The sequence below is a fragment of the Marmota flaviventris genome, chromosome 3, assembly GCF_047511675.1.
Source record: "Marmota flaviventris isolate mMarFla1 chromosome 3, mMarFla1.hap1, whole genome shotgun sequence".
NCBI classification, from domain to species: domain Eukaryota; kingdom Metazoa; phylum Chordata; class Mammalia; order Rodentia; family Sciuridae; genus Marmota; species Marmota flaviventris.
Genome location: NC_092500.1, coordinates 165,388,135 through 165,532,313, shown reverse-complemented (window position 1 = coordinate 165,532,313; position 144,179 = coordinate 165,388,135). Strand labels below are relative to the sequence as shown.

General features: G+C 43.2%; 3 protein-coding genes and 2 pseudogenes across 5 annotated transcripts in view; 2 read left to right on the top strand and 3 right to left on the bottom strand.

The window, feature by feature from the left end:
* Window positions 1–43,255, bottom strand: part of Slc39a14 (solute carrier family 39 member 14) — a 46,966-nt gene extending 3,711 nt beyond the window's left edge. Inside the window, exons 1-8 of one of the 2 annotated variants that reach the window (XM_027927230.2) lie at window positions 43,132–43,255; window positions 11,163–11,441; window positions 9,272–9,458; window positions 6,512–6,681; window positions 3,674–3,796; window positions 2,851–3,039; window positions 2,523–2,730; window positions 1,490–1,674 (exon numbers count right to left, since the gene is read on the bottom strand). In XM_027927230.2, coding sequence (XP_027783031.2) covers window positions 1,490–1,674; window positions 2,523–2,730; window positions 2,851–3,039; window positions 3,674–3,796; window positions 6,512–6,681; window positions 9,272–9,458; window positions 11,163–11,426 — 1,326 coding nt within the window. In that variant the 5' untranslated portion in view covers window positions 11,427–11,441; window positions 43,132–43,255. Of the gene's footprint in view, window positions 1–1,489; window positions 1,675–2,522; window positions 2,731–2,850; window positions 3,040–3,673; window positions 3,797–6,511; window positions 6,682–8,445; window positions 8,616–9,271; window positions 9,459–11,162; window positions 11,442–43,131 lie in introns of those variants that run through there. The other variant, XM_071610566.1, reaches the window with a different exon arrangement.
* Window positions 43,256–44,247: 992 nt separating this feature from the next.
* Window positions 44,248–44,392, top strand: LOC114085927 (small nucleolar RNA SNORA51; annotated as a pseudogene).
* An 8,629-nt stretch (window positions 44,393–53,021) lies between these two features.
* On the bottom strand, window positions 53,022–103,658 carry Piwil2 (piwi like RNA-mediated gene silencing 2). The gene is made up of 22 exons (XM_027927110.2): window positions 103,494–103,658; window positions 101,335–101,422; window positions 101,052–101,190; window positions 100,412–100,618; window positions 99,410–99,520; window positions 95,726–95,843; window positions 95,201–95,325; window positions 94,219–94,299; window positions 93,792–93,905; window positions 81,845–82,033; window positions 80,858–80,942; window positions 80,123–80,212; window positions 78,393–78,533; window positions 77,205–77,318; window positions 75,847–76,035; window positions 73,438–73,539; window positions 71,924–72,040; window positions 71,343–71,431; window positions 70,185–70,290; window positions 55,111–55,364; window positions 54,141–54,248; window positions 53,022–53,395 (listed from the first exon to the last, which is right to left on the bottom strand). The coding sequence occupies exons 1-22, from the start codon at window positions 103,656–103,658 to the stop codon at window positions 53,239–53,241; spliced, it is 2,889 nt and encodes a 962-aa protein (XP_027782911.2). The 3' UTR covers window positions 53,022–53,238.
* Window positions 103,659–107,439: 3,781 nt separating this feature from the next.
* On the top strand, window positions 107,440–109,856 carry LOC114085858 (cyclic AMP-dependent transcription factor ATF-4-like; annotated as a pseudogene).
* Window positions 109,857–124,453: 14,597 nt separating this feature from the next.
* Polr3d (RNA polymerase III subunit D) lies at window positions 124,454–130,119 on the bottom strand. Of its 2 annotated transcripts, none has more exons than XM_027927210.2 (9): window positions 130,004–130,119; window positions 129,618–129,787; window positions 128,724–128,767; window positions 127,201–127,352; window positions 126,976–127,100; window positions 126,642–126,810; window positions 126,004–126,269; window positions 125,392–125,544; window positions 124,454–125,242 (listed from the first exon to the last, which is right to left on the bottom strand). In XM_027927210.2, the coding sequence occupies exons 2-9, from the start codon at window positions 129,780–129,782 to the stop codon at window positions 125,120–125,122; spliced, it is 1,197 nt and encodes a 398-aa protein (XP_027783011.1). In that variant the 5' UTR covers window positions 129,783–129,787; window positions 130,004–130,119; the 3' UTR covers window positions 124,454–125,119. The 2 variants fall into 2 exon arrangements, with proteins under 2 accessions (XP_027783011.1, XP_027783012.1); XM_027927211.2 differs by having other exon boundaries at window positions 125,437–125,544.
* Between the last annotated feature and the right edge of the window lie 14,060 nt (window positions 130,120–144,179).

Here is a 144,179-nt window from a genome sequence, read left to right as displayed (position 1 = left end):
ATGCCAAAGCATCCTACCCACGGCGCAGGCTCCCCACAAGAGAGACTGTCTACAGTGTTTCCCTGGGGTGAGTTTGGATGGTAACCGCCACTGTTCTCACCACCTCGCCAAAAACATTATTCTCAAAGAATATGTAAAATAAAACAGTATAAAAAGTAAAGCATCTCCTTTACATATGCTGATATGTAAGGGGTATGTAAAGAAAAGTAATTCAGGCAAACAGGCCAAAGAGCACCTCAGGCCAACAGACCAGGGAGGGAGCTCAGGCTCCAAGGCCGTGCACAAGGTGCAGCAGAGCAGGCGGGGACTGACACCTACTGTGTCCTGCTAACGTGGGACACAGGGCAGTGTACTTCTGGACACCACCGATAATGGAAGAAAGCTAATAAAAGCCTAAAAGCAGGGGTCAGCCAGGGTGGCTCACACACAGCCGTAATCCCAGCCACTCGGGAGGCTGAGGCAAGAGCATGGCAAGTTCAAAGCCACCCTCAGCAACTTAGCAAGACTCTGTCTCAAACAAACAAACAAACAGGCTGGGAATGTAGCTCAGGGGTAAAGCACCCCTGGGTTCAATCCCCAGTTCCCAAAAAAGAAAAAATAAAACCTAAAACCATGCATCCATTTTTTTAAAGGCTAGTTATTATTATTATTGTTTTTAATTGTTCATAGACCTTTACTTTTTATGTATTTATATGTGGTGCTGAAGATCGAACCCAGTATCTCACACTTGCTAGGCATATGCTCTATGACTGAGCCACAACCCAACCCATGTATCCGTTTTAAGCCAATAATTCTAATTCTGAAACTAAAGTATATACTCTCATTGAGCAATACCATCACTGAAAAGAATATTTACAAAGAGCATGCAACATGTAAAAACATCCATGATGTGTTATGTAAAAGAAATCAGGACACAAGATTATGAATTCAATATAAATACAGTCACTTATAGACATACACAATACATTGAGATAAAAAAGAAACAGTGTTAATTATAATTATGAGGTAGAGAGATTATGAGTAATTCTTCTTTCTTCTTTTTATTTATCTATATATACCTATTCTATAATACTTAACTAAGGACCCTAGATTGAGCACATTTTCTTTAATGACATCCTAACAGAAACATTAAGTTTTCTGGCCTTAAAATCTCTTGTCATGTTATAAGTTGGTGTGATTGTACACACCCAGAGTCCTATAGTCCCAGCTACTCAAGAGGCTGAGGCAGGAGGATTGCTTGAGTCATTGAGTTTAGGAACAGCCTGGGCAACACAGTGAGACCCTACTGGGGGTGGGAGGGTGGTAGATCTAATACTTCCTTAAAACCCACTAATCGTATATCTTAAGTAAGTGAATTGTGTGGTTATGTGAAGACACCTCAATAAAGCCATTATTAAAAACTAACTTATGTCCCCCTAGCTGTTCTCTATTCACAATTTTGATAATCTGGCCCATTTTGCCTCTAAGGTATAAACTACGGCAGACTTACCATGTCAGCCAGAGCAATATATAAGAACATTCCTCCAGCCAGGGCAAAAATCCAGTTGGCCGAGAAGTGGCTGCCGGCCAGGATGCCAAAGGCCAGACCCACGTAGCAGCAGCAGGCAGAAAGGAAGTTGAAGAACAGAGCCTGCTGGATACTCATCCCAGCATTGAGCAGGATGACAAAGTCTCCTACGGAGGGGAGAACAGGAAGGGGAAGGAAGTTGAGTTGGGAGACAGAGAACATGGGCGAGTCAGAAGGCTCAGCTATGGATGAAATCTGGGTAAAACTCAAGACAGCCTCAGAATCGAGACTGACCATCGACGTTCTGTTCAGGAGCTGCCCCATCTGCCAAACTGGCCATGCACACCAGCCAAGACACTGGAAACCACATGCAGGATTTTGAAAGTAGATGACCAGCTAGTGATGGCTCCATTTCTTTTGATTGAAGGTGAAATACAAAGAACTTCCTTCCTTACAACTATAGTGAATTGTCTTTTTCGGAAACGAAATTGTGAGGAAGAAAAGTCGCAAGCCAATGGCAAAGCCAAAATTGGACCATTTGAGCCTCCAGAATCCTGGCTTTCTACACTCTCCCTTGATAAAACCAAGCACCTCCCAAGCTCGGCCTCGTCCACAGATCCACCTGTCAAACTTCTAACACACTCCTCTGCCTTTGGAAGAGTCCAGGGTGTAAGAGATCACCCTCGCTGAGCACTGGGAACAGTGAGCAGCACATGGTAAGCCCTTTCTGCGTCTTGCCTACCTCACGGTGACTCTCTAAGGTAGCTGCTATACCAACCTCTGTACAGATGAGAACACTGAGCCTCAATGAGCTACAGGGAGACAAATTTCCCTGTGAAAAACTTCATCGTTCTAAGCTGCTGTTGGCTTATTGTTAGGATGCCGTGGTTAGAGTCCACACAGCTTGTGGGTGTTAACAGATTACAGAGCGCACCGAGTGGCACTGGGGAGCTATGAAGTGGGGCTGCACCAGTAACCAAGGTCGCCACCCAGGCTCCAGGGGATGTGTGCTCACCCAGCTCGTGTGGGAACTCCTCACAGAGGATGGCCACAGACGTGCTGATGCCTTGGAAAGCAGACACAGTGAAGGAGGCACCTATGGCCAGGCCGTCGATGAAGTTGTGGAGGCCGTCACTCAGGGTGATCATCCAGGCCAGGGTGCCGATGTCAGAGTAGCGGACACCCTTCAGCCAGTAACAGGCACTTTGGGAAGCTTGGAGGTCCTATGAGAAAGCACAGCCCACGACCCGTGGGTCACGGGGAAGACCACACGCTTTCAGCACACGCCTGACTCGTCAAGGCCTCTGCCTCTGAAGGCTCCCCAGCAGCTGGTGGCCACAGACCTGCACGGAGAGCGAGCCCACGATGACCTTCCCGTCCACGTCCGGGGCCTTGCCATCGGGATCGCTGTTACAGTGCTGAGGAATCATGTGGTCCAGATCCCCATTCTGCAGCTTCTCTGTCACACCCTCCTCCTGGTCCTTCTTGGAAGGAAGTGTCTCCGAGGCAAAATGGTTATGTCCGTGATGATGCTGGTGGGGTGACAGGGGAGGGGTGAGTGTGACCCTCACCAAACCCCCTGAACACCTACTCCAAGTGAGTGCTCCAAGCTCTGCAAAGACCTCATTACGGTCATCCAAGGAAACCAGGGCAGGCCACGCACAGAAGTGTGGAAACTCTCACCTGTGGCAGCACCACGTGTGAGGCTAAGGCCTGTCCCTGGGGTGCCCTCCTTGCACTGAGGGGCCGCTGCTCAAGGCACTCAGAGCCCCTCCTCTGCCACGAGCATTTCTGCTGACTCTGCCACCGTGAGGGAACAACCACATGCCGGATGTGGAAGGTCATCTTTCTGGATCTGTGCTACGCTAGTCAGTCCTATTCTTTACAGTCAGACATCAGATGTTTAGGAAATAATCCAGAACAAAGCAAAAGGGATAAACTGCTGCTGTAGTAAAGGGCTCACTGGCCAGGCCCAGTTTCCAGTAGGGCTGCCACCGTGGCTAATGTCCTCATGAGGTGAGCCGGGCTGATCTCCTGAGGGCACCTGTGGCTTCAGACAGGTCACATCACTGCACTGGTGGAGCCACACCTGCACCAACAGCCTCAGCTCTCTGAGGTGGGTGCGTTCCCTCGGACATTTTTTTTTAAACTGATGATTGGCCTTACCTCATTTTTCGGCTTAAGAAGCATCTTTAAGATCTTCTCTGTGAAAAAGAAAAGGTAGAAGCCCCCAAATACCATGGCAGACTTGGGGACATAATAATCTTCCAGAGGATTGAAGCCAAAAGCCTGTGGACCCAGGAAAATAAAATGAGTTTAAGAAAATAGATATCTCCACTGGTTCCCTCTCATCTCTTAACTACTTCCCTGACTCTAGGAAAGAGACATCCGGGAATACCTCTGCTGTCTGCCCTTCTCTTGCCATCAACTAATCTTGATGTTCCCCTGATGTGACATCACCAGCTCTGCCAGGTTCTTTCTTGCTCATCTTCCCAAAAGACAATCTTTAGGATTTTAATCTTAGGAAGAGTAGTCCTGGATATGGTTTTCTACTTTTTTTTTTTTTTTAAGACTAGGTTTTGCCCAGGCTGGCCTTGAACTTGGGATTCTTCCTGCTTCAGTTTCCCAAGTAGCTGGGACAATAGGCATGTACCACATGGTTTTCTACTCTTAGTTAGGTATGCCTTAATTTCTCTTAGCACTTAGTTATAAGAGCATCCTGTCAGCGCATTCCATATTTAAGAAGAAGACGCCTGTGTTTATTTTCATCTTATTTAATGTCCCCAGCTGATCTATCTGCAAACAGAACGGGAAGTGGTGGAATTATGCTTTCTAAAAGGGAAATCCATTCCCCAGTTGAGCAGCAAGAATTGCAGCATCTTCTTAACCACAAACCTCATGGGGACCACAAAGCCAAAAAAGCCGTCAACACCCTGTAGGTGTTAATCTTGGGAGCTTTTGAAGCTTGGCTCTGTGGCACACACCTTGATCCCAGCTACTTGGGAGGCTGAGGCAGAAGGATCTCTTGAGACCAAGAATTTAAGACCAGCCTGGGCAATATAGTGAGATCCCTACCAGTTTAGAGATAAGTAAATAAATATTTTAAAAAACAACAACAAAATGGTGCTGGGAGGGTTTTTGAGACAAGGTCTTGCTTTGCTCCCCAGTTGGTCTTGAGAGCACGTGCTCCAGTGACCTTCCCGCCTGGGCCTCCAAAGTAGCCTGGAGTACAGGTGTGCACCTCCGCGCCCAGCTGGGGAAGGGGAATTGTTCTGGGTTCTTTCTGAAAAACCTCACTTATTAAGGAGAGGGAGAAAGAATCCATTGGAAAGAAGACAGGAGCAGAAACCAGGAGAATTCTCTTTCAAGTTCAGTTCTTGGTTTATGGTGTCAAAGTGTTCAATGACTTGCTCCTCAGTCTCCTAACTAGAAGCAAGCCTTGAATAAACTCCAGTCCCCCTCAGGTTCAGGTTGCATATAGGAGCTAACCTAGCGAAGGGGAACCCTGGCTACTTAAAAGGTGCTTTTCCTTTAGGTTTTAAAGGCACCATACTCAATCATAAGCCTCTAGTGTTGTTTTCTTTCTTTGGTAGGGGTATCAGGGATTGAACTAAGGGGCACTTGGCCACTGAGCCATATCCCCAGCCCTATTTTGTATTTTGTTTAGAGACAGGGTCTCACTGAGTTGCTTAGTGCTTTGCTTTTGCTGAGGCTGGCTTTGAACTCACGATCCTCCTGCCTCAGCCTCTTGAGCCACTGAGGTTACAGGCATGTGCTCACCACACCCGGCTCTATGTCGTTTTCTAAGAGACATACGTTCTGTAGTAGAAGTAGCACATCTGGTCAGCTCTCTGGGAGAGGCGAATCACTGAGGGAAAAGTGAAGGGAAAAGAAGCAACTACCACCTCTCCACACTGAGCCAGGGAGGACGGCAGTATTCAAAAGCCTGACTTCGAGGGTCAGCAAACCTGGCACAAATAGGCTCAGGGTAGGTGCTCTCGTGCAGGGTCAGATTCCATGGGTTAAACAATACTAGCTCTGGAGCTGGGGCTTGGGCTCAGTGGTAGAGTGCTCGCCTAGGACACATGAGGCACTGGGTTCAAACCTCAGCACCACTTAAAAATGAAATGAAGATATTATGTCCACCTACGACTAAAAAGTAAATATTAAAAAAAAAACAATACTAGCTCTATAGATCTCAGATTTGCTCCACTAGGAACATAAAACAGCATTTTAGAAAACAAAGTACTACAAGAAGCATGTGGAGTCACCCTTTTGTTCTGTGGGCCTGCCAGACCACCTACGTGAGATGTCTTGTGCTTATTGTAATTAATGGGTCTATTGAAGAGATTGCACCCAGGCAGATGAGGCATCTGCGAGAGGGCTACCAAACCTTACAAGTACTAAGCGCCCTTCTCTAACGTGGAGGATTTTCCTCATTTACCTAGATAAGGGACAAAGCTGCTGTCAGTGATGGAAACTCGACTGTTCTGTTTAGATTGTCTCTGTCCCCAATCTCCCTTCTGAGAACTGATGTTTTTACTAAGACCCATGGATTCTGTCGACGTGTTTATACCACTCTGCACCGAAAATACCAAATGGAGAGCCATAACGTGACGCAGCTAAACTACATCTTTTCACTTAACAGTTGGAGCACTTTTCCTGGCACCAGGCACTTTACAAACATTATCTCATGTGACCCTTCCATTCTCTTGAGGTCAATCTTTCCTATTTTACATGAGGAAACAGGAGCAGAGAGGTAAGCGGCTTGCCCCAGGTTGTAGAACCTGGAGACGGTGCAGCAGGGTTTGAACCTGGCTCTTAACCCTACACTGCGCAGCCTCTCCTACCTCTTACCTAAGTCCTGGCTTGACTTTCCCAAAGGAAAGGCCCCTGAGAGCCCCTCCCTGCACCTTCCATGTAATCGGAGGTCTCCCACTGTGCCCACTGTCCCCCCCGAGGAGACAGGCGCACTCCAGGTACAGGGGCTCTGGCTCGCCATACCTCAGGGATGAGCTGGAAGAGGGCGTTGGAGTAGAGGGTTCCAATCGCCAGAGCTATGAAGTAGAGCAGCAGCCGCTTGTAAAAGGTCTTCTTCATGAAGGGCACCACGCTGGCCCCCATGAGGGAGCAGAGGGAGATAACGGTGACACAGAGGAGACCGTATCCCCACACTGCCAGCCCACCCGGGACAGGGAGCAGGGCAGCCACCATTTAGGGGAGGAGGTGATAGGGAAAGTTGTGGATATTAACAAAGGAAACAAAAAAAGAAAAATCAGAGAGACAAGTAGGGGGGGAGAGAGAAATAGAAAATTTGTTAGTGATTCGAGTCTTTGATGAAAATCTCTTTCAATCAGTGCAGAGAAATGAGAAGGAGCTTGAAGTGGCCTTGGAACCCTGTGACTCCAGCCCCTGCTGTCTTTGGTGGCCTGAGTCATACCTGTCAGCTGGTATGTCTGGCAGGAAGTGCAGGGTGCTACTTTGTCACATGTCCAACGTATGCTCAGGTCCATCAGACTTTGGACTTGAGGACTGACTTTCTTTAACAGGACATACAGACAAGTGGAGGGACCTGCACATTATGCTGAGTGTTTGCCTCTGCATATCCAATCTGTGTCACAGAGGGACACGCAGCACAACTTGGAGGTGATGCAGTCTGTGCAAAATACACAAAGTCATGTATATGTGCAGGGCAGGAGGGATGAAGAACAAGACCCGATGCCTATAATATTCTGTCTCTGCACTTCAGCAGTTTTTAATTATTTCCATTTGCTTGAAAAGGGACCTGGACGTAGAGAACAGAGTTCCAGAGTCACCCCGTCACAAAAAATACTTCCTCTTACATTTCTCAGTCAGACACACTCCGAGCTGAGTCCAGCCCCAGGAGAGGGCAGGGCAGAACTGTGCCACGATGACACTCCCTGTGAGCCAGGGGCGGAGCATGTTCAGTGACAGCAGTTTCATTCAAACAGACAATGAGGCATTTGATTTCAAATCTTTAAAAATTAATAAGTTCCACTTCTAGAGCTGAAAAAATAGCCCAAGATGAGGCCTCCCCTGAAGTGCTTGCTAAATCCATGTGAAATTCTGAGAGGGCATCAAGGTGGTCTCAGAATCATGGATGAGGATAAGGTGACACACGTACAACATCCCATCTGGCATCCGCTCCGGATCGGATCCGTCTTTCAGTTGGACGGGCGGGGAAGCTGCTGACAGGGACTCTGTGTGAAAGGCAGCTTCTGCCACTCCAAGGGGGGTCAGGTACACACCAGAGTCCCTGACTGAGTCGAAAAGGCGGGAAGACTGTCAACTTGGGCTTATTTTTATAGCTCCTCAGGGATGACAATTAAGAAACAAAATTACCAAACATTTCAAAACAGTCAAGTAAGGGTACCAGGAAGTCCGTCCCAATCAGGAAAAGGTCAAGATGCAAGGTACAAAAGGATGCGGTGCCCTTCTGTTTATTTTATATTTTTAATTGTATTTGTTCTTCTCAAATAGTCTTTGTTCTACCTTTGGCTCTGTACAGCACAAAAGATGGCCTGAGGACAAACAAGGATGGCCAACACAGCACATCAACCACGTTAGTGACCTTTCCCCACCTCAGTGCTGTGGATAACTGGTGCCACACCCAAGTGCCCCCAGGGTTCCCTCAGAGGAGGCAAGGTAGGCAGCACCAAGAATAGGGACCAGCCACCAGCCACAGATCCCCGACAGGGCGGCAGACATGAAGAGCCTTGCATCTGACGTCACCTGAAGAGGCCAGAGGCAAACCTGAGTGCCCGGAGGAGAGAAGAAGGCCCTTGAGATCTAGAGTGAGGAGTCATTGGTGGCCCTTGGTAAGAGGAGGCAGTGCTGGGAGCCTTGAGCATGGTGGGGTATGGACATCAGCCAGGAGGGCCTGGCCTTGGGGAGGACGCGCGCCTGTTCTACTGCACCTCTGGAATGAGCTGGAAGAGCGCGTTAGAGAGCAGCGTTCCAATGGACAGGGCGATGAAGTAAGTGAGCACACGGCTGAAAAACGCTTTCTCCGTGCACGGCAGGACGAGGACTCCCAGGAGAGAGGCCAGGTTAATCAGTGAGACACTGAGGAAACCAAAGCCCCACACTGCGGAGGAACAAGAACAGACGAGGGCCTCCATTACTGAGGGCCGGCACGCCAGCGGCCGCCTGGGCCTGTTCCCACTCGGGGGTAACCTGGGCAGACAGAGCAGCTGCTGAAGAGTCCGCCGCTGGCTAGGTGCTGTGAAGAAGCCTTAGGAAAAAAGTCAAGGTTGCTACCCAAAAGGAGCTTACCGACTAGAGGGAGAGCCTGAAGAAACAACATGGGAGACTAAACAGGAGTCAGCCATGACAGCAGGGAGCAGGGAGGGACAGCAAATGGCACGGGCCAGGTCGGGTGCCACAGGCTGGCGCGATGGGACTTCAGGACAGTCAGGGGCCCACGGCTGTGTGGCCCTCAGTCTGCGGCCAGCCTGCTGTGGCTGAAGCAGAGGCACTGGGTTGGGGGTGGAGGGTGGAAAGATGAAGTGAGCCAAGCAGGTCTTAAAGGCTGGCCCTCCAAAGGTCAAAAAGGAAGACACCCACAGGCCCCGAAGCCCCGCACTCTGCGTGTTGGCCAGCACCTGCTCAGCACCTGGCAAGGTGCCAGACCAGCCTGTGAACCCAGGGACTCTCAGCACATCATCACTGTCCTGGGCCCCGGAGCAGGTCACACTGCATGCCACACTCCAGTCTCGGCCTCCCTCACCTCGCCTTGCTCACCTTCGATGGCACTCGGCTTCCCCTCCTCTGTCTGCTCGTTCTCTTCATTCTCTTGGTTCTCAGAGGTACAGGCCCCAGAGTCCAGCTGCTGGAGAATGGTGGGGCAGAACGCCTGGAGCTCACTCCTCCCAATCCGAGACTCCTCGCTGAAATTGTGAGCAGCAAAGAGGTCTCCAGAACTAAAGCACTGAAACAAGAAGAAGGGTCAGAGAGCCTCTTAGAATCCAAATCCCACGCCCTGCCTGCCAAGCAGCCTTCTCCACAGCCTGCCCAGAGATAAGACACACCAGGAAAACTGCAGACATATCTCTAGGGATGGAGCAAGAAGTCTCTAAACTTGAAAATCTGATCAGTTATCTTAGAGACTGGCCACCAGGAAAGTCACAGGTGCTAAGCCTACCTAACTACAAATGGGGTTGGGGAGATATTTTAGGAAACAAGATTCTAATCGCTGTGACCAGGGAGTGATTCTCGTGATTCTATTTGCATAACTGAAGATACCAACTATCTGTATCACAACAGCCCAGAGAGCTATCAAGATCAAGATTCCAGAGTACTGGTATGTGTAGGGGTGGGCTCCTTTGAAACTGTGGTGCTACCTGGGAAGACAAATGCCTGGGGAACTTTAGTCTCCTTAACCCCAGAGGCTTGTCCTCAGCCTGAAGGAGGTGCTGAGGAAGTCAGGCAAGGAAAACCTAAGTTTTCAAAGCCGGCTGCAGAGCAAGCATGGGCTGGTCAGCAGACACGAGCACAAGCCACCTGCAGGAGGACTGCAAGTGATTCTCACGTACTGTTCCTGGGAAGCGCTGCTGTTTACTTCTAATTATACTTTATACATGTAGGCGTCAGTCCTTTTCCGAGTTTGATTTTACTCAGGTCTATTTCTGAGATTTGGCCCTCTGGGTGTGCTGACAACACCCAGTTCTGGGCCTGTAATGCTGAGGGATAGACTCTGGTGACCCCAGGACACTGCTGCTGCCTGGCAGGCCCTGAGACCCACGTGGCAGGCCTTCAGGCTCAGGCTGTCCCACAGCACATTCAGCCTCCTCAGTGACTCAGACATCGACCACACTCTGAACCCAGGTCACATGGTCCTCTTCGTCCCCTCTCACTCCACACCTCAGGCCTGAACCCGCCTTTGCTATTCCAGCACACTCATCACCCCATCTCCTTTTTGAACCCCACGATTACTCTCCTGCCCACAGAATATGATGTCACTCTCATCCAGCTCCCTGTGTCGGCAGCACACTCCTTAAATGTGACTCCTGCTCTCTTTCCCACAGGACTCAGCACAGGGAACAGAACAGATATATATAAAGACCCTGCTGGCTTAGATTCGGCTGCCACAAATAGCCTCAGACTCTGATTAGCCAAGCTGATAGGAAGAAAGGACGCAGAACCAAGAGCCCAAAGACCTCGCTTCTCCAAGTTCCAGTCCAGGTCCCTCCAGGAACTCATGTGGGACCAGAATTCTCTCCTTTAAAATAAGATAATTCCCCCTGCCCCTAAAGGACTGAGAAACTCACCTGGTAGAGTGTACATAGGCTTTGGAAACTGTGAACTCTAATGGAAATGCTGTCCTGGGAGCCTCGGCTTATCAGCAGTGCCAGACCATCCAAGTGCAGTTCCAAAGAACAGTCTGGGGGTGCTGAGAACCCTACATCCTGGCTGTCCTGTGTAAGGGCTTCAAAGCACCCTATATCGGGGAAGCCCTGCTGGGGATGCAGGCTGTGCTGATCCACACAGCCGGTGAAGAGAACTGGCCTGCCTGCTCGGTCACCAAGACCTACCTGAACCCGTCTTAATCAGGCTGCTCAGCCACCCTACACTTAACCAGACAGAGCCCCAGAGGCCACAGATGGTAGTGGCCCAGAGGGGCGGGGAGCCTCACCGTGGAGAGGTTCCTGTGTCCCTGGCCAGGCTGTGTGGCGTTATTCCGGTCTACTCCCACATTCAGGTGGATGAGCAGCTTCTTCAGCTGCTGCAGGGTGAGGCTGCCACCCTCACCGTAGCGATGCATGAGGTTCTCCAGGAAAGAGGTGGCGCTGACGGCCTGCATGTCCATGGAGGAGGCGTGGGCCTCGGGAGCAGCTCTCCATATGTGCAGCAGGGTCAGTAGGAAGCAGCTGGGGAGGGCTGGGCTCGGCAGCTTCATGGTGACCAGGCACACCTACCAGAGCACAGAGCCAGGTGAAGGCCAGACCTCCCCACTCCCTCCCTCCCAGCAGCCCCGCACCCACCAACCCCACACCAAGCACGAAGGGTCTGGTCTCTCCCCCAGCCCCTGCATCCGGATCAACATCACAGTCGGACTTCAGCCCTTTTCCACTCCCTTTGTCCAACATTTGAGAGACGCTGCTTTTAAAAGAAATACATGAAAATTAAGAAAAAGGACAAATTCAACAGGGTTGGCTAAATTAAATTTAAAAATTAAAAACAGGGCATAGGGCTGTAGCTCAGTGGTAGAGTAAGTGCTATAGCATGTATGGAGCCTGGGCTCCACCCAGCACAAAAATAAAAATTAAGTAATTAATTAAAATAAATTGTGGCTATGATTTTAAAAGACCTTATCTTTTAGAGATACTAAAATAATCATTGATTAAATGACTTCTCGCCTGGAATCTGCTTCAAAATAATAAAGTAGGTGAGTGTGGGGTGGTGGCAGAGCATGAATGAGACAGACTGGAACATCGTAGGAGCTCATTAGGATCTTCTATCTGCTTTTGTGTTATGATTTGGTTTGTTTTTGTGTTTGTGGTGCTGGGAATTTGAACCCAGGAATGCTCTACCAGAGTTATACCCCTAACCCTTTTTATTTTGAGACCGGTGAGGCTGGCCTTGAATTTGCAATCCTCCTGCCTCAGCCCCCAGAGTCACTGGGATTACAGGCATGAGCCACTGCACCAAGATTGTTAAATTTAAAATCCTCCAAAACAAAATTCTTTAAATATAAATATTATACCTAAAAGGGAAAAAACACAAGACTAGCAAAAATATACACCATCAAGGATGAAAAAAAAAAAAATTAAAAGCCCAGTTTCTCCAGGACATTGAGAATACAAATTAAGAACTTGACTGGTGCTATCTTCCTACTTATTAAAATGGCAAAATAGACTTTTAACACAGAACACTTTAGGGCGGAGGATACAGTACAGTGGTAGAGAACTTAGATAGCTGCGCTTGAACTACAGGGCCACAAATAAATAAAACTGAAGTGAAAAGAAATAATTTAACAGTAGCATAAAAATTTTAAAAAATCACACAATAAAAACAACCGTATGTTCATGAAGCTGAATAGCAGCAGAAATAAGATGGGACTCTTAAAAAAGTTATGACAGGGCTGGGGTTGTAGCTCAGTGGTAGAGTACTTGCCTAGCATGTGTGAAGCACTGGGTTTGATTCTCAGCACCACATAAAAATAAATAAAATAAATGTCTATCAACAACTTAAAAATATATTTTTAAAAAATTTATGAAAATAAAAAATATTTAAGCCCTTCAAATGAATCATTCTACTTCTAGAATTTACCTGAATCAAGATAATTAAAAAATAAACCAGGCACAGTGGTACATGCCTGTAATCCTAGTGATTCGGGAGGCTGAGGCAGGAAGATCACAAGATCAAGTCCAACCTTAGAACCTTAGTGAGACCCCCCTAAGCAACTCAGTGAGATCCTATCTCAAAATAAAAGGGGCTGGGGATGTAACTCAGAGGTAGAGCACTTCTGGGTTCAAGCCCTGGCACCAAAATAAATAAATAAATTAATTAAAAGGTCATACACAAGAAGATGTATTGTAATCAAATAAATTATATCAATTTCATGGAATATTATGCAGATATAAAAAAAATCATATCCATTTGAAATGGATATAACATTAGGTAAATAAAGAATTACGTAGCAAAGTTAGGAACTGAAAAGAACACAGAAAAACAACAGCTTAAGGTATCAGTGCTAACTGTAATCTTTCTTTTGTTAATCATTTTCCTTAGTAGGGTTGTAATTTAATTAGTGACATAAGCAAATATCCGGAGTGGGAAATGAGCCTCCTTGCTCCAGACCAGGAAGAGTTCAACCACTACAGTGGTTTCCTCCTCAGGATCCCAGGGCTCCAGCACCAAATGCCTCCCAGTGTGCTGCTGCTCCACCTCTGGGTCTTAGCTTACGACAGAGGAACAGGATCTGAGTGGCTCAGAACAGGTTGCCTGAACCCCGGCCAGAGAGCAATGTGACTTTGGGTAAGTTATTTAACCCAGAATGTTATTTAACACAGAATGACCCAGGGTAGCAGTGCAGTTCACAAGGGCCCTAGTGCCACATAAACATGGCTTGAATTGATTCATAATGATGCTTAAAAAAGAAGCTGCCTTGGGCAAGTTACTCAATCTCCTCATATCTCACCTTTCTCATCTGTAAAATTGGTACCCACCTAATTGGATTATTGTGAAGACTGAATGCCCAAGCTCTGGCAAGGCCCTTGCCAAGTGCTTGAACTAAAGCACTCAAAATCTGGCTTTAATGATTTTTTAAAAAATATTTATCTTTTCGGGGCTGGGGCTGGGGCTCAGCAGTAGTGCACTTGCCTGGCATGAGTGAGGCACTGGGTTCAAGTCTCAGCACCACATATAAATACATATATAAAATAAAGGTCTATCAATAATGAAAAAATAAAATAAATTATCTTTTAGTTTTAAGTGGACACAATATCTTTATTTTTGTGTGCTGCTGAGGACTGAACCCAGTGTCTCATGCATGTTAGGCGAGCACTCTACCACTGTGCCACAACCCCAGCCCCTGGCTATAATTATTCTAAGACATAATTAGCAGGTTTCTTCCAACTTTGACTCAGCCTGAACATGAAGCCACTAACATAACTGTGAGGAATACCTGGTGGCTAACTTTACTTTCAATGGCAACGATCACAACTCCAGGCCTGTAGCACACACATTACATAAGTCTTACAATGCAAGGGTACCCAGGTTCATTCAGGCTTTGGGTTCTACACACAGGATACACACAGAACCTAGACACGTGAAGTGCTACTCTTAGGTAGAATATACAGAAATGGATGGATCAGCAAAAATGATGGTTTCTGAAAGTGTTACTCTGAGACTCACAACTTGAATCTCCACCCAGAACCAAAAGTTAAATTATGTGAGCAGGGTAATGGGAGGGGAGTGGGTCTTAGGTCAAAATGACTGAAACTCATTGTTCAAAGAAAGCAGTCATTCAGCCAAGCAGCTGTGAACCATCCTGGGCACGTGTTCTGCTATTAACACAGAGAGTGGAGGTGTGCATGGATTTAGGAAAAGAGGTGGAGAGATGATGCCCAGCATCTGGCATGGACCAAGGGCAGACCTTGCTAAGTACCTGACATTCATTGATTCCTTTAAAAGAAGCTGGGAAACTTATCCACTTAATAGATAAGGAAACTGGAATCCAGAGACTAGGAAGTGTGATCCATAGCCAGCAAAGCCAGACGTTGACTTTCTCATGAATCAAAGCCAGGTCTGAAAGACACTTAACCAGTGTGCTCTCAGCATGAAGACAAAATGCAGGACCTGGAGAGCCACAAAATCCTGCACAACTCACATCTTTGCCAATTTCCTCCTCCCTTCCTTTCATCATCCTTCTCTCTTCCTACCCTGTCCTGGGGACTGAACCCAGAGGTACCACCACTGAGCCACACCCCCAAGCACTTTTTACTTTTTATTTTGAGACAGGGTCTTACTAAGTTGCTTAGGACCTTGCTAAGTTGCAGAGGCTGATCTTGAACTTGTGATCCTCCTGCCTCAGCCTTCCAAGTCTCTGGGATTACAGGTGTGTTCCACTGTGCACAGCAGATCTTAATCAATTTCCATCAGCTCCAGTAAGCATTCTAGATCCTGGCTTAGGATGCCCTGAAGAGCTAGGAGGGGGATACCCAGGGATGCCTTAGAAGCCAGACTGAATTACTGGGTTCCTGCTGTGGAATCACAGAACACAACAACAAAAATGATTGTTTCCACTTCAAATATATTTCCCAAATTCATCTGCAACATGTAGTTGCAGATAAACACTCTGAAGAAACAAAAACATTTCAAGGGAGAACAAGGGACAATTTTAGAATCTTCACCTGGATGGGCATTCCCTAGAGGTATGCTTACAAAGCATTTGCTCTCTACTGGCCCAGGAGCCCCTTATGTGGCTACTAGACAGAAAGCCTGGAGGGTAGGCAAGAGGCAGCTTCTGGCTGTGCAATCAGATAAGTGATGGCGCCACCTGTGCGTCTCCCAGGTGACCTATTCTCTCCTGGCCAGAAAACCTGTTCTTGCCTCTGGTAACTGAGCTTCAGGCTTCTGTGATGGCCATGAGACCAACTGGGCTCTGTAGTCTAGGCCAGTCCCTAAAGGTGGGCAGATCCAGTAAACTCAGCCCTGCTGCCCAGCCCAGCACTTGAGAGCTGAAGTCACCCCCTTGAAGAATCAGTGGAGAGTCACTAGGGGCAGAAAGGAATCCTGTTCCAGAGATCCCCGAGCTGCTGAAGACACTCCAAATTCAAGTGACCTTGTTCTTTTGGCAGTCATGAAAGGGGAGCTTTCTGCATCGGCGGAGATTCCCCGCCTTTCAACTACATGTTATTCTTAGCAGTAGCAACAACCAAAGTTTATAAAAGATTCTTTGAAGGAAAGAAAAAAGAGGGGAAGAAGATACACAGTTCTTACTGAACCTGGGAGAGTGAGAGCAAGGCTAGGCAGGGGTTTTGGCCTGAGGGGAGCCACTCCAGGCCCCCAGGGACCTGAGCTAATATGCCCTCAAGAAAGAAAGCCAGCCAAGAGTGCTAGGAAGAGCTGCAAAGAGGGGAAAGACACAAAAGCTGGAGTGCAGGCTGGCTCCGACCCCCAGGCCTTCCTACTCAAGAGAAGCCAGCTCAGCTCAGGGTCAGAGAAGTTAACTGTTCTAGTGCCTCAAGGCCTGTCTCCAAGGTGCGGGCAAAGGAGAAAGTGGGGAAGACTATTGTTCTGGAACCCTCTAAGGAGCACAAGTTTCTTTATCATCCCAGAGGCTCCTAAATTGGAATCCTGCCTATTCCCACCCTTTCACTGGGCCCAGAAGCATCTAGCCCTCAAGGGGCAGTTCTGCTCACAGACACCATTTATTGCTAAATTTCCTATTCATTTTGTCCAGGCCCACCTCCCCACTAGAGGGGGGCCAACTTTGACTTCTCCTTGAGACAACAAAGTAGTGACTTACCATGTTGCTGAGTTGAGAAGCTGAGCACCGAGAGGTAAGTAGAATAGGCCATGGAAACTTGAAGGGCCTGAGTAGCCAGAAGGCACTCAATTCCACCCTGATTCCTCTGAGTACAGACCCCAAACAGGAAAAAGACAAAGCGCTCCAGAGCTAAATTTGGTGAAGGCAAGACTGTTTCTGAGGCCAAGATGTATGCTAGTAATGATTCCCCATAATGCCCAGCGTGTGCTCCTTAAAGGCTCGGCATGTGGGAGCACAGTCCCCTGCCAGGGGACAGCTCTGAAGTTGGGGTCTCAGTCAGCCGCGGGCTCAGATCAGTTTGAGGGCAGTGTGAAGTGGGGTTTTACAAAACACCTTACTTAAAACTAAGAAAAGGTTGAAAGTCCAAATCAAGGAAAGCGCACAGCGGTGGAGGTGGGTGAGGAGGTGGGTGAGGAGGTAGGGATGTGGGCAGAAGAAGCCATATTGCTAGGAATCCCATTCCCCTAAGCCCCTGGTCCCACTACTGACTGGCCTCGGCAAACCATCTTAAGCTTTCCCCTCGACAGTCTTCTAGTCATCTGAACTTCAGAGGGCGTAAAAGGAAACTTCTGTTCTCATATGTACAAGGAAAGAGAGGAGGTGACTCTGAGGTTCCTGTGGACTCAGCACAGCCACCAGGGTTAGGGGCATCAAGGACGCAGCCAGCAATGACAGAGTAGTTCCCACCACCTCTTGGGGTTCTCTCCCAGGCAACAGCTCATTTCCTGCAAGAGTCTTAAAGTAGACTGGGCTTTCTCCAGTACCCCCTTCCTAGTCTGTCACCTACTAGTCAAAAGGTTAACCATTAGTAGGCAATACAAAAAGCAAATGGCTCTGGGTGAGTCAGGGGACATTTCTGAGCCCCCGAGAAGTGCAGAAAAAAACCCGAGAAACTTGTAGATAAAAAAGACAAACCAGGCCTGGGGTAGACAGTGGAGGCTCAAGGAATCATAAAACCCAGTTCGAGCTGAGTGTCCCTAATAAAAAAATAAAAAATCTGAAACGATGAGTGAATGACATGATACCACAAGGGGAAAATTTCACACCTGCCTTCACGTGATGGGTCATAATCAAAACACAGGCTTGTGTGGACTTGAGTGTTCAAGTCTGGTCCACTGAACTTGTGTTCCAGCAAGTCATCAACCCTATTAATCCTATTTATCCTGTATCCTTAGTTTTTTTTTTTTTTTTTAATTTTTTTTAGTTGTTCTGATGTACACAATACTTTTGTTTTCTTTTTATTCTTATGTGGTGCTGAGGATCAAACCCAGTGCCTCACACATGCCAGGCAAGTGCTCTACCAATGAGCCCCAGCCCCAGCCCCAGCCCCAGCCCCAGCCCCAGCCCGTTTCCTTAGTTTTGAAAGAGGGAAATGGCTATGGTTTGGATGTTCTGTGCATGTCCTCCAGAGAGTCAAGCGTGGCTCCCAATGTGGCAATATGAAGAGGGGTGGGGACCTTTAAGAGCTGGGCCCAATGAGAGGTCCTCACTCTGGCTTCCCATCTCACCGTGTGACCTCTGTCACATGCTCGAGTTCCCACCATGATGCTTTCCATCATGAGATCCTCAGCAGAGCTAAGCTCACTGGCAACATACCCTTAAACCCTCAGAACTGTGAGCTAAATAAGTCTCTTTTTGCTGGGCATGGTGGTGACTACCTATAATCCCAGAGACCTGAAAGGCTGGGGCAGGAGGATCACCAAGTTTGAGGCTAGCCTCAGCAACTTAGGGAGATCCTGTCTCAAAATAAAAAAGGTCTGGAGATGTGACTCAGGTTTAGGTGTCCCAGGGTTCAATCCCTAGTAACAAATTTTTTTTTTTAAATTATAAATAAAAGAGAAAGTATGTGGAAGCACTGCATAGATTTAGATGGGAAATTGAAACGGCTGCACAATCTCCTTCTCCTGATAATAATCAATCAATCAATATATATATATATATATATATATATATATATATATATATATATATATTTAAATAGTAAAAAGCAAGCAAAAAGAATTAATAGTATCCAAAAATAAGGAAATAGGCCTAATCAGACATATTAACTCCAAAGCCATGGGCAGCCAGGTGTGGTGGTGCATGCCTATAACCCCAGTGGCTCAGGAGGCTGAGGTAGGATCATGAGTTCAAAGCCAGCCTCAGAAAGTTAGTGAGGCCCTAAGCAAGTTAATGAGAACCTGTCTCAAAATAAAATATAAAAAAGGGCTTGGGATGTGGCTCAGTAAAGCACCCCTGGGTTCAATCCCTAGTACCAAAAAGAAAAAGAAAAAAAAAAAAAAATCAAAGCCACGGGTAGAAGAAGGAATGAAATTGGCACTGTGCACTGTTCCTCTCCTACCTCTGGCCCAGATCACAAGAGAACTATGAAAATCCTCACCAAGGTCCCCAAATCTGGCAAGAGGCCAACCATCACCCATTCTTTGTCACCTTCAATTGAGGAGTGGTGGGAAGAGCTACTGGGGCAGCAGGGAGGTGAAGCTGACCTCTGGCTGGCTCTCCTGAGGGCTCCATGGAGAGACTGCACTGGGGAAAGTGGCCAATTCCAGGGAATATTCCTCGCTCCCCTTCCAATGGAAAGGGAGTACACCTTCCAATCTAGTGGGCTGAACCACACTCCAGAGACCACTCCTGAAATCCTAAAGCGGAGGACAGCTCCATGCCCGCCTCCTCTTCCTGCTCCCTGCCTCAGTCCACAGGGGCACATCTCACCCACCCAGCCTGGCAGCCTGGGCAACCTGGTGGGAGGAAAGTCACTTTCTTATTTTAGGGCTGAGAGAACATCTGAGCAGAACAGCAGCCGCCATGACAGGATGGAAGAAAAAGTAAGGGCAGGCCAACAGGCACAATGCCGGGGACAGTGACAAGTGGCCCCAGGGAAAGCAGCCGCCCAGCTAGACTAACTGCTGGAACAGCGATCCCACCAGGCAAGGCCACAAAGAGACCACAGGAGACCCAAGGAGGTGTGGGTTCACTACCAAGAGGAACAAAGATCACTGAAAAACTAATACACCATCATGGATAGGCAACCAAATTCTGCCAGTAATATAAACAGAAATATGACAAAGGAAAGTTTGAGATAACCCATGAGCACAGCTGACCTAAGAATAGAATGTCCAAAGATAAATACCACGAGGAAAAAGAAAAACCGAATCTGAGGACTGAAATAATGCACCTGTACTTCTCAGATGTTCAAGCTGAGGCATGCGCAAGAAATTCTTTATTTTGGAAGGTGGGGTGTTTACTGGGGATCAAACACAAGACCTGGAGCATGGTAAGCAAGCACTGCAGCTACATCATCAGCCAGATTCTTTTTTGCCCAAATAATTCATTGTAAAAATTACGAGATGCTAAAGCTTCTTCTATATGTAGAAGAAAATTAATACTATCCTCATCCTCCCATAACAACATTTGGCATCAGAAAAGAATGCAAAAGTGTCCACACAATTCTGAGACAAAGAAAACATAAATCAAGAAGATTAGCCCTGGCCAAGATCTCACATGAATTTGGTGAAGAAAACAGGCAGAAATTCTCAAGGATGAAAGATATCAGAGAATACAGTCCCCTTCCAGGGAGGAAAATGATCTAACAATGAAATGCAACTAAGTAATACAGAAATAATAAAGCACTCAGGAATGCAAAAACCCTAGCAAGAGGATGACTGAGAGTCAGCACTGAGCCCCCTCTGCACAAAAAATAATAAAAAGTCATTATAGGCACAATAGTTACAGAACACAGTCTACATGTTTAAAAAAATGAAAAACTTAATAATACAATTAACACAATCAAGACATGGAAAAAAGGAGATGAGAACAAATGTGAGGATTCCAATGTTCTCATTTTTCATAGCAGAGTCAACAGGTACTGTCTAAAATGAAAACAAGTAATTATGCACGACTCAAACTATTTACTTCTCTGGGGAGGAAATGATCTCTTCTTTAAGGCTTAATAATTCCTTTGGTTTTATTGCAGTTTCTTTTTCTTCAGTTGCTTTCAGAGAAATTTTACAACTTTTTCAGATAAGTACTTATTTCTATTTTTCTATGTCTATTTGTCTGTGGTTATGCCTGCAAAAATACCTGGGATAACATTCACTAATATTGATGACGACTATTTCTGAGTGGCAAGTCTGAGAGGTTTTTTTTTTTTTTACACTTCAACCTATTGATGTGCTCCAATTGGCAGTGAGCATGGCCATAATCAAGGAGTTGGGAAGAACTTTCTAAGTATAATACAAAATCTAGAACCCATAGAAGCCGTCACTAATACGTCTGACTACAAAAACTGCCCAGTAAGTGCCCTGTAAATCCTTAATTGGAATATTCTCGATATTCACGGTCATGGTTAAACTACACTGATACAGTCATCTAAGTCCCTGTATTTGCAATTAGAAAACCAGCAGTCTAGAAGGTTGGTATTCAAGTAAATACCAACCTAGAGACCCCTATGGGGTTCAAAGAGCTTTGAGAAAAAAATATACGTCCCATGCCCCCCTCCACTACCCAGTGAACACTGGAGAAAAAGCCACTCCCTCTTGGACCAGCACTCTAGGCTGAAAGTGTGGACAGCAAATATTGCAGCCTGAAAACCAAGCCTTGCCCGAGTGGCCAAGGCCTTCAATAGGTCTATTCTTTTGCTTTCTTCTGCCCTCCCACCTAATCGTTCTCCTACATACCCCTAAAAGGATGTTCTTGTCTTCCAGAACCTTAGCCTCCAGCTTTGGCATAGCCAAAGGCCACCCAGGGTGGGAGATTTCCACAGATGATGCAGGAGGGGGCGGGGGGCACCGAGAGGCAGTGGCCCATTTAGTCTCCCCATGAAACCTCAAACTGCTGGGAGGGGCAAGATGGGAAAACTTTAAATAAAAACAGTGGTGACCCAGAAGCAGGGAACAAAATTAGAACCAGCAGGCTGCTGCTCATCATCAACCAATATTTACTGAGCTCCCTTGTGTGTGTGTGAAAGCGCCTGAGGGAGGAGGTTATGAGGCCAGAGACTGGTGGTCAGCGCCCAGGGCAGCCAGCACAGACAGGAGACAAACCAGGGAAGGCTTATTTAGCCCCACGCTGAGCTCTGAGTGAGTTTAATGACAGGCAGGCCCAGAGGCCAGAGCCAGGAAGACTAGGAAGAAGTACATTCCCAGCTCCAGCCCTGCTGCTGGGCTGGGCCTGACAGAGCAAAGAGGACTTCCAGAACTAACTGAGTCAGGAAGCAATGGGCAGGGAGGGCCCCGGGAGCCTGACAGCACTCCCCACCCAAGGCCAGGGCCAGAGTCACCTCCAATCCCACCATCACCCATAAACATTTCCCAGACAAGTGTCTGGGATTGCCAAAGTCTGATCTGCTGTCCCTCTCAGTTCACTCCCATGTGTCAGACCCCAGGATCCAGCAGGTGGATTAGCAAACGTGGTGCTCATGTCCACCAATTACGTCACCAACTTGAAGCAAAATTCCCCAGCTTTTGTCAATCAGGGTCAAATAAATAAAAAGCATGATCTAGAGGCCAAGTCACACAGTATGAGGTCAGACAGACCTGGCATCAAATGTGGGACCTGACACTAACCCCATGTGTCTCCACCACAGAGAAACTGCAGTGATCAAGCTCACAGGACACATAGCACAACACTTCAGGCCCCCATCCTCTGGGGCAATGCCCTCACCTAGTCCCGAATGCTTTTTCTCAGAGGTCATCTCAATTCCCTCCTCTTCCAGGAAGCTCTTTTGGACTACTCTTTCAGCACTTTTCTCCAGCTACTCTGATTGCCTAATTACCTTGTTTTCCAGGAAACCTTCCTAATTAGATTTTTGCTTCTTAAAGGCAAAGTGTTCTTGCCTACTACTCCTATCCTCACCTCATCCCCACCCGCCACCCACCGCCCCGGCAAGTACAGGCCTGGTACAGTGCTGGGCACACAAGGGGCTGGAAGCAGTATTTCTGCTGGAAGTTGAAAAGTTCAACCTCCCTTCTGACTTTGACTTCCACATCGCCCCTGATCAACAGGCAGCTCAACACCTCCTTCTGAACCCAAGCCTTTGTCCCAGTAATATGGCTCCCTGGACCCCGAGCTGCAGTCAAGCCCACTAATTCTCACCTAGAAGCCAGCAGAAGGCCCAGGAAGCCTGGATCGCTGGCAGTGAGCACGGGCTGCAGCCTCACAGGGCCCACCGTGCTGGCATGGGCCTGAGGCAGGGCGAGACAGGACCTGTTGCCCTGCAGGACTGGCCCAGTCCACTGAGGGTGAGAAAATGGAAGAGGGGCCGATAAATGGAGATTGCAGGCTTGGTACCTTTCCAAAACCCGATTAGCATAAATTTGGACCAACAGTATTGGCCCCAGAGCTACATAAATGCCTAGACTAGCACATTCAAGAGGCAACCCTACAAGTCCCCCTCTTTCCTTCCCGTTTGAATAAATACTACTCTTTTACCTCACTCTTTCTCATCTATGGATTTCATTCTTTAAATTCACAAGACAACAATCCAGAAAGAAGAAATAGGCAGTGAGCTCCTGGGGTCTGCTGCAACCCTGGAGGGCAGAGCCCACCATTAAGAGCTGCAACACACCACTCTCCAGCTTTACCTCGTAGCACCAGCAGGAACCCTTGTTGTGATTAGCTGCAAACACTAAAACAGGCCTTCTGGGCTGCAGAGGCTTGCAACTTATGCAGACCTCACCCATGAGCAGAAGTAAAGAATCTAGTTTCTTCTCAAAATCCCATTTTAGTTCCACAGACAGTCCATCCAGGATGCCCACAGGCCAAGGCTGCCCCAGATCACCTGAGGTCAAAGCCCCCACCATCTCTTGCCTCTTCATCTCTAAACAAGCCCACTGCCCTGAAGTTCATGTATATTAGCTGAACTCACACCCACCAGACTTAAAACTCAGTCCAAGAGTTCATTCATTCAACAAAAATTCACTGCCTGCTGGTTTCTAACAGTAATTACCAGGAATTACGTAGACACCGGGATGCAAAGGATACATACAACAGCTACCTGCCCTCACGCAGTAGGGAGAGCAAACCTTTGGCCAGTATTTTGCCAGTATGATGATGACAAGGGCAATGTGTAATTCTGTTCAGCTGGGCAATATAATCAGAAAGGGATTCTGTACAGGATATTAAACAGTAGGCTGAAGAAAAACTTTAGGCTGAGCTCCCAGGGGCTATTCCCAAGATCATGCTACAGAACTAAGCTGCCAGGAAGCCACTGCCTCTGCCATGCCACGGTCAAGTGGCCACAGCATAAGGAAGCTGCCTGCTCCAGAATTATGCTGCTCCTGCCAGGATCCACACCAGCAAAACAAAGGCCCAGGGCCCATCCCGAGGTAGAAGAGACCCTGCCTCTTCTCACAGGACTGTACACACGTAAGCCTGGACCAAGCACATCTAACTGGCAGAAGTGAATCACACTGGGGATTTTAGTACAAGGATATGTGGAATACACAGGGGTTTTGTTTGTTTGTCTCCTTGTATTAGCAGTACTGAGGCTGTTACCCGGGCTCTTGTGCATGGTAAGCAAGCGCTCTACCACTGAACTATGCTTCCGTGCTAGAACACGGGGTTTTTGATGCTTTACCTTTAGTATGCTGGACTGTAATTATCCGTAGGAGGTGTTATTAATGAACAGGCCTGGACACCGAGAGTAAACCACCATTACTTAGTGTGGTGCCTGGGGAAGAAGCTGAGGAGCACCATAGGCAGTGCCAGGCTGAGCACAGGAAGCATTGGAGAACACAGCAGGGCAATCGATCTGGTGTTGGAGGTCAGGGATGTTCCCCCAAAGAAACACTACTTTAGCTGAGACCAGCAGGACATGTTAAAGTCAGCGCAGTGAAGGGATGGGGTGGAATATTCCAGCAGGGTGTTGCTACATTTGGAGACTCAGTAAAGATGGCACATCTAAGGACTTAAGAATCCACAGTGGGGGGCTGGGGATGTGGCTCAAGTGGTAACGTGCTCTCCTGGCATGCGCGGGGTGCTGGGTTCGATCCTCAGCATGACATAAAAATAAAATAAAGATGTTGTGTCCACTGAAAACTGAAAAATAAATATTAAAAATTTCTCTCTCTCTGAAAAAAAAAAAAAAAAAAGGATCCACAGTGGCCAGGGAGGACACAGAGGATGTGCATAGGAGAGAAAAATGGGCTGCAAACTTCATTTAGAAGGGGAGGGTGCATTTTAATCAGAGTTATGGTCTGATATGTTCTCCCACCTTCCTCTCTCAGTGCTGGGGATCCAACTCAGGGCCTCATGCATACTAGGCAAGTACTCTACTACTGAACCACACCTCCAGCCCCTGGCATTTTAAAAAATCCGATTGGCTGCGTGTGAACAGACAGGAAAAGAGCAGAAGCAGAGGCCAGTTTGGCCTAAAGAGCAGCAAAGCTTAGCCAGGCATGGTGGTGTGTGATTGTAACCCCAGCTATCTGGGAGACTGAGGCAGGAGGATCCCCAGTTTGAGGGCAACTTGGGCAACTTAGCAAGTTGAGGAAAAAAGAAAGAAAGAAAAGAAAAGAAATGGAGGTGTCGCGTAGAAGTAGAATACCCCTGGGTTCAATCCCCAGTACTGCAACAAAGGAACAAAAGCAAAGCTTCTTATAACTTTATAAGTGACCTGCCTAACAGCAGGTCACCTATATAACATGAGAGCTACATAAATTCCTATTTGTATCCTAGAGGAGCTTGTTCCCTTCTCTAATGGAAAACTCAGACACAATTTATCTAGGGCATACAAGCAGAGTTAGAAAAGATGACCCCCCACCCCGGGGCTGTGACAGGTTGGCTGAATTCTCCTGATGTATCCAGGGACTCCTGCAATCTGGCCATAACACCATGGGCAAAAATGCAACCCAGGGGCCTCTGGTTCCGCTGTTCCACCTGCAACCAAGACTCTGCCTCAGGCTTGCCCCGCACTGCCCCACTTCAGATCCTCCTGATCCAAGGTCTCCCATAGGCCTCCTTATGCACACTAAAGCCTGACCCTCCCCCAGCACACAGCCTCCCGCATAGCTACTGCGCCCCAGCACATGACCAGGTCCTAGCAGAAAGGCAGGAGTGGATTTCTCCATGGCCCTGAGTCTTACCAACACATTGACAAATGAGCCCTCATCTCATGAGAAAGAGGGTTATTGCAATAAGACCCTATTTCCAAATTGGGTAAGAGAGGTGGCAGCAGGGGGAGACTGAGTAATCATATTTATGAATCATAATTCCTCCAGTTTCCCTCCCACTGTCCCAACCTCCCACACAGCACATTCTCTGGCCAAGGTCACAGGCAGCCATCATCTGATGACAGATGTGAAAGGCCTTCCCACATCCTCTGCTTCCTCACTGTGGGCTCTCCACGCACCAGAGCACCTGCGTCCTAAGACTCCACGCTTCAGAAGAAAAATCCCTGGATCCACTGCCAGGCGCCGCTGGCCCCCCTCCCACCCCCTACCGTCTCCCCCAGCAACACACCTGAGCTCCTCTGCCCAGGCTCCTGCCCACCTTCCCCCTCATCTGCCTTCACTCTCTTGCCTGGGCTCAGCTCCATCTCTCTGCTTCCTCCCGTGCCTTCCTATCCCCACACCTCCCCCAGGACTAGAAAGTCTGACAATGAACTGTGTCAGAAAGCTGCAGGGGCTCTCCACTGGGTGTGAAGGGCCAGGAGACCCTCAGGAAGTCCTGTGTGTTTATCTCTAGTCTACCCCAATCCTACCCTCTAGTACCAGCCCCGAGCCGGCCCCTGCGTCTAGTTTCAAGGTTAGGCTGACATAGACTGACAGGCTTAGATTTTGAGTTAACTATTTTGGTTGGTTCCAGGGACTCCTGCAGTCTGGCCATAACATCAGGGGCAAAAATGCAATCCAGGGGCCTCTGGTTCCACCGCTCCACCTGCAACCAAATTCAGTGAGGCTGGCAGGACCTTCATAAGTACTTGCTGCCTGTGTAAGTGCAAATGCGTATGTCCATAGGCATGACCTCACCAGAGTGCACAGTGGAGGCCACAGGGTCAAGGGCAGGAGGACAGGAATGTCTTCTCAAAGCCTCTGTCAAAGGTGCAAAGGAGAGAATGAAGACCCTGGCCATCGGGCCTCTTGATCTGCCCATCTCTGCCTGGCCCAGAGCTCTGCAGAGACACTGTCAAGGGCACACACAGATGAATTCCAGAGCAAGGCAACCAGGTGTCTGGCTCATATCACACTAAGTGCCAGATCAGGGTCACATGGGCAAAGATTAAAACACAACAAAAAAACAACAAAAACCTCTCAAGGTATGGGCACGGCGGCTAACTCTAAGCAAAGAAGTGTCTTGCCTAACAGCATACTACTGAAGCGTGCATTTCCCCTTCTCCCCTCCTCTACCTCCTACAAACTGCTGCTTGCCTATTAAAAAGGGATCAACATTCTAACTGGACTTAAAGGCTTACTCTTTCCAGGCAACACTCACCCCAAAGGGCAATCAGATTGCCACATAGCAAGGGCTCCTGATTCCGGCCTACAATAGAGACATGCTCCAGTTCAGGTGGCTTTCAATCCCACTTGTATGCAACAAGTGAACAGTCTAAATTTTAATAACAGTTGCCTCTTTCCTAGAGACTTCCTCAAAGATTTGGAAGTACCAGCTGAATCTGAAGACTCCATGCTGTAAACTCTGCGAGAACAAGAGCATACCCAAATTTGCCTAGTGAAGCCCAGGGAGCATGAGGAATGAGTGGAAGAAGTGTTGGAATGTTAGTTAAGACAAAAGCTCTTGCTGGCCTTCCAGCTTGCACTCAGCATCAACCCCTCTTCTGTCACTCCTCTAAGAACAACGTATACACAAAATGCCCAAATCTAAAGCCTACAGCTTAATGAAACTCATTCTCCTAAAGTAAAAATCTGATGACAGCATTTTCTTTGCTTTAATCCCTCCACTGGCTTCCCAGTTAAAAAGGAATAAACAACCTGGCCTGTAAGTTACTGCCCTGTGTGGCCACCCCACTGGCTTTACGATGGACCTCTCTCACTTACCAGGTTCCAGATATTCAGGCCTTCTGTCCCTGACACGTCAAGGTCATTCTGACCCAAAGCCTTTGCACTTGCTGTTCCCTCTGCCTAGAAGGCTCTTTCCCACAACTTTACAACAGCTCAGATGTAACCTCGTCAATGTGGAAGGCCACTCCCACAAAGAGACTTCTCCCAGTCATTCAGACCCGCATCTTCCTCTTAGCAGGTCATTTTGCAAAATAGTCTTTTTTCCTCTTTATATATCTCTCTCCTCCTATTACACTGCAAACTCCAAGAGGACCAAGCCTGGGGGACCTATTTGATTCTCAGAGCCTGGAGGAGTGCCTGGCACCTTTTTGGTCCCCAAAGAACATGTTACATTCCCACTACCCATTTATAGGTGCCACACACTTTAGAATTTCACTGTTCTCTGGTGAACTTTGAGTAGCACTGGGGGTTAGGAGCCCCTTCTGCAGGGTCACTCAATAGAGCTGAAGACCCCAACAGCCATAGATGTTGGTCTGGACTTGGAATACAAAACATAAGGTGGAAAAAATTTTTTAAAAACATTAGATGGGGGGCAGGTGGCAGGTACAGGCCTGCAGCCTCCCTTCCCCCATCCCTGAGTACAAAGGTGCCCAGAATAGCAAACAACCATCGATAATCCCACCAAAAATAACATTTGCACTTTTCCCTGTGTCAGGGAAAGAGAAAGGGACGCTCATGAGTACAGGCTGTTTCTAGAATTTCTCAGCTACTCATGGAAACTCTGAGTTTTGCTCCCATTACACACACAACCCCTCTCAGCGTGCCAACTGCAGAGATGCTGGGGGAGGGGGCTCCTGAGTGGCTGCCAAGAAGTGGAGTGGTGTGAGACTAACCAAGGTCACAGCCACAGGATAGCCAGGAGAGCTGCACACATGGCAGTTCACCTGCGGTCAAGGTCTCTCTGCCTCAGCCATGGGAGGCACCTACGTGTGGCATCTGGGGGATGTCAGAGGGGGCACTGAGGGAAGAGGAGCGGGAACAGGGACGTGGGATTTCTCTACCGAGAGCTGGACAGGCTGCCCCATGGGTGCTTGTGTCAGCTCCCCGCGTCCGGGGGAGAGGGTGACTTTGTACTTTTTGCATCTTTCTGGGAAAAGAGATAGGAATACCCATGGCTTGTTGCCCTGGAAACTACCCAGGGACTCAGGATCCTAAGGATTGGCCCAGCCTGTCAGATGGAAATAATCCAACGTGGGCAGTGATCAGCATGGAAACACGGACAGGCCGGAAGATGTCTCCTGGGCCTGGTAGGCAGGGCACAGGCTGCCTGGCAGAAAGCAGGGCCAGCCTCCAAGCAGGCCTGCAAACTGCAGCTGGCCCCAAGCCTCTGTACTCTGTGCTCTATGAAAACAAGAGTCCCTGAGGGCTGGCCCGAGAGTCCTCTGGCTTCCAGGAAAGGACAGCGTGAGTGCCCGGTAGTACAGAGCTCTCTTTTGACTGGCAGAACCTTTCAGTCTTCCGGTAAAAGTAAAAGAACCACAGCCGGTCAGGTCTACCATCTTTCCAGGCAGGTCCCTTCGGGTCCCTTGGAGGGCAGCCCAGCAACCCCAGCACTTCTGCCTCCTCTCCCCGTCCCCACCCCAGCAAGGGACGGGGAAGCCCTGGGGATGAAGAAGAGCTTCCCAGAATGGAAAGAATGGTGGGTGAGATCCAGCAACAAATGGCAGGGGCTAGTCGACAAATATTTATTAAAACTTAACATACGTTGAGTGTTCCTTGTCCAAAACGCTTGGTATCAGAAGAGCTCCGGATTTTAATTTTTTTAACCCAGATTTTGGGATATTTGTACATACATGAGATATCTGAACATAAGATTCATGTATGTTTCACACATACCTAATACACACTGGGGAGGGCTGATAGCAGGTACTGACCAAAGTGCCCTGTGGTGGCCCGTCCAGCCCTCAGAACAAGACCCCATGCCTCTGCTCCTGCTTGTTGTCCCTTCTTTGCAGCTCCTTGAACACCCAGCAGATTTTTTTTCATACTTTACTAGTGACCTACAGCCCCAGTCCTTTTTAAAATTTTATTTTGACACAGGATCCCTCTAAGTTGCTGAGGCTGTTCTCAACCTTGTGATTCCCCTGCCTCAGCCTCCTGAGTTGCTGGGATTATAGATGTGCACCACAGCCTAATCGTATTTCTAATGATTTATTCATGAAACAAAGTTTCATAGTGTAGAATTTTCCACTTATACTGTCACACTGGCACTGCAAAAGTTTCTGATTTTAGAGCATTTCCAATGCCAGATTTTCAGAACAGGAATGTCCAACCTGTACACAACAGGCTTAATAACCCTCCTCAACACTGCACTAATTTCATACTGTTACCTGTGTTTGAGTGAGTGTAGCACAAGATTCTCCCCAACATTTTGTATTAAAATATCATTCCAAGCTAGGCCTGATGGCACACATCTATAATCCTACCGGTTTAGGAGGCTGAGGCAGGAGGATGATGAGTTCAAAGTCAGTCTCAGCAATTTAGCAAGGCCCCAAGCAACTGAGTGAGACCCTGTCTCCAAATACAAAAAAAAAAAAAAAGCTAGTTGGGGATGTGGCTCAGTGGTGGAATGCCCCTGGATTCAATCCCCAGCACCTAAGTAAATAAATAAATAGAAATAAATGACATTCCATCTCTGCTAATGTGTTCTTACAGCTCTTTTCCTCTGCATTCTTTGATTACTAGTTAGCTAAACCCATTTTTAGATTCACAAACCCTTATATTTCTGCTTTACAAACTGCTTATTACTTTCCTTTGTCCACTTTTCCTGAGCTGCCTTCATTTTTTTTAATAGGTTTATTTAAGATTTTACTGTATGGTGGAAATATTAACCTTGTCACAAGTTCAAATATTCTTCTCAATTAATTATTTGTCTTTGAATTTTAGTACCTGGTATTAGTGAGACAATTTTTAAATGGAGGGAAAGTCAAACATATCACACTTTTCCTCTAAGATTTTTATTTCAGTTATAAAATTTTGGGGGATAAAACTCAAGGCCTCATGAACTTACTAGGTAGGTAAGTACTCTACCATGAGCTACACCCCCAAGGTTTCTCCCTTTGTATGTAGCATGTTAGAAAATGCCTTCCCACCCTTAATTTATAAACATATACACCTGTATTTTCTTATATTTTAAAATTTAAATCTCTAACCCATCTAGAACTTAGTTTGTCATAATTTAAGAAAAGACCCTAACTTTATTTTTTCTAAATAGTCAGTTAGCCCATTCAATATGGTTTAGTGCATGATCTATCTTCTTTGCAAACCTGGGTTGTGGAATTCATGAACACTAAGAGAGGTAAATATGTCCTTGACACTGGGAGAGGCCAATGGCTGCTGCAGCTCATGTGGATGCCACCTCTTTCCCCTCCTCCTTCTTGTCCAAGGAAAGTGATAAGCACAAGGACAAGGCCCTATATGTGAAGAAAGGCACAGCGGATAGAGTGGGAAGGGTCTGGGTTTCCATTGGCATCACTGAGCAGGAACACTGGCCCCAGACTCAGAACCTCTAGATGCTTCAACCATCTACCCAAACCAGCACTGGCTGTACTGCCATTCACTTCTCAACTTCTACGCCGTCCTTTCCTCCTTAATTTCATAATAATCGTAGTAACAATTTCTGGGACTGATTGTTGTCTGCCGGGCACTGTGCTAAGCATTATTTTGTTTGCATTATTTCATTTGATCTTCCCGACCACATCACTAAGAGAGATCCTATAGTCCTTCCCTAATTAGAAGAGGTATTGAGGACAGTTTTTCAGATTAGATTAAAAAAAAAAAACCACAAAACAAAAAACACTGCATTACATGTACCCATCAATGAGACGCCTCCCTATTTCAGAAACATTAAAGCAATATCAGTTTAGCTGGGGGGGGGGGGTGCACACCTGTAACCCAGCTCCTTAGGAGGCTGTGCCAGGAAGATCACGGTTCAAGGCTGGCCTGGGCAACTTAGCAAGACCTTGTCTCAAAGTACAATTTTAAGAGAAGGACTGAAGAGGCATGTTAGTGAGAAAGTGTCCCTGGGTTCAAGTAATCAGTATTAAAAAGAAAAATATTTTTAAGCTTGAAAAAATAAAAATTCTGTTAGGTAACTTTTTAAAATAATTTTAAAAAATTTTATTGTAGTTGTAGATGAACAGGATGCCTTTATTTTATTTGTTTCTCTTTATGTGGTACTAAGGATCGAACCCAGTGCCTCACACATGCTAAGCAAGCACTCTGCCACTGAGCAACAGCCCCAGCCCAATAATAAATAATTTTAAAACAATAACTAAAAGCATCTTATTATTGAGGATATGTGGTATCATCCCCATAGTACAGATGAAGATACTGAGACCAAGGATAGAACAACTTGCTCAAAGACATACTACAAAGCTGGGCACAGTGGCACATGCCTATAACCCAGCTACTTGGGAGGCTGAGGCAGGAGGATTACTAATTTGAGGTCAGCTTAGCGTTGCCTAGTAGGTGCAAGGCCTCAGGTTCAATCCCCAGAATTACACACACACAAAGTTAACTTTCAACAAGGTAAAGATTTACTGATAACTAGTAGGGAGACTTTTTCTCCCCTTGTTTGAAGATCTTCACTTGGAGGTAGATGCCAGTCCTCAGCTGCAGTTAGGACCTGTACATGGTTCCCTAACCTGGCCACAGGTAGAGGGAGTGTCTCACCTCAGTTCTTCTGATCACAGGTGCCTAGGTGAGACCCACCATGTTTATACTCCTACTTCCATATACCAGCCTTGAACTGGCTGGAGCACTAGGCTGACATTTCAGAACTGCTGGATTTACAGCCTGAAGTCCCCTCTAGCAACAGCATTCTGTGACTCACCTGGACACTGTGGACTCAGTTTTCCCTCCCTGCAGAAGGGACCCACAACTTCAGCCCTGTCCATTCTGCAGGGACATTGTCACACTCAACAGCCTTTTCTACAGGTGTTGGTACTGTAAAACACCTGGATCCAGAACATCAGGCCTCTCCATGGGGTTTTCAGAGCCGAGCCAACAAGAAGACGTAGGGGTTGTGTGTGAAGCTGGACCCTGACCCCCACGGTGACCAGGTCCACTTTCAGTCTGGAAGAAATCTCCCTTCTCTTCAGTAGCTCCATGGACCAGGGTTTACAAAGGCCATTCTCTCACATCCCAAGTGCAGTATTTGGATAGTATTCCCCCCAAATTCATGTCCTGACAGAGAACATAACCTGACTGAGCTGCAGGGGCTTTGCTGAGGAAATCAGACAAGGATCTCAAGATGAAGTCAACCTGGTGTTCAGAGACACACATGTGAAGACGGAGGCAGGAACTGCACTGGCATAGCACCGGGTCAAGGAATGCCAAGAGCTACCAGCAGCTGGAAAAGGCACAGGAGGATTTCTCCCAGAGGTTCTGCTGGAAGGACCTGCCCACACCTTGATTTCAGACTTCTGGCTTCTAGAACTGCCAGAGAGTACATCCCTGTTGTTTTAAGCCACCGAGTCTGTGGTTACTGGTTAAGGCAGCCCTCGGAAACTAATATACTAAGTAAACATTCTGATGCTCGAATTAAGGCTAGATCACTTTAGCTATGGTTCACAGGATTCAAGATGACCCCAGTGACCCTTGCCTTTGTGTATGGGCAGGACCTGTAAACACAAGACTGATTATACTGCATTATCTGCCAAAGGGATTTTGCAGTTCTTAGTTGACATTAAGATAGGGAAGGAAGCTGGGAAGAGTGGTGCATATCTGTAATCCCAGCGGCTTGAGAGGCTGGGGCAGGAAGATCATGAGTTCAAAGCCAGCCTCAGCAACTTAGTAAGACCTTAAGCAACTCTAAATAAAATATAAAAAGGGATGGGGATGTGGCTTAGTGGCTAGGCGGTTTAATTCCCAGTACCAAAAAAAAGAAGATAGAGAAGTAAAAGTGAGGGTGTTCTAGGAACCGAAAGTGGTTCCTGTCAGGCCACCGACAAGAAAGTGGGGATCAGTCCTGTAGCCACAAGGAGTCACGTGAACTTGGCAGAGCCCCACACACCCATTCCAGAGGACAATAAAACCCCAGTGACCCTTGTTTTTGTGTACCTTATAGTTTTGTGGAACCCTCAGCAAAGAAGCCAGTCACACAGTGCCCAGATTTTTTTTTTTTTTTTTTTTTTTGGTACTGGGGACTGAACCCAGTCCATTTTACTTATTTTGAGAGACAGTCTTGCTAAGTTGCTAAGGCTGGCCTCAAACTTATAATTCTCCTGCCTCAGTCTCCCGAGTCACTAAGATTATAAGGTGTGCACCACTATGCCCAGCCAATGCCCAGAATAGAACTGTGAAATGATAAATGGGTGTAGATTTAAACCACTAAGTGTGCTGTACTAATAAGCTTGCCTGTTCTGACAGACAGACCTTCACTCTCCAGAGTAGAAAATGACAAGATCTGGTCACAGGCAGAGCACTGGACCTCTGTACTTCTTCCTGGTCAAGTTAACATCCAATTAACCCAACCCACTATCAATTTCAAATACATGCCCACTAAGAACAGTAATCGTGGAAATGAGTGGTAATTGCTTCTGACCTTGCACCAGACAGCCCTTTTGGCTTCTAACATCAAGGTACAGTGAGTTCTATGTGTTAAGTGAATTCTGAAGCTAGGAACCAGACAGGAGTGTTGCTTAGGAGAGCAGCAAGAGATGGAGAAGGAGTAAAGTCGTGTGAGTGCAGATCTGAGAGGGCATTCAGCAGGGAGACATTGAGGGGCTGCGGTTGTGGCTCAATGGCAGAGCACTTGCTTAGCATGTGTGAGGCACTGGGTTCAACCCTTAGCACCACATAAAAAGGAAACAAAATATAAGGCATGCTTTCCACCTACAACTACAAAAAAAAAAAAAAGAAGGGAGACATTGACAGAACATTCAGTGTATCCCAGGACAGCTCTAGATGCAGAACCCCATGTTAATCAGGGGTGCTCACCTCTGTCTCCGCATTCTGTCATATAAAAGGTGAGTGGATTAGGCTGGGGTTGGGGCTCAGTGGTACAGCACTCACCTAGCATGTGCGAAGCCCTAGGCTGGATCCTCAGCACCACATAAAAATAAATAAAGGTATTGTGTCCAACTACAACTAAAAAATAAATATTAAAAAAGAAAAAAAGGTGAACAGAGTCAAGTAAATTAGATCAGCATCCTAATGACTGAAGCAAAACGATCAGAAAAAACCTACCACCCAACATTACAAAAATGATTAGGAGGGTTTTTCACTGTTTTTAGAGAAAGAAGTTATACAGAACAAAAGGGGAAAGACTAAAATAAAACTAAAGATTGTAATAAATACCAGTATAAACCTGTTTATGTGTGTGTGTGTTTTAGTTGTAACTGACACAATACCTTTTTTTAATTTATTTATATGTGGTGCTGAGGATCGAACCCAGGGCCTCGTACGTGCTAGGCGAGCACTCTATCGCTGAGCCACAACCCCAGCCCAAAACCTGTGTATTCAGATACAGAAATTGGTGTGCACAGGTTGCTGTACATCTGCTTCCCAGCTTTCTCTGCCAAGAGGCCTAGAAACAAAAGTAATCCCAGTAGCAATAAGCACAGTAAGCAAACACATCTTAGTTTCTAAACACCATTCTTTAATAATAAGCTCCTTGGAGAAGTGGAAGACGCTAGGGCTGGGGCAAGGAAGTGACAGGATAAGCAAGGAATACCTTATAGCACAACAAAATAAATAAAAAATAAAATGATATAAATAGAAGCCATTGTGGTGGCACACACCTGTAATCCCAGTGACTCAGATGGTCAAGGTAGGAGGATCATAAATTTGAGGACAGCCTCAGTCACTTAGGGAGATCCTGTCTCAAAAAAAAAAAAAAAAGGACTGGGACTAAGGGTATAGCTCACTCGGTGGTATAGTGCCCTGAATTCAATCCCCAGCACCCCCGGCCCACAGAAAAAATCAGGGGCTTACCAAAAAAAAAAAAAAAAAAAAAAAAAACCCACAGGAGACAAAAAAAAGGAGCTCTTAAGATGGCCAAAGCTGAAACAATCTGAGCCACAAATAATGATCATACAAGATTTTAAGTTATATAATAAAATCTGATATAAATGGGGTAGATTCCCAATTGATAAATATGGAAGGAAAATAGAAAATCGTTAGGCAAATACCACAGTAATCATTGTTGCAAGAGATGCACAGATGGGTGCTAAAATTAGAGGATGAAAGCACAAGAAGAAAGAGAATTGCAGTGACTCAAAGCACTGCCTGAAAGTGCAAAGCAAGAGCAAGACAGTAACTTTTCCAGTGTGGAAAAAAAAGGTGATCAGGTAAACAGCACCAGTAAGAAGACCCACTGAGCAGGCAGGGGCTGAGCATGGGAAAGGACTCAGGTGCAACCCCCAGCACTCCCCCCTGCAAAAAAAAAAAAAGACACCACCAATGATGAATGCCTCGTTACCATGCTCTGGAAAAGATGCAAGATCATTCTTGTGGCGGGGTTGCTCAAAATGTATGGAATTCTAACAAGGAAAGCTGGGGAACCGATTTGGAGGAGACACTAAGGAGAAAAACTAAAAGCGATGGAGGATGACAATTCAGATCCTAGAACAGAAAAAGGACATTATGAAGATCCTGGTGACAACACTGTGCCAATGTTGACTTGCTCTCGATAAGTGTACTACGCCATAGGAATCTATTTTTGCAACTTTTTGGTACATGTAAATTCAAAATAAAAAGTCTAAAATTTAAAAATAAAAGGAAATAGTCGAGTAAATTATGATTCAGCTGTAAGACAGACTTAATAGGGAGAAATTCTGATGTATAGGTAAGACGTGGGCTGGGTGCGGTGGCGAACGCCCATAATCCCAGGGCTTGCCTGTAATCCAGGCGAGGTGCTAAGCAACTCAGTGAGACCCTGTCTCTAAATAAAATACAAAATAGGGCTGGGGGCTGGGGCTCAGTGCCCCTCAGTTCAATCCCCGGTACCAAAAAAAAAAAAAAGTAGTTCAATCCCCGGTACCAAAAAAAAAAAAAAGTAAGAATTAATATGTACCCACTCGGACCATAAAAAGCAACTCCAAGGAAAGATGCCAATATGCTAAAGGAGACTGCCTCAGACAGCAGGATCATAGACTTTCCCTTCATATTCTACTTTTATTTATAATAAGCATGCATTATTTTTGATAATAAGAAAATATAGTTTACAAAAATACCAAACAACTATCTGGGGGATTTGTGGAACTGAATAGTGTCTGGAGGACTTGCGAGGACTGCTCAGGTAGGCTGGAAAGGAAGGTGTGATATGCTTCGGAGGCCCAGGGAAGAGGCAGGAGGTTGGAGTTCAGTGGACTGGTGGAGGGAACATGGACTTGGGGTCACAGGGTTGCTCAGGATAAGAGCCGGACCTCCAGGACAGGGCTACTGACACAGAGCAGTTGGTGTTTGATGTGGAAATAGCTCAGAGTTCTTTAGACTGAATCCTGCAAAGATTTTGGACCCAACTTCTCTTCCCTTCAGCCACTTGGCCTAGCTGGCCACTCTAAAGTATTCACATGACCTTTCTTGGCAGGACCCTGCTCCCTCTCCCGTCTTCCTCACTCTCAGAACTTGGCCCAGTTCTGCTCACAGGATGCTTCCAGACCATTCCTGCCCCTCCATGGGCCTGGTTGAGTACCTCATCTGTTCCAGTCACTGGAGCTCAATAAACACCAACTCAGGGCATCAGGCGCTCCCCACACTCACTTTACAAACTTGGGGATGGAGTGGGATCTGGCCTGTCTTCATGGAGCAGACTCTTAGATGAGCTCCACTGGGTTTTTGCTAAGCCCCTCACCACCACTGGGGAGCCATTTGTCAAAAGCCAATTGGGCATATGCTCAAACCTCTGTATGCTGGTTCTACTTACTTTTATGATTATAATTCATTTAAATAGAAACTGAATATGAAATGAAAGAAGAGTTCTCATTTCTATGAAAATTAAATTTAAGTGATGGAGAACAGCAATTCTAAGATTTTAGTAGGGGTCCCCGAGATAAAAACTATTGTATTATAATATTAAGACATTAAATGCTTTTTCACTCTCATTTTTCAAATTGAAATGATATGTGGTGTAACGTGTGGCAAACCTGTGCCTGTATAGTCTTGAATTTTCCAGAAATTTCTGGAAATTTTAGGAAATAATAGGATATAAATAATGTCTCCAGAGATTAACTCAAGTTTGTTCTCAGGACTCTGAACATAGGTTTGTTTGTTTCTGATGTACTGGGGCTTTTACCCAGGAGTGCTTAACCACTGAGCTGCATCCCTAGCCCTTTTTTAATTTTCAGACAGGGTCTAAGTTACTTAAGGCCTTGCTAAGTTGCTGAGCCTTGCTTTGAACTTTCGATCCTCCTGCCTCAGTCTCCCGAGTCGCTGGGATTTCAGGTGTGTGCCACCTTGCCGGCTTTCACTACTCTTTTAATTTTGGAAAATAGTTATTTTACAGCACATAATAGATATACTTTCTAACATAATGGCTTTATTTTTGTTGTTTTAAATGAACTAATAACTATTTCTGAATTTCTCAGTTTGAATTTTTAATATAGTAAATACCCACAGATATAGCCACACAAAAGCAAATATTAAGGGATTCTAGGATCCAAAAGTATGAAAATGCCTAATCTAGAAAGACTTTTCACAGATGGGCGTAGTGGCACACTCCTGTAATCCCAGCAGCTCGGGAGGCTGAAGCAGGAGAATCGGAAGTTCAAACTTAGCAAAGCCCTAAGCAACACAGTGAGACCCTGCCACTAATAAAATACAAAAAAGGGCTGGGGATGTGGCTCAGTGGTTAAGCATCCCTGGGTTCAATCCCTGATTTTAAAAAAAAAGGTGGGGGAAGGCTAGGGATGTAGCCCAGAAGAATGCCCCTGGGTTCAAACCCCAGACAGGAAAGAAAAAAAAGACTAGTTACAAATTAAATTATAATTAAATCAGGTGTGTGTATAAAAGAAGTAGGATTCTAAATATGATTTGCAAATATCTTAAATATTCACTTTTTTAAAAAAATGGAAGCTAATTAAATAGTTGTATTTCACCTTTTACCCAGCATTTCCACTTCATAGAATTTATTCCAGTCATAAACATAGGCAATGCCACTTGTATAAAGTTAATCATTGCAGCATTGTAAATAATGGGAAAATAGTGAAAACAACCCAAGGCGGGGGCGGTGGGGGGGTGGTTAAAAAAAGACAGTATTTCCATAGTATGGAACCCCATGCAGCTACAGAGAAAAATGGTAAGAATCTTCCATGTGCACATGTGGAAAGAGCTGATACAGCTGCTGTGTGCAAAAGGTGCCGGACAGACCGATGTCTAGACACTTAGAGCATTTACAAAAGGGAGGGGCAGTTTTATTTTTGATTTTCACTGTTTTGATCTTTGAACTATGTGAATATAGAGCCTAGTTAAAAACCTTAACAAAGAAATCAGGGAATCACAGGTGATGGATGAAGGTGCAATTTTTACATACAATTTGGAAGTCTAATAAAAAACCTAGAGACTCAAATAAAAGACCTTTTATTTTTAGTTGGCCCTAAACACAATCTAGAAAGGGTTGGGGTAGACTGCAGTGATAGAGCACATGCTTCAGGCCCTGGGTTTGATCCCCAGCACTGCAAAGGGGGAAAAAAAAATCTTGGTGAGTAAAAATAAGTGTTTTTTGAGATATATTACTTAAAATAAGTTTTTAACTTAAATTCCCCCTCCCCCCCCCTTTTTTTTTTAACCAGGATTGAACCCAGGGGTGCTTAACCACTGAACCACATCACTAGTCCAATTTAATATTTTTATTTAGAGACACAGTCTCATTGAGTTGCTTGGACCCCTGATAAATTGCTGCGGCTGGGCTTTGAACTTGAGATTCTCCCCAAGCAGCTGGGATTACAGGCATGTACCACTGTGCTGGTCATAAATTCCTAACTTTTAACAGAACTTTTTTACTAAGAACAAATACTGAATGCTATAAATTTAGGACTGTCACCTTCTCATTCCATCAAACTCCAGGACTCTCTGGGACTTGATGCTGTAAGAAGGTTAGGAGGCCTGAGAACAGTCAGACCTCTGTTGCCAAGGCAGGGACTTAGGTTTCCCAGGCTGGGCCCGCCAGGCTCCCTAGGCAGGATTCTGCGGCTGTCTGGCCTCTAGGCAGGCTCCTGGCCTAGTGCAGGTTGGAGGGCCCGGCAGGCAGCTCTGCCTCCAGGTCTCAGTTGGGCCCAACTAAGAGCCCCCTCTGGGAGACTCCATGGCAGCAGGGGTTCAGAGCCCTTGTGGTAGGGCAGGCATAAGGCCCTGGCTGGCAGCAGTCCCATGTTAGTAGACTCTGGACCCCCTTATCACCTGGCAGTCTGACAACCCGCCAAGACTCTCGAGGTCAGAGAGGGCCTACTGCAGACATCTAGTGTGTCTGTGTCCTGCACACACACAATGCGACCCTTTCTCACATATGCCCCTATTACCAGGGAGTCTGCAAAGAAAAAGAAGTAGGAGACTCTCCCAGAAGAAACGCCTGTGGCAGAAACAAAGACCATCTTTCACCCCAAATATATGCAGGGACAACTGACCTCTCTCCCTCCATGTTCCAAGGAAAAGACTGGGACTACTGGCAATTTCATCAAGTTTATGAATGAAAGTAAAACATTTCTTTGGTATTCCTCAGAGTAACTGGTGACTCAAGGCACCAATTAGCATCTCTGGATCTAGTGTCTTTCATTTTAAAACAAAGCCCCTCCAGGTAACATGCTAAGTCTGTGATTCTGCAAAGGCACCAGGTGTTCAGGTGTCAAGTGGGAACAGGAGGAATTACTCTGGCAGAGTGGGGAGAGGGAGGTCCCAATTCCCAACATACACAATCAACTCACGGCAGCACAACGTGGATCCCAAGCCTGCTGATATTCGACATGGCCCAATTATGGAGTGTGAGAAGGTAAGGAAAGAGGAAGAAGGTAGAAAGGATTTGAAAACAGGAACAGCCCCATGACTCATACATACAGTGTGTACGCGTGTACACACATGTGCATAAACACACACACGCACACAGGTATTGTGAGTCCTTCCTGGCCATCATTGGCCCAGTGGAGGAGTATTTCTTCTCTGAAGAAATCAAAGTAGTTTCCAGAATTAATGGTAGAAAACATATCTTTTCCCTAAGAGTGCCCAGTGTGGGCTAATCCCTATCAGGCCATGGAAAAGTGGACCACCCAGAATGGCAGGGAAGTTGTGCCCAGGTACTAAAGAGGTGAATCCGTCCTATGTCTGAGCTCAGACCAGCCCTAAACTCAATCTGCCTATCAGCTTCTGTGACCCCTAAATAGCCCACTCCATCCTACAAAGATGATAAAGATGACAAAGAGGCCTCTACCTGCTCTAGGCACAATCTCAAAGTGCCACAAGGCAATAAGAATAGACCCTCCTTTCAGAAATTCTAATTAGATGAGTTTTGAGTCACAAAAAAAAAAAAGAAAAAAAGAATAGACCCACGAAGGTTAAGAAATGTCCCCTGCTGGACAGTGATAGGGCCAGGATTTAGACACAGGCCCACCTGGCTGACTCCACCCTCCACCCATCGCCCAACACATCTCTACTGAGAGAGTGCTCTGGTTTTGCCACCTTACTCTTAATCTGGTGCTCTTTCTTCCCACCAAGAGTCTACATTGGAAGGCAGGGGACAGGCCTTCTTCCTGACCCACCATAGTGGCTGTCACAGGACCCAGACCAGCCCCTGTACATTGAACCTAGCTAGCTCTTCTTCCTGAAGCAATGCTGGGTTTAGATTTTTGCTCTGAGAGTCACAGAGCTCTCATATCCTCAAGGAGTCCACAATTCCTGCTCCTCTTCTTGCCTAAATGACAAGGCCAATATACCCAGCCACTACTCCCTCAGGTTTGTTGGTTTCTCAGTTGATAGCTGGCTCTCATCTCCCTCTCCTGCATTGCCCCCACCCCCAGGGTCCCAAAGGCCAGGTAAGCAATAAAAGTTAGATTAAGCAGGGCCTGTGCTTGTAATCCCAGTAGCCCAGGAGGCTGAAGCAGGAGGATTTCAAGTTCAAAGTCAGCCTCAGCAACATCGAGATGCTAAGCAACTCAGTAAGACCCTGTCTCTAAATAAAATACAAAACAGGGCTGGGGATATGGCTCAGTGATCGAGCACCCCTGAGTTGAATCCCAGGTCCCCCTCCAAAAAAAAAAAAAAGTTAGATTAAGCAGGAAGAAGGCTCTGGTCCTATCTTTCTGAAAGAAAAGACAATACCCAGGGTCTCCCCACTCCAGTGTTCAGTGCCCTAGTCACACCTGCAAAGCAGTCACAGAAAGAGAACACTACAATATCTCTTGTGTTCCCCACAACTGATGGAAAACCACCTAAGCCTCCAAGAAGAAAGGGAATATGTGACTTTAATTCCAACTACTGAAATTTATGATTCTAGACATTCTTCCCCTTATTCAACAAGGAAGAGACAAGTTCCTCTCAGTTTTTAGGGCTTGTGTTTTAAGAGGTAAGGGTTACAGAATTTCATGTACATACTGTGGATAAGAGATCCAATCTGATCTTAGTGCTGACCTGAGCCATCCCCAAGGTTGCAGAGCAAGTTAGGAGCTGAACCCAAATAGAGACAGGGTGGCCTCCCCACTACCAGTCCCCTCTCTACCCTAGTATCACCACCCACCCCCAGCAGGGCATCTATCCCAATGGCAGATCTCCTGGGAAGGGCACTAAAGCCATAAATCCAAATCCAAGCTGCTCCAGAAGAAAGGGTAGGGTCAAAGCACTCCTGTCCCTCCTCCTCCCCACAGGAGAGCACTCAGCCCCTCACCAAGTCATACTCAGGTTCCCCTAGGACACACACGTCATTTAATTATCTAGAGAAGCCAATCTTTTCACTCGGACACTAAGATTCTTAAAAGTGAACCCACAACCTAGAGCAGAGGATATTTTCCTCGCTTAATTGGCCCTCAGGATCACATGGTGAAAACGCTTGAATGGCTATTTTGTCCCATAGCCCTAAAACACCAAAAGGGGGCAGCCTGAACCAAACTACCTAACTTGGTCAGTACCGACCAAAAATAACCAAAGAGCCATGCTCGCGGTTAGCCAGGCTTAGATCGGTACCCCCTCTGCCGTGCACCAGCTTCAGCTAGAACATTTGGGGCATTGATCTTCAGCTGTTAGATGGTCTGGTGGGTGATGGGGTACACAGTTCCTGGAAAGCAAAGTCCAGACACCGGAGCCCCATCAGAGCTGTCCTGGGGCAGGGCATCGGATTTGCTCATCCACGATGCTTTTTCTCTGACCCTGCGCTCCGTGTTCCCAGGCTCCAGGAAGCCTTTCTCAACCTTTCCGCTCGGCTATCGACATTCTGGGTGCCCTTGTCTGACTCACACATCCCAGGCAGTCCAGCCTAGGGGACCTCAATGTGACCTCCCCCTCGCCATCGCGGCACCGCTGCCAGGTGCCACCGGGACCCGGCCGCCCCGGAGTGCGCGATACCCCGAGAGTCTCCCGGTCTTTAGCACCCCCACCCCCACCCGGTGCCTCCAAGCCTGGAGGTGCGTCGCCGGTGCCCATCCTGCGCGTCCGCTCTGCGCCCTCACCTGCAGCCGGGAGGTCGGCAGTGGGGCCCGCGCAGATTCACCCGCCAGGCCCTAGGATGGCCGGCAGCGGTAGGAGCAGTTCAGCCGGCGTGTCCGCAAAGACAACCTCGCGCCCCCCCTCCCAGCGTCCGGCCCCCGCCGCCGCGCGCATGCCCGGCTATATACCCCGCGCGTCAGCGGCAGGGCCCGCCCCCCGGCCGCCCCGCCCCGCCCGGCTCTCCCCAGGGCCTGCCACGTGGGGCAGCCGGCGTGCAGCCACCGGGTACCCAGGCCCGCCCGCGCTCTCCTGCTCCTCGCATCCCCGCCCGGATCCTGGCTCGCTCCGCTCTCTCCAGCCATCTCCTGAATTCCATCACTGATTCAGAGAGACCCCACAGGCTCCTCCCTCCTGAAACCTCTCATTCTACCTTCTCTCATGAGGAACGCTCTCTGGCGATCTGGCCTCCATCCCACGCTGCTGGAGAAAGAGTGTTCCTCACTTGATCTATGTATGTATTCCAACACTGCTGAGTGATCTAAAAAGGTTCTCTCGTCCCGAATTCCGAAATGTACTCTAGGAGGGGGCACCCAGTAGACTATAATTCTTCTGCAGACCTCCACCAACCAAAAGAACTAAAATGCTTTGTTCAAGTTCCAAATAACCATATTATGTTCACTTTTCAAACTAGACTTTGCTCCACTTCCCTACAATGTTACTGGCAGCCAAGTCAAGCAAGTTGCCTAGATCTCTCTGGCTGGCCAGATTCTCCTGCCTGCTTAAGAAATAGGCGAATAATGAGAAAAAATAAATTTATGCAGTTTGATCAATCTTGATCATTTGATATAGACCAATTATATTGTTATTCTATGTGCTTGTATGAATATGTAACTGCAAACTCCACCATTATGTACAACTATAAAGCACCAATTTAAAAATGTTTTAAAAAACAAAAACCTTGCTCGATTTTCCTTTGTCTACTTCTTAAAAATATTAACTTTTGCCCAGCATGGTGGTGCACTCCTGTAATTCCAGTGACTGAGAAGGCTGAGGCAGGAGAACTGCAAATTCAAAGCCAAGCTCAACTTCTCAAAATTAAAAAAAAAAAAAAGGGCTGAGAATGTGGCTCAGTGGTAAAGTGCCTCTGCGTTCAAATGGAGGTACCAAGAAAGAAAAAAAGGTGCACCTTTCATTATATAGAAAGAGGAGGCAGCATAAGCCTACCCCATGTACACCTTAGCCCAGGCCCTGTGCCCCATCTGTATTGTGAATGGGGAAACATGGAGAAAGGAAAGGGGAGCCGCTACATCTTTCCTTTTTCCATTATTTACCTATTTCTTATGTGGGCCGGTAGACCAATCCAGCCAGCCAGATGGATCCAGGTTGGTTCCCTTGGCTAGGCTGCCAGTCAGACTTCTAAAGTGACTTGTCTGTTAACCCAAAGCCAGGACTGATGTTCATGTTTGTGCTGAGTGTCCGGAGTGTCCCAGGAGTCTCTTCCGCTGTGGAATGGGCCTAGTGAGATGGATATCAGACCTCGGAAATGCAAATTTCTTGAGAAAATAAACCACCCACTGAATTCCCATTGTTCTATTCCACTAGACATTAGGATTATTTCCTTATGGCTAAACCAGCTGCCACCTGGGTCAGGCAGACCCAGAGGAAGGATCTTCCAGCAGAACTGTGCCCAGTTAGTATCCATGCTCCTGTTCTAGCTCAGTGAGTGGTTGATACCCCAGTTGATACCAGGCTCTGAATTGGTGAAGGGAAGGGAGACAACATCCCACCCTATGCAACTCTTGGGGAGACACACCCATGAAGACAGTGCTAAGGAAAGGAAAGCAGGCGGCAAGAAGGACCTGGTGCTCCACGGCAGGCAGCCTGCTTGCTCTTCAGTGCTGAGAGGGAGTAAAACAGCAAGCACTGAAGCCAGGCCAGATTCTTCCTGTCACTCTGAAAGAGACTATAGCTGGGCCCTGGGTTTTTCTAAAATTCAATTATCCTCACCCTGTAATTACTGCGTCAGTGGGCAAGGGGAAGAGCTGCTGTGATACTCCTCTCCTGTATTTTCCAAGTAATTTCAAGGTAATGCTATCTCTTGCAAAATTTCTCCTAAGCCCCTTCATCTCTGTAATAACCCTTTATATTTATCTTTCTTGGTTGGACTCAGTGTTTTTCAGACATTATGTCATACTTATGGGACTCTAATCTGAAGTGCAGTGGGCTGTCACAAAAGGTCAGTCCCTATCAGGCCCTTTCCCTTAAGCATTAATGAGAAGCGCACCCAGAGATAAAGCAAAACAAAATGCTTCAAACATATAGTTCTAAATAACATGAAGCCCCAAAATACACATCCCAAAGAAGTGTTAATTCCTTCTTAAGGCAAGAGCAGTCCCCATGGTATCTCCAGCTAAGGTGTCAGTACTGTGTAAGACATCTGTCAAGGAAACTGCTCAAAGTGCATAGTGGGGAAGGGAGGAAGGAAAAGACACCCCACCACCCAGCCTATCACAGCTTCTCACTTGTTTGCAATCAGAGTGAAGGTGGAGCTGCCAAAGTCCAATGGGCAACCAAAGCTGATAAGCTATCAGTAGTCCACGAGGGAAAGACAATTATTAACCTGCTCAAAACCAAAAGGTCCTAAGTCTCCGTATCCACCCCCACACAAAATTCTTTCCGTACATCCTCACTAAACCTTACCTTGTCACTGATGGAACTGTTCTTCATATCAAGTGCCAGTTTGGGGCCCAAATTCTCTGTGTCCACTGAATATATATACCCTTTCCCCCCTCATTACTCCCATTCCCACTTGTCAAAATTCTAACTCAAAGTAACCTTCCCTTAGCAAGATTCTTGATTGTTCCTAAATGTATTTGATCCATTCTTTCAAACTCTTTTGACTGTAACCCACATTAAAGCATAAAAAGAAACACCAGAACTCCAATACAAATAATACAGCAAGCAAAAATTTCACAAAATGACGGCTGGGGTTGTAGCTTAGTTGTAGTGTTTGCCTAGCACGCTCAATACCCTGAATTTGATCCGCAGCACTACAAAAAAATATATTTTTCACAAAATAAAATGCCCTTAATATATGCAACACATTGATAAAAAGTAGTGACAAACCCCCATTAATTATGACCTACAGAATTAATATGGTTTATGATACTTAAACTTTTCCCTTCAAAGTATCTAATTGCAACATCTAACTTTGTTAATCTCCCTTGATTACAAGAGATCTCCATAAACAGCTGTGTTCCCTAACATAATATCTCCTACATAACAGATTCTCAATCAATATTTGTTGGATGAATGAACAGGCCAGCTCACTAAAAGTTTAATATTGGGCAATATTTAAGGGAACTGGGCACAAGAAAATGACATTTTCATTGCTGCTGTTTCCCATCTACAAAAGGCCACACCTACCTGCCAAAGGTATGAAGACAGATTTCCCGTTGATGAGGGGAGGAGGGGAAGGGAAGGGAAAGGCCTTGGGAAAGAAGCCAGAGAATGATGACCCTGTTTGTGTTAAGGGTGGAGCTGAGAACTCACGAAGTTTTAGCCTCCTGGGTGGTCTGCATTGACAAGGCAGGCAACTTGATGAGCAGGGGGTCCAGAATGCCTCTTACATGCCTGCAGGGGGTCCAGGATGCCTCTTACAGGCCCCCAGCGCTAGCTCAAGGCCAAGGCTTTGACCAAAAGGCCATAACTTTTCTACAGCCTGTCAGGAGATGGATGACCAGGTTTCTTTGGTACTTCCTTGAAAATGATTTTCTGTTTTGGCATGGAACAAACTCAGGGAGGACCAGAGGGAATGTAAAGGTCCTCTTCAACCCATGATCAGGTCTGGAGACCCATTGCCCTACACTATCAGCCAAAGGGTAAGAACAGAATGTGGCTAGATGCCTCAGTTGTGAATCATCTATATTACTATTATGGATTTTCAGACAAAAAAAAAAAAAAACTGGGGAAAGTAATTTTTGACTTATATAGGAATGTGTAATCTATAGGAATGTGTCAGTTTGCCCAGTGTGGTGGTACAGGCCTATAATCGCCGTGGCCTGGGAGGCTGAGGCCAAAAGATTGTAAGTTCAAGGCCAGCCTCATCAATTTAGCAAGACTCTAAGCAATTTAGGGAGACCCTGTCTCAAAATAAACAATAAAAAGGGCTGGAGATATGGCTTACTTATAGTTAAGCGCCCCTGGGTTCAATCCCCAGTACAAAAAAAAAAGGCATGTGTTAATTTTGTCTAATTTTCTAGCATACAATTTTCATGGTATTCTCTAATCACCACCCCTCACCCAGTTTTAGTAATTTGAGTCTTCTTTTATTCTTGACCTGTCTAAAGGTCTGCTCACTTTGTTCATCTTTTCAAAGAACCAACTTATAGGTGTGTTGATTTTTCATTTTTCTCTAACTTTTCAATAATGAAACATTATTACATTCATTTCTGCTCTGATTTATATTTTTTATTTTTGCAGCGTTCTACCACCAAACCACTCCTAGCCTTTTTTTTTCCTGAGACAGAGTCTCCCTAAGATCTTTGGCTGCCCTCAGACTTGCAATCTCCCTGCCTCAGTCTCCCAAGTCATTGTGATTACAGGCAGGCCAGCAAAGTATCATCACTTTGTTTCTCACCTTTGAATGTTTACCTGGAAGCAGAATTCCACGTTGACAGCTACATTTTTAAATTACTCCTTTGGTCTTGAGGCATCTGTCATGCTGCTGATCCTTTCTTTTAAGCCTTCCCCTTTCATTTCTGGTTGTTTTTAACTTCTCTGTTTGGTGTTCTGTGTTTCAGTACAGTACCTCTAACAATAGAACTGTTCTTCTTTATCCTCAACTGAGTTACTTCAGTTAGATGATTCATATCTGACCTTAATTCTAGAAAATTCTCAGACTTTATATTTTGCGCCTTGTCTGTCACCTATTCTATTTTAATCTGCAGGAGCTTTTTAGACAAATGTTGGACCCTCTCTTCCTCCCCTCCTAAATCTTCTCTCCCAGGAAGCCCTCCCTCCAACAATACAGTCAACTACTTTGGTTCTGCAGGGCTCTGGAGCTCTCACCAGCCTAGATCAACCTTATCTTAAGTTTTCAGCCTGTGGTCCTTTAGCAAGCTGGCAATAAAATTTCAGACTACACACATGCATGATTGGCAGGAATTTTTTATGCCCTTCTAGGTTATACCCTCTTCATCCAGCAGACTTAGCTCCAACAATCCTGCACTTCCCAGGGTCTGAGACCACATCTCCTAGCCTTCCCTAGAATCAAAGACCTAAGTGCTCCTGCCCCTTTGTCCATTATCCTGGGAGCTGTGTTGGTATCAACTATTACCTCTCTGACTTTCCTTTCTTGTACCTAGATATGATCTTTCCTTCCTCCTTCCCCTCTTCTCCACTTCTTTCCTTTCTTTGTTCCATTTTCTCCAAGTTCAGTTACGTACGAAAAAATATATTTTCTACATTGGCCAAGGAGGATGTAATGCACACTTTAGTCCCAGCTACTCGGGAGGTTGGGGCAGAAGGACCACTTGAACCCAGGAGTTCAGGCCAGCTTGGACAAGATAATGAGATCTTGTCTCAAAAACAAAAAAGTCTGGTATAGTGATGCATGTAATCATGCCTGTAATCTCAGCAGCTCAGGAGGCTGAGGTAGGAGGATCATGGGTTCAAAGCCAGCCTCAGCAACAGTGAGGCACTAAGCAACTCAGTGAGACCCTGTCTCTAAATAAAATAGAAAACAGGGCTGGGGATATGGCTCAGTGGTTGGGTGCCCCTGATTTCAATCCCCAGTACCAAATAAATAAATAAACAAATAAACAACAAAAAGGACAGAGGCTGTAATAGAAATGCCCTAGGTTTAATCACCCAGTACAAAAAACAAAACCCCCCAAAACAAAACTATTTGGGTCAACTTTTCTTTGTCAGAAATGTCAGCTTAGTGCAGGGTGTGGTGGCACACACCTGTCATCCCACCAATTTGGGAGGCTGAAACAGGAGGATCTCAAGTTTAAGGCCAGCCTTAGCAACTTAGTGAGGCCCAAAGCAATTTAGTGAGACAGTGTCTCAAAATAAAAAATAAAAAGTGCCGGGGGAGTGTGACTCAGTGGTTAAGCACCCCTGGGTTCAATTCAGGTTACCATATTGCCAGAAGTCTACTATTATTCCTTATTTAAAACAAAAACAAAAACTAACCTCATTTTTAGAACAGTTTTAATATCAAAGAAGAAATGAGCAAAATGTATAGAAATTTCCCATATATCCCCAGCCCTCCCATATACACAGCTTCCCACACCATCAACGTCCACCACCAGAGTGGTACATTTGTTACAGCCAATGAACCTCACTGACACATCACTTTTACTCAAAGTCCATCATTTACATCAGGGTACACTTTTAGTGTTGGGCATTCTCTGGGTTTTAACAAATTCATGATGTGTCTATTACTACAGTGTCACAGTGAATAGTTTGACTGTGCTAAGTAAACCCTCTGTGCTCTACCTATTCATTCCCTGCCTCCCCACCTCTGGTCCTTTTATTGCCTCCACTAAAACTTCTGCCTTTTCCAGAATGCCGTATGTTGGAATCACACACTATATAGCCTTTTCAGATTGACTTCACTGAGCAATAAGCATTTAAGTTCTTCCATGTCTTTTTATGACTTCATGCCTTTTTTAGTACTGAATAATATTTTACCAATTGGATACCTGAGTTTGTTTATGCATTTAACAATTAAGAATATTTTCTTTTCTTTTGTTTTCTTCTTTTTTGCAATACAAGGAATTGAACCCAAAGCCTCACACATGTTAGGCAAGTGCTCTACCTCTGAGCTATATCCCCAGCCTTTTTCATTTTTTGACAGGTTCTCATAAAGTTGCCCAAGCTGACCTTGAACTTGTGATCCTCCTGCCTCAGCCTCCAAAGTAGCTGGGATTACAGGTGTGTGCCACCACACTCTGCTACTGAGTATATTTTGTTGCTTCCAAGTTTTAAAATTATGAATAAAATTGTTATAGACACCTGTGTGCAAATTTTTGTATGGATGTTAAGTTTTCACTTTCTTTGGGTAAATGCCAAGGTGTGTGACTGGTGGATTGTATGGTAAGATTAGGTTAAATTAGGCTTTTAAATTTTTTTGTTTGGGGGGAGCTAGGGATTGAACCCAGTGCCTCCCCAATGCTAAGCCTGTGCTTAACCATTAAGCTATACTTCCAGTCCCTCATTATGATGTTCTTAAGAGTTTTTTGTATATTTTGGAACTTTTTACCAGATATGAATTTTGCAAGTATTTTCTCCAAGTCTATGGCTTGTCTTCTCATTCTCTTGATTTTCCTCATTTTTTGGAAAAGTTACTAAGAAACTCAGATGAAGCTAGGAATAACACCAGAAGGAGAAAATGGGATCTTCTTCAATAATCCCAAATCTTTGAGAATTTAATTTTAAGTCCTAAACTTCAAGATTTTCAATATAAAGAGCTAGACATTTCTAAAATTCTTTCCTTTTCCACATCAATCAATGAAATGCTGCCCACGTGAAAAGGGCCCTGTTGCACACTATGTAGAATGAGCCCAGGAAGCACCACATCATGAAGACTGGAGTTTCCAAATAGAAAACTGCAGTGCTCTAAAAGGAGCCTCGATGAAAGGAGCAGCCATGGCACTTTGGGAAGGTGTTTTAGGAATGAGAGGCACACTGCAAAGTGTACGTAAAGAAGGGCAAGTGTTTAATAACAAAAGGGAGGCCACCCTGAAGCGCACTCTCCAGGTCTAAGGAGATCTGAAAACAAGACGAACACAAACACAACAAAATATGGGTAAGAGGTGTAAGGTTTTGGTTTTGGTTTTGGTTTTCTTTCCATTGCTGGGAATGGAACCCCAGAGTCTGTCAGGAAAGTGCTCTACCACTGAGCTACACCCGCTACCTGACACACACAAAATATAAATGCTACATTTGTCCCAGAAGTGAGACAGCTCCAATAAATCTTCTAATAACTCTACTCAGCTCAGGGTGCAATCATCTGGCTACTGACACTGCACCTTGCATGTACAGTAATAAATGAATAATTCTAAGTGTTACAGCTGTCTGCAGAAAAAGAACTGCATCCATATAATAAATAAATGATACTATTTCAAACATGACTGCCCATTTATACAAATTTACTTTTATTTCCCACCCAGGATCCAATCACTTGGCATTAAAACTGAAAAACAACACAAGAACACCAGAAATAAAAAGTGAAGAAATTTCTATATTATATTCAAGCATTTATCTCTTCTGATTATCTAAGAGAAAAAGAGCACTAGGAAATCCAACTTTAAAAGGGAAATTCAAAATGCTTCTAAAGACTATCAGAAGCTGATCTCTCCAGCCAGACACCAGTGGTTCCATCTGTGGCTTTTAGATTCCCAGCCTTAGCCTCACCCTCTGTAGCCAACTCCAAATAAATCTCTATCAACACACATCCCAGGTGGTAAATAATACATGCAAAAAAACTTTAAAAAAAAAAAAAAACACATCCCTTCCCAACCTCTGTGGGCACTGCGACAAATTAAAAGCTCTCTTGGCTTCTTCTTTTAAGGAATTTAAGCTGAAGTTCCTCTTCCCATGCACTGTTGTATAAAATAGGTATTTCTGCTCTGTTCTCTCCCTTCTATCACACCAACACACACACACACACACACACACACAAATAAATAAATAAATAAATAAATATTAATTTGAAAAGGTTAAATAAAACTGGCTTTTAAAACCCAGCAAAGCAAGGTATGATAAAAATAAGTCTGAAGAGATCCAAAGATTTTAAAATGGGGAGGGGAGAAATGGAGGAAGACACAGAAAACAAGAGCCATTGCTTCCCTAAAACACTGAAACTCACAGGCATAGTGATAACTTCCTAAACTGTAATGTGTGGACTTTGGTAGAAGCGTCCTGTTTCCCAAAGCTGACTTCTGGAAATCTTAACCGGAATTCCGAAAAATCCCCAGCTAAGTGAGCCATAGCTGGAAGAGGTTCTTGTGCAAGAGAAATGAGCGCTCCATTTACAAACAGACGCTCGGAAAGGAAGGCCATGCACCGGGAGAAAGGCCAATGAAAAACTCACACCCCATCCTGAACTTTCCTAGCTGCTGAATTCTTTCCATGTGTTCTGATTGTTACTTAAAAAACTGAAACTTACTGAAGATCAGTCACAAAGAGCAAAGATAGGGGTGTGTGTGTGTGTTTGAGGGGAGCAAGAAAGCAACATGGTATGCTGTAAAGCAACTGAAAGGCATAGAAAAAAACTAAGCTGAGGGATAGCTGCAAGTCACCTTAAATCCGATTCCAGTGACAGGTATCATAAACTCAATCCCCAGGGGAGATGAACACACAGGGCCTGATTATGCCACAGGGGTGGGTCACCTGCTTTCACACCTGTGGGCAACAATAATCTCTCTTTGAAAAACTCTGCTTCATACCCTTTTACTTAATCTTTCTCAGTTGCTCCCAAAAAGTAACTCCCTACTTAAGAAATCTGCAATGACTTCATTCATTTTCTCACCTCTGGTGCCAGAAATGGGAGCCGCTTTGTAACCACAGCTTCCAGGTACAAATGCTGCTTCTGCATATTTCTACAGCTACGTTGGCTTGGGAGACTCTTTATTATGGGAGCACTGGGGATTAAACCTGGGATCACACACATGCTAAGCACATACTCTACCACTGAGTTACACTGAGCTACACACCTAGCCCTATTTATTTTGAGACAGTGTCTCCTTAAATTGCTTAGGGCCTCCAACTTATGATCCTCTTGCCTCAGCCTCCCAAGTTGCTGGCATTACAGGTATGTGCCACTGTGCTTGACTCCTTGGGAGGCTGTTAATGGCTCCCCTACATCTACTGACTCTGCCTGCCTCTGCACAGTACTTCCATCATTTGCTCTACAAAGACAGGAAGGCAATTTCCACCTGGTACTTGGAAACTTGCTTCTTGATATCAGGATAAAAGAAAAAAGGAAAACCTATTCTACAAGATTGGAGAAAGAGAAAACACCAACACAAAAATTCCACTTCTGTCTCTGCTCATTCTGCGAGAGTCATGACTGAGCTGTGAAGTCTTATTTCTCCTATCAGCCTATGCCCAGGCTGTGGTCACAGGAAAAACAGGTTCTCACACAGCTGGATGGCCGGTTCATGGTGCAGAATCTGTCCTGAGAGGAAAGCCAGCTTGTGGGCATACTTGCAAGGAGCTGGAACTCTAATGGTACCAGGCCAATTCCAGTACATGTGGCACAGTTTGAAAGTCAACCTGGAGGCCAAAAAGAAAATGTGATCTTTATCACTCTCTGCTTCCAATTCAGGGTGTGATCACACGCTCACGGGGATATGACACACAGCGCCCTCGCCAGCAAACTGGGGAACCCAGGAATACACAAAGCAGCATTTGGGATCATTATTCTTCCATTTAATTGTTTCTACTTCGATCATTTGTAAATCAGAGGATGGGTGAATCCCCTCATTTTCTTATTTTTATACTAAAACAAGAAAAACAACATGAAGAAAATGCCTTTCTTTGCCTACAAGAAAAGTCTGCAGTAGGATAAGGACCTCAGCGGCATGTTGAGGTGATATGAACTCAAGGACACTGGGTCTCACATCTGGTGGTGTCATAACCATGTGCAGCATTTCTTAAAACACAAATGCCGGCCAGGCACGGTGATGTACACCTACAGTCTCAGCTACTTGGAAAGCTGAGGCAGAAAGATTACTTGTGTCCAGGAGGTCAAGACCAGCCTAAGCCACACAGCAAGACATTGTCTCTTGAATAAATAAGAGTTGTTTAGAACGTTTGGGGCACTAGCTGACATCAGTTTTACTTATGTATTTATTTATTTTAAGATCTTCAAGTAATTTTGTAAAATCGGGATTACCAGTTACTTCTCAAAAGAATACCACTGTGGTCAAATTCAAGGGGTAGGTATACCTGGGGGCAGGCAGTGACCCCACCTAGCTAGCTGGTCAGAAGTTAGGGTGAGAAAGAAGTAAGTTATCACCTCTGCATATGATCAGGGCTCAGGTTCGCAGTGTTGAGAACACAGACATAATGCGTAGGAATGCCACAGCCCTGTCGTACATGGTGGGCGAGGAGGTAGAAATCCACCCTAGGAAGGAAAAAGCACCAATGAAGGACATGGTCAGATTTGGCTGCAGGAGCTGGAGAGGATCTTGGAAATCACTCTAGCTCCTCCATGTAGGCTTAGAAAGGAAAATGACAGGATCCAGGACACACAAGAATCAGGTTAGTATTAGAATTTAGGTCTCCTGACTCATTGGGCTACTGCAGTGGTGGGAGACGCTCCCTTACTTGTGCGTGGAAGGGTTAGCCTTCTGGGTCTTAGGACAAGACTACATAGGCAGAATTCTGTATTTAACAGAATATTTAACTGTATTTAAAAGCTTTGTTGGTTTTCAATGTTTTTAAAACTTTTCTTCTTTTTATTTCTTTTTTCCTCCTGACACTGGAAATTGAACCCGGGGCATTCTACCACCGGGCTTCATCCCCAGACCTTTTTATTTTTTATTTTGAGACAAGGACTCACTAGTTGCTGAAATTACAGGCCTGTGCCACCATGTCTAGCTTAAAGCTTTATTTTTTTCAACAGTAGAATCTAGTTGAACATGGTGATGCACATGTGTAATCACAGCAACTCAGGAGGCTGAGGCAGGAATATGCAAGTTCAAGGCCAGCCTCAGCAATTTAGTGAGCAACTTTAGTGAGATCCTGTCTCAAAAAATAAGTAGAGCTGGTGATGCAGCTCAGTGGTAAAGTGCCTCGGTTCAATCCTCAGCACCAAAATAAAAAAAAAAAAATTTTTTAAAGGAAAAAAGAAAGAAAGAAAGAAAAAGAGAACCTGTGGATTCCATTCCAATCTCTCTGGCATCCTCCACATCCCAATACCCAGGAAACAGGTAACTTCTCCAACCTATTCTTCCTCCAATACTGTCTTTTTTTTGCTCACTTACCACTCACAGCTTGTTATTGTATGATCTACCACAGTTCCAGGGGAGGGTGTCACAAAGTGCTCAGTAGCAGCCAGGTACAGATTGGTACTGATTTTCTTCTGAACTACAAACACCACCATCTTGGGCTGGTAATTCTCAAAAGCCTCAAAACACTTCTGCAGCTGAGGAATCTCATAGTTGGCAACCGTCTTCAGCTGGCCATCAGACACTCCATCACGGTACACCACAATCTTCTCTGGTAGACAGTGGTTCACCTGAAATGACACCCAAATGAGGTAACTCGTGGGGCCCTCGGGCAAAGGACCACAGTGAGAGAGACTTATTCAAATCCCAACCTGGAGACCTGGCAGTGGATCCCTTTGGCAGCTGACTCCAAAGTTACCATGTCTGACAGGCATGTAAAAAAGCTTCTAATCATTTCTAGACTTTCTCAGGGTAGTAAAACAGACCTGGAACAGCATGGGTATTATAAAATATGAAAGCCAAATAGGCAAGTTATGAGTCACATGTACACAGCTTATCTTCAAACAGACGGAACAAAGTTAAAGGGAACAGTAGGAAAATTATGGGCCGAATCAGTCTTCCTTCTACTTGGATTTATCACTAATAACTGTGTAGGCAAAGAACATGGTGAAGTGCTAGAAAAGTTCTAACAAAGGAACACACAAGCCACAGATCCACCATCCTCAGATTCCAACATACTGGCAACATCCAAAGTTGTGGAGAAATGAAAGGTTCTTTAACTAAATATTATCCTACAATGTGGCATAATGTGAAATGTTTTTATTATAACTAAATAAATTATCTGCTGTCTTGAATAAGTTTGAAGAATAATTGCTTTCCCATTTGGGGAACATAATCATGTTCTAGTTGTGTTCAATTTCAATAGTTCAGGGGTTGTGGCTCAGCGGTAGAGCACTCACCTAGAATGTGCAAGGCCCTGGGTTTGATCCTCAGCACCACATAAAAAAATAAAATAAAATAAAGGTATTGTGTCCAACTACAACTAAAAAATAAATATTAAAAAAAAGCTTAGTTCAATTTTAAGAAGTCCCCTTAAGAGTGCTTTGGTTTAATTCAGGTTTTTATGTTTTGTCGCTGTTGTTTGGTACTGAGGAATGAACACAGGAATGCTTTACCACAGAACTACAGCTCTTATCCTTTAGTTTTTGAGACAGGTTCTTACCAAGTTGCTGAGTCTAGCCTTAAACTTTGGATTCTCCTGCCTCAATATCCCAAGTAGCTGGGATTACAGGGGTATGCTAACCACACCTGGCCTTGGTTTAATTCAGTTTTGATTCTGGTTGAGTGAGTTCATACTAATTTTTTTGTTGTTGTTCACAATTCCCTTCAAAAAACTAAATTATGAATTAAGTTTAAATATTAATTACATATGCATGCACTATTATTTATAGGTTATCCTACGTGAAAATTTTATTTCAAAGAACCTTTCCTAAAAATAATCACCTATAATCTTTTTTTAAGCTCAGAGGTTGAAATATTTTATAAATGCCCCTTTTTCTGAGAAACCTCAAGTACTCCAAAATTTACAAACATGTAATCCATCTTCACAGTCACTGGAATTACTGCCTCAGTTTGTGGTACTTATTTCTTCTTTTGGTAACAGAACTTCAGTTCCCGCCTGACCTCAGCACTGCCAAAATTGGGGGCCAGACAATTTTTCATTGTGGGGGCCGAGCTGTGCTCTGAAGCATCAGGGTTCAGCAGCATGCTGGGTCTCTGCCCACTGGATGCCAACAGCATTCTCTCCTAGTTATGACCCAAAGTGTCTCTAGGCTGCCCACTGGGAGGACAAAACCACCCCCAGTTGACAGCCACCACATTAACCACAGGACATGCAGATGGCTCAAGCCATGCCAACAGAAATTCCTCCCTTGTGCTCAGTCTTGAGCAGATTGAAGAGAATGAAGATAACCTGGAGTTTGTTCCCTCAGGGGCACCGTCTCGTCAGGCCCCTGCTTCTGAAGCCCAGCTGCAGTCCATTTTCCAATCTGGGGCGCGACCATCTCAATCTCACCAACTCCCCTGATAAGCTGTATTAAGAGGTGACTCAGGAACTTATTTGGAAGAAACTTCATTTTACAGATAAGCAAACAGGACACTGGATTTGGGGTCAGGAGATCCGAGACTGAGTTTGATTCCATTGCCCCTTGGCTATGCCCTGAGGACTCAATCTCCTCAGTTGAAATATGGAGAAAACAATCATTTTACCTTCTCATCAGGATTAGGAGGAATAAATTAAAATTATACACATATTTATAATATATTACTCTACATAAATATACATTTAAAAGATATAAACACATGAATACTTGTGTATCTCCATCTTTTGTGTGTGTGTGCACGCGCACTGTACTGGGGACTGACCTGGTGGGGAACTCTACCATTGAGCTACATCCCCAGTTCTTTTTTTATTTTAAGACAGAGTCTTTAAAAAAGGGCTGGAATGTTTCTCAGTGGTTGAATGCCCCTGGAGTTTCAAAAAAAAAAAAAAAAAAGACAGGATCTTGCTAAGTTGCTGAGGGTGTAAGTCACCCAGGCTGGTCTCAACCTTACAATCTTTCTGCCTAAGCCTCCCAAGTTGCTGGGATTACAAATGTGCACCACCACATTCAGTTGTTTTTTATTTTTCAAGACAGGGTCTCACTAAGTTGCCAAGGCTGGCCTCAAGTTTCCATCCTCCTGCTTGTCTCCTGAATAGCAGGGATTATAGGGCATGTACTACCACGCCTGGCTAGTTTATTGATAATTTTAAATAACTTCTAATATGGTAACTATTTCCAGATATATTCCCATGTGAACGAAAACTTTTTGAGGCCCACAGTAATATTTAAGAATGTAAAGACTAAAAATTTTGAGAACTGCTAGACTTAGAGATACAAATTTAAATCTGATACTAAATGTCACATCTGGCTTAAGACTGCCTGGAAGGCTTCAAGTGGTAGACCAAGAACTGAGAAACCCTCAATTCAGGACAGTTGGAAAAGCTGGACAAAATGTAACCACCTCGAGAGGAAGCCTTCAAAGCCACCAGCAGCAGAGGCTTCCTTCAAAGCCACCAGCAGCAGAGGAGGGATGACAGGGGCCCAGCCAGCACTGGAAGCTGTTTTCCTGTTTGCGGGTTCCACCAGGACAACAATAAGGCTGCATGGTTGAGGAGTGCTTTTTATTCTGAACAGCATTATTAAAATGTAATTTTTTTTTTTTTGTACTGGGGATTGAACTGAGGGGCACTCAACCACTGAGCCATATTCCCAGCCCTATTTTGTATTTTATTTAGAGACAGGGTCTGAGTTGCTTAGTATCTCACTTTTGCTGAGGCTGGCTTTGAACTTGTGATCCTCCTGTCTCAGCCTCCCTAGCTGCTGGGATTATAGGTGTGCACCACCACACCTAGCTCTTGAAATATAATTTGATATATCATAAAACCCACCCCATTAAAGTATAAGAAGATTTATGTTTTCAGAATTTTGAAACCATCACCACTAATTTTATTTATTTGGTACTGGAAATTGAAACCACAGGTGCTTTACCAGTGAGCTACATCCCCAGGGATGACAGTGAGACAGGGTCTCACTAAGTTGTGTAGGGCTTTACTAGGTTGCTGCAACTGGTCTTCAACTCATGATCCTCCTGCCTCAGCCTCCCAAGTCACTGGGATTACAGGTGTGCACCACCACACTTGGCCCATTACCACTAATTTTAGAATTTATCTATCACCCCAAAAGGAAATCCATAACACTTGCAGTCACTTCCCAAACATGCTCCCCACAATTCCTGGAACCCAGTAATTAACTTTTTTTTTTTTTTTTTGGTATCAATGTTTGAACCCAGCAGCACTTAACCACTGAGCAATGTCCCCAGCCCTTTTTTTATAGTTTATTTAGACACAGGGTCTTGCTGAGTTTTTCAGGGCCTAAGTTTCTGAGGCTGGATTTGAACTCATGATCCTCCTGCCTCAGCCTCCAGAGCCACTGGGATTACAGGCGTGTGCCCAAGTGACTGGCTTCACTAATGAACTTTGTATGGGTTGACCTGTACCGAACAAATAAAATCATAAAATATGTGGTCTTTGGTGTCTAAATAATTTCACTCAGCTTAATGCTTTTATCGTTCTTTCATACTACAGCTTGTTCCAGTCCTTCATTCCTTTGTATTGAAGAATAATATTCTATTGCAATAAAAAGTAGACACACATCCCGTTTGTCATTGATTCACGGACGTTTATTTGGATTGTTTCTATCTTTGACTACTATGAACAATGCTGCTATGAACATTTGTTCTACTGTTGTTTTTGTTTTTGTTATTTTGAGACAGGGTCTTGCTAAGTTACTGAGGCTGGCCTCAACCTCACAATCCTCTTACCTCAATCTCCCGAGTAGCTGGGGCAATGTGTGCATACCACACCCAGCTTTTGCTGTGAACATCTGCATACAAGGTTGTGTGTGGACTTGTTTTCCATTCTCTTGGGTATGTTCCTAGAAATGCTAGGTCATATGGTAAATCTGTTTGACTTTCTAAATAACTGCCAAACTGTTTTCCAAAGTAGCTGCATCATCGTATAACCAATGTGATTCTGCAACCTGTACACTTGGAAAAATGAGAAATTATCTCTCATTTGATTCAAATGTATGATATGTCAAGATCATTGTATTGTCATGAGCAACAAATAAAAATAAAAGTAGGTGCATCAGTTTATAGTCTCAATGGCAATATACGAAGGTTCCAGTTTCTCCACATTCTCAATAACACTTTTATTGCCCATCTTTTTTTAAAAAAGTTATTCAGTGCATACGAAGATATCTTTCTGTCTGCAGTCTTTAAAGTAAGAGGCTACTTTTAAAGCAGTTTTTAAATGTATAAAATAAGAACTGAGGTAATAGTACGATTTCCCATGTACCCTCCTTCTACATCCAACTCCATTTTTAAAAAATTTTTATTTAGTTGTAGATGGATATAATACCTTTATTTTATTTTTATGTGGAGCTGAGGATCAGACCCAGTGCTCCCCACATGCGAGGCGAGCTCACTGCCACTGAGCTACAACCCCAGCCTCCTCCAACTCCATTTTCTCTATCATCAATACTGCATTAAAGTGATATGTTTATTACAACTGATGGACAAATATTGATACATTAGTAATGACTCAAGTCTAAAGTTTACATCAAGGTTCTTCTGTGTTGTACTTTCCTATGGGTTTGGAAAATGTATAATGTCATGTATCCACCATTATAGTAACATATAGAATACTTCCACAGCCTAAATATCTCCTGTGCTTTACCTATGTCTAACTGTATACACCTCCCAAATCTCTGATCTTCTTATGGTCTCCATAATCACATTTTTCCAAAATATCCTATGTTGGAATCATACAGTACACAATCTTTTCAGATTGGTTTCTTTCTCTTAGTAATATGCATTTAAAGTGGTTCTGTCTTTTTTTTGGGGGGGGGGGCGGGGGGAGGGAGAGGTACTCTGGGGATTGAACCCAGGAGCTCACACAGGCTAGGCAACCACTCTACCATGGAAGTACATTCCCAGCCCTTCTAAAACTTTGATACAGAGTCTACACTAAATCTCCCAAGATGGCTTTGCCCTCCCAAATAGCTAAGATTGCAGGTTTATGCCATTGCTCCCTGCAAGGTGGTTCGGTCTTCTCATGGCATGGTAGCTTATTTCTTTTTAGAACTGAATACCTTTCATTGTCTGGATGTACCATTTTATTTACCTGTTCACCAACTGAAGGACATCTTGGTTGCTTCCAAGCTTCATGTGCAGGTTTTGTGTGGACATTAATTTTCAATTCATTTGGGAAAATATTAGAATATGATTACTGGATAGTATGGCCAGATGTGTTTAGTTTTGTAATTAACTATCAAACTGTTTTCAAAGTGGCTGTACCATTTTACATTCCCATTAGCAATTAGTGAGAGTTCCTATGGTTCTACATCCCATCAGCATTTGGAGTCACAAGTATTTTGAACTTCTAATAGGTGTGCAGTGACATATCATCAGTTTTAATGCGTGAAACTCTAAGAGCATAAAATGGTGGGAATTTTTTCATATGCTTATTTGCCATCAGTTGGTATTCTGTAACAAGATGCCTGAACAGTCTTTTGTCAATTTTTCAGCAGGGTTGTTCATTTCCTTGAGTTTTAAGAGTTCTTTGTACATTTTGGTCCTTTACAAGATATGTATTCTGCACATATTTTTTTCCAGTCTGCAGCTTATCTTTCCATTCTTTTAATAATGTCTTTCCTAGAGCCTTTTTTTCACCCCCTTGTGGTTCAAGGGATTGAACTCAGAAGCATACTCCCACTGAACTACACTCCAGCCTTTTTTTTTTTTTTTTAGATCCTGAGACAGGGGTCTTGTTAAATTGTCCAGGCTGGCCTTGAACTTGTGATCCTCCTGCCTCAGCCTCCCAAGTACCTGGAATTACAGGCATGCACCCCCATACCCTGCCCAGAGTCAAAAGTTTTAATTAAATCTACCTTATCGATTTTTTTTCTTTCATGGACTGTTTTTGGTGACTAAAAAGTAATCACCAAATCTGAGGTCATCTGGATTTTCTGTTATCTTCCAGAAATTTTCTGGTTTTGCATGTAAAATGTAGGTTTTTGCTCCATTTTGATTTAACTTTTTGTGGAAGGTCTAAAGACTGTATGTTGATTTTTTTTTTTTTTTGCATGTGAATTGCCCATAGTTGTTCCAGCACCATTTGTTGAAAAGGCTGTTCTTTCACTGAATTGCTATTTTTCCCTTAAAGATCCACTTGACTTATTTGCATGGGTCTATTTCTGGGCTATTCATTTCCCTTGACCTGTATGTCTTTTCCCTCATCAATACCATACCATATGGGGGCTGAGGTTGTGGCTTAGTGGTAAAGTACTTGCCTAGCATGTGTGAGACACTGGGTTCAATCCTCAGTACCACATAAAAATAAATAAATAAAGGTATTGTGTTCATCTAATACACACACACACATACATATATCATACAATTTTGATTGCTATAGCTTTATAGTTAAATCTTCAAGTTGGGTAGTATTAGCCCTCAGTTTTGTTTTTCAGTAATGTGTCAGTTGTCCCACATTTCCTGTTTCTTCATGAAAACCTTAGAATGGGTTTGTTGATATCCACAAAATAACCTGCTGGGATTTTGATTCACTGCAGTAAATCTATTGATCAAAATTGGGAGAAACTGACATCATAATGATAGCAAGTTTTCCTGTCAATGAACATGGAGTTCTCTCTCAATTTGATTATTCTTTTAATGTTTTTCATCATAATTTAGTAGTTTTTCAAATGTAGATATGAGTGTTCCATTTTTTTTTGTGCTAATATAAATGTTTTTCAAATTCTAATTCTTCATTGCTGGGACAGAGAGAAGTGGCTTTCTTTCTTCTTCTTTTTCTCCTTTAACAAAGCAATTGACTATTACATATTAACCTTGTACAACCTTGCAGTTCCCACTTGTTAGTTCCAGCAGGGTTTGTTTGGTTTGGTTTTATTGCTTTTTAATTACTTGGGATTTTCTCCAGAAATGTATTAGTCCATTTTCTATTGCTAATAACTGAATACCACAGACTGGATGACTTCAAGTGAAAAGAAGCATGCTATGGCTCATAGTTCTGGAGTTCCAAGGTTGCAGGGCCACACCTGGTGGTATTCTTTCTGGAAGAATGCCAAGATGGTACAGGGCATTGTGTGGCAAGAGATGGAAAGTGTACTGTGTCTCCCGGTCTCTTCTTCTCACAGAGCTACCAGGACTGATTCAAGAGGGCTCCTTCGTGACATTAGCTCATCTTCATCCCTTCCATGGGCCAGGCCTCCAAACACCAATTCAGATATTTCACACTGTAGGTACCTCATAATGGGGACTAAACTGCAATACACGAAGCCTTGGGGGACACATTCAAACCACAGCAACAGATAATCACGCAAATGAAGATCATTTTCTCTCCTCCTTCCTAATCTGTACACTTTTAATTTCCTTTTCTTACTGCAATAGTTAGGACTTCCAACGTGAAGCCAAACACAAGTGCTGAAAGGGGTGCATCTTTGTCTTATTCCTTATGTTAGAGGGAAAACATCTACTTTTTCACAGCTAAGTCTGATTTAGCTGTCAGTTTTGTTATTATTTTCGGTAGAAGTTCCCCTCTGAATCAGCCTTGTAGAAATGGAATAAAAACCCACTTGGCTATTGTATTTGTTTCCTGTGGCTGCTGTAACCAAGTACCACAAACTGGGTGGCTCAAAACCACAGAAAATTATTCCCTTATAGTTCTGAATATTAGAAGTGCACAATGAAGACATGAGTGGGGCCATGCTTCCTCTGAAGGTTCTAGGGAAGAATTCTTCCTTGATTCTTATAGCTCCTGCTGGTTGCTGCCTAACCCTGGTGTTTCTGGCTTGTAGTTATATCACTCCAATTTCTGCCTTCACCTTCACATCATCTTCTCCTCCATTGGTCTGCAGCTTCACAAAGTATTCTCCCTGCGTATGTGTCCAAATTCCCCTCTTTCTGGAAAACACCAGTCCCAAGAGTAGGGCCCATTCTTATCCAGTCCAATCTTTGCAAAAGCCCTACTTCCAAATAAGGGCACATTCACAGATTCCAGGGAACATGAATTTGGAGGGGCATTATTCAACTCACTATGGTCATAGTATATACTTCTTTTTGTATTGCTAAAATAACATTGTTATTCTGTCAAGGATTTTTGCACATATGCTTGTGAGAAATACCCATCTGAGGTTTTCTTTCCTGTGTCTTTACCTGGTTTTAGTGTGATGTGGAATGTCACAGATTTTGTTTTCCATTTCCATAATAATTAAGGATATTTAGCTTTTTTTTCATGTGCTTACTGTCTAGTTGCATATGCTCTTTAGGGAAATATCTATTTTAATGTTTATTCGTTTTTAAATTGGGTTATCTTTCTCTTGAGCTGTAAGAATTCTTTTTGTATTCTGGAACTAGACCCTCATTAATTTTATCAGAGGAATAATTTATTCTGTTCTATGGATTGTCTTTTCACTTTCTCAGTAGTATCCCTTGAAGCATAAGTTTGTTTTCCCCCTTCCGTGCTGGGATTTGAATGCAGGGCCTCACACATTAGATACTCTACACTGAGCTGGAAGGTTTTCAATTAGGAGGTTTGTTTTGTTTGATATGGCATCTCACAATGTTGCCCAGGCAGTCCTTGGATTCCTGTGCTCAAGGGATCCTCCTGACTCAGCCTGCCAAGTAGGTGGGTTTATAGGCACCAGCCACAGTACCTGGCAAAAGTATTTAATTTTGGTGAAGTCCAATTTATCTATTTTGGGGGGCGGATACAGGGATTGAGCTCAGGGGCACTCAACCACTGAGCCACATCCCCAGCCCTATTTTGTATTTTATTTAGAGACAGGGTCTCACTGAGTTACTTAGTGCCTCGCTGTTGCTTAGGCTGGCTTTGAACCCACGATCCTCCTGTCTCAGCCTCCTGAGCCTCTGGGATTACAGACGTGCACCATCATGACCAGCCCAATTTATCTATTTTTAATTCATCTACAGACTCAAATTCTGGAAGTATTGCATTTATAACAATATTAAATGCTCTAATCCATGAAAATGAGATGTCTTTCCTTTTATTTATATTTTTCAACAATACTTCTACAAGTCAGGATCACTGGCACACATCTGTAGTCCCAGCTACATGGGAGGCTGAAGCAGGAGGATCACTTGAGCCCATAAGTTTGAGGCAATCCTGGGCAACACAGAAATACCACATCTTTAAAATAATTTTTCTGTGGTTTTCAGTATTTGTCTTGTACTTCTTTCCTTTTCTTCCTAGATATTCTTTTTATGGTATTGCAAATGAAATTATTTCCTTAATTTTTGGATTTGATCACTGCTATTATAAAAAATACAATTTATTTTATAAAAATCTTACATCCTCTGTAAATACATTTTTAATAAAAACTTTATTAAAAAATATCTTGCATCCTCAGCCCTGCCGAGGTTGTCTTCTACTAATGTAGCCTCTTGGGCTCTATTTTGGTTATTGTTTCCATAGTATATTTTGTACTGCCCTTTTATTTTCAACCTCCTTACACCTTTGAAATTAAAATGTGGCTCTTGCAGGTAGCATATCTAAACATTTTAAATTTTTTTTTATTTTGCAGTTCTGGGGATTGAACCAAGGGCTTCAAGCATGCTAGGCAAGTGCTCTACCACTGAGCTAAATCCCCAGCCCTCTACGTTTTTCATTTACTCCGTTCTGTTACTCTCTACCTTTTGAGTGGTGTTGGGTCTACTGACATGTGATGTCATTTTTTTTTTTTTTTTTTTGGTACCAAGTATTGAATTTGTTATCGTCCTCCTCATTATAAATTGTATAATGGGTTCAAATTTGTGATCGATGCTTACTTGCTGAGCCACATTCCCAGCTCTTTATTATAATTTATTTCGAGATAGGGTCTTGCTAAATTGCTGAGGCTGGCTTTAAACTTGCAATCCTCCTGCCTAGCCTCCTGAACTGCTGGGATTACAGGCATGAGCTACTGCACCTGGCTTGTAATGTAATTATTAAGGTGAGATTTATATCCGCTGTTTTATTTGTTTTCTATGTGCCTATATATATTTTCATTCTTCTACTCTTTCATAACTGCCTTATTTTGTATTAAATAGACATTTCTAGATACCATTATAATTCCCTTTTTTAATCTAGTTATATGAACTTTTATATAGTTTTTGGAGTTTCTTTCTCTCTCTCTCTCTCTCCTTTTTTTTTTTTTTAACTAGGGATTAAACCCAGGGGCCCTCAACCATTAAACCACATCTCTAGCCATTTTTATCATTTATTTTGAGAGAGGGTCTCAACTAAATTGCTTAGGGCCTTACTAAGTTGCCCGGGCTGGACTCAAACTTGCCATCCTCATGCCATAACCTCTCAAGTGGCTAAGATTACAGGCATGCACCACCACACCAGCCCTTGGAGTTATTTTCTTAATGGTTTCCCTGGAGATTAAAATTTTAACATAAGGTTAAACATCTCATTCATACCGAGTACAGTGGCACATACCTGTAATCACAGAGACTTGGGAGGCAGGAGGATCACCAAGTTCAAAGCCAGTCTCAGCAACTTGGCAAGGCCCTAAGCAATTTAGGGAGACCCTGTCTCTAAATAAAATGTTAAAAAGGGCTGGGGATGGGGCTCAGTGGTTAAACATCTCTGGTTTCAATCCCTAGTACCAAAAATAAACAAACAAATAAACACCTTGTTCACTTGATAATTAACAAAATTAATTTCAGTAATTTCCACATCCTTTGTCTTTACTGTTGTACAAATGACATCATTATGCATTATGTGCACATTCTACCAGATTTATAGTTATTGCTTTATGCAGTTTTCTCTTAGAAGAAAAGTTACTAACAAAAATACTTTTTTGGCTTTCTTTTAAATTTACCTATGCGGTCACCTCTTCCGGTAGCACTTATTTCTTCATATGGATCCAAGTTACTGTCTAGTGTCATTTCATTACAGAGTCATTTCATTGAAGGACTCTCTTTAGTATTTCTTGGAGGACAAGTCTAATAATAAAAATTTCTTCCAGGGGCTGGGGTTGTGGCTCAGTGGTAGAGTGCTTGCCGAGCATGTGTGAGGCACTGGGTCTGATCCTCAGCACCACATAAAAATAAATAAAATAAAGGCCCACTGACAACTAAAAATAAAAATTAAAAAACAATCTTCCAGATTTTATGTGGGGAAATCTTAATTTTTCTTTTTTTGAAGACATTTTTAAAATTTGTCTCCAAATTGTGATTCTCCTGCTTTAGCCTCCCAAATTGCTTCGATTACAGGTTGTATACCATGGCTCCCAGGAGTGTTTCTTTTTAAAAACTGAGTGCCAAAGCAACCTACCTCCCACCCCCGGAGTCCTCTCAGGTACTGGAGACTGAACCCAAAGGCACTCTACCACTGAGCTACATCCCCAGCCCTTTTTATTTTTTCATTTCAAGATAGGGTCTCACTAAGTTGCTGAGGCTAGTCTTGATCTTGTGACACTCCTACCTCAGCCTCCAAATGATGAAGCAATGTCTTCAAAATTCTAAAGAAATTAATTGCCAAACCCAGAAATCTACATATTAATTGTCAATCAAGTATGTGGGTAAAATAAAAATATTTTTAGGCATCTAACTCTCAAAATGTTGTGAGTAAGCTACTGGAAGAGTCATTCAAAAACAATAAAATAAACAATGAAATAAGCCAAGAAAGATAAAGATATCTGGCCAGGCACAGTGGCACATGCTTGTAATCCCAGCTATTCAGGAGGCTGAGTCAGGAGGATCCCAAGTTTGAGGACAGCCTAAACAACTTGGTGAGACCCTGTCTCAAAAATAAATAAATAAATAAGGCTGGGGATATACCTCAGTGGTAAAACACCCTGAGTTCAATCTCCACAAGGAAAAAAAAAAAAGACATTGAACACAGAAGAGAGACAAAAGTAAGTCCCCAGATGGTGATGAGAACTCAAAAGACCGATAAATAAACATGGAGTCAAGTACATCCTATCTTGCTATAACAAAATGAAGGATTCTAGGAAGAAGATCTCCATGAAAACAAGGGTATTAGATAGAGTATCAGGTGTGTTCAGAGTTAACAGGAAAAGTTTTAAATTGAGGAAAGAATAAATAATAAACATGAAGAAATTTGAAAAAGAAAAACAGGCAATCACTAATTCTAACAAAAACCCAAAATCAAAGAAAGGAATCATAGTCAAAATATATTATGTGATGGCTGTAATAATATCATGTACACTAAAAAACTACTTAACCAGGCTTGGTAATATAAGTAGATTGGGAAAGTTGAGGTAGAAGAAGGGAGCCATGTGCCAGTGCTGTAAGATCCCATTTTCTGTAGCAGAAAAACAATAGCTAATGTCTCAAACAGAAAAAAAAAAAAATACTGTTTAGGAGACAGGAGATACAGGCTAGATAAAAAATAACTAAGAAAGGTGAAAGTTGTTGCCAAGGGGTAGCAAGTGCCAATCATAATGGTGATGAAAATATGTAACAAGAGAACTACTTAAGAGGTGTTAGAACTTCTGGTGGCTACCATCGCTCTTAGGGGAAGACAAAACTGGGGAGTCTCTGCAGGTGGTCAGAACCTTAAAATCTAGGAGTAAATTTGTTTTGAGGCAGCTCAGCTGAGGAATCAGGAGAAACTCTGGGAGAGACAGGATCAAAATAGTTTCAATATAAAGATTTCTTCTGCTAGATACAGAATAGCAGGAAAATGGCAAAAGTAGACAAAAACTAAGATGATGGTAAGGACTAGAGTCCAATGAAACATTATGATTCAGAGAATCCTGATATGACTATCTTTATTCTAGATTTAGAATAAACACTGATTAATTTCCTCTTTGACCTGGTTCAATGGGGTTTAATAAGTATTTCTTAAAGTTTATAATTCAAAAAAAGAAACAAAAATTAAAACAGTTATTTGACTTAGAACAGAGCTGTGTCACTAGAAATTCAATGTAATTCCCCTAGAAGAGTATCAGTTGTATGCAAGGTCCTGCAAAGGATAGAAAAGTAAGATACTATGGCAGATTGTTCTTTTCAGAAATAGTCACAGCAGTATCTCTAGTTGCACACATTCTTCCAGAACCTTGCCATCCCTCAAGTAAATGGTGGAATCTCTTTTCCTACCCTTGAACCTGGGCAGGACTTTGTAACTAACTCAGTGTGTAGAACCCAGCAGAAGTGCCGTGGTATGACTGCCACAGTTGAGGCAATAAAAAGCAGCATGACCCCTACCTGGTTCTCTCCATCTCATGAAATGTCAATGCTTTGAATCCACCTACCATACTGACAGGAAGGCAAATGGCCACATGGAAAGACCATATCACAAGACTCACATGGGGAAAAAAACTGGAGCCCAGTGTTCCTGACCATGAATCTCATACATCCTTGTGGTATGGCAAGAAGCTTTAAGGTAACTTGTTACCTTGTTGTATGCCACGAAGTTCTAAGGTAATGTGTTACATAGCCATCAATAGCCAAATAATTCTTTAAAAAAAACATTCAAGAGTGGTAAGTAAGCACACAAATAACTAAAATAAGTTAGCAGGATGTGATAACTACTACACAAAATATAAACTAAGGGTCTTGGAAGAGAAATATAAATCATTCTTGCTAAAAGATAAGAGCAGAGAGGGAGTGAGGGAAAATGGGAAAGGTTTGACAGGTAATCTTTGAGCGAGGTTCTCCAAGACAGAATTTTGAAGGAAAACAATAACAAGAAAAAGAAAGGTATAGTAGAACATAGTATACATAGTGACAAAGTAGCTTATTATATGGACCTTTGAGATAAAAATTCATCATCTAACATGTCAACAGTATCAAAATATTTGTGGGACACTGTAGGAAACATTCTAGAAAGAGACAAATTGGAGTTTGAGAAACTAACATCAATCACATGAAATAGTTAAACCTCTTGCTGTTTAACCTGTATGCAAAGGGCTAGCACCAACCCTAAGACTGAAAGGCACTTATCAGCACTTCCTTTGATGTACAGGCCAAGACAAAAATCAGTACCTTGCTTGCTCACTGTCCCAGACTCAATATCAGCTTAATGACAGCAATTCTCCATGGTTAGCATTCTAGGAGTTAGAGTTCTATGAGTAACATATAAGAAAGCTTTTGTCTTAAACCAAAATGAAAGAATCAGCACCTAATGATAGCCATAAAAAGCTGAGTAATTCATAAGCTGCTTTAATTGCTGAAATTTACCCCCAATTTCCCTGATAAGGGCATGAAAATTATGTCTGCAGGCATCAAGCTGACAACTAGGGAAATACTTATTACTTACCCAACCAAATTGAAGCTTTTGGCCCTTTGAGCTGAAAGGAAGAACTGTGAGCCGCTTGTTCCATCAACAAACAATGGTTCTTTTAGAAACTCACCTTTGATGTGGGATCTCTCCCTCTATATCAGACCTTCTGTTCAAGAGTTCAGAGAGGTAGTCCTTAAAAACCCAGAAACTTTAGGATTTCTGTTCTCCTCACCTCATAAAACTTCTTCAATGAGCCCACCAGGCACAGCTTCAGGCTGTCCACAATCTCCTGATGAGGCATCTGGAATACCACTCGAGAATACCACTTAGTGAGCGTGCTGGGTGGGTGGGTGGGCAGACAGAGGGAGAGACAAAGAGAGGGGACAGTGAACAGACACTCACATAGGAAGGCATGGTCTGCATGTCACACACAGGTTTCTCTCTGAATTAAATCAATAAAATATCTAGTAAATGTATTTATGCATTGAGAACATGGAGGATATGGGAAAATACATTTAAGCCACATATAACATCAAAAATATAAAATTCTGAGTATTTGCTACAAAACTGCTTCCAAGAGGAAAAAAAAAAACCAACTACCTTATAGTCATCATAAATAAACAGTGACACAGCATATAATAAATTCTGTGTAGCAGCTCAAGAGAACTGGTTGAGATGTATTTGTTCTGATATAGGAAAATATCCAAAATATACATTTGAAGTGAAAAAAACACACTGAGAAATAATCTGCACAGTAATATCCTATTTGTACAAATTACAGACATATGTGTATATATCATATATATAAACAATCACATGCCACATAATATTATTTCAGTCAAAGACAAATTGCATATTTGACAGTGGGCTCATAAAATGACACTGCCTAGTGATGATGTGGACAATTTAATTTGTGTAAGTACACTCTATGATGTTCACACAAGCCACATATGACTGTATGTGTGTGTGTGGGTATACACACACACACATATGTGTATATCACATACATGTTAATGTATGTACAGAAGAGAATCTGAAAGCATATATACACCAAACCGTGGTGGTGGCTGGTAAAAGATAAACAATGAGGAAGACTCACATTCTCAATTTCTGCAGATACTGGGAATAAGCATATAAACAAATACCACCTCATTTCTTGGGGGAGCCAACAAGACAAGGCACAGCCTACACGCTCACAGGAGGCTGGGCTGCAGTGGGCAGCAAGCCTGGTAAAGAGGCTGCATTAAACAAATGCCATAAGAAGACAGAGGAGGGAGGAGGTTAGAACTATTCATATTATAAATACGCAGGACTCCAAAACATGTGCTGGATTTACAACATCAGGCATCAAAATGAGATAACCAAATACAATAGAACCAGTAGTACTTACAGATTGATGCTTGCAACGAAGCCAACCACAGAACGCATGCCTCTGCTGGGGTCATGGTAAACATCCATCCCAATCACCATTAATTGTTTCTAATTTAGAAAACAAAAACAAAAAGCAAACCCAAAATCTAAGCAATCCATTGCTCCATCTTTAATTATTATCTGAACCCCAAAGAAACCTCTCTCTAGGTTTACTAATTAAAACAAATTCTGGGAAAGAAAGATAAAGACTCCCATCGATTTAACATGTTCTTGGGCTTTGCAGTAGAAACTGCTCAATTCTTTCTTTATAAAGCCTCAGACTAGCAAAGGAGTGCAGCTATATTCTAGTGAACCATATTTAAGGACACTAAAAAGTGAATTTCATATAATTTTCGAGTATCATAAAATATATTTTTTTCAGCATTTAAAAAATGTAAAAACCATTCTTAGCTCATGGACTGGTCAAAACAGACAGTGAACCATTTAGACTCCTGGTAGCACTGAGGGCAGAAAAGACAACCAGAGGAGAGCACTAGGAGAAGAGCTGGAGAGCACTCTTTGGAGAGTTGAACTGAGGGAAGACACCTCAGCAGCACTCACCAGAGGAATATCCACTCCCCACAGCTCGCCTCCCAATTTACAGTTAATCTGAAGTAAAATTTTCTGAGCCACACTGCGAAGCCTGGTGGGTTGACCAATGGTTCGGACATTGATGACCTACAGTGATAACAGATACGGGAAAGGCAGGACATTATCAAACTCTCAGAAAAATGAATCATTTCCAAGTAAACACAGTTGTTCCTTTGTTCCAGAACCCCGAGAGTGCCAAACTCCACAACGCACAAGCCCATCATATGCAATGGCACAGGATGTGTACCTAACCTGCACACATCCTCCCATGTACTATAAATCACCTCTAGATGACTTACAATAATACAGTGTAATTGCCATGTAAATACAATATAATTGTCATGTGAATAGTTGTTTCAGCTTATTGTTTAGGGAATAAGCACAAGGAAAAAATTATACATTTTTGGTACAGACACAACTTTTCTAAGTATTTTCAATCCATGGTGGGTTGAAATCCACTGATGCAGAGCCCACAGATATAGAGGACTGACTGCACTACACTTAAGGAATTTGAGATAGCACACACTATGTTTGGGACTAATAATTCTAATTCTGGTGTCTCTAGGCATGTGTGTACATACATGAATACACACACATAACACAACAAAAAAAAAAAAAACCTCAACAAATGAAAACTTTTGGGCTGGGGATGTGGTTCAAGCGGTAGCGTGCTTGCCTGGCATGCGCAGGGTGCTGGGTTCGATCCACAACACCACATAAAAATAAAAAATAAAGATATTGTGTTCATCTAAAACTAAAAAATAAATATTAAAAAAAATGAAAACTTTCAAGAGCACTTGGTGCAGAGTGAAACTTTTTTTGAGGGGGTAGGAGTTTACTGAGGGTTGAACCCAGAGGTGTTTAACCACTGAGATATATCCCTGGTCCTTTATTTTTTATTTTACTTCATTGCTGAGGTTGGTCTTGAACTTGTGATCCTCATGTCTCAGCCTCCAGAGCTGCTGGGATTACGGGTATGCACCACCATGCTGGCTCATGGTAAAACCTTATTTATTTATTTATTTGTTTATAAAGAGAGAGACAGAGAGAGAGAGAGATTTTTTTTTAATATTTATTTTTTAGTTATCGGCGGACACAACATCTTTGTTTGTATGTGGTGCTAAGGATCGAACCCGGGCCGCACGCACGCCAGGCGATTGCGCTACCGCTTGAGCCACATCCCCAGCCCGGTAAAACCTCTTTTAAAACCCCACTCCCCACCAAGGAAAAACAGCCTTCTCCTCTCAAAGTGAAGCCTCCACTCTTAGAACTGATCAGGAAAAAAAAGAACTGAGCAGGAAGGTGTCCTTTTGAAGAACTACCTGCTCCTTGCCAGGTTACTCTCAACAGGGGACTCTTTTAGCCCAAAGCTCCAAGTAATGGCTTCCAATAGTTTTTATGGTCTTTTTGAACACATGCACTCATCTTCACAAACCTCAGAGGAGGCTGGGGCAGCTGCCTTGCCTCTTCTCCACTCTACTTACCTGTGAGGGCACTGGGGATTGCACACAGCACAGCTTCTTGATGGCCCCATAGAGATCATCACGTGTGCCCGTAATGATGCAAACAACCATCTGTATCTTCCCCTTGAAAAGATAAAGCATAAAGGATCACGTTCCCAAACTCTCTAGGGACTTTCATAGGACTGAGTTTGCAAAGTCATAGGACCTTTAAGATGGACAAAGAACTAAAGGACAGAAAAAGGCTCTTGAATCTGAATTAGCATTCATTTGGCTCAGGACTGCTCTTTATGGATGTGTGATGTTACTATTTACTATCTAGAGCTGGTCCTGATCACCAAAGATTTATTTACAAGGAGACTTTAGACCCTGGAAAAGGACCAGGTTTGAAAATATGCAATAGTTCTATTACTTGCTGCTTTCAATTCCCTGTAATGTGGTTGACCACTCTCTGAGGAAATGTGAAATGCAATACTATAAGAAAGGTTCAGAGTCAAATGCAGAAGTAATGATGTTACTACCAAGTCCACAGTAGCTACTCTTCACTCTCTGGTTAGGGAGAGAGAGATAATGCTGATAGCATCCCTCCTGTCAGTATCTTCTATCCCTCACTGCTTTAGAGAGCCAAAGTTGAGAACAGGATCTTCCAAAGTATGCAGCACTCAAGAGAAACAAGGTTGCCAATGCCCTATGTCAGACACTGCTATACATCCAAAGCAGTGGAACACTGCTCCTCATCAAGACCACTGTCTGAGTGTGGTGGTGCATGCCTGTAATCCAAGCAACTCAGAAGGCTGAGGCAGGATAACTGCAATTTACTGAGACCAGCCTCAGCAACTTAGTGAGACCCTGTCTCAAAATAAAATGTTAAAAAAAAGGACTGGGAATATATCTTAAGTACAGTGTCCCTGGGTTCAATCCCTTGTACAAAACAACAACAACAACAACAACATCTCTCTCTCTCTCTCTCTCTCTCTCTCTCTCTCTCTCTCTCTCTCTCTCAGATTGCACACTGGGAGCCAATGGGCTGGACACAGCAAACAGATGTGTTTGTTTAGTATCTATTGTGATTTATAAGTTTTTTTTTTAATTTAAACAAAGGGAGGTATATTTATATGCAAATCCTGAATTCTAACTTACACTGAAAAATGAATAATGAATCAATTTGGCAATGGTGAGCTTGTGTCTCTGGTCATAGGGATCACCCTCTTTAGTTACCACAGGTACCTCCTAGCCCTCTTCACTCACTGATGTTATTTATTATGCGGACCCTGCACACATCTGATTTTGTGATCTCTCACAAAGAGAACAATAAAACCGAATGCCCCGAAGATGAGAAAGAGACAGAGTACATGAGGTACATGTGGTGAGCATTATGAATGGTACTCATATCACACTACATGAAAACTATTGGCTATGTGCTCTCACACAGAAACACAAGAAGTTCTGAAATGGGAAGTCGTGTACTAAACTGGGCTAGTCCTCTGAAAGCAGAGCGGAACTCATCACTAACCATGCTGGAGGGAGGCCATGACAGAATATGACATACATGGGAAGCTGGGAGGAAATTATGAAGGGAACACCCAAGACAGGACATGAAAGCTGGGTGCCCTACCACACGCCTGTTAGTCCCAGCTACTTGGGAGGCTGATGTGGGAGGATAATTCGAGCCAAGGACTTTGAGGCCAACATGGGAAACAGTGAAATCCTATCTCAAAATCAGAGAGAGAGAGAGATCATGAGACTATGATCTATGAATGATACACCAAGAGAAGTGGGTCACAACAAGAAAACTAGGATGTCAAGATAATCAAATTCTAGGACTGATCTCATCAATTCAATTCACCAGTCTTCAATTCAAGGGCAAATTACTTCCAAAAATCTTTCTTCTGCCTTTGTCCTCTCCCTAGTCTTCTTCCTGTATTTTGTTTACAAACAGATTAAGAGCAGGAAGATCTGGACAGCTGAATTGTGAGTGCTATGACCTGTTCAACTCCAGGGTTCCAGATCAGTTATCAGGACCCAGTCAATGGGCCCTCAGCCAAGTTCATCACCAGAGCAATTCAAGTCTTGAGCCAGACCAGACAGTGACAGCTCAGTACTGAATAGTGAAAGATGGCACCTGGCCCAAGTAGTTATTATCTGAGCACAACATGTTCTATAGATAATGAACTGAAGTCAAGTCAGCTATTCTCCTAGCCAAGTACGTGAGAAAAAGAACACTAGAATGAGTGAGGGTGCCAACACAAAATGAGAGAAACAAAAATAACCAAAGGGCATTGAGAATACTTCCTCAGCTCAGTACTTCATGTGCAACTCAGAGGTTCCGTGACATCATCAATAGCAGACTGTAATCAAGCATTGACAATTGAGTAATCAAGTATTTTAAAACAGAGATCCTATACATTTACTCAAATTAAGTTAATTTATTACCTCAACTCCCAGCATGGACTGAATGGTTCTGATATAGGTCTCTATTCGATCATCCTTCAGTTCGACCCAGGCCGGTGGGCTCATGCGCATACCAATGGGGCCAGCTATTTTCTCTAACATGTTAACCAGTTCTCTGGCCTGATCAATTGCTCTCTTTGGGTAAAAGAGTGCCCAGAAATGCATGGGGATCTAGGAACAACCACAAGCTGTTTTTAGTATTTCTTACAATTTAAAACATACCAAACTCACACTCAGGAGATTTTATTATAGAGAATAAATTACTTTCACTTACCCTGCTTAAGTCCGGTCTTATCTAATTCCTACTAGCCACATGAATGTATAAGTAAACTCTGACATATTCTCACAGTGGAATACTATTCAAAAGATGTATACAACCACAATATAGATGAAATTTATGAATATAAGACTGAAAAATAGCCAGATATAAAAGAACATACATTCCATGAGTCCATGTATATATGAAGTACAGGAAAACCCAAATGAATTGTACTTATACTGTGACCATATCAGGACAGTAGTTATTCTGAATGTGTGGGGAGGGTTCAGGGGTAGACTAACTGGGAGCATGGAGGGATGCTGGAAAGTTCTGTTTCTTAACCCCTGGTGCTGATTACACAAGTTTATTTAATTTGTGAAAATTCATCAAGCTATATACTTATAAGTGTGCCGCTTCTTTAAATACATTTCAATTAAAATCTCAAAAATTTTTAAATAGAAATATTTTATACATGGCCACAAAGACCAGGCTGGTCAAAATACTTAGAAATAATTATATACCACTTTGTTATTTGATTCAAATAGCTAATATGCCAGTTGCCTTGGTGGGGTACTGTTTTGACTTCTTTCAAGGATAAAAACACCTCCTGCCCTCAGTGAAAAAGAGGGAGAAAGGAGAAAGAAAGAAGGAAGAAAGGAGGAGAGTGGGCCATGAGCTGGCATAAGATGAATTACTATGGCAACAATTTCCTTCTCTACTTCCCATAACAACTCCTCCTCTGCTTTGTTTGAAGGACCCTTGTTTAATAGGGAATTTAGAATGGAATTCAGTGGTACTTTCTCTCATTTCTGTTTCCAAATTTCAGTACTCTGGGGATAATGGTTTTCTCTCTCTCTCTCTCTCTCTCTCTCTCTCTCTCTCTCTCTTTTTTTTTTAGAGAGAGAGAGAGAGAGAGAATTTTTTAATATTTATTTTTTAGTTCTCGGCGGACACAACATCTTTGTTTGTATGTGGTGCTGAGGATCGAACCCGGGCCGCACGCATGCCAGGAGAGCACGCTACCATTTGAGCCACATCCCCAGCCCATGGTTTTCTCTTTATCCCTTCAAAAATCACTTACAGTTAAGATGGAAAGGTCTCTGGTTACTTCCTTAATCCAGTTTAGGTCCTGAGATGTGATAAATGAAGTATTTCTTAAGTTAATTCTTTCCATTGGTAGAACACGTCCTTCAATCTAAACAGAATATAAAGTATCTATGACTTTATTAAGCATTCATCTATGAACACTACATGGGAAAACACTGATTCTGATGACTCTGAGGCCTAGTCATCTCTACCTCATAGATTTGCCCTGTTACAACTTTTGAGAATAGCAGAAAAATGAAACTTCTATCAGCAAGATCCATGTCAATCGAAATCTGGACAAATGTGGGTAAAATGCTTCATAGGTACTATTCTTTCACGGTATCCCAAGAAAAGGGTTGGAAAACATTATCTCCTTAGAACCAGTGAGTGGAGGCATAAAATATAAAGTATTTTATGGGAAACTTGAAAAGAGAAAATTAAAGGCAAAATTTCTTAATAAGATAAAAAGAGGCAACACCCTCACCCTATTTAATTAATTTTTTCAGGTTTGGGGATTCTGCTTCAGATTTGCCATGCTAGGAAAATGCTCTACCACTGAATTACATCCTTAGTCCCTATTTAATTTTTTTTTAACTCAACCATTATCCTCATTTTACAGATATGGAAACAAAGAGATGCTAAGCAACTAGATCAAGACAACCAAGATGACAGGGATTAGAGCAACTCAGGCAAACCCAGATGGAAAAGGCCACCAGATAATTCCAGTATACAAGCTGGAGACCTCTTAGGTCTACAGAAGGAATAACAGTAGCATATTCAAGGAAACACAAATTAATTAATTGAGAAAAAACAACTTGGGGAATAAAAGAACAACAACAACAACATAAAAGGAAACGGAAAGACATACAGAACTTTAATAATAATTTGGGTTGAAAAACTAAATTAAAGTAAGTTGTCAGTGAATACTCATTCCTCTTGATGTCTATCTGACCAGAAATTATTAGCTTAGATCCCTTGAAAATACAGAGGGAAAAAAAAATCTGTAAATGATACTAGCATATTAAGTCAAGGAAATTTAAGTACCATCTAATGAAAAAAAAAAGGTATAAGAATAAAGCAAAAACTCCACAATGAATTCAAACGAGGAGGCTGTCAGCTGGCCTCACACGGCTCTAGAACCTCGGCTGATTCTGTTCCTGCACCTTCACATCTTCTGGTTTACCTTGTGCACATCCTTTTGTAGACAGAGGCCCCAACGTGTCAGTTCGTTGTTGGCCGTCTCATTCTTTGAAATTCTCTGTAGTAAGCATTCTAAAGCGTTATGGTGCTGTTTGGGGCTCAGGTTGATCTGCTGGGTCAAATCCTAAATAGAAGTAAAATGGAGATAATAAGTTAAAGTATTGGGCTGGGGGCGTAGCTCAGAGGTAGCGCATTTGCCTAATGTGTACAAGGCCCTGGGTTCAATCCCCAGCACTGACACACACACACACAAAATGTAAATATTAATTTATCTTATATGAAGTTAGATATACAAACCCAAATGTGTCTGAAATATTTCCATAAACCTCTTTAGGTTTGGGGGATGCTGTTTCATATTTGCCATACCAGGAAAATGCTTTACCACTGAATTACATCCTTAGTCCCTATTTAATTTTTTTAACTCAGCAGAAATTTTCAAATATCATGGAGGACTTTTGTAAATCTTTCTCAGAAACGTGAAAAAGGTATACATTAAAACTTGAATAATAAAAGAATTTTAAAGGTTACTGACTTTTTCTTATGAGATCTAAATCTTTTAGCTTCCTCAAAGCTTGTTCTAAATTTAGAAATTCCAAACAGAGTCTATGAAAAAAGACTCAAGCAAAAAGGGCTTGAGTACACCTATTTAAAATTTGAGAAAAGTCAGAGGAAAAAACATATGCCAGCGTCCAGCCATACACAACAAAAGAGCAAACCACATCCAGTCTTACACTTTGTCACACTATACTAGCCATTCTGATGTCAGCACAAGGCACTTTTTGCCCAGAACTTGCCACAGTGTTGACCCATATGGGTGCCTGCTAAATACTTTTATTGAGTAATATCTAGCAAGTGTATATGAAGATTCTGAATCACATGAGTTCTTTATTTGTTCTTTTTGGACTAATGAGTTGTACAGCTGCTGTGCAGAACAACAGCTATGGGGCTATCTAGATAGCTCTGTGATCATAAAGTCATTAGGTAACTAGCAGTTGTAAAGAAGGGGCCTTGACCTACATAATCATAGAAGAAGGTAACAGAGAAGAAAGAAATCTCCCACAGGAATATTCAGCTTCACTCCAAGATCTTTAGGATACTAATAAAAATTTGACGTGGCATTTAAGTCTAGGACAGGCAAGGAAAGCAAGATAGCAGAGTAGCTCAAGCATGGACCCTAGAGTGGCAGGCAGTGGGTGGAAGCTCAGCCACACACTGCCTGGGAGGGGTACTGTCCCTACCTCTGCTTCTCAGCTAGTTCTGGCTAGTTCACAGTCCCGGCACCTCACAGCCCTGTGAGACAAATGTCTATATTCATCTTCTCACTGACTTTTTGCTTGTCTTCTCCATACCTTCAAACAATCGGAAGGCATGCTATTATCTTTTAGTTCTCTCCAGAACCTCATGTGCAGTCACATGGCCAGTCACCCATCATCCATATCTTCAGGATGGAGACAGGGCTGTTTAACTTTGAAATTCAGTCCCTCTGCTGCCCTAATTACCTCAAAAGGAAGCTGTGACATGCTTTTCCACATCAGTGGGGGAAGAGTCACAGATCATGTTTCTGATAGAGGAGTTTGAAAGAAAGGGCTTGCCCAGGTGACAACACAAGCCACAGTGAGAGCCAGAATCTGGTCCAGTTCTAAGTCAAACTGCTAGCTCAGGTGACCACTCAACACAGGAGGAGTTTTCCCCCTGGAAACAGTAGATGCCAACCTTCATGGCTCTGAAGTCCTTCTTCATCTTCTCTGGGATCCCAGTCATGAAGGAAAGCTCGGGCAACAGGAGGATTTCGCCTTTTAGCAGCTTTGGAGAGAGAACAGAGAGGGAGGGCAAGCAGTGAAGGAGGCTGGCAACACTCTGGCCCAAGGAAGCATGGCCAGGCCACAGCTTATACTGAGGAGCACAATCATGTCACCGGTTGTCCCCTCAGTCACAATACAAACAGCCTGCTATAGAGGGTAAAAGGAAAAATAATGAAACTGTCAAAAAAAGAGGGAAACCTAGAAAAACAAAACATACTTTTCTGCCTGGCCTCAAGACAATGGGAAGGCAACCCATCAAGCTGTGTGCCTCTCTTTCCTTTCATCCTGATCCTATCCTCCTATTTAAGGCACGGAGTCAGGTGACAGGGTACTCTCCTCCCCCCAGGGCCCTACCCCACTTAAACATACCTTCCCTACTGGATCCAGAGGTTTTAATGTCTATGCACAGGACATTCGCCTTATCCCTTTTATCTAAATTGTTCATGTGGATATTTAGCTCCTCCTTGTGGGGACTTCAAGAGCAAATCCTACCAGTGTGATGCAGCAACTCTTGCCAGATGAGACCAAAAACCTTGCCCAGCTTCCCCACCACACAGTAACCACAGCTCCACAGCTCCCTTGAGGCTTGGGGTATGATCCAAGCAGCTACCTTGCCCTGGAAGTGTAAGTTAGGCAATACACTCACTGTCCCGCGGTTATTCTGTCTCTCACTGGGCCTGTGAATCAGCAGCGGCTGGTCTTCTTCCTTAATTGTGATTCCATAGTTTTTGCTAGAGCAGGGACGAGGCAGAAAAATTTTCAGGAGTGACATCGATATTCTTACAGCAACACACACTGAGTCTCTGTCTGTTACCAGGATCAAGGCTTATAATTCACATAAAACCCTTGTGTCAAGAATCCATTGGAAAAGGATAATGGACAAAGTAGGCTTGAGTCACAATGCAATTAAAGAGGAGAACTAAGGCTAATGTCCAGGAAAGAAATATGTTAACAACTTCCTCAGGCTAATGGGCTCAGACAACTTTTTTAGGTGAAAAGTTAGTTGAATAATTAAGGACTGGAATTTAATGTCTCCAACCAGGCTAAAATTCTAACAAAACCAGGTAAGGAAATACAATTAATTTATGTAGTAATTTCCCAAAGTATTAAAAGAATGGAAACTGTCAGGACAGCACATTCAGGTCAACCCCATAAACAAGCTCACTGGATCTTAGGTACGTTACCAATCCCATTTTTTTTTTCCATTTCAGAGGAGGTTTTTATTTTTATTTTTATTTGTTCTAATTAGTTATACATGACAGCAGAATACATTTAGTTTCATTGTACATAAATGGAGCACAACTTTTCATTTCTCTGGTTTTACATGATGTAGAGTTGTACCATTTGTGCAATCATACTTGTACCTAGGGTACTGATGTCCTTCTCATTCTACCATCTTTCCTACCCCCATCCCCATTCTCCTCCCTCCCCTTTGCCCAATTCATAGTTCCTCCATTCATTCCATGCCCCTTTCCCCCATTATGGATCAGCATCCACTTATCAAAGAGAATATTCAGCCTTTGTTTTTTTGCCAAATTCATTATTTTAATAATGAAGTTGAATGTTATTATGGAACTCAATATCCTCTAAACCCCACCCCACCCTTGGGCCAAATCCAATCTCTTCTTTCTACCTGTAGTATTCCAGGAATGTGATTTCCTTCCCATCAGACATTGTGAAGCTATCTTTTGGAGTCTTATTCCAATCTACATCATCAATACGATAGGTGCGATTGTTGTATCGGGTGATAATGATATTGCCAACCAGAAGCTTACTGCACTCGTCTTGGAAGTTTTCCTTGCTCTGCTGATACATGGCATGCCTTTGGAAAGAGGTAAGGGACTTTTGGATCATGTTTGCACAGACAGGGTAATATGAAAGGAACAGAGGACACAAGTAAGTAATTTAGGGACCTAATGATCTCATTATAGCTCTATGACACCAGAGGGCCCCAGTTGTGTCTTTTAAGAGAGGGACTCTTGCCTTTCTCCTTTTTAATTTTAACACACACACACACACACACCAAAAAAAAAAAAAAAGATAATGAAAAGATAAAAATCATATTAAAAGCAACAACAAATTAAAATTCACTGTATTCTGTAACATAAGGTACTTATATCACAAAACAATTATTTTGCATTATCACTAGGATAAAGTACGCAAACAGGACAAGAAAATCATTCCTTAAGCCACACATGCCCTTTCCTAGTTGAAGAAAGAAATTATAATACAAAGTACTCATCACAAGGCAAGCATTGATACTGGCATTAAAGATCCAGAGGTAAGTCAGATACAGTGGCACACACCTATGATCCCAGCAGCTCAGGAAGCTAAGGCAGGAGGATCCCGAGTTCAGAGCCAGCCTCAGCAATTTTGCAAGGCACTAAGGAACTTAGGGAGACCCTGTCTCAAAATAGCAAGGGCTGGGGATGTGGTTAAGTGCCCCTGGGTTCAATCCCCTGTACCAAAAAAAAAAAAAAAAACAGTGATGAGAAGACCTGAGATAGACAAATGTCCTCTTGAGTGACCCATATAGCAGGACTATGACCAAGGCAGCACAGGAAACTCACAGATGCCACATGTAAAGGCACTTGGGGAAGTTGAGCAACATTTACAGAAGGAGCTACTGAGAGGAGAAGAGTGCCATACAAATGGCTGGGACAGAGATATCAGCAACTCTCCAGGCAGAGGAAGGGTGGCAGACAATCAGGGTTTGGGGATGGGGTGGAAGTGGGACTTTACCCTGTGGCTAGTGTCACTCATGATATATTCTTCACGAACTATAGTCTCTGAGAGGTTGATTGGGGGTGGGGGCGGTGTCCACAATCAGAAAGTTGAGGCCTCCTGCATCTTATAACGCCTTTTACAGATGCACAGCGTCCATTACCACATCAGGACATGCAGAAACACACTGAGTTTATTTTCCTCCAATTTACTGAACCACAGATTCCTCCCCAGCCTTTTAATTTTCACCTCAGAATATTTACTACTATTCTGGGTAATGAGTATTCTACAGAACCTGCCTTAAGAAAGCCTGCAGTAAATGAAAAACCTCAGAGATTTCAACACCAACTCCAGACTCGGGAGCCAACTGTACAGATTCAAAGCTGGGCTCTGCTACTTACTAGCTGTTAAGACTTTTTTTTTTTTTTTTTGGTACCAGGGATTGAATTCAGGGACACTTAACCACTGAGCCACAACACAAGTTGCTGAGGGCCTTGCTAAACTGCTGAGACTGTCTTCGAACTTGCAATCCTCCTGTCTCAGACTCCCAAACCACTGGGATTATAGGCATGCAGCACAACACCCAGCTTAGTTTGTGAGACTTTGAACAAGTTATTTAATCTCTTTATGCCTCAGTTTCCTCCTGTGGCATCAGTACAAGCACCTAACTCATGCTCTTGAGAGAACAAAATGACTCTATAAATATAAAACACTCAGATCTGTGCCTATCAAAATAATAAAACTGAATGTTTGCAAACATTATCATTGCTATGAGTACCGTTAGTGCTTAATACACATCAGATACAATATGTGTGTGCTTGATGTTTTAAATGAATGGATTATTAGAAAGAGTTAACAAGGCCCACCAAAATGTATGGCCTTTTTATCTCAGTTTGAATACACAGACTGCTAAAGACAGTTCAGAATAGACATGTAATTAGGAAAGTCAGAAGCAACTACTATTATAGAGGCCACATTTAAACAATTTTCAAGTTATAATTTATTCTCATAGCCCTGTGATAATTTTCATTTTCTCTCACCAAATCCCTTTCCCCTGACTATAGAAAATGGGTGCTAAATTTGGAAGACTTTCAAGAAAATGCTAAAAACGAATTGAAGATTACAGAAAATAAGGAATATAGGCCGGTATCTTGTGATTCCAATATCAAATATTAGAGAATAAAAAAACCACTGACTTTGCACCTATCTTACTTTTCTTTTCTTTTTTTTTTAATATTTTATTTATTTATTTTTTTTAGTTTTCGGTGGACACAACATCTTTGTTTGTATGTGGTGCTGAGGATTGAACCTGGGCCGCACGCATGCCAGGCGAGCACGCTACCGCTTGAGCTACATCCCCAGCCCCTTACTTTTAATTCTTAAAAAAAAAAAATAACTGTTTTTTTTTGGTAAAATGTTATTTGCTTAAATATTTTCATTCATTTACACACACACACACACGTTTTAAACTAAGATATATATCAAAACAGACATACTTGGGAGTTACTGCATAATAGGCACAGTTTCTATTTAAGATGATGAAAAGTCCTAGAGATACAGAGTGAGGATAGTGGTCCAGCATTATAAATGCACTTAATGTCACTAAGTTATCTCTACTAAAGTAGAGAAGTGCTTCTGACCTTGCACTTCTATTTTTTGTTTATTTGTTTTTGTTTTGGTGCTGGGGATTGAACCCCAGACCTTGTGCATGCCAGGCAAGCGCCCTACCATTAAGCCACACCCTCAGCCCTAAGTTATCATTTTGAAATGGTTGAAATGGTGATTTTTGTGCTAAAATAGTAAATGTTATATATATATAACATAGAATTTAAAGCAATTTTAAAACACATAGTAGGGTTAGGGATGTGGCCCAGTGGTAGAGCACTTGCCTAGCATGCATGAGGCTCTGGGGTTGAACCCCAGCATCCACTCCCCTGGCCAAAAAAGAAAAAAAAAAATCACAGCAATTTTATTTTAGTTTTTTTTTTTAACCTCTTATGGTCCTCCCCCACCTTAATTTTTTTTCTTTCATTCTTTTTTTTGGTACTGGAGATTGAATCTAGGGTGCTGAACCACTAAGCCACATCCTCAGCCCTTTTTATATTTTTTGAGACAGGGTCTGGCTAAGTTGCTTAGGCTTTGCTTAATTTCTGAGATTGGTCCTGAACTTGCCATCATCCTGCCTCAGCCTCCCAAATTGCTGGGATTATAGGTGTGCACTACCACCTCAACAATTTTAAAATGTTTAAAAACAGGTATCATTGGCAAAAACTAATTTTCTCAAAAATGATCAAATGACATAGTATGTGTAACTTGTTAAAAATGCTTTCTAGGTCATGCACTATGATTTATTTTTCCTGCCTACAGTTGACCTGGGCACAGTGGTGAACACCTATAATCCCAGCAACTGGGGAAGCTGAAGCAGGAGAATTACCATGTTTGAGGCCACTGCAGACAAGTTAGTGAGACCACATGTCAAAATAAAATAAAAAGAAGGGCTGGGGATGAAGCTCAGAGATTTGAATCCATTCCCCAGTACCAGAAAAAACAACAACAGAAAAAAAACATGAGGGGTTGGGATTGTGGCTCAGCAGTAGAGCGCTTGCCTGGCACATGCAAGGCTCTGGGTTCAATTCTCAGCACACATAAAAATAAAATAAAGATATTGTGTCCAACTACAACAACAAAAAAAATGATATTTATTAAAGAACAGACATCTGAGTTGAAAAAAATTAATTAGAGGAACAGGTATTCAAACACACATCATACAAAGAGACAGTGAGGTGGTAAAGCTAACTACTCTCTAAAAATAATATTAGAGATTTTATTTCAGAACCTTTTATGAATTTTGGCTTCCTGTTTATACCATGTTGATCAACAGTACATATGGTTTTATGTTTATTTTTGTTCTGAAGTACTGGGGAGTGAACCCAGAGCCTCATGCATGCCAGGCAAGCATTCTACCACTAAGCTATACCCTCAAGCCCTGTATTCATTTTTTTCCCCCTGGACCTAATGAACAAGGCCACTGTTCATTACGATTTTTATTTTTTCTCGTTAGAGATACATGAGTATATTTAAACATATCATTTATACATGGAGTATAACATTTCTAGTTAGGATTCCATTCCCCCTTTCTCTCTCTCTCTCTCTCTCATTTTTTTTTTTTTTTTTTTTAGCATGCATGAAGCCCTGGGTTCAATGCTCAGCAACAACAAAAAAATTCAGGAGTTCTAGCCAATGCAGTATTCAGGGGGAAATTATAGTTTTAAATTACCTAAGAACCTACCTCAGACATTTATGACAAAAGTGTCAAGGTAAATTAGTAAGGATACTCAAGTTGGAAGTACATTAGACCAGAACACAAACTTCTAACATTTGGTCAAATTCATGAGAGCAGTCCAATCTTGTCAAAATTTGCAAAAGGTGTTTATTCAGTCCATATTCCGTGGTCAATGACAGTTGAGTTACTGATCTCACAGCCCCTTCCTATCTGAGGCTGGACTCTGAGATAGAGTTTCCAAATTCCTGGATGACCTTAGTACTTTTCTTTTTTCGGGGGAGAGGGAGTACTGGGGATTGAACTCAGGGACTCAAGGGCACTCAACCACTGAGCCACGTCCCCAGCCCTATTTTATATAGAGACAGGGTCTCACCAAGTTGCTTAGCACCTTGCTGATGCTGAGGCTGGCTTTGAACCCGTGATCTTCCAGAGCCTCTGGGATTACAGGCATATGCCACTATGCCTGGCTAGTGCTCTTCTTTCTTGTTCAGCATGAGTTTGCCTAAGTCAAAGTCTGGACCTCATCCTGGAAAAAGGTCTGCTTCTTATATCAAGGTACACTACAACCCTAACTCTTGCACTCTCCTTTGTACTTGTAAAAAACATTGTGACTTAAAATTACAATGACGAGAGTAAGACATATTGGCATGTACCTGTACTTAGCAATTGGGAGCTGAAACAAGAGGATCTTTTTTTTTAATATTTTATTTTTTAATTGTAGTTGGACACAATATCTTTATTTTTATGTGGTGCTGAGGATCAAACCCAGGGCCTCACATATGCTAGGCAGCGCTCTACCACTGAGCCACAACCCCAGCCCACAAGAGGATCTTTTGAGGCCAGGATTTTGAGACCAGTCTGGACAACATGATGAGACCTTATTGTTGTTCTAAAATTAGAGTGGTCTAAGCACACATGGGACATTCACAAGTTTTTGTTTCTTGAATTTCTTCTAGAATATCTTTTTCTTCTGTGCTAACTTCCCTTCTGCTTTAGGAACAATCTGGTATTTCTCAGTGTGGATCCCTGTGTGGCTTCGGAAGCCCATATACAGGTTAATCCTACTAAGAGCTGTTAAGTGAAGAGGCTTTGCTCAATGACCAGAGAAAGTACATCTAACCCCTTACATTCAACATTACTCTCTGTATTATGAAGCATGTGCACCAAAGATTGGCTTTGGGGGCCATCAACCCTACGTCCAGCCCCATTATGTGTCCTGGAAACACTTATAAACTCCACCATTGTAAGGATAGAATGGAACATATTGTTTTTTTACAGTGACACTGTTCAGCCAGGCACCTGCCTATAATCTCTGCAACTAAAGGCAGGAAGATCACAAGTTCAATGCAGCCTCAGAAACACAGTGAGACCCTATCTCAAAATAAAAATAAGGCCTGCGATAAAGTTCAGGGGTAAAGTGCTCCTAGGTTCAATCCAAAGAATCACAAAAAAAAAAAAAAAAAAAAGAGTAAATAAAGTGACAGTGTTCAGATACTTGGCAGTCTCTATAATATGTATATCCTTAATAGCCTGAGCAGTCACAGGTGTTTTTAAAGTAAACACAAAGATTTTAACCTATTTGCATGATTTTGTGGGGTTTTCTGGATCAAGTGAATAGCAATCCATTTTCATAGATCATCTCAGACTGCTTTGAGGGGAATAAATTCTCATATATGACATCCAAAGTACAAGTAACAATAGGTCTTTATCAAAACTTAAAAAATTTCATTTCAAAGGGTACTGTGAAGAAAGTAAAAAGGCAATCCATATAATAAGAGAAAATATTTCCAAATTATACATCTGATAAGAGATCTGTACTAAAATACATAAAGAACTCTACAGCTCAATAACAAAACAATATGAAATTGGGCAAAGAAACTAAACTGATACCTCTCCAAGAAGATACACAAATGGCCAATGGATATATGAAAAAAATACTAGACATCATTAGTCATCAGAGAAATGCAAATCATGAATGGAGATATGTTGGAGTCTGTAGGCAGGTCGGGGTGGCGCCTGGCATTTTGCCAGGGGCATGTTGGAGTTCGTGGACGGGTCTGGATGGTGCCTGGCAGAATGCCAGAGGGAGTGGTTTGGGAAGTGACAAAAGCGGGCCATTAAGTGTGGAGATTCCTTATTGGTTGACTGATGTATCTAGTTTATGCTAATTAGATAAGCTGTGTGGAATGTATAAATACTGCTCCTGTCCTGGAATAAACGGCTTCCACTCCTGCTGTATCAATCTACACAAGTTGTTAGTCATCCCCCGGTTATTTTGCTGCAGCCAGACTTCGGCAGAGATATCACTTCACACATTGTGAACTATCTGTTGGTGCAGCGAATTGTGGTAGTGCTGGCGTATCTTTGCTGATGGTGTCACCGGTGATACAATATTTCCAAAGGAGCCGTCAACTGGCTTGGTGTCGTGGCATTTCTGTATCCTCCTCCCTTCTGCTAGTGATGGTCTAAAATTTGGGGGCCAACAGAGGTGAGGCAAAGAAGGTCACCCCCCCACTGGCACCAAGGCCAAATTTGGGGGCCAACAGAGGTGAGGCAAAAGAACCTCACCCCCCCCACTGGTGCATAGGCCTATCCACAAGTATGGCTGTATGCTGGTCCAGTAGTCAGTGATGGGTATGATCCAACTGCAGTGGTACCAACCTAAGACAGGAGGCTGACGCCTAGAAGTCAGCTCATCCGATGATGGGTAAGGACCATATGTTGTATTGGACAACCTAACAGGCACGGTCCCTAAGCCACATTGCTTGTTGTTTAATTAAACAGAAGGGGGGAGATGCTGAGAGCCATAGCCAAGTAGGAATGACACATGGCATTTTTGGTTGAAAGGTGACACCAGCAAGCCACTGAGATGATAATGATTATGTTAAGATGTGCATTCAATTGGAGATTAGACCCCTGCTGTCTGCCTAGGCCTGCTACTTTGGAGCTCTTTCGGGACTCCTGGAGAGTTCCCATTGGTTGGGGAAGTGCGGTAGGAGGGAATTCCGGAGGAGGGATTTCCTGTTGGATTAGTGTGTCCCGAGAGAACGGGCGTGCGTGGTTCATGGGAGAATTCCCGGGGAGCGTGTGTGGAGTGGCATTGGCGGGAGTTTTGGAAATAAAGTTTGTTTCTGCTTGAGTGGCTCGTGATTTTGTGCCCAGACAGACTGCGGCACAGGACAGTTAGAATTAAAAATAGACAACAAGTATTGGCAAGGATGTGGACAAACAGGGACCATCCTATATAGCTGGTGGGGATATAAAATGGTCTATCGGCTCTGGTAAACAATCTTCCAGCCCTAAATGGTTAAACAGAGCACATGACCTGACAATTCCACTTCAAGATATCTATACAAGAAAAATAACAGCATATGTTCAAACAAAAATTTGTACATGAATCATTATTCATAATAGCCAAAAGGCAAAAACCCAAATGACTATCAACTAACAAATGGAAAAACAATTTACAAAATATATATTGATACAGTGAAATGTTATTCAGCTGCTAAAAGGAAAAATACTGATAAATGCTACAGCATGGGTGGACCGCGAAAACATTATGCTGCCAGGTATGGTCACTGTAATCCCAGCAGGTTGGGAGGCTGAGGCAGGAGGATTGTGAGTTTAAAGCCAGCCTTAGCAACTCAGTAAGGCCCTGAACAACTTAGTAAGACCCTGTCACAAAATAAAAAGGGCTGGGGATGTGGCTCAGTGGTTGAGAGCCCTTGGGTTCAATCCTCAGTACCAAGAAACAAACAAACAAAAAAGAAGCCAAGGGGGAGCTGGGGTTGTGGCTCTGCAGTGGAGCGCTCCTCTAGCACATATGAAGCGCTGGGTTTGCTCCCTAACACCACATAAAAATAAATAAAATAAAGGTATTGTGTCCAACTACAACTAAAAAAAAATTTAAAAAAGAAGCCATTTCACATGGATTCCATTCATATGAAATGTTTGGAGCCAGTGGGATAGACAGACAATAAATTCGTATTGCCTAGGTCTGAGGGATGATGGAGGAATGGGAAGTAAAAGCTAAGGACTGTGGGGATTCTTTGTGGGGTGAAGGAAATGTTCTGAAACTGATGGTAGTGAGCCAGGTGTGGTCTACCTGTAATCCCAACTATTCAGGAGGTCGAGGTTGGAGAACAGAAAATTCAAGGCCAGCATGGGTTACAGGGTCATAGCAAGACCCTGTCTCAAAATAAAATTGGAAAAAAAAAAAAGGATGCGGACATAGTACAGTGATAGTGTTTACTTAGCATGCATAATTCCTGAGTTCAATCCCTACCCAGCACCTTAAAAAAGAAAAACTGTAGTGATGAATGTACAGTGCTGTTTTATACAAGACATCAAACCATACCCTATAAATGAGTGGATTGCACAGTGTGCGAATTATATCTCAATAAAGTTGTTTAAAAAGATCACACAGGGACTGAAGGTGTAGCTCCCTGGTAGAAAGCTTGCCTAGCATGTGAGAGGCCCTGGGTTTGATCCCTAGCACTGCAAATAAATCAATAAAATCACACACTTTTGTCCATATATTTATATATTATTTTATTTACATATATGTGTATTTGTAGACTTACTATCTTACAGTTTCTGTGGGTCAGGAATTTGAATTTGGTCAGCTGAGTGCCTTGGTTCAGGGGCTCCTGAAGTGTGGCAAGATTTCAAGTCTCAAGGCTTAAATGGAGTAGGATATGCTTCCAAGCTCACTTGGGCCACTCCACAGAACTGCCCATAGCATAGTAGCTGACTGCCCCGAGGGCGAGTGTCCATGAGACAGAGTGAGCACCCAAGCAGAAAACAAACTCTCTATAATCTATTCTCAGAAGTGACATCCCCTCAGTCAGGAACGGTGGTGCACACCTGTAATCCCAGCTGCTTGAAAGGCTGAGACAGGAGGATCATAAGTTCGTGGCTGCCTTTAGCAGTTCAGCAAGATCCTGCCTCAAGGGGCTGGGGATGTGGCTCAAGCGGTAATGCGCTCGCCTGGCATGCGCCGGGCGCTGGGTTTGATCCTCAGCATCACATAAAATAAAAATAAAGATGTTGTGTCCATCGAAAATTGAAAAATAAATATTTTTTTAAAAAGATTCTGCCTCAAAATAAAATAAAAAGGGTTGGGGATGTAGTTCAGTGCTTGCCTAGCATGTGTGAGGATTTGGATTCAACCCCTGGTCTTAGGGGGGAAAAAAGGTGACATCACCTCATTCTTACCATATTGTACACATTAGAGCCATGTCAATAAGTACAGTGCTTGTTTAACGGAAGAGGCCAGGGCCAGGCAGCACAAACACTGGGAAACAACCAAGATCTTTTACCAAACTCTACCTCATGTTCTTTTGAATTCTCTCTGCAACCAGGCTCTAACTTTTGGGCTTCCATTTTCATTACTGCATTGTTCAGAACTACATTTTTTAGCAAGAATTCTACTACATTGGATTAGCCAGAATCCCCACCCTTCCTATCTGATCACTGTGCTATCTGACCCCCCCAGGGCCAGCCTGCAGTAAGAATCCTATTAGGTTTATTGAGCCAGAATCTCCCAAACCCCTGATGTTTTCCATCCACTGACACTCACACTACTCCTTGGCTATAAATTCCCACTTTTCCTTGTTGTATTTGGAGTTGAATCCAATCTTTCTCCTGTACTGAAAAACCCTTCTGCCACAAGGTTCCTGCACAAAATCGGCCTTAACTTTTTTTTTGTGTGTGTGTGTGGGGGGGGGTGTTCCTAGGAGTGGAATCCGGGAGCACTCTACACTGAGGTCACCCACCTCTCGCCTTTTTTAAAATTTTGAGACAGGGTCTTACTAAATTGCCGAGGCTTGCCTTAAGCTTGAATACTTGCAATCCTCCTGCCTCAGCCTCCCAAGTCGCTGGGATCACAGGCGAGTACCACCATGCCTGGCTGCTTTGACATTCTTCAACAAGTATCATGATTTTTTCTTTTTCTTTTTTTTTTTTTTTAAGAGAGAGAGAGAGAGAGAATTTTTTAATATTTATTTTTTAGTTTTCGGCGGACACAACATCTTTGTTTGTATGTGGTGCTGAGGATCGAACCCAGGCCGCACGCATGCCAGGCGAGCGCGCTACCGCTTGAGCCACATCCCCAGCCCATGATTTTTTCTTTACAGAAACCACAATTAGATATGTTACAGTAAAACTTCTGAAAACCAAAGATGGTAATAAGCAATTTAAAAGACAGCAGCAACACTGGTAATTATTTGTCAACAGAAACAACGTAAACCAGAAGATAATGAAATATCTTCAAAGTGTTGAAAAAAAATCTGCCAAATCCAGAATTCTAATTTAAAGACAAAATAAAAAACATTTTTAGATAAAATTTGAGAGAATTTGTCATCAGCAGATTCCACACTAAATGACATTCAACAGGGAGTTTCTTCAGACAAAAAAAAAAACTCATTCCAGATACAATCCTAACATGGACAGAAAGGAATACAGAATACAAAAAACCTTTAAGGAGACTGAGGTAAAGAAAACTTTTTGTTTTGAAAGGGCCAGGAGGCCTGAGGGGAGACATACAAAGACTCTGGAATCAGAAATCAAAATGACTCTAGATCTTTTAACAGCAAATCTTAAAGTGAAAACATGGGAAAGTGATGCCTTCACAATTCTAAAGGAAAAGAACTTCCAACCTAGAACTTTACACCGGATCTCCCTAAGGTGATCCAAAGACATTCACACACATGTAAGGTCTCAAAATCATTTCCTCCTATGCACTCTTCTTCAGGAAAATACTAAAGGTTATGCTGTACACTGAGGCAAGGGACAATGATGGAAGCAGGAGGAATGGAACCTGAGGGGGAAGAGGGAGTTCCAAGACAGGGGTGCCTAGCCAGCTGGAGAGCAACCAGTCAAACTGTAGCCCATCAGGATTTGCCAGACATTCTAAGATGGTACTGAGTTCTGGGAGGACGGGCCATTAAATGAATTACTGAGAACTTAATAACAACATATGAACTTCAACCTCATTTGTTAAATTTTAGTTGACTCAGGATGGTACACAAACCATGCTGAGGTGTTGAAAGGAAAAGCTACCATGTTTCTAAAGACCCGGCCCTTCTGACCTCCAGAAAATAACTGGCCTTTTTTGGTTTCCAGGAGTCTATAAGAACACAAAGGCTCAGAGGACAAAGGTAGCCATACCAGTTGCAGGGGGTCCCAAGAACCACAGTCATGCTCTGGGGTAGAGTGCCTGGACACTGCAGTCACAGTAAGAACCACGACCACATATACCCCATATCCCATGATATAATGGGGTGATACCTGACACAGGATTTCTGATAATCTCAGAGAACAGGGGCTCAAATCTAGATCTAATTTGATTTAGACCACCCAAGAAATATGATTCCTCAAAGCACAGTAGATGTCTGTTCAGATGCCCATCTTGGTAGGACTGAGGGACAAGAACATATGCATTCAGTTCTCTTAATCCATTCTACAATTAAAATTGCAAATAGAACAGTGGCTAATCTATATTATGACGGCTATTACTGAACCTTTCAGAAAATCATCAGCATGTTAAAGGATGATCCCATCATTTACTCACATGACATCCAGCACAGAATCGTTTCGAATGACCTTGTGGGAGACATCAGCTAGCAGGAAGAGACCTCCATCTGTCCTGCGGATGCTGGCTGCATAGCCAGGCCAGATCTGCAATCTGGAGAGAGAGGTGGCCTTTACCCTAGAGTCCCAAAGGAAAACAGCCATTTCCATACCCACAAGTGAAATAATATTTTGAGCTGATATTGCCCTTTCCTGATAACAATGAGGAAGCCCCAGGAAACAAACTAAATTAAATTGACATTACTGAAAGTTTACTAAAAATCCAAGCTAAAAAAAAAAAAAAATGTTTAACTAATTGTATTCACTACCATAAAATTGTTGAATTTTTGTCCTTAGTATGATAGTCACAATGAAAATTTCCTTTCCAGTACATTCAAAAGTAAAAAATAAGGTGGAAAACCACCAACCTGTGTTGCTGCAATACCATAGCACTTGTAGGGTCATAGAAGTTTCTTCCCACAAGCTTCATATCTAAAAGTTTCATTACCCTGAAATAAAGAGCAGGAATGAGCTTTCTCTATATATACATTTTTTTCTTTTTTTGCAGTGCTAGGGATGACCCAGGGCCTTACACCTACTAGGCAAGTACTCTAACACTGAGCTACATTCCCCAGACCTACAATGGGTTTCCTAATAGAAAAATAACAAAATTAAGCTCCATTTCTCTTAGCTATGATTTCTTTTTGAAACCTAAAGGTTCAGAAATGTTTTTATTCTTTGTACAATCCAAATTTTCTGTTAAGACCAGTCTTGCTAAAAGAAAAATAAAGATTATCAAAGCATTTATCTTGGAGTATGTGCAAGTGACCGCAGTCTTTCCTCCTTACTAGCTAGCCAAATACTGAGTTATCCGCCAGGCTCAATTTACATTACTTGTCACCATTAGCTAAAGAGAATACCAATTTCTAAGTGTGTGAATAACAAATATGGCAAATAGAATTAGGTCTATATAAGTTCTATTTCATTAAATAAGAGGCAGTTTGGGAATAAAAGCTGTTAAGAAAATTAGGGAATCTCAAAAGAAATTAAACAATTATGAGCTGTCTGTAATCCTGAAATTCAGGAACTGGAAAAATTTTCTCAACAAATATTTCCAATTATCCCCAAACCCAATTTAATTTACCCAAACTTGGCCTATCACTTGTGAGATAATCGTTAAGTTAGCATCAAGATAATCCATTTACTTATTAAATGCTCAGCAATCCTTTTTGGATTATTATATATTGTAAAGAACAAATTTATTTATTAAACATTTAATAACTTAATTATTTATTTAAACCATCTATACACATACACATTGCATATAATGTTATAAGCTTCTTGAAGAGCACTACTGCAAATACAAGTTATATAAATTAAAGCAAAGTAAGACTGCAGCTATTTTCTCACCGTCGGAAAACAACATTGTAGAAGGGAATGCACAAATCAGAACAGGGCTCCAGGATCTTTGTCAATTGAATCTTAATGCTGATCTCGGCATCATCAGTTTTCCTTTGACTTTTTAACTCAAGAACCTAACAAATAAATATATACACAAGTAAAAAGAAATGACAAAATTACCAAGGCCTAATCTAATCCAATAATACCAAAAATCGCAAAATGTTTCCCCCCTCACTTTGATGCTTACAAAAGCAAAGTCACAGCATGACAACCAGGATTTAAGAAATTATTTGGTAATATAAACCCAATAAAGTTTGAAGTTGAAATTTTAAGTCATTCTTTATCACTGAGATCAAAGATCTCTTATGTGAGAAGGTACTTCTTATAGAACTCAAACTGAAGAATTTTTATTTTGTTCTGCAGACATCTGCCTTCCATCTAAAAATAAAAAGGTTCAACTCTATGGTTTCCCACCACTCAAAACACCAGACACTCTTAGGTTTCACCCAAAGTACACGTCCTCTTTGGTCTCACTTGCTGAAGCTTAATAGGCAGATAGAGAATAGATCCATCAAAAGCAGTGACATTTCCAGTGACAGCTTGATGGTCTTTCAACATGCCAAACCTCATGCTTTTACACTCCACGTTGGGGCTGGAAAATAATAAAAAGGATTTCACTTCAATTTGGCTTATATAACAATATTTACTACAGCTGTGAAATAGGTAAAGGGGTTATCAGAGAAGCAGCGTTTGTAAGTGCTCCATCTAGTGGTCATGTTAAAAAATACGTAGATGTCTAATAAAACTACAATGGACTCAGGGACACCTGCTCATCACAGAAACATTGGGAAATATAGGAAAAGAAAATAAAAATAGGGCTGGGGCTGTAGCTCAGTGGCAGAGTGCTTTCTTAGCATGTGTGAGGCACTGGGTTTGATCCTCAGCACCACATAAAAATAAACAAATAAAACAAAGGCATTCTGTCCATCTACAATTACAAAAATAAAAAATAAAAATAAAAACAATCCATAATTCTAACCCCAAGGACATTTATCTTAACATGTCAGTGTGTATAGCCAGGGGACTTTAGATCATGGGATCAAAAACCTTTATAAGGGGCAAATTAGAAATATTTTAGGTTTTGTGGGGCAGATAGTCTTGCAACTCTACCATAAGACTCTGCCATAAACATATGTAAACTACTGTGTAACTATGTGCCAACAGAACTTCATTACAAAAACAGGCTATGGGCCACGTTTGACCTTTGGACCAACTGTGGTTTACTAATTCCAGCTCTAGAATCCTCAGAGAAATATACTTTCTAAAAAGGTGCTTTTTAAAAAACAGGATTTTACTCTGGCTATTTTTCACTTAGGGCTATTTCAATATTTTATTAATTTTCATTGTTACAAATATTAAACTTCAAAAAGTATCAGCAGCTACTCTGTACAACGATTGTCCCATTATATTACAGTAATATACAACCTTACTTTACAATTCCAAAGTTTGAACAAACACAAGGTTAAAAAGGTCAAGGGTGTTCAAGTACATGAAGAAAGACTTTTAAAAAATCAAGTGGTAATCCAACATAGTTGTCCCTAAAATTAAACACTCCCATGCTAACATCACATTTCTTTGAAAAAAATTTTAAATACAGGTTGAATATAACTTTTTCTGAAAGGTTTGGGACCAAAAGTGTTTTGGATTATGGAATATTTGCCCCAGTCTTAAAATGAAATTCATTTATGTTTGATATATACCATGAACATAGCATGAAGGTCATTTTATATAGTATTTTAAATAACTTTGGGCACTAAATGAAATGTCATGGTGTGGAATTTTCCACTGATATTATGTCAGTGCTCAAAAGGTTTCAGATTCTGGAGCACTTCAGACCTGCATACACAGAGCTACCCTCTGAACACAATATTTAAGTTTCTCTTCCTAGATCCCCTTCATATACAATGGGGAAGCTGCAGGATGCCAACTTCACTGAATCTGCTCAGTATTCTCTCACTGACCTAGAAGCACCTTCACATTGCAGCTTCACAGGTCCATATCTACAATCATAAACCCTATATTCCATGTCTTCTCCATGGCCCATTCAATGCTGAGTGACCTCAGATCTACGGGAACTCAAAGGACCATTTCTGTTTCCTTAAGGTTTATCAAGTCATTCTCAGAGAAAGTCTCTACCCTCTCTGCAACACTGGTATCCTCCCCTTCCTTTCCCAGCAGGCCAGCTCCCTTTCCTGGCTCCTTCCCTGTTCCTGCTGGGCTTTCCTACCTCTCTTGAAGCCACCCTGCTGCCCATTGGAACTATTCCTTTCTCATTCTTATTACAAGCTTTTAAAGTGAGTGCTGATTCACTATTTCTCATGGCCTATGCTCTCCCTGGTTCTTTAAATCTTTTAGATATTTTCCTCTATAATTCAAACAGAGGAATTAGGAAATAACCAAGAACCCCCTTGTAAGTAAATCCAGCAACATTTTTTCCTGTGGCCAAAGTCAATCCGTTCCTCCTCATTCAAATTAAGTCTTCGTAACTATTTCTTTTCTTTGGTCTTCATAACTGTTTCTTTTCTCTTCAATTCTTCCACTTCTACTATCAATTAGAAGCTGCCCTTCAAAAATTTAGACTCCCTAGTATAGCCACTTTGTGAAAAGGTAGGGGGGTTCCTCAAAAAACAAAAACAGAATTCCTATTTGATCTAGCAATCCCACTTATGAATATATATCCAAAGGAACTAAAACCAGTACAAATCACTCCTGTGTTTGTTTCATCATTATTCACAATAGCCAAGACACATCTATTAGTGCTTGAATGAATAAAGAAAATGTGCTGTGTATTACACACATACACACACACACACACACACACACAAATACTATATTATACTGTCTTTATAAAAGAAGAAATTCCATCATTGTGGCAACATGGATGAACCTACAAGACATTATGCCAAGTGAAATAAGCCAGGCACAGAAAGACAAACTCTCCACAATCTCACTTATAAGTGGAACTTAAAAAGTCAAAGTCAAACTCAAACAGTGAGTGGAATAGTGGAAGGCAGTGGGGGAGAGGGAGAGGAGAAATGTTGGTCAAGGGCACAAAGCTCCAGTGAAATGAGAGGATAGTTTTAATGATCTACTGCACAGCAGTAGTTAATAATCACGTGTTATATATTTCAAAATTGCCAAGAGACCTTAAATGCTCCCATCACAAAACAAGTAGGTGATGTGATAGGTATATGAGCTTGATTTAATCTCATCAAAACATCATATTATATCTGACAAACAGTAACTGTCAATTTTTTAAAAATTAGACTTCTGTCTTCTCATTTTTTCCCACAGGCATTTCAAAGCAGTCATTCACTTTCACAATTCCTGCTAACAATTTCTAGTTAACAACTCCCCTAAGATCTTACAAGAAGAACACAAACTAATATAAATCTTATTTTTTTTAAAGAGAGAGGTTTTTTTTTATATTTATTTTTCAGTTTTTGGCGGACATAACATCTTTGTTTGTATGTGGTGCTGAGGATCGAACCTGGGCCGCACGCATGCCAGGTGAGCGCGCTACCGCTTGAGCCACATCCCCAGCCCATAAATCTTATTTTTTAAAAAAGGATGATAAATCCTAAAGTTACTGACACATAATTGAAGTTCTTTTCCTTTACTTCCTCACCCTCAAATTTAATCAAATGTCGACTATGACCACACAGGCAGAGGAGGACCCAGGTTTTGTGGGATACAGAGTGCATTTAAGACAAGGAGTACCAAATTAGTCAAAATAACTTGGAAGGGCCACATGCAAGTAAAAGGCCCTTAAGCTTTAAGTAACTTAAGCTTTATTCATTTCACATTAAATCCAATTCTAGCTTCATACAGAAACCTGTATTTCTTCAGTTAAAATCTGAATTGGTAAAATGGTTTAAAAACATAAAACACAAAAATATTAACCTTAAAATTTCCTGCCAGGATCTGACTACAGACATCACTGCATGGGGAGGACCATCAAGAATCATCATAGTACTGTTACATCATGTGCATGTGTGAATGTAGAACAGTGAATCCCAAAATCATGTACAATTATACCACACCAATAAAAATATAAAAAAAAGAATTATAAAGAAAAACATTCAGTTATTCCAGGGAAACCACATCATTCCTGCCCTCTAGGAAGTGAGTGACAGAGAGAATAAATGCTGTAAATACCTGAAAGTCACATGATATTGATAAACTGCTTCATTATGACACTGTATTTTGATGAGGTTCAGTCCCAAAGATTGAGGTGTTCCTTTTGATCCTTGCTTCACAAAAAGCTCTCTGGGGGAAGGAAAAAAAAAAAAAGGAATGCAGCCAGAGCATGTAGTTCTTGTTACTCAGGGTCTGAGGCAGGTGACTTGCTTTCACTCAGAAGTTTGAGATGAGACTAGAGCAACATGAAAAAAAATAGTAGCCACATATATACCAACAAACAACCAACCCACACCAACAACAAAAAGGTTGTGGAAGTAATTTTTTTCACCCTTCACTTAACATAAGCCAAGAACCAAGATGTATAAATGCAAGCTTTGAAGACTTGAAATCCTTAGCAGCATCTAGTTAGATAGGCAGGGCCACGCTACCTGTCCCAACCATAGTACTGGAACGAATGAGGCCAGCTAGCCAAGAACAAAGACCTGGTTCTGTAGAAGGTTAGGCAGTGCTGGAATATTTCTCCTAAGTTATTTCCTTGTCTTAACATAAAAAAAGACCTTGGGGGCTGGGGATGTGGCTCAAGTGGTAGCGCGCTGGCATGCGTGCGGCCCGGGTTCGATCCTGAGCACCACATACAAACAAAGATGTTGTGTCCGCCAAAAACTAAAAAAATAAATATTAAAATTCTCTCTCTCTCTCTCTCTGTCTCTTAAAAAAAATCTTTCCTTTAAAAAAAAAAAAAAAAAAAGACCTTGGAAATGGTAGGAAAATGACAGGCCATGAGTCCCCTCTCTGGTACATACCACTATATATATTCACTGTGAAACCCACTGCACTTCCTCAGGAATTGTCCCACCTCTTTGTCAATCTCCCTAATGGCAAAAAAATAAAAAACAAAACACACTGTCTCCAAAGGAGGGCTTTGAACAGAACAGAATGGTGTTCCAGCCCAAAGGCAAAGATCAGAAGGCACCCCTCAGAAAGCCCTCTGCCACCAAGGCAGTGCTCTGGACTTACTTTTCCTTGTGTTCGATGGTCAGGACAGGAGGGCAGTCTGAAGAATGCAATGAGGACTGGGGCAAAGGTGGGGGTGATGACAGCCGTGGGGGATCTCGAGTGGCCAGGCTAAACACACTGGGAGACTTGTCGACTCCTCTGCCTATACCACCAGCTGCTCTTCCCAATGGTAATAAAGAGGAATCCAAACTCCCTCTTCCAAGCACTCTGAAATGGTGAAAAGGGAGGCAAATTAGAACTTTCCTAGTCATGTTTATATCTGCGCTTCATCTAGATCACTCTGTGAGTCTACATTCTCTTCCCAGAGGAGTCAGCCAAAGAGGCCTAGGCACAGCCTCAGCTTCTCTCAACATCGTGATGTCATGATTTGCTCACCAACAGCCATCTTCCAGAGCAGGAGAGAGCATGAGATTCACCCAGATAAAGGAACCTCTCCAACCAAGGCGCTTCTTGAGAGGTAAATGAAGCTGTGGACAACCCAGGGAGAACCACTTTTCATCATTGCCAGTGACTTCCTGGATTAGCAGCAGCTCCCTGATCCCAGAAAATGTCCATCTTGGCAACATTGATAACATGCCCCCTCCCAGTGCTTTTCTTTCACCCTGAACCTGATGGTTGCATGATAAGTGACTTTACCCACCGATTCCAACCAACGGAGGCCTCTGCCAGCTTGCTATCCCCAGCAGCCAGCACCAAAGGGTCAGGAAATGTGGGACGAGTTTCTTCTTTGTCCTTGCGTGCCATTTTAGCAGACAAGCCTCGACCCAAAATGCCTCTGCCTGAGTAGAAGAACCAAACTCAGCTGTGACTGTGAGTGAGTATGTTTCAAAGCACAGTTATTTTTCTTAGGATAAACTGTACAGATTTAGGCATCAAGCAATCATACATACAACCGAAGTTTCTCAAGTTAGTTTTTCACTTACCTAAAGGAGGCACTTCCTGTTTCAGAGGGGTCCGGGACATTGTCTCAAGGCCCATGCCTCGGAACATGGACACCAAACCCACAGACTCCTGGGAAAAGTTGATGAGTAAGTTATTTTAAGATGAAGTCTAAAACCCTAGAAACAATGGCTTTCTTGAAGCCTTAGTAAATAATAAAAATCAGCTTCTTCAAATTCTATAATGTTTTAAGACTAAGGGACAAAAATATTTTATAAAACTGGGCATGATGGTGCACACCTAAAGTCCCAGCAGCTCAGGAGGCTGAGACAGGAGGATCACAAGTTCAAAGCCAGCCTCAGCAAAAGTGAGACATTAAACAACCCAGTGAGGCCCTGTCTCTAAGTAAAATACTAAATAGGGCTAGAGATGTTGCTCAGTGGTCATGTGCCCCTGAGTTCAATCCCTGATACAAAAAAAAAAAAATTATAAAAATTTTTTCAGGCCAGTTATGGTGGCACATACCTGTAATCCCAGCAGCTCAGGAGGCTGAGGCAGGAGGAATGAGAGTTCAAAGCCAGCCTCAGCAAATTAGCAAGGCCCTAAGCAATTCAGTGAGACCTTGTCTCTAAATAAGATACAAAAAGGACTGGGGATGTGGCTCAGTGGTTAAGTGCCCCTGATACTAAAAAAAAAAAAAAAATTCAGGCTGGGGGTATACTCAGTGGTAGAGTGCCTGCCTAACACGTCCATGGTTCCATCCCCAGGACAAAAAAGACAAAAATGTTTTCAATACTAATAATCACAGCACATTAGAGTTTCAAGCATAAATTGTTAGTTAGAAGTTCACAATCTGACGGGGTGCTGTGGTACTTTCTGTAATCTCAGCTACCTGAGGGGCTGAGGCAGAAGAATCATAAATTACCAGCTTGGGCAACTTAGCAAGACCCTGTTTCAAATAAAAGAGAAAAGGACTGGGGATGTAGCTCAGTGAAAGAGTAACCCTGGGTTCAATCTCCAGTACTGGGGACAGAGGTAATTCCATGATTTTGATCTAAAGTAGAATAAAATGCAAAAGAAAAGAATTACCTTTTCCATTTTTCTAGTTTATTCTTTGTTTACCCAAGATAAGTGGGAATATGGGCTAATAAATTTTCAGAAAGAACAGATCACTTATGGGTATTAGAAATTTTCTTAATATTCTCCAACAAAACTGCTAGTATTTTCCTGTAGCAGTCTGAAAAGTTCACAGATTAGAGCTGTGACATGACTAAAAGCCACCCACAGACTCGAGCAATTCATCTGAATAAACACACAAGATTATTGTTGTTCACTTTTCTTCTAACAGAATATTAAACTGACACTGACAACTCTAAAAATTATCATAACTGCATTATTAAGTTCTTCCTGTACATGCTCTTTAGCTTTGACATATATTAATTATAGACAAATACTGTTCTTAAAATTACTCTATAATTAACAGATTAAGGATGCACACACCCATTCACACTGCAGTAGCAATAGTTGAAGATCCTCTCTTTCTTTAAGATTTGGACAAAGAACTTTTAAAAGGAAAAATCTAACAACTGTTATCTCAGATGCAAGAGTTGCTGTCAATATCATAGAGCCCAACCAGGGTGAAAAATCTGAACACTCAGAAAGAAGTAACAGGGTGTGTATGTGTGTGTTTGTGTGTGTGTGTGTGTGTGTGGTTTTATTTATTTTCCCCTGCCCCCCAGTACTGGGGATTGAACCCATGACAGGCAAGTAGTCTACCACTGGGCTACATTCATGACCCCTTTTGAGAAAGGGTCTTAAGTCACCCAGGCTGGCCTCAAACTTGCGAGCCTCCTGACTCAGCTTTCCAAACAGCTAGGGTTACAGCTATACTTGTTCAGCAACAAGTTATACTTTTAAGCCTCCCAATTGTGGATGGATGAATGGATGGATAGATAGACTAAAGCTAGAGGACTGATCAAAGGCCCTTACCCAAGCCCATCCAATGTTTATTATGAGGTACTTTATAGACTCGTAACTCTAAGATTTGAATTTTATACCCAGAAGATGCAACTATTTGTTGAAAACAAACAACCTCTTCATTTTGGTATGGACTTCCAAGTTCCAATGAACCCTGAAATCCACTCCTTCTCTGTTCACACAGCTAAGCTGTATGCCAATCCTGTGCAACCAGATGTAGTCTTACCCTTTGTGCTGACCGGCTCGGTGAGCTGGGTACCTCTGGCTTTCCAAACATATGGCCTCTGCCTGCAGGCCCTGCCCTACCCAGAGATGAGTCCAAAGGTCGAGGAGTTTGTGGCCAACGGCCTGGCATCCGTAGGCCCCTGAATGGTGGTCGGACCGGATCCATTGCAAGTCTGCAGTGGACTCAGATGTTGAACCTGTTCTGGATAATTTCCTGTCAGCATTGGAAAAAAGATTAAATTCCCAATTGTTTTCCTTTTCCTTAGAGAAAGACTCACAAAGCATTACAAAATATACATATATATTTACTTTAAGTTGATGTGACCAGGCTTTTATAACGTATTCACTTGGAAAGCTTCTATATGAGCCTGGAAAATTCTAAACACCTTCCATTAACAATCCTTTAAAAGCCCAATCTCTTCTCAAACTTATATTTTCTATCCAAACAGCCTCAGATAATTCAGTTCTCTAAGTTAACCACCTGTTGTAGAAGGATCTACATTTTATATGTGGGGATGATTCTGGTTTATAAACTTAACATGGCCATATCATAAAATTATTCTAATAAATATCTATAGGATTTTGCCCTCCTTTACCAAATTTTTATTTTTTCCAGTCTGTAATTGCATTAAGCTCATCTCCATGATTTCTTTGGTCAACTCTCTGAATCTTTATCCAATTCCTTTCTACAAAATGTTTCTTTCAAACTCCACTAGAACGAGGTCTCCAGGGTACAGGGCCTTTTTACTCTGAACCTACAATATGGGCTGGATCTCACAATTCCATTTAACACTCTTCCCATTCCCCAAAATCTCAGGTCCACCAGGCCTCTTCAAAATCACTTTGTATTCTACAAATTTCAGGACTCCCTCTCTGTAACAGCTCCTCTTACTGTCCCAACCTGCCTCTAATCCCTGAAATTGTTGTTTTGTTGTTGTTGTTGTGGTTTGCTTTTGCAGGGCAGAGGATAGAATCCAGGGCTTTGTGCATGCTTAACACACACTCTACTACTGAGCTACATCCCCAGGCCCAAGAATCTTTCTTAACTGAAAATTAAGTAAGCCTCTTCTTAATTTTTGAAAATCTCTCCATGACAGATCACCCCATGCATATAAAGAAAAGACAGTAAGGGTGGAGGTAGTCAAGGATTTGCAAAAAGTTTTTAATCTTAAACAGTTATGCCTTCATTCTCAGATTACAATGGCTCTCTCCTTTTGTTGCCAAAACCCTGGATTCCTTGCCCACATTTCCCCAACCCCAACTAAAAATCCAGAACAATCAGTTGCCTAACTGGCACATAGTGAGAGGTGCTATAACACCCACCAATCACAGAATCCTCTTTCTCCACCCTTCCCTGAACCGCACCAGCATTTCCATTGACTTGGGGCACTCCTTTAAAGTCCATTTCCTCATTTCATTGGTTAGCTCTCTGCTGACTGAAAGGTTCAACAGGGAAGGGAGCCAGGCCAGACCAGCTTTCCCTGCCTCTTCAAGCACTGCTCTGAGCTGGGGCACTAGGCCTGGGCCTAACCCCAAGCCAGGATCCTAAAGGCAAATCCCCCGCCCCCTTTTTCCACCTAGGGAAAATGACCTTTTGTTCAAACCAACAGCTCTTGTGTGGGTCTGGTTACCCCCCAAACCTTGCGAGGGTCCTCCCTCCTCCCTCCGGACACCTTTCTGTACTTTCCCTGTGCTCCGCTCCTCCCACCCACCCACTCGGCCTCAAATAACGACTTCCCGCCCCCGCCCCACCCAGAGCCCCAGGGCACCTCGAGTCTCCTGGGGGGTCGGGAGTGGGTGGGATGGCCCCACCCACCACCATATGCTAGAGCAAAAGCCCACCCAGCCCTTACCTGCAGCTTGGCCCCCTTGGCCTTCCACACCTGACTCCTGTCCTCTCACCTGGGCTTAAGTCCTCCCCAGGCCCTATGGCACCTTGAAGAACATCGCACTCAAACCCATCCGCCACGCGGAAGGATCCACGTGCTCCCCACACAGTTTTCCGATGAAGCGCAAAACCGGGGCTTAGCCCATTGGCCAAATCACATGCCACTCACAATATCCAGCCATCTCATTGGTTCGTCTGAAAAAGAGGCAGTTCATTTGGAGCAGCTTCACTTTGCAAGGAGGTTCATCCGAAAGGATTGTTAGAAATTAAGAGGCTGCCTAAGCATTTAAATGTTTTTGAGGTCCTGACTCCCTTTCCTTGGGCAACTCTTGCGCACAGATTTAGCTTACATGCTCTTTTGGAAATTGACTTGCCCCATTTCTCCCAATTAGAAGATATAGTGATAAACACACACACACACACCAGTGATCTTGGGACTGGATGTGTAGCTTCGTTGTGGAGTGCTTGCCTAGCTTGCACAGGCCCCCCCGTTCAATCTGTAGGCATCAATAGGATTGTATGGAAAGGTACAAACGATAATGTATGTAAAATACTTAGTAAAAGGAGATGCCCGCCCCGCCCCATGCTGTCTATTATTATTGGTACATTAATGGATGGGCTGAGTAGAGCTTCTTCAAACTAGAAAATTATTAGAGGCTTATTCTGCAATAAAAGCATATTTTCACCCAAAGAAATATATCTTACCCTTCTTCCAAACATTTTGGCAAGTAATTTTGCCCCATATCAACCCATAGATTATAGGAAGTGATTGGGGCCATTTCTGGAAGATTTGGCAGATGCTATGGAGACCTCCAGATAGCTCTGCATGGAACTGAACTAGAGGAGGATTGTTGACCTTACCCTTTAAGGCCTCAAATATTTCATGCCTTGTTTTTTTTTTTTTGTTTTTTTTTAATATTTATTTTCTTTAGTTTTCGGCGGACGCAACATCTTTGTTAGTATGTGGTGCTGAGGATCAAACCCGGGCCGCAGGCATGCCAGGCGAGGGCACTACCGCTTGAGCCACATCCCCAGCCCCTCATGCCTTGTTTTAATCCATATATTCAAGGATCCTCCTTTCCATCTTGAATGAGAATAGAGTCTGAAAACTATTTGGAGTAGGAAGGTAGGAATGAAATTGGTAGGATGTCCGCTCACTGTTTGTACAAGTTAACATTGTAACTACCCCTTAACCTGCCTAACTTAGATGTTACATTGTTATGTTATAGATAGGATTCTGTTGCTTATGGAAACATTCAGTAACAAGTGCAATAAAAATCAGTTACATAAACTATTCTGTAACTTGATGAAGTCCCAGCTCCCAGTCCTTTTTGGAATTCTCTCAGTCCTTTTCGGAATCTACACCTGCATGAAAGATAAATTCATCATACATGAAACAGTATTTTAGGGACTGGATTCAGCAAGTGATATAAGGCAACAGTAATTGAAAAGCACATCTGTTTTGTAATCTAAACCAAGATCAACATTAAAAAAGGGTACATATTGGGTTCCTGAGATTGCTACACAACATTCATTCAAGAGAAGGTGGCCTCTGTACAGTATTTGTAGCCAGTTCATATCATGAATACTACTTATTTCACTAAATAAAAATCCATATCACCTTGGTGTTGATTGGAATTTTTTTTTTTTTTTTTTTTTTTTTTTTGAGTAACAGGATTGAACACTCTACCACTGAGCCACATATGCAGCCCTATTTTGTATTTCATTTAGAGACAGGGTCTCACTGAATTGCTTAGCGCCTCACTTTTGCTGAAACTGGCTTTGAACTTGTGATCCTCCTGCCTCAGCCTCCAGAGCCACTGGGATTGCAGGCATGCATCACCTTTCCTAGCTTTGGTATCAGTTGGAGATAAAAATGATGAAAATGCCCAGTAGCTCTGGAGGCTAAGGTAGAAAGATCATAAGTTCAAAGCCAGTTTCAGCAAAAGTGAGGAACTAAGCAACTCAGTGAGACCCTATCTCTAAATAAAATACAAATTAGGGCTGGGGATGTCAAGTGCCCCTGAGTTCAGTCCCCAATACACACCCCCCAACGACAATGGTCAAAATGGGGTAGGAGTTCAGCTCAGGTGGAGAGCGCAAATATGCCATGCCCATGGCTCCAGGTTCCATCTCCAGGAATGGGGAGTGGGGGTGGGGGATGGGTGAAGCTCTCCCTGAAATATGGGCATTTGTTTAGAATCTTTCAAAAGCTAATCAACTGTGCAGAACAGGCTGTGAGCAGGCCATGTCCTGCTCTGAGTCATTTCGTAATGTATAGAAATGCAGATTTCAGGCTGTGCCTGGTTCCTGAGCTACTCCATTTTGAGAACAAGTGCTAAGGCAGAATGACTTGGTAACTTGTCTGGGAAACTAAATAACCACCAGATGGGACTTGGAAAAGAATAATGCTCACATTTCTGCTCTGCCTGCCCCTAGACACAGAGCCGTCCATTAGTATGCCCTCCCTCTTCCTCTCCATAGGGTGCGGGGACCACCATGGCATATAGATAGCAGTGCCTGTAGCAGGTGGGCTTTTGCAGTAACTTAAGCCACAGAGCTTTTCATGGCATCCAGCAGCAGCCCCGCTGTAACCCACAAAGTCATCTTGGAATTAAGTATATTCACTGAGGAGGCAAAATCCTCCATGTGACCAAGGTGAACTTCCTTAACAGTGAGGTGTTGGCAGGACACTTGATGTCACCCTTCAAGGTTTGGGGGCTGAAGAAAGCCTGGGTCTCACTATGGAAAGCAGTATAGAGAGTCCTCACAAAACTTGGAACAGAACCACCATGTGACCCAGTTACCCCACTCCTTGGTGTATATCCAGATGACTTAAAATTAGCCTATTGTAGCTGCATCAATGTTTATAGCAGTTCAATTCACAATAGCTAAGCTATGAAACCAATCTGGGTGCCCTTCAACAGATGAATGGATAAAGAAAATGTGGTGCATATACACAATGGAATATTAGTCATAAAGAAGAATGAAATTATGGTATTTGTCGGTAAATGGATGGAACTAGAAAATACCATGCTAAGTGTAATAAGCCAATCCCCAAAACCCAAAGGCAGAATATTTTCTCTGATATGTGGTTGTTAACACACAATAAGGAGGGGTGGGTAGGGAAGAATAGAAGTAGTTTGGATTAGACAAAAGGAAATGAAGGGAAGGGAAGGGGAATGGGAATAGGAAAGATAGTAGAATGAATTGGACATTGCTGTACTATGTGCACATATGATTGCATGACTAATGTAATTCTCCATCATGTACAACCAGAAGAGTGAGAAGTTACACTCCATTTATGTATAACATATCAAAATACATCCTGCTCTCATATATAACTAATAAGAACACATAAAAATATTTTTTTAAAAGGACTGGGGTTGTGGCTCAGCAGTAGATCATTTTCCTAGCACATGTGAGGCCCTGGGTTCGATCCTTAGCATCACATAAAAATAAACAAATAAAATAAAGGTATTGTGTCCAACTATAACTAAAAATAAATAAATAAATATATATATATATATATATATATATATATATATATATATATATATATATATATATAAACACCAAGAAAACTAAAATAAATAAATTAAAAGCCAGCCTATGCTTCATATGCACAAGGCCATCGGTTCAATCCCCAGCACCAAAAAAAAAAGCAAGCCTAGGTCTCTCAGATGACTACCTGGAGATGGCCAAGCTCTTTCAACCTCATGGGTTCTCCAGCAATAAGGCTAAGGTGGGCTCTTTGGAATGGTTGGCTGTGCCTGGGTCAATGTGAGGACGACACCTTCTTTGGGACAGATTGGATGTTGGAGGAAATGGATCTGAAAGAGTTTGACCTTGATGGCCTGTTGAGAATAGGAGATCTGGAAACCATGACAAATGACCTTTTGGCCACATTAGATAACACATGTGATATCTTTATGTCCAGGAGACTAATAAGGATCCCCCCCCCCCAGACAATGAATCCAATTGGCCATCTCCCAGAAAGCTGAACAGAAATTGACCAGTTTGCCCCATTCACCTTCTTGCAAAATCTTCCCCCAAATCTGGCATTCCTACATTACCATGATCCCTCAGTGTATAAGGGAAGAAGATGCCCTCAGATCATGATGGTCGCATCTGTGTTCGCTGCGAGTCTAACCTGGGCTCTTCCCAGCATAGCCCCTCTACCTTCCAGGGCTCTCCTGATAGGAATCTTCTTTCTGCCCACCCCAAACCTTACAACCCTCCTAGGGAAAAGATGGTAGCAGCAAAGTACAGGGCAAGAAGCTGGAGAAAAAGCTGGAAAAAAATGGAACAAAATAAGCAGCAGCCACTAGGGACCACCAGAAGAAGAGGACAGAACAGAAGGTCCTCACTGGCAAGTGTCAAGAAGAATAAAGCTCTAAAGAAAAAGCAAATTCTGCGGCCAAGGAGATCCAATATCCGAAAGATTTTCTGGAAGAGGTCCATAAGGCAGGGTGAAGAAAATGGTCCTCTAGTGGCTAATCAGGAGAGCCGTGTGCTTCTATGTAGGTGTGTCTTGTGTTAAAGCTGTATTGTAATAAATTATTTTGTAGTGCAATTAAAAAAAAAAGACTATCCAGAACAATCATAAGGCACGAAGTTTGTGATCATAAAAGAGAACCACCCACAAACTTAGCAAATTAAATCAGAAGTACATGGATGCATGGGCATATCAAACCCACATCAGAAAAACCAGGCCCACAAGCTCATCAGTCTCACCAGACTAACACCCTCACCTGAAACCCATAAAAGGAGAAGCACCCCAATCCTAGTTAATGATAGCACACACACACACCCATGATCAGATCATGCAGCGAACTCAGCATGAGGTCAACATGAAATCCCAACTCTGTCTCTGGGACTTCAGCTCAGCTGTCTCCTGCCTGACATGACCAATTTTGAATTGCCTGCCCTCTGGGTCCTGGTGTAGAATAAGTTCTTTGCCCCCAACATCTCTGCACCCTGAACAACTTCATCTGGTTTCTAATCTTCTCTGACCATGCAATGACTTCTTATTTCTTGCTTTCTCCCATTGCTTCAGTGCAGCCTCCTGAAGCTCTATGGCTGCTGTATAACCCTTTTGAGTCTTTCTATAATCTATATGTCATTGTGAAAATGTGATGTACGACTTGAGTGTTCCAGCTATAATAATTAAGATTGGAATAAAAGAACCTGTGATTGCTGGGCTTATGGCTACCAAGTGACCTTTGAGTACTCGGTGAATAACAACCAATGAAAGTAATATAGCTTGTGAATTTATTGTTATTCAAAAATTCTGAGATTGTGGAAAGACACAAATGTGTCTAGTCTATGTTAATGTCTTAACTCACTCACATCCACCTCTCCTGGAGTTTATATTTCCTATCAGGGTACTTCGATTGTTAATTAACCATTTCTAGGATAGCAATTTAAAATAACACATAGAGGCGGGCATGGTGGCACACGCCTGTAATTCCAGCAACTCAGGAGACTGAGGCAGATATCACAAATTCAAGGCCAACTTCAGCAATTTAGTAGATGCTAAGCAAGTTAGTGAGAACCTGTCTCAAAAAAAAAAAAAAAAAAAAAAAAAAAAAAAATTAAAAGAGCTAGGCATGTTGCTTAGTAATTAAGTGCCCCTGGTACTAAATAAAATAACACATGGAAAGCAGGACTCAGAGGCACTCATCTGTGATCCTAGCTACTTGGGAGGTTGAGGCAGGAGGATCACAAGTTCAAGGCCAGTTTCAGTGATTTAGCCAGACCCTGTCTCAAAATAAAAAGGGTTGGGGGTGTAACTCAATGATAGAGCACCTCTAGGTTCAATCCTTAGTACCACAAACAAACACACAACTTTGCATGTGGTAGTGAGCCTATAATCCCAGATGCTTAGGAGAGCGAGGCAGGAGGAGGCTTGAGCTCAATAGTTCTAGATCAGCCTGGACAACCCAGTGAGACTTCATCTCAACAAAACCAACAACAACAAAAAATAGCAGGACTGGATTATAGCTCTGTGGTAGAGCATTTGCCTAGCAAGTGTGGGGCACTGGGTTTGATTCTCAGCACCACATGCAAATAAATAAAATAAAGGTCCATCAACAGGTAAAAAATATATTTTTTAAAATTAGCACACACTGCCAGGCATAGTGGCACACACCTGTAATCCCAGCAATTCAGGAAACTGAGGCAGGAGGATTGCAAGTTCAAGGCTAATCTCAGCAATTTAGCAAGACCCTGTTTCAAAAAATAGGGCTGGGATTGTGGCTCTGCGGTACAGCCCTTTCCTAGGATGTGAGAGGCCCTGGGTTTGATCCTAAGCACCACATAAAAATAAATAAATAAAATAAAGATATTGTGTCCAACTACAACTAAAAAAATAAATATTTATAAATAAATAAATAAGGCCTAGGGATATAACTCAGGAGTAAAGCACCACTAGGTTCCATCCTCAGTATTGGAGAAAAACAAACAAAAAGCACTATCTCACCACAGACACACTAAGAGATAAATATGTGAGGTAATAGGTATGTAAATTAGCTTACTTTAATCATTCTATAATGTAAAAATATATCAAACATTACATTGCACCCCATAAATACATGAAATTGTTGTTTGCCAATTAAAAGAAAACAGCACACACATACCACACTAAGATAAAGTATTTTGAGTTAAGTTACAGGTACTACAATTTTTTAAACTCAAAAAAGTCATAACACCAAATTCTGTCATCTGACTCTGCCTAGGTGAAGAGGACCTATAACTATATACAATCTTGACTTTCCTAGGCAGTTATAATTTCAAATATTCTGACCCTTTGCCCTTGTATGTATTTTGTTTGTGCATTCTGATTGATGGTGATTGTTATTATTCAGAAAATAGGATCACTAAAGCCATAGTACTATTGAGGGTATAAAACTATATTACCTCTTCAGTCTAGAAACTACAGGAAGAATTTTATTTAACTGGACCTATGTCTGTGGTACCTCTGGGTTCCTGGCAAGGGTAAATATAAATCCTCCCAGGAGGAATATACTCTTAGCCAGGCTACCAAAGCTCCAACATTCTGGAGGCAAGAAGTCCAATAGATATGAACTCATGAGAAAAAAATAAATAACAAAACATATCAGGCTCAGTAATAAGTCGAAAAACAAAATATTAAAAATGGGCAAAAGATACCAATGAATCTTTCACTAAAGAAGGTATATAAATTGGTAATGGGCACATTATCATTATTCATCACAGAAACACAAAACCACAATAAAATATCATTTCATAACCACTAAAATGGCCATTGCAAGAAAAATAGATAATGACTATTGTTGGGGGGCCACCATGAACAAGAGCTCAGCACACCTCTTTTTTAAAAATATTTTTTTAGTTGTAGATGGACACAATATCTTTATTTATTTTTATGTGGTGCTGAGGATCAAACCCAGTGCCTCACACGTGCAAAGCAAGCGCTCTACCACTGAGCTACAGCCCCAGCCCCTAAGCACACCTCTTTAAGTTCAGGAGGTACTGAAATGGCACTGCACCTGCTGTGATGCATGTGGACTTCCTCTGTTCAGCAAGAGAGGTGCAGCTTTGGGAGTGGGCATCACCCAATGGGACTGGGCTACACCCCCCCTGAAACCCAATCTCTTGCCTTATATGGGTGGAACTTTCTCAAATGTCTTCCCCTCAATAAATAGGATGTTTTCAGGTGAGCCCTCTCTCTCTTTTTTGCCTGCCTCTCTTGCCTCCCTTGTGGGAGCTGGGGCAGAGGAGCCATCACTGAACCCCAAGAAAAAGGTACTTTCTGTGTCTGTGTGATTATTTAGCACCAGCCAATTCACCTGGAGTGACCCTGGCTGATTTGCATGTCATGGGAGGGGGTGCCTGAACAGGGATGGGGTCATTCCAGAGTGAATTTTAAGAATTAGTGGGCTTGGTCTTCTCTCCGGTAGTTAATTAATTGTGCTTAGATTCTCAGAGAATTGTGGATTAGTTGGTGGAAAGTAAGAGATATTAGAAGAAAGTGAGTGATGTTAAACTCATAATATGTGGGGAATTTTTTGTCTTTAGAAAAATTTTATTTTGCAATTGTAAAGACCATAATTGGGCATGGAGAATAGGGAATTAGAGAATTGGAGGTCCCACTGAGACTATTAAGATAATTGATGAAACAAATGTTGCTGAGTTCAGTACCTCCTTACTCAAGGCTTAAAGAGGTGTGTTTAGCTCTTGTTCATGGTGGCCCTGACAGACTATGATGGCTAATTTTCTTCCTTTATTTATTTTTATTTTTTGGTACTGGAGGTTGAACCCAGGAGCCCTTAACTTCTGAGCCACTCCCCCAGACCTTTTTTTAAAAAATATTTTTTAGTTTTAGGTGGACACAACATCTTTAATTTTTTTTTATTTTTACATGTTGCTAAGAGTCGAACCCAGTGCCTCACGCATGCTACGCGAGCGCGCTACCACTTGAACCACATCCCCAGCTCCCCAGACCTTTTTAAAAAATATTTTATTTAGAAACAGGGTGTCATTAAGTTGCTTAAGGCCGCACTAAATTTGCTGAGGTTAGCTTTGAACTCCTGATCTTCCTGCCTCCACCTCCCAAGTGACTGGGATTATAGGTGTGCATCACTGCATCCAGCTGATGGCTAATTTTCTATGTCACTTTGGTATTACAGGATGCCCAGATATCTGGTCAGACATTCTGAGTGTCCCTGGAGGTTTGATGATATTAACATTTAAATTGACAGGCTGAATAAGGCAGATTGCCTTCCCTAATGGGTTGGGCCTCATCTGATCAGTTGAAGGCCAGAATAAACCAAAAGATCTGACTCTCCTCCAATTAACAAAGACTTCCTCTTGCCTGATGGCCTTCAAACTGAGATATCAGCTTTTTCCTGCCTTCGGATTCAAACTGAAACATCCGCTTTTCCTGAATCTGCAACCTGTCAGCCTTTGGACTGGAAATGCAACTTTGGCTCTCCTGGTTCTCAGTCCAGCTTGAACTTGAACTGGGTCTCCACTTTTTCATCCTGATTAATACCCAGAGAACTGAAAGAGAGAATGATCCTCTTCTGAGAACAGTTATGTTCAGTACTATGGATTAATACGATGGTTCGTAAGTGGTCCGTCTCAATCAAAACTAGTGTTAAAATTTTATTGCCAGTGTGGCAGTTTTGTGAGGTCTTCAGGAGGTGATTTAGGCAGGAGGCATGTCTCTCATGAATGAATGAATGTCTCTCAAGAGGCTGGGTTAGTTATCAATGGAATGGATTGGTTTTCGTGAGCAAGCTGTTATAAAGCAAGCCAAGAACCTCCCCTTGGTATCTCTCACACATGTACCTGCTCCCACTTTCTGCCAGGAGCCCCTTATCAAAAGTTGAACAAATACTGGTGCCATGCTCTTGGACATCCAGAACTGTAATCCAAAATATACCTCTTTTCTTTATGAATTACCCAGTCTCAGATATTTTGTTATTGCAACAGAAAACAAGCAAGACACTTAAAAATGTGTATGGGCCAGAAAAAGGCAATGGATGCTGCCTCAGTTTGTTTTCTGTCACTATAAAAGAATATCATAAAGGGGTGGGGATATAGCTCATTTGCCTAGCATATGTGAGTCTCTGGGTTCAATTTCTAGTGCTGAATTAAAAAAAAAAAAAAGATAAACAGATAAGTTTTCCACAGGCTGGGTAATTTATAAAGAAAATAAATTTCTCACAGTTCTGGAGGCAAGAAGTCCAAAATTGAAGGGCGACATCTGGTGAAGGTTTCCTCCTTTGTACAACATGGCAGAGCCAACATGGCAAGAGAGGGTGAGGGCAAGAGAAAACAGCCTTCACTCTCATATCCTTATTATCTCTTAAAGGTCCCACCTCCCAATACCATCAGAGAGGGAATTAAATTTCAATGTGAGTTTTGGAGAGGACATTCATAGCACAACAAAGGTAGACTCAGAAGTTGTTCATTTTTGAGGAGGCCACTTCAGTGATCAACACTATCAAATATCTGTGTATGGCGGGCAGTCTAGAAGGTCTACCTGAGTGGCTGGAGCATCCACTGTGATAAAAGGTACATCCTTTTCACAAAGTTGAAAGACAAAGATTATTTTCAAGGGTCACAATGGGGTGGCCAGAGACAACTAATTGAACTGGGACAGAAACACTGGAACCTAAAAGACTGTGAGCACAGGTAAGCCTGTAGCTCCAAGTGGGAGTCAGAGGTTGGGTGGACTCAATTGCCTTGCCCTGTGCATTTTGGCCTCCCTTGCCAAGAGACAAATGGTTCAACTTTTATCAGGAGTCCCAAACCCGGTATGCAGTGGAAGCTTGTGCATCTGGAACGCAGAGTCCGTTGCTTGGTGCTCATGAGTGTGCTGCCATGACCGGGACAGCAATGAATCCGGGCAGCAGAGGTAGCAATCTGGGAGGTGCAACACAGCTTCCACCTTGATTCCAATTCATCTCATCAGAGAATGTACCCTTATCACGGGCACCTACATGAGTGAGTCACATGGTTCTATCAACAGTATGATTTGTTTACATGGTTCATGGCCTTAACAAGAGAAATCTTTAATCTGTCAGTCTGTAGTTTTCCAAATGGCAGACCAAATAGGTAGGCCATTGTCAACAGCCTAAGAATCAGTGAAACTAGTCAGGGTTCATCAGGAGTACTGGCCAGAGCTATGAGAACAGCTTTCGTTGTGCCATCTGAGTGGAGTGACCACATCCACCTCCAATGCACACAGCTGGAGCTGACACCAAATAGCCCCAGCAGCCTGTGGCTGCTGCTGGTTTCAGCTTAGCCAAACATCTGTAAAGAAAGGCCTGGCATTTAGGCGGGCCTCTGCAAACTGGAAAACTCACTGAGCTGGTGGCTTTGCTTTAGGCTGTAGAGCAAAGAATAAACTGCCCCCAAAGGAATAGGTGCCTTTTTTTTTTTTTTTTACATCCATCTGAAATGCCAATAGGGCCAGGCCAGAGTGCTGGAATGTACCATTTCTGACAGGAGAGGCTGTTTGGCTCCTCTCCCGTTGCTAGTTGTTAAATTTAATCTACCCCAAAATGGGAGGCCAGTCACAGGTTGCAATGGGTACATATTGTGACATACTTTCTCAGGTGTTCAGTTTTTTATTTGTTCTAATTAGTTATACATGATGGTAGAATGCATTTTGACACATCATACATAAATGGAGCATAACATCTCATTCTTCTGGTTGTACATAATGTAGAATTACACTGGTTGTATAATCATAATATGCATATAAGGTAATAATGTCTGATTCATTCTACTATCTTTCCTCCCCTCCCTTCGCTCCCCTCTAATGCAAAGTACCTCTATTTTCCCCTAGCCACCCCACATTGTGAATTAGCATCTGCATATTAGAGAAAACATTGGGCCTTTATATTTTTTGTGATAGGCTTATTTCACTTAGCATGATATTCTCCAGCTCTATCCATTTACCTGCAAATGCCATAAATTCATTCTTCTTTAAGGCTGATTAATATTCCATTGTGCATATATACCACATTTTATTTATCCATTCATCTGTTGAGGGTATCTGTGTTGGTTCCATAGTTTAGGTATTGTGAGGTGTTCAGTTTTGATGAAAACCCAGTAGCAAGCTAGGAACTGCTTTTCAAAAGGAGCATACTTACTTCTTAGCCACATCAAGGAGGTAACAAATTCAACACCCCTATAGGGGCACTTCAGGTGGACACTGCCTCTCTTGGACACATGTTCCAAACAGGAAAATGAACAACCAAACATGTTTAGCTCAAAGTCACTAGGATTCTGGGGTCCTGAAGATAAGAGCACATCTCTATATGCTGCAATTCCTGATTGGTATAACTCCCTTTGGTGTTTATGAGCACACAGCACATTTGTGTATAACGCCAGTGCCAACTGTACACTCACCAGGGGAAACCATGAAGACAGTACATTAAACTGGTGCAAAGGTTTACCCACAAGGTCAGCCTGATCCTTTCTTCTCCCTAGAGAGTAATGGGCATTCTTTCCCTAGGAGGAATCTAGGAGACTGTCCAGTCATATCAACTTTCTCACTTGCATGTTTGTGCAGAAATGTAAAAATTCTTGAGCACACACAACTTTCCCATGTAATCTTCGAGCCTGTGTTCTTTCAACCAACATTTACTTGATATCTGTTATGTGCCAGAAAGTATTTTAAGCACTGGGGGAAAAGTCATGCACAAAACCATCTCTACTCTATAGCTTGTGTTCTAGATGAAATACCAGATTAAAAAAAGGAAACAAGGGCTGGGGATGTGGCTCAAGCGGTAGCGCGCTCGCCTGGCATGTGTGCGGCCTGGGTTCGATCCTCAGCACCACATACAAACAAAGATGTTGTGTCCGCCAAATACTAAAAAATAAATTTAAAAAAAAAAGGAAACAATAAGTCAAATGATGACAAATGCTATTGAGAAGAAGAAAGCAAGAAAAGAGGCATAAGGATCATCAGGGTTGGGAGTTTGCTGATTTATGAAAGGTGGTCAGGGAGTCTGAAAGAACTGAAGGAATTCAAGAAACAAGATACCTGGGGAAAGTGGGTTCTAGGTAGTGGGAAAAAGAATGCAAAAGTCCCAAACATGGAGCCTGCCTGCTGTGTGACACAAACAGCATAGGTTTGGGTGGCTGGAGTGGGATGACTCAGGAGGTCACAGAGGTCATAGGAGGATCCTATGCCATTTTCTAAATTGAACAGACTTTGGCTTAATAAAAGAAACATATCTGTCTTAAATATTTTAACCTAACACACATAAAAAGGACATTCAATGGTGCAGGGACAAGTCTTTTTCTCTAAGAAATAGGCATGCTGGTTGGCATTCTATGGAATCTACAATGCACTGCTAAGATCGCCAATTTTGGTTTCTCTAAAAATGCATTGAGAAGTCAAAGCATTAGAGATCTTGTGAAGCAATCTGAGTGCAGAATGACCCCAGATGTTCATGATGTCCTTCCTATATTTATATTCATATTGCCTAAACTGAATGCAACAGTATTTTCAGTGACTCATGTTTGTTGAGTTTCCAAAGTATTTACCCTAGTTTCCATAGAACTAAGAACTCTTTCAGATGGGCAGTGGAGCATGCCTGTAATCCCAGCAGATTAGGAGGCTGAGACAGGAGAATTGCGAGTTCAAAGCCAGCCTCAGCAACTGCGATGCACTAGCAACTCAGTGAGACCCTGTCTCTAAATAAACTACAAAATAGGGCTGGGGATGTGGCTCAGTGGTCGAGTGCCCCTAAGTTCAATCCTTGGTACCAAAGAACTAAGAACTCTTTCTTTTAGCACTCATATTTCATCAGTTATATACTTACTTAAAATTAGGTACTTATCATATTTCTGACAGAAATGACTTTCTTTTAGCTCTCAGTTTTATCAGTTTATATAATGACTTAGTTAAATTATGTAATTACAAGAGTAAATATGACTACCCAAAACAAGTTTGGGAAACACCACCATGGGTTGCTGGGTGTCCTTAGCACACTAGTCCTGCTGATAAATGGGTGTCCTCAGCACATCAGTCCTGCTGATGAAGGTTAGACAGCCACCCAGAGACGGGTGAGCACAAGGCAGGTTGAGCATTTTTTTAAGGTTCATATAGTTTAAAAATTGAATCTTGATTATACATGTAAGTTTACAAATGCATTATTAATGGGCATGTAAATAGGTGCAAACACTCTGGAGGGCAAAATCTGTCAAAAGCCTTAAAAGTGTCAGAGTTTGACTCAGCAAAGATGTTTTGTTTTGTTTTGAGACAGGGTCTTGCTGTGTTTTTCAGCAGGTTGGTCTGGAACTTGGCTCAAATGATCCTCCTGCTTCAATCTCCCGAGTACCTGAGACTACAGGTGCATACCACCACTCCCGGGTAGTAAAGCTATTTTTAATAAAGAACCTTAGGAAAATAGTTGACAACGTCAGCAACAATTTAGCAAGGTTTTTATCACGTCATTTTTTAAAAAACAGTGAAAAATTAGAAAAATCTAAATATCCAGAAACTGAGGAATGATTGCTTAGGCAAATTTTTGTAGTCCAAAGATAAGCTTCTAATTTAGGTACTGAGGTTGTACAACATAAGAGACATTTCCAGAAGAAGTCATGTGAAAAATATTGTGCAAATGTTTGTGAGTCACTCTGAGTGTGGTGGGTCTAGCTATGGGGGCTGCTTTCCTTTGGAAGGCAGCACAACAGGGCCACATTCCAGCTTTGGACTGGTGCCTCAACTGCAGAGGATACGGTAGGCACAACTCACCATCCTCTAGGCTCCTTCTCCTTTATAAATGTCAACCTAGACTTCAGGGGCTAGAAAGCAAAATACTAACATTTCCCTAAATCCCTTGCAGTAGAGTTCTGGATGTGAATTAGTTTCTACCAATTGAGATTGGAAGATGGAAGAAAGTCAAGTCACGACCATTTTCCTACAGCTTTTGGCTGTTTTCTATTGTCAAAACTTTGGACTGAACTTGACTCTTCTCTAACACCCACAACTAATCTATCAGCAGATCAAGCTGGCTCAACCTTCAAAATAAGTATCTAGAGCTGGGCCCTGTGGCTCACACCTGTGATTCCAGTGATTTGGGAGGCTGAGTCAGGAGACTGCAAGTTAGAGGTCAGACTGGGTGACTTAATGAGACCCTGTCTAAAAAAAAAAAAAATTTTTTTTTTGAAATGCTGGGAATATAGCCCAGTGATAGAGTGTTTGCCTAGTATGTGTGAGGCAACCCCAGTTTAAAAAACAAAAACAAAAAAAACTAGAATCCAATCACTTCCTACACATCCACTACTACCCTCTACTACCATCTACTACCTTTATCCAAGCCACTACCATCTGTTGTTTGGCTGATTATATTGGCCTGGGATCTGCAGCCTGCTCTGCCCTTGCTTGAACACATCACTCCCTGGAAACTTAGATAAAGGAGTTTGCCACGACTCCCTATTTAAAAATGAAGACAAAGTCCTTACAGTGGAATAAAGGCACCCCTCCCCTGCTGCTCCCCTCTTACTCCTTCAGCTCCAAACCAGTCTCCATCAAGCTTTCCCTCTGCCCAGAACATTCTCCCGGCTCCCTCCTGATCCTTCTGCATCCTCTCTGGGATCAGACCTTCTCAGTGAGGCCTGCTCTAATTATTGTCATATGCCTGCCACTCCCCTGCCCTCTCCCTACACACACTCTTTTTAAGAGACAGGTCTTGCTACGTTGCCCACACTAGCACTAAACTTTTGTACCATAACTAGGAAATAAGTCTTCTTACCTTTAACAGCCTAGGGTTGAGGGCTCAATTCAGCTGGACCATGTGGTGGGTCTGATTAAAGTATGCTATCTTTCATCCTTCCAGCTAACTCACATATATCTGAAACACGATGCTCAGTGACATGAAAGAACTGCATATTTTTGACTGAGTTGGAGCACATGATAAAATAGCATATAATTTACATTGTATATAATACACAAAATTTGGAATCTGAAAGAATATGGACTAAAAAGTTAAAACTGGTTTATTTAGCAGAATAAAAAGTGACTGAATATTAAAAATTCTACCTAGATATAATCTTTTGATTTTATTACACTATTTTTTTAATATTTATTTTTATTATTTTGTTTGTGGTACTGGGAATGATAAAGCCCAGGGGTGTTTTACCATTGAACTAGATTCCCAGCCTTTTTTATTTTGAGACAGGGTCTAAGATGCTGAGGCTAGTCTTAAACTTGTGATCCTTCTGCCTCAGCTTCCCAGGTACCTGGGGTTACAAGTATATGCCACAATGCTGTGCTACAATTTTTTTTTTTTTTAATATTGAGTCTTGCTAAGTTGCTGAGGTTCGAACTTGTGATCCTCCTGGCTCAGCCTCCCAATCTATCTACAATACTTTTTAAAACATGGTGGCAACTATTATAGATTAGCTACCTGACACTTTGTTTTTCCCTTCTAACAAAATCCCATCTCACAGGCCACAGTATAGAAGGAAATAAACTGGTCTACTCTTTTTCCTTTGCCAGTGCCTGGTCCCAGGGCAGATATATAGCTCAGCACTATGAAGACTTGGGCAAATCTATGGGGCTTCTAAAACTACCCTCTATGAGCAGAGCGATGGCAAAGATCCCTGACTGCTGCCCATTGCTTACTGCTTTGCTTTTTGGTTTGGATATGGTTTCCTCCAAGAGTTCAAGTGGTAGAAGAATGGTCCCTGGTGACAGCAACCAAAAAATGGACCTATACAGTTTTGGACACTGTCATTTTAAGAAATAATGTTGAGAGTTGAAGTAACCATTCTGTAACACTGAGGACGGCAGAGCAAATGGTTCCAGGAAAATCCTGAAGACGTTTTGGCTGCCACTGAACTCTGGAACCACCTATCTCCAGAACTTGTTTGCTACATGATGAACATCCTTGTGGCTGAAGTCTCTGTCAATCTAGTTTCCTGTTGCTTGTGCTGGTGACATATCCTGTTAAGGCATTTATCTGTCTGGCACCAATATAGTTCATATACTTCATCTTCACGCTACCATAAAAACAACATTATAAAAAGAACCATTATCTCATTCTTTTGGAAAATTAAAAACAAAAACAACTAGGTTTAGGGAAGAATAAGTGACTTTTTCTCCTCAGGGTTACTGATAAGAATTGGATCCCTATCTAAGCCTAAACTCTAAAGCCCAAACTGTCACTTGCTCATGTAGTTAAAGAAATGAGCAAACCTAAGGTTCCCCTGCTGTTTCTAACAAAATATACACGCAGATGCAGGTAGTAATAAATTTGCATCCATTTGCACCCATATATGAATTTGACTTTGGGCTTTTCTCCCATTATTTGCACATATTTGGTGGTAGAAATGTGTGCTTCTGAGACAGCCAAGAAAGCAGACTTGCCTTGTCTTTTTCTACACAGCTTTCTTTTTTTTTCCTCCCCCAGTATTAGGGATTAAACTCAGCAGTGCTCCAACAGTGAGCTGTATCCCCAACCCTTTATTTTTGGGACAGGGAGTCGTCAGGTTGTCCCGGCTGACTTGCGATCCTCCTGCCTCAGCCTCCAGAGTTGCTGGGATCACAGTCCGCGCCACTGCTCCCAGCTTCTCCACACTTTTATTGATGAGATCTAATGTGTGCAATAGGGATCTAGATACAGGCTGTAAGGACTTTTGAAGAGTCCCAAGCTTCAATCCCCAAGAGATGGCAAAATGAACATGGAGGCGGCACGTGCTCTTCCTCAAGCTTTCTTGAAGAACCAAAGACTGCAAATTACCAAACATCTAATGACACAGGACCCTTGGATTAGTGTCCCTCACCCCCAACCCCCACCCCCCCCCCAAAAAAAAAAAAGCAGAAGAGTATTTTTGAACTAAATAAACAGAGAGGGCTGGGGATGTGGCTCAAGTGGTATCGCACTCGCCGGGCATGTGCGAGGCGCTGGGTTCAATCCTCAGCACCACATACAAATAAAATAAAGATGTTATGTCCACCGAAAACTAAAAAATAAATATTAAAAAAATTCTCTCTCTCTCTCTCTTTAAAAAAAAGAAAGAAAAGAAAGAACAGAGAAAGGGGATTATAACAGAGACCCAAAGGCAGTGCCTCAGTTATTGAAAAACTCAAAAAGGGTCTGGGGATATAGCTCAGTTGGTAGAGTGCTTGCCTCCCATGGATGGGTTCAATCCCCAGCACCACACACACACACACACACACACAAAGAACAAAGGGCTGGAGCCCAGAGCTAATCAAAGCTCAGTGCAGTATGGAGCAAGACTTCTATGGCACATACTTCAAGGAACTCTTTCTACTCCAGTTCTCTATAATGAGCAAAGAGCAGAACACTACTGACAGAACTAACACAAGCTACCAGCTCCAGAAAGGGCAATGTGGTCACTAAATATTCAATCCCCTCACAGCTCCTGGCTGGACAGCTTGAGAGGCTTTGTAGGAAAAGCCCAGCTATGCTGGATAAATAACAGCAGAAGCAGAAAAATGAGATTAAAGGAGGAAGCATCCAAAAGCTACAGGGCAACCTGGCAGTGCAGAGATAGTTCTCACCGGGACTGGGGTCCATTCCTCTTGCAGGGGCAACATACTGAAAAGAGCAGGCTGTGTTGTCAGCCTGCAGTCACCTGGCACTGCTGTGCCACTTTGTTCTAACCTGCAAACATCTCAGTCCTATCCAGGGTGGAAGGAGAATCTACACAGACCAGAAATGACCTGGAGAAGGAACAAGATCATAGATCCACAAGCTCAACAAGAGCATGACAGCTGAGACTGGAATCCATGCTGAACAGGAAATCTTTTGATGGCAGGGAGGCAAAGGGGAACTCAAAACACAGATTTTGAAGTGAAAGGTCACCTGTCAAGTCTCAATCTCTAACCTTGGTCTTAGAAAGGGTTTATTTTTTAACACTATTTGACGTGGTGTGGTGATGATTCACTGTGAGTGGCCATGATTTTGGTGGTTATTTTTTAAATTTTTTTTGGTACTGGGGAACTTTACCACTGAGCTACATATCTAACTCTTTTAATTTACTTTTGAGACAGTGTCTTGCTAAGTTGCATAGGCTGACCTCAAACTTGTGATCTTCCTGCTTCAGCCTTCAGAGTAGCTAGGATCATAGGTATGCACCACCACAACTAGCTTCCAGGTTTCCTTTGAGAAAATGTTTTAATGAAAGCTGGAGGAGTACTGACTACTGACTGTAGGGGTGCAGAGAGTGAGTTTGGGCCCCATTTTAACAAAAGACCTTTGCAGAGTGCCAAAAGGGGTCTCTGATTTTTTTCAACAGTTTACAGCTAGTAACTCACACAGAAAGCATTTATGAGACACAGAACAGACTTGAACATTTGGAGCATCAGAACCAGGGTGGGGTGGGATGAAATGCAGAGGAAAAATCAAGGAGAGCTGGGGATGTGGCTCACTGACAGAGTGCTTGTCTAGCATGCACAAGGCCCACAAAAATGAAAGGAAGGAAGGAAGGACGGACAGATGGATGGATGGACAAAAGTGGAGACATGAACAGCTCTAGTAACTTCTTTTGAGACTCCTGGGATGTACATTTTGTTTGAAAATACTCAGGCAAAGGAAAGGGAAGCTAAGATTTATTGAGTGCCTACAGGTATACACATCTGCCTTGTGCAAGGAGTTTTCATCCACAATATTCCATATGATCCTCACACCAACCCTGTGAGGTAGGTATTATCCCCATTTTTGTCAGATGAGGAATATGAGGCTCAGAAAGGTTAGGTAGTTTGTCCAAGGACACAGAACTTGGAACCAACAAGCTGGGACTAAGCACTAAAGTCTCAGACTCCATCCCTGCTCTCTCCTACCTGTCTCCTATGAGGAAGGAGGGAGCAGAAGCCCAATCTGCAGCCCTTCCACTTCTTGTCCCTGTAGCTCCACAGGCCCCCAAGAGGAGCCTCCATTTTCCCATGGACCACTCCACCTCAAGAGGATGCAGTTGGTTGAGTAGATTAAGACATAAATATAAAAATAAATAGCAGGGACTAGTCTCCAGTAGCAAGAGGTGCCATCCGATTTCACGCTGTGGGAAGGTCACTGTGCCATTCACAGCTGCTGGGGGAAGGAGCTGTGCAGGCCCTGGTGGAGAGAAAACTAGGATGGCTGCCAAAGGCTGGAGTGGGTGGGCTAAACGGGCCCGTTCTGGGTCGCCCAGATTGGAGAACAAAACGTCTGGAGCAGGCAGCAGCCGTGGGCACAGTCACTATCCTCCTCCATCTGCTCATTTTACCGGTGTTTATGATCCAAGAGGGATTCAAAATCGGGGGAACATACAAGTTTGTGCTTCACATGTCCCAGGACTGTCATGTCTCCTGTCCTGCTGTCTCCGAGGCCAACAGACACCAGTTCCTGCAACCGACAGAGACAGTGATTCAGAATCATCCCATGCCCCAGCCCTCAGTCTGTGAATCTCATGAGATATGCTCAAGAAACCCCCTCCCTCTCTCAGCACTACCCAGCCCATCCAGAGCCTCTCCATGGCCCTATGGGTCTCGCACCTGCAGGAAAGAGCAGGTGGTTCCCATTGTCACGTCTAGAGTCACCTTGCCCAGGAGGAGCTGCACCTTCCCTGACTTGCGGATGAGTAGCTTGCCAACCTGGCCCTCTGTCAGGTCAGCCAAGGTACAAGTGTTCTCTGCCAGCCTGGCTTCCTATGGAGAGAGGCAAGGGATGGAAACTAGGCAAGGAGTTCGTTACTTTACCTTTTGTGAATGAACCCCCATTTCATCCCCCACAGAGGCCTGGGCAGCAGGGGTCAGAATAAGCTTCCCAAAGAGGCCCCTTCTTCTGCGGCTATCTGCCACAGGTTATAAAACAAAACCTACCACAAACAAATGGACAAAATACTGATAACTGCTGAAGCTGAACAATGGTACATAGGAGTTTACATTCTCTTGTTTGTCTGTTTTTAAATTATTCATTACAAAAAGTGAGCACACACATGTACCTGGGTTGAAAGCCCAGGCCCTGAACCCCTTGCAGATGCTGAAGACAAATGCCTACCATTCTTTTTCAACTCGGACGGCACGCCTGTGCTTCCCTCCACAGGTCAGCTTCCATTCCTGGTGCTCCCACCCTGCAATTTCCCCAGAACTCACTCCTGAGCATACCCGGTCTTTTTCCTGTTTTATGACCACCATCTGTCCATCCTCGCCCTGCACCTCCGTCTTGACAGGCTTGATATCCTGAGTGGGCGGCTGGCCAGGGAGTGTGTCTGGCAGCTGGAGGAACAGCAGCTCCTCATCCTTGGTAAGGCTCAGCTCCCTGAGCAGCTCTGCTACAGACACGTCTTTTGAGAGGCCTGGAGTCTTCCTGGCTGCTCTGAGAGGAGGCTTCACCTTAGTCTCCTCCTCCTCATCTTGTGGCTCCTCTTTTACTGCCCAGGGTAAGACAAAGGAAGGGACATCAAGCTGTTTCCCTCTATGCCATCTCACTGTTCCCAGTCCTTCACCCCCATCTGTTCCACTGTCACTCAGCCAGGAAGCTGGAGGGAGACACTGCTTTTGGAGAGGGGAAAGAAACAGCACATTCAAGAGGTGTGTGACTTCTCTAAAAAGTGATACCTGAGGCTCTCATCCACCCTCCTTGTCAATACATAAACCTTCAGAAAGGGACAAACTGTCTTTGTTCAGCTCCTGTATTTCAGAACTGGAATGGGAAAGGAATGGCTCAGGAGCAGAAGTCTTGAAGGCTTATCTGAGGAATTCCTGGAATCTCCAGGGAAAAGGGAAGTTAACTGACAGGATACCTTTCACAGCAGGTACATCCACCTCCATGTCCTCCTCCTTGGGACCAGCCAGACAGGGCTTAACATCTGGCTCTTCATTTTCTTCCTTGAAAAGCCACCCCGAGTGAGCCAGGGGCAGCTGCACAGGCATGTTTCGCATATCGTTTTTCAGCCCAGGGTCATCAATGAACTACCAAAGAAGAGATGGGGTCACATAGCTTGACAGCACTTGTACCTGGATCATAGTCCATTTTAGTCCCCTTCTAACCAAAGGTTCCTGCCGCTCACCAGGATCTCAGGACATTAGTGAGCTCTTTTTCCCTCGGAGCCCCCCACCCCATCTCCAAGTACCTACATCATCCTTCTCCAGCATGCGCAGGATCTGCTTGGTTTCTTCATCCGTCTCCCTTTTCTCTTTCTTGATGTTGATGATATGAGAGGGTCCCATGTCAGACACATCCACCGTCTTATCCCAGCTCCCTGTGGGAAATCACCCTGTTCACTAGGAATAAGGAACTCTGTCACTCTTGCCCTTCTCTCGGGCAGTTGGAACTGAAATCCACGACTTAGCTCTTTGTACCTTTTTTCTTCATCATTTCTGCAGGGCCCTGCTCAAAGATAGAGTGGGACTGGATCACTTCTGGGCGGCCCCGTCCCCGTCCATGCCCCTCACGTTGGCGATCCCTATCCCGTTCACGCTTCTCCTTCTTCACAGCTACTTCTTCCTTAGGCCTGGAAAAAAAGAACAGATAAAGGGAAATCACTTACTCATTCTGCCTCAGAAAACTGGCCCTACTCTCCCATCTCACTTCATCTAACTGAGCAGAAAGTTTATGAGCCAATAAGTACACCATGAAAAACAGAACCCAATCCTAGGTCTGGCACTTTTATCACTTCCTTGATGAGGCAGGGGCCTTGCAGTTTGCTCAACTTTACCTTCCTGTCCAAAAACATGGAAGGCTGGAATGTGAAGAAACACAAAGTGTACTACATCTTTGTTTACTTACTATTTTTTAGTGGTACCAGCGATTAAACCCAGGGGTGCTCTACCACTGAGCTATATCCCCAGCCTTTTCTATTTTCAAAATTTTGAGACATGGTCTTGCTAAGTTGCCAGGGCTGGCCTTAAACTTGTGGTCTTCACATCTTAGCATCCCAAGCTGTTGGAATTACAGGCATGTGCCATCATGCCCAGCAGTTTGAATCTTAAATGTCCTATGAAGTTGGGTTCTCAAGGATTACTCCCCAGTTGGGTGCTTTTGGGAAGTGGTAGAAACTGGGAGTTGGGGCCTAGCAACAGGTCTTCAGGTCACTGGGGGTAAGCTCTTAAAGAGGATACTGGAACCCTGGATTCTTTCCTCTTTCTCTCCTTTTGTTTTTTGCATCCAGGCCATGAGGTGAGAAGCTCTGTTCTGCCTCACCCTGCCATCATGTGCTGCTTTGCCACAGGCCCAAAAGCAATGGGGCCAACTGATCATGGATGTAAGAATTATGAGCCAAAATAAATCTTTTCCAAGTTGAATTACTTCACTTACTTGTTATAGTAATGGAAAACTGACTAATACACAGTATCTCAGGCCATCAGTAGTTTTTGTTTCCGTTTTTATTTCCTCATGTTTTATTGGTGCATTATAGCTGTACATATTGATGAGATTTATTGTTACATATTCATCCATGCACATAATAATTTGGCCAATATCACTCCGTACCACTTTGTTCCTTCCTCCTTATCTCCCATCATTTGGTCCCTTTCCTTTACTGATCTCCCTTTGATTTTTAAGAGGAAACCCATTCCACTTTTGTTTTCCTTTTTCCTCTCCAGCTTCTGAATATGAGAGAAAATATACAATCCTTAACTTTCTCAGTTTGACTTGTTTTGCTTAACATGATTGATGGTCTCGAGTTCCTTCGATTTTTCACATCAGTATTTTTTAAAAGCTTGCACTTAAAAATCACCTGGGAGTCAGAGATGAAAACCACTACAGAAAAGAACCCCAAGACAAGAATTCAAGTTTCTGAGCCACACACCTAGGTCACTCCCCAAAGCCCCAAATTCAGAGCAAGTATGTAAGGGGCAAGTATTCAGCAGACCTAGCTACTTACTCTTCCTTGATCTTCCGACTGATGATATTTGGGGTGAAGGTTTTCTGAAAGTAAAATACAGGAGTCACTGATTTGGTAAATTCTGACCTCAAAGTACAGAGGAATATAAAAATTCCCAATGGGCATCTTCTATGGGCCAAGACCACCATGGCTCTCTTCTGCACATTCCATACTAGTAAGAGTTTTTAGAGACAGGCATGTGTTTGAAAAGAAGACCATCATGCTGTAGAGGTAGTGGAGTTAGAGAGAAGAGAGGGGTGTCCAAAACCTTAAAATCTCAGCTTCTCTCCTCAGAAAGAAGAGACTCCCAGATTTCCAAAAACCTAAAGAACCTATCTCATCTCACTTCTGTCTAATAACTGCTACAGACCAGTCACTATCACGGGGAAACAGTTTCTAGAGCAAGGCTTCAGTAGAGAGGACAAAAGACCTGCCAGCACTCACAACAGGTTGACACAAACAGACTGTCACCAGAATTTTCCAAGGCAATGTTAAATCTTTAAGAAATTGGCTACTTTATGCTTCTGAAACTTGTTCTCCCCTTTCAGGGCTACTTTTTACATCCACGGTCATATACATAATGTCTGCCATGGGATTTTTAAAGATGTCCAAAACACACTAAAATAAGCGCTGCTCAAACTGCTTTTTGAACATCTTGAGCTAACTAGAATCTCTGCTCTTCAATTACATCTCAACATCTTGCGCCCTGTACCTAGACCTGAAATAGGTGCCCTAGCATTTGAAAAGGAGTAGGCATAAGTCTGGGGACAAGATTCACGAGGCCGAACATCACTGTTGGGGACAGAGTAGGTCCTATCGACACGAGTTGAATCCCAGGGGCCTGGAATAGTTAGTTGGGTAGTTGAATTTCTTTAGAAATCAGCCATCAGGTACCTTCTTGACTCCCCCGAGGGTGAGGTCCCTGGAGCGGATGGAGGGAAGGCGGCCCGGCGTGAGCGGGGGCGCAGGTCGCCGCCCGACAAGCCCCCGGGCCCCAGAGAGGAGGGGTCGCGGCCCTCCGGGAGCGCTGGACTCGCCCGCAGCGTTTCCTTCAGACATGTTGCCTGGGAGAGAATGGGTAACGAAGTCACTTGAAGGGACCGACACGCGGATCCTGGGCGGAACCCCACCCACGTGGCCTTCCGCCCCTTCCCCTTTAGGGCGTAGCTGCTGCGGCATCTCAGCTCCTCCCCCTCCCACGTGGCGAGGCTCCCCCGACCACCCCGCCTAGAGCCTTTGGCTCACCCCGCCCTCTCCCCAGGCCCCAAGCGGGGACGCACCCGGACTGCTGCTGCACACCACGCGTCACGATTTCACCTACGACGCGACCCGCCACCAAACTGCAATCTCCGCACAGGGCGGAAGTCTGCGTGGCAGAGCCCGGGCGCCGCCATCTTGGCGCGAGGCGGAAGTGACGTTGGAGGGCGGGGCCGGGCCATAGTATTTATTAGGCGGCGCCTCGGTGCCCCTCCGCCTTCTCTTCCCGGTTCTTCCCGGAGTCGGGAAAAGCTGGGTTGAGAGGGCGAAAAAGGATGAGGGGTCAGGTCTGGGATATCCTACGGTACGGCCCTCGGGGGGCTTGGTCCGGGGCGGTGGCAGAGTGGCTGATCTCTGGGTTGGGGTCCTTGGTGGTGGCTACACTGCAAAGTGGGGAGTCGCCGTGGCGGAGTCTCTGGGAGCTTTGGGTCGCGGCAGGGGATGGAGCTAGGGGCGCGGGGCAGAGAGCGAGACCCGGAGTCAGAATTGGGGAGCCCAGGGCCAGGCTGAGCATGGGCAGCGGGCTCTTCATGGTGACCTTGGAGTGGTCACTGTGTCTGTGGTCAAAGAGCTCTCCCTGGCTGGGGGTTCCATTCCCAGATCCTTTGGGGTCCTGGGGTGAGGCTGTGGGGGCATCCCAGGACCTGCTATAGCAGACCCGGGTGCCTAATCACACCTGCCCCTGTGCTTGCGACTGTGCAGACTGTCGTGTGCTCCCTTAACTCAAAGCCTGGAGGGAATCTGAAAACGAAGTTTGCTCTACTGCTGGAGGGACAGATTCAAAGAACTTTTATTGTGACTCCATTACGTAGAATTTGAGGAAAGGGAACCATTTCTTCTAGAATTCCATATAGACTACTGCTAGTCAACTTCACAAAACTCATTGTACCCCAATTTTATATCCTTTTTCAGATAGTGTTGCTGCTTCCAATGACAAATTGTAATTCTCAGGTGGTCGTATCATGACAACCTATTTCCCGTTTGGTCATTTAAGTCATTTCCCGTTGTAAACACAGCTTAGTGAACATCTGGTATATTCAAAAAATTTTTTTCTACTTTTGAATTATATCCCTAGGACAGATTTCCAGACCCAGGAGTAACTGCCCAAAAGATGTATCTTAAAAAAAAACAACAACAACAACAACAACTTTGAGATCATTGTAGATAAACATGCAGTAATAAATAATGTAGAGAGGTTTCAAGTCTGTTTCCTTGGTTCCCCCAATAGTAATATTTTGCAAAACTCTACTACAATATCACAACCAGAATATTGACATTTTTACAGTCAAGATACAAGACATTTTCATCACAAGGATCTCTGGTTGCCCTTTTAGATCCACACCTCCCTCAGCTCTGCTCCTCCCACCACTAATCTGTTCATTTCTATAACTTTGTTATTTCAAAAGTGTTCTAGAAATGGAATCATACACTATATGACTTCTTGGGATTGCTTTTATCATTATTCCGTGGAAATCATCAAAGTTACTTCTCGTATCAATGTTCTCTTTTATTGCTGAATATCCATGATTTGTTTAACCATTCATACTTTGAAGGACCTCTGAGTTATTTCCAAGTTTAAGGCTACTGTGAATAAAGTTACTGTGAACAAACATGTACAGGTTTATGTGTAAACAGATGCTTTAATTTCTCTGGAATGATTGTCCATGCATGCAATTGTGTTGTATGGTTGTATGCTTAGTTTTAAGAGGAACTGACAAACTGTTTTCCCAGTGGCTATGTCATTTTGAATATGCACATTTTATGGTTCTTCATCCATGTGGCTAAATTGATTTCAAAAAGTGCTATGCTAAAATGCAATTTCTAGTTATATACATATAGTTATTTACATGTATACACACACATAGATCTATGAATATATATACTACATAAGAATATAAATATAGATACTGTCCCATCCTTTCAAGCATTGGCTCTTAAATTTTAAACTTTTTTGCCAATTTAATAATAATATTTTGTTGATTTCTTTTATAAAAATATTTTCTAGTTGTTGATGGACACAATCTCTTTATTCATTTATCTTTATGTGGCCCTGAGGATCTAACCCAGTGCCTCACCCATGCTAGGGAAGTACCCTACCACTGAGCCACAACCCCAGCCCTATTTTGTTGATTTCTAACCAGACCTTTTTAAACTTCTTGTCTCCATATTGGTTTTGGCTTTTTGTTTGGTGGTTAGTTTTGGGTACCTGGGATTGAACCCATGGGCGTTTAATCACTGAGCCACTCCCACCCCTTATTATTTTCTATTTTGAGACAGGGTCTCCCTAGGTTGCTGAGGCTGGCCTTGAATTTGGGATCTTCCTAACTCAGTTTCTGAAGTCACTGGGATTACAGGCATGTGCTACCACACTCTGCTGCATATTGGTATTTGGATAATCAAACCAAAGCAAACCCAAACCCTTCTTATTCCTTACAGAGCTATACCCAGCAGCCCTTAGCTTCTAATGGCAGCACTAAGTGATTGCTTCAGTTTCATTCCTTGGGCTGTGAAATATACCAGCCTTTCAGCAACTTCTAATTTTTTGTTTGGTTTTCTCACACACAAAAAAATATTCATCATAGAAAAAAATGGTAATATTTTAAAAAATGAAAATTAAAATAATTATTTCATCAACATATATTTGAAGTTATTTTTCTTTGTGTTTAGATTTTTTAAATTAAGGTATTTTACATACATACTATAATCTGCTTTTTAAAAAAAATTTTTTCAGTTATAGATGTACACATATATTTATTTATTTTTTATGTGGTGCTGAGGATTGAACCCAGTTCCTCAAACGTGTTAAGTAAGTGCTGTACCACTGAGCCACATCCCCAGCCCTATAATCTGCTTTTTAAAAAAATAAATAAATAAGGGGCTGGGGATGTGGCTCAAGCGGTAGTGCGCTCGCCTGGCATGCGTGCAGCCCGGGTTCAATCCTCAGCACCATATACAAAGATATTGTGTCCGCTGAAAACTAAAAATAAATATTAAAAAATTTCTCTCTCTCTCTCTCTCTCTCTCTCTCTCTCTCTCCCTCCCTCCCTCCCTCCCTCCCTCCTCTTAAAAAAAAAAAGGGGGGGGGCTGGGGATGTGTCTCAAGCGGTAGTGGGCTCACCTGGCATGCGTGCGGCCCGGGTTCTATCCTCAGCACCACATACAAACAAAGATGTTGTGTCCGCCAATAACTAAAAAATAAACATTAAAATTCTCTCTCACTCTGTCTTTAAAAAAAAAAAAATAGGGAAAGAACACATGTAATTTATAAGCACTGGTGTCTTAGACTTCAGCTGTTTTCTCTTAATAATATACTATAAATATTTTTCTGCTTTATTAAATATTTTTCTAAATTTTTACTTTAATGGCTAAATACTACTTCACATTGTTGTCTTGCATTAAAATTTTTTGAATCAATTTGATTCTTGCAATATTTGTGGACTTTTCACAGCATTTTTTACCCCTAAAAAAACAAGAGGAGAGACTTCAGTCAGGCCTTCTACCTTTGAGATTTTATGGGTTACTTCCTATCAGTGATTATTATAATTTTCTTTCAAGAACTGTTTCTCCCCTTCCCTCCAATCAAGTTAATATGATTTCAACACCATTCTGCTTTCATTCTTTACTTGTTCCCACACCTCTCTCTTCATTTTCTCCTGAGTTCATTCTTTTTCTTTTTCTTCTTTTTCTTCCTGGCCTGAAAAGAAACCTGAAAACTATTATTAGCTGAACCCCATGTAATGGATGTGATTCTGTCAAAACCCTGTTCCTGTGAATTCTCTATGGGCATTGGAAATGTGAATGAATAAGGAATTGTTTTGAATACGTATCAGTACAATAAAAGGAATGTGTGGCATGAGAACACTACCCAAGTTCAAGCTATTACATGTCCCTATATGTAATTTACCCTAATTTATTTGCTTCACTTTGCAGGCCATTCATTTGCTGGTTCCTCCTCATTGCCTAACCTCTAAACATTGGAGACCTTTCAGAGTCAGTCCTTGGAATTTTCCTATTTTTTTCCCCCTATACTTACCCTATCGCCATGGTTCAGTTCATCTGCTTCAAAGTGGATACTGTGTACCCATGACTCCTCACTGTAGGTCTCCAGCTGACAGTTCAGTCTCTGAACCCCAAATGACTGCCTGTCCCACACCACCACTTGGATGTCTGCTAGGCATCTCAGACCCGGATCCACATCTAAACTTGTGATCTTTCTCCTCCTTCTACTCCTCCAGAGAGATCCCCATCTCAGTAAATGGCAACTGCATCCCTCTAGTTGTTCAGGTCAAGAATCTTGCAATTTTTCTTGATTCCTTTCCTTCTCTCATGCTCCACACTTACCATGTGAGCTTTTCCAGATTTAGGCAGAATCTTCCCACTTCTTACTGCACCCACCATCATTATTGGTTGCTGTAGTTTTTATAACAGCCTCTTGCTTGGCCTCCTTCCAGATGGGCCTCCATAGTCTAGTCTTAACACAGTACTGTTGACACATTTCACATCAGGTCACACCTCTGCTTAAACTCCCCAATGGATGCCTATTACAGATTATAAACCAGAGATTTAGCTGGGCACAGTGATGCCCGCCTGTGAGTCCAGCTACTTAGGAAGCTGAGGCTGGAGGATCACAATTTCAGAGCCAGTCTCAGTAATTTAGCAAGACTCTGTCTCAAAATAAAAAATGAAAAGGACTAGGGATGTAGCACAGTGGTAAAGCACCCCTGGGTTCAATCCCCAGTAACAAACAAACAAACACCACAGAGGCTTGCTGGGTGTGGTGGTACACACCTATAATCCCAGATACTCAGGAGGTTCAGGCAGAAGGATCTCAAGTTTGAGGTCAGCTCAGCAATGTAGTGAGTTGCTGTCTCAAAAAAAAAGAATGGGGGTGTAGTTCAGTGGTAGAGTGCATACTTAATATGCACAAGTCCTAGTACTACAAAATGAAAAACAACAACAAAGAAAACACAGAGACTTTAAGATGGTCTTTGAGGCCCTGCATAACCTGACCCTCCACCACCCTCTTTCTGGTGTCCACAAGACCCTGCACAAGATCCTCATTCACTGTTCCAGATGCACTGGGCCCCAGCTGTTGATGAAACACATCTGGCATGCTTCTGCTTCAGGGCCTCTGTATCTGCTGTCTGGAATGCTCTTCCCTGCAGAATTCTGCATGACTCCTCCCCTCCATTCAGTCAGGGTTTTTATTCCCAAATTACCTTTACAAAGAGGCCTTCTGTGATGGCCCTTTTTAAAATAACTCTCTCCCTAATGACTGAATTTTCCCTAAAGCATTCATCACTACCTAATACACCATAGTTTATTTGTTTATTAATTTGTCTATTTTCCTCCTACCAGAAAGAAAACCTTATAAGAGGAGGAATTTGGGGGTTTGGAGGTGTCCATCTCCTTCCTCCCTCTGCCCGAAACAGAGTCTGATACATAGAAAGAAGTCATTAATTTTTTTTTTAATGGATGAATGAATTTCAGTTTGTGGTGACCAAATGGCAAATCTGGATGTGGATTAGAAAAATAAGAGTGGATTGCTTCCAGAAGATAATTCAGCATTGGCACCGTTCATATAGAAGCCATTTGGCCTTCTGCTGTAGCTCCAGAGGTAGAGCACTTACCTGGCATGAGCAAGTCCTCAGGTTCGATCCCCAGCACCACACACACACAAATAATAGTAAAAGAAATAAAAGCCGTTTTGAGTTGTGTTTTCATATGTCTTCTCTATAGGCTCTGCTTTAGTCAGTTTTTTTTTTTTTTTTTTTGTTGTTGTTGTTTTGTTTTGTTTTTTTACCACTGTGACCAAAAGAAATGACAAGAACAATATGGAGGAGGAAAAGTTATTTGGTGTGCATGGTTTCAAATGTCTCAGTCCATAAACGGTCAACTCCATTTCTCTGGGCCTAAGATGAGGCCAAACATCATGACAGCAGGGTGTGGCAGAGGAAAGTGGCTCAGGACATGGCAAGAAAGAAGAGAGAAAGTTTGGCTCAGCAGGGAAAAGTATAAACCCACGAAAGAATCGCACCCCCAATGACCCACCTCCTCCAGCCACACCCTGCCTGCCTACAGTCACCACCCAGTGAATCCCTATCCGTAAATTAATCCACTGGTGAGGTTACGACTCTCATGAGCTGATCATTTCACCTCTGAACGTTCTTGCATTGCTTACACGGGGACTTTTGGGGACATCTCTTATCTAAACATAACAGGCTCTTTTTAAAAAATATTTTTATTAGTTGTTGATGATTTTTTTAAAATTTATTTGTAGGTGGTGCTGAGAATCAAACTTAGGGTGTCACACATGCTAGGCAGGTGCTTTACCACTGAGCCACAACCCCAGCCCCCATAACAGGCTCTTTTAAGCATCCATCTTCAAAGAAGAAGCGTGGAAAATGCACATTGAGTGAGTAGAGGGAAGACTTCACATCTCAGCAGTAGTTCAAATTCAACATGTCCAACCCTGGTCCCAGCGCCTTGCCGTGCTCAGGGGTATTCCATTCTTCAGTGTCACTTACTGACTGTTCCAACACCATGGTTCTATTTTAGTCCTCCCACCTCCCATGTCACTCATAATTCTCTCTCACTCGTCTCCATCTTTTTCCCTTGAAGTTTCTTTTGCCTTCATTAGTGTGTCTCTTCCCGTTCTCCTTCTTCTCCTCCTCCCCCTCTTTCTCCTCCTCCTCCTTCTTCTTCACTCTCTCAATTCAGATTTCTCTCTCTCTCTTCTTTTTTTTTTGTACTGGGTATTGAACTGAGGGATGCCTTACTGAAGAGCTACATTCCCAGCCTTTTTTATTTTATTTTTAAAAGTATTTTTAGTTGTAGATGGACACAATAACTTTGTTTATTTTTTAATGTTGTGCTGGGGATTGAAACCAGTACCTCACACATGCTAGGCAAGTGCTCCACCACTGAGCCACAACCCAAGACCCCTTTTTATTTATTTTTGCTTGAGAGAGGGTTACTGAGGGTCTCATCAAATTGCTGAGGCTGGCTGCAATCTTGAGATCCTCTTGCCTCGGTCTCCTGAGTTACTGAAATTTCAGATATGTGTTACTGTTGCCTGGTTCATTAGTATTTTTTTTTTTGTCTCCTGTACTTTTTCATAGTCCTTAAATATATAATTTAGTATTTTCCCATGCCTTAAGATAGCTAAATATTTCCATTTTGAAAAGCTAAAAATCTCATTCTTTTCCTTAATAGAGTAAATGCCTAGAGATGTGTTCGAATTTTAGAATCACTTTAGTGAATGTTCTTGTGTGTGTGTGTGTGTGTGTGTGTGTGTGAATGTTCTTCATTAACTTTGAAACAGATGACTAGTGAGGATTGCAGGATGTCTAAATGTAATCCAAAAGAGAAAGTAAATAAGCACTGGGAAATCCATACTGTCCTTCCCCTCCCCATTGGTACCAGGGATTGAACCTAAGGATGCTTAACCACTGAGCCACGTCCCCAGCCCTTTTTAATATTTTTATTTAGGGACAGGGTCTTGCTGACTTGTTTAGGGCCTTGCTAAGTTTCTGAGGCTAGCTTTGCATTCATAATCCTCCTGCCTTAGCCTCCTGAAGTCTCTGGGATTACAAGTATGTGCCACCAAGCCCCGCTTATACTGTCCTTATAAACAAGCATTCTCCCTTCTGTCATTGTAAGCACATCTAGATGAACCCAGGTTTTACAGCCGGATGTATATGTTTCATTGGCTCGTGGGAATGCCACACTTAGATCAGCCTCAAAGAAAGACATACACATTTTGAGTCTATAAAGTGAATAAGCAGTATTAAGACTAAGATTTTTTTTCCACTGATAGCCTTACTCTCTATCATATCAGACACTACATTTTCCATGCATCCTTCTATAGATCCTTCATGAAGAATCTGGCCTTCACCCTCAGACAGATCTGAAGTTGAGTACCAGTTTTCACTACTTATGAGCTGAGTCCGCTTTCCCACCATTAGCCATTTAAAAGTGGGTTGATGAATCTATTCTCAAAGCTGCTACAAGGACTGCATGCCTGCCACTGTCTTGAGGCTTAATAATTTTTTTTGTTATTATTGTGTTCACGGCTTAGGTGTAAGGTTTAATATAGAAACTTCCACCTATGCACAAAAGTAGAGAGTGTATCTTATTGGATTTCAAAACACCCCAGCTTTAATGACAATCCTCCACTCCTGTTTTGTCTCTTCTGCCACCCACTCCCATGTTCCCCAGATCATTTGGAAAAATTAGGCGTTTCATCTATGAATATTACAATATGTACCTCTAAAGGATAAGGACTCTTAAAAAATAACCTTGACATCATTATCAACACTTATAAATTCCTGAATATCATCAAACATACAGTAAAGAATTCAAATTTCTCTAATAGCCACATAGGGTTAAAAAAAAAAAAAACTTTTGTTAAATCAGAATTCAAATAAGGTCCATATCCTCTGATATATTTTTTGGAAGAATAATTAAGGTGTGGGGAGAGATTTTTCTGTAAGGATGTTTATTGCAGAATAGAGAAAAATAAAAAGAATCACAAGGAGCAGGGTATGGGTTCCACAAAAGGACATATTCACCTAACAAAGAAATGCTATGTGGCAATTTTAAATAACTCTAGAAAGACCATAAGATGAACAGAGAAGGTATTGGCAAATGCAAAAAGCAGTTTTCACAACAGTATTTATTCTTTCCTTCCATTTTTAATACACTATACATTGTATTACATGTATATTTCTGAATGATGAGAGAATGAGTGATTTTAATTCCCTCAATTTTTACAATGAAAAGTTCTCCTCTTTTTACAATGACCATGACCTGTGTAAGAAAAAGATATTATTAAACCAGGCACAACATGGTGGCACACATCTGTGATCCCAGCAGCTCAGGAAGCTGAGGCAGGAGGATCACAAATTCAAAGCCAGACTAGTGAGGCCATAAGCAACTCAGCAAGACCCTGTCTCTAAATAAAAACATTAAAAAGGGCTAGGGATATGGCTCAGTGGTTAAGCAACAATCCTAGGTTCAATTCCTTGTTTAAAAAAAAAAAGTTATTAAAAATGCAGCCAAAGTGTGTCTTTGTTTGGTTTCCTATGGAGCTAGTTATACTTGGCACACTGAGCCCTGTTCTTACCTGGTGTTTTCTCTCCTCCTCTGTACAGAAATCCTCTGAGGCAAGGAGAGGCACAGCCCCAAGAGCTGCTCCCTCACCTGACTTGACTGACTGTGCCAGAGCATAGCTTCACAAAGGGGCATTCAGACAGCTGCCATTCATCCCTGGGACACATGATCTCATGCAGTCTCCAAGTGCCATCCTGGGAACACAGAAGGCCTAGGAAGACAAGTACTGGGACTTGTCTTCCATTCATAGAAGGAAAAACCAAGTCACCAAGAACCTGCCTTTTTCTTGCCGTCCCTCAGGTTGAACCCAAGGACAGGTTTTTGGGACAGATGGTTAGTGCTGTTCGTAACCAGGAGGTGACATTTTGCATTTCTTCTGAGTTTCGACATCAGCGTAGGTGTGTGAGGGGCAGGACCTTGTCATGTTTGGCCAAGGGAGTGCTGAATCCTGCTTCAGTGTAACACACTGCACCGCATTCCACGGTCAGGATCTGACTGGACTCGCCAGGTTCTCACACCCACTGAAGGCTGCATGGGCCTCTGCTTGTCTTCACATTCTTGTGAACTTTTCACTGTCTGCACTGTCACTTGCTCTGACCATTATCACCAATGCAGTCTCCAAGTCCCTTCTCATGAGTGTCCCTTATGCTCAGTTCATGCCTTCTTTTCACTGAGCCCTCCCCGCTGAGCCCACATGACATTTTTGTCCCCATGCCACACTTTCCCTCCACTCTCCTCCTTTTGCTTCTCCCCTCTAGTTGTGCTCTGCCTGTGTCTGGCCACTCTTCTTGCTCTGAATCCTTATCTGTACCTGGAGCACAGTCATCCCTGAATGTCCCCGGGGAATTGGTTCTAGGACCTCCATGGATACCCAAATCCACCCATGCTCAAATCCTTTATATAAAACAGTGTAGTATTTGCATATAACCTGTGCACATCCCACAGCCTTCTTTTGCTTTAAACCATCTCTTGATGATTTATAATACCTAATACAATGTAACTCATTGTATTAGGTAATGCTATGTAAATAGTTGTTACACTGTGTTGTTTAATGACAAGAAAAAGTCTATAGGTGTTCAGTACAAATACACTTCGAAAATATTTTTGGTCCTTGGTCAAATCTGCAGACAGGGAACCCAAATGATGCCAGCTGTGTGCTCCTAGTCCTCTGATTGCATCATCTAACTGTCCATCCTTCTCCTTTAGGAGACTGTGGGATCCTCGCTGACAGACACCGCCAATAACGATGGGAAAGATAACTCTGACAGGCACTTCCTAGGTGCCAAGCCCAGAGCTAAGTGATTTACATAATGATATCAGCCCAAGATGACAATAAACCTGTATAATTATCCCACTTGACAGATGAAGAAACTGAATCTTCAAGAGAGGCTGAATCACTCACTGGTCCAAGGTCACCCAGCTGGAAAGCAATAGAGCAGAAATTGTCCCCATTTCTGCCTGACTGTGAAGACTGCACTTTTCATCACCGCACAAACTCTTTGCTACTGTTTGCTGCTCAGTTCGAATGTTCTCATCTGTTCTCTTGGTTGCCACCGTGGAGCCCTGTTTCTTGGTGGTGGCAAGACTCCTGCTGAAATTCTCTCTAGCTGAGGTGCCTGTGGCTTGCCTCCCTCAAGCTGATTAAGAAGAGAGCACTCAAAACTGCAGGTCCTTCCACCCCCACTTCGTGCCTCTGAATTCTTCCCTCCTCTACAACTCTGTCCTGATCCTTTCCCTGGGGGACACTTAAGCAGCAGGAGGATTCCTGCACAATCAGGAATCTCCAGGGCTGCAAGTATATGTTTTTTGGTAGAATTGTAAGAAAATGGAGCCATAGATCAGAGAAAGGTCCTTAGGAGTGGACCCAGACTGAAGACCGGGGTCCCTGCCACCCCCACTCATATGCCCATCTGGACTCTTCCCTTACATAGCCTCCTTCCCCTTCCCCCAATCAGAATCCTGGCTTTGGGGCCCAAGCCCCAGGGATAAGCTCCACCCCTCTCCCAGCATCCTAAAGTTTGGGGGCTGTGTTCAAGTCAGAGATTTCCAAGTAGGGGTGTGTTGGAGGGACTTCCGAGGGCGGCTTGTCCTGGAAGAATGGGGGAAAGGTGGCAGCAGCAGCCGCTGCCTCCAAGGACATCTGTGTCGCTCCCTGGGAGACCCTCTGCCCTCTCCCCCTCCCACCAGCCCCGGCGAGCAGGGACCGAGCTTGCTTATTATCACCTGACGCTGTGCAGCCACTGATCCCATTGGTGGAGCCAGATTCGGTCTGGCTCTCTCGTTCTTTCTCGCCTTCCCTGCCTCTCTCTCCTCCACGCTGCTTTGATTTCGCTCCTGCCTCTCTTTCTGTGCTGGCTCGCTCCCTCGGCTGGGAACAGCGTCTCACCAGGGGCAGCAGGGCTTCGCTGCAGAGCCAGACAGGAGCTGCCTGCGGGGCATGGAAGCAACCTCCTCGGCAGCCGGGAGAGGAGCGCGCGCGCTTGGCTGCCCGTGACCCAGGAGTCCGGCTGCCAGTCCCCTGCCTGGGGAGCTCGTCCACAGAGATCTCTCCCTTCCCTCTCTGCCAGGTCTTGCTCCGCAGAGCCCCGTGAGGCCAGGTGAGTGCCCTTCCTCCCAGACCATCTTGCCGTCTATCTGAAAGGCTGGGAGCTGGCAGCTCCAGGGTCCTGCCACTGTTCGGGATGCCCACCTGGATTGCTGGGCCAACGACCTTGTCCCCTTTCCCCCAGGCTTTTGGCAAAGGACTTAACAGCTGGATCCAGTCTCTGGGGCGACACAGTTAATTACCCCGTGACCATTCTGCTGCAGTCAGCGATGCCAACAGGGACAGCGGGGTGGGGGAGCTTTTCTTCTGGCATGCTGGTGACTTCTTTGAATGGGCATGGGGAAGGGGCACCAGTGTGTGCCAACATGTGTGCGCACTTGGGAGGAGGATGGAGGCTTGCTTGCGTAGATAGGTCTGCGCGTAGTTTGCTCGCGTGGGGGTTTCCACCAGCTTGTGGCATGTCTAGGAACCCAGCTTTCTTGCACGCGTGAGGTACATGTGTGTGGGGGGGCTTATCTGAGTATCCTGTGGGTATATGTGGGTGAGGGCCCTGTGAGGCAGTGTATTTAGGGGGTGGACATGTCACTTGTCATGTGGGTGGAAGTACATGGGGGGGGGGGGCGTATGCAACCAGGCGGTTTCTATGTGGGGAAGTGCAACTCCAAAGCAGAATGAGGTGGGTAGGTGGGAAGTGTGGGCAGAAACCGTGGTCTGTGGGAAGACCTGCGTAGGTGCACAAACCTGTTGGCGTGTGAGGGATCAGACTGGCAAAGTGTGATCAGAGGCAAAATATGCTTTCAAAGTCTGTGTCTATGAGATTCCAGAAGGATACCAGAATGGGGGGGATTGGACATGGGTGCAAATGTACATGCGTACAGGCATGCAGGCAGGCATGTGGATTGCATGCCTTCTTGGGGAGGTGGCACACATGCATGTTGGTGCCGGCAGTTTCCTCTCTTCCCCAAATATGGCTGTGAAGAGGGGTGCATGCTTGTGGGGGTGCAGGAGCCTGTGGACAGATCCTGTGTGGGGACTGCAGGAAGGTGACAGTTTGTGGAGGGGCATCTTAGAGTGTGCAAGGTGGCGGAAGGTGCCTCAGTGCATAGGTGAGCCTGTGGGAGTGAGGAGGACTGAAGAGGTGTGTTCAGGGGTGGGTGGGCACCCTTGGCACATGTATGCATGCGTGCATGAGTGCCCGCCTGTGTGTGGGTGTGTACATGCTGGCCTCAGGGTGGATTCACATGGGAGAGTGGGTGTTTCTAGGGTGTTGCCTCGACCTGTCGCTCACACCCTGCCTTTCCCCAAGCAGCTGGGCATAGAGAGGCTGGGTTGACGCCCACCTTGGGCCACCCTAGCTGCGTGTTCTCCCAGTGTCAGTCACTGCCACTCTTGCAGGTCAGGGCGGGGGAGTCATCCCAGCTCTCCCAAAACTGGAGAGAGCAAGGGATGAGCAGCTGCCAGGTCCTGGGCCCCAAGCCCCCACGGCTGCCCCTACCTCTAGGAAGAGTCTGAGGGGAGGAGAGATCAGGCAGGAGCAGGGGCCCACTCATGGAGCAGGTGCAGGCTGCTTCCCTTGCCAGGGGGAGCCACTCAGGGCTTCTCAGGTGGGAGTGTGTCTGTGCTCCTGTGCGTGGGTGCCTGTGTGTGTGCATGTGAGAGGCACACACGTGTCTTCTTGGGAGCTTCCAGCTTGGATGTGGGGAGCTGGTAACTCCCCACTGCGCCACACCTGTCCCCACAACTGCAAACAGGTTTATTATTGTGGGGTTGTTTCCAGACACCGGATCCCATCTGTTCTATTTTGGGGTGAACCTAGCATCACTTCCATGCTTATTTACCATATAATTCCCTTTATGTGAAGCCATTGGCATTTGTCTTTAGAGGGAGACTAAGATGAAACAGGACAAGGGACACCTGGGGCAGGTAAGGGCCATCAACCCCAGCCTCCTTCTATACCTGTCACCCAGGCAGCCCACAGGTTAATTTAGAGGTGCCAGGCTCTGGAACAGGCTTAATTGATGGGAAAGTGTGGGCTGGATCTTCTGTAGGCTATAAATAAAAGTACCTGAATTTTGCAGGCACAAGGTGCCTTCACCCTAGCTCCTAGGCAAGGGGAGGAGAAGAAGAGGGAAGAGAAGAGAGGAGGAGGTGGCATGAGGGTGTGCTGGATGCTGGGCTGGAAAGTGTGAGGCTGGATGCTCTGGAGAAAGTCCACCCACATCTGCATCCTCTCCTCCCCGCCTGTTTCTGGGAGTCCAGGTGAGTCAGGACATAGACAAAGCCAGTCAGCTCTTCTCAGTTAAAGCACAGGTGAGAGACCCTGGTATAGTCCTTTCATGCCCAAAGGGCACCAGATGTCAGGGTAGAACTGGAGGAGTAAAAGAGGGAGGTGAGAGAAAATGCCATGCTTGGAAAAAAGTCAACAAGAGGAAAAATAAAGAGCAAAAACATATGTGCCCTGTGCATGGCCATATGTCATGCACATGCCATGTGTCACACACATGTGATGTATGTGTGCACACACACACACGGATACAACT

Bases quoted from the DNA above. Each gene is read 5' to 3' on its own strand.
- Polr3d (XM_027927210.2), bottom strand. From the start codon at position 129,782: ATGTCTGAAGGAAACGCTGCGGGCGAGTCCAGCGCTCCCGGAGGGCCG. The intron at 126,811-126,975 runs GTAGGTACTTGG...CTTCTTTGGTAG, and splicing joins GCATGCTGGAGAAGGATGAT to TTCATTGATGACCCTGGGCT. The intron at 125,243-125,391 runs GTGCGAGACCCA...TGTCGGTTGCAG, and splicing joins CCACCTGCTCTTTCCTGCAG to GAACTGGTGTCTGTTGGCCT.
- Piwil2 (XM_027927110.2), bottom strand. From the start codon at position 103,658: ATGGATCCGGTCCGACCACCATTCAGGGGCCTACGGATGCCAGGCCGT. The intron at 80,213-80,857 runs GTGAGTGTATTG...CTCTCTCCAAAG, and splicing joins GACAGAATAACCGCGGGACA to CTGCTAAAAGGCGAAATCCT. The intron at 72,041-73,437 runs GTAAGTAGAGTG...TTATCACTGTAG, and splicing joins AATCCCCAGTGCCCTCACAG to GTCATCAATGTCCGAACCAT.